Consider the following 143356-nt stretch of genomic DNA (forward strand, 5'->3'; position numbering starts at 1 on the left):
TCTGCAAAAAAAGACCTAGGGGTTACAGTGGACGAGAAGCTGGATATGAGTCGACAGTGTGCCCTTGTTACCAAGAAGGCTAAAGGCATTTTGGGCTGTATTAAGTAGGGGCATTGACAGCAGATTGAGGGATGTGATCATTCCCCTCTATTCGACATTGGTGAGGCCTCATCTGGAGTACTGTGTCCAGTTTTGGGCCCCACACTACAAGAAGGATGTGGAAAAATTGGAAAGCGTCCAGCAGAGGGCAACAAAAATTATTAGGGGACTGGAACACATGACTTATGAGAAGAGGCTGAGGGAACTGGGATTGTTTAGTCTGCAGAAGAGAAGAATTAGGGGAGATTTGGTAGCTGCTTTCAACTTCCTGAAAGGAGGTTCCAAAGAGGATGGATCTAGACTGTTCTCAGTGATAGCAGATGACAGAACAAGGAGTAATGGTCTCAAGTTGTAGTGGGGGAGGTTTAGGCTGGATATTAGGAAAAACTTTTTCACTAGGAGCGTGGTGAAGCACTGGAATGGGTTACCTAGGGAGGTGGTGGAATCTCCTTCCTTTGAGGTTTTTAAGGTCAGGCTTGACAAAGCTCTGGCTGGGATGATTTAGTTGAGGATTGGTCTTGCTTTGAGAAGGGGGTTGGACTAGATGATCTCCTGAGATCCCTTCCAACCCTGCTATTATATGATTCTATGAGAGGATCAGATATTGTAGAAAGCTGAAATTTGTTTTATGTTTATTTTTCATGAGAAACATAATTTACTGTTTTGATTGATGACAGTATCCTGGCACTGCGTTAGTCAATATTGACCTTATCACTGGCCTTAATTGCAGCCCTCCCAATGAGAAACCAGGACCAGCTCCCACTTTGGCATATAAAGCATTAGCCACCTGTCTGCCCCCAGGCAAAATCAGTGTTTGTTTAACTGAGAGCCAGCTGGGCCTGGTGGATAGAGAAATGGACTGGGACTCAAGGCCTGGATTCTGTTCCCAACTCTGCTAATGGCTTGATGGGCGACCTTAGGCAAGTCACATCACCTCTCTGTACCTCAGTTTTCCCGTCTGCAAAATGGATAATATCCATTGTAAAGCACTTTGAGAGCTACTTATGAAAACACTAGATAAGAGCTAGGTATTTTTATTAATAATAAAAAATTTATTAGTTGATCCTAATAAAAAAAATAGAACAAAATACCACAATGAGCTGTCCAGGGCATTAGAGGCTGGAATGAGAAGTGTCCGCTCTGCATCATAGACCCTGTACTGCTGTCATGTAATAGAGAGTCTCCTTTAGCTCAAACAAAAGTCAATCTTGGAGCAGGAGAATGTGAGTTCTCTCCCTGCTGTGGCCATCAAGTTCTGCATTGCTGTGGTGGCCAGCCTAACTGACACTGTGAAGTTCAATACACTTTGTTTTCACTGATCTTTACATTTAAACTTTTAAATTGTTCTGCCAAGTACATGTCACTGAGTTGATTTTTTCCTCTCTTCATTTAATTCATGCTTTCTTAGATACTTTAGACTTCTTCCAGTATGGCCAGCATTGTTAATATTTTTCATTAGCTTAGCCATCCACACTGCTGTGCCCTGCCTGCCCCAGATCACAATTTTAGTCCTCATAGCTAACCTCTCAGGCCAGGAACAAAGTCTATGATGTCTCAACTGGTTGCTATGGAGAGGGCTGTAATGGATTAGGAAAAGCAGCAAAATATTACAGAGGTTTTCAATCCTATTTAAACAATTATAAATCATTCCCTCCCCATAGCAGCCAATCAGCACTCAACTTCCCATATGTTCTCTCACAGATTTCAAACAAGTGCATTGTCTTGGGCACCACTGAGAACTCATCCCTGAGGACACTTCCCCAGGGGAGGGTTCCTTTACAGCAGTGACAAAGATCACCTGGCATTTGCCACTTAGCCAAGATTTGTTAGTGACTAAAAGTCATTAATGGCTGACGGGCACTTGAGAAATGAGTTAGTGATCTCAGGCCTCTCATTTCTGGTGACAGTGTCCACCTTCCCCATACAGCTGGCATTAAGTTGTAGAGAGACCAAGGACACTGAACTAATAACATTTACAGAATAATCGTAGGCCTCCCTCGCTCTGAAACAAACAAAGCTACAGTCTCCATGTGTGTTAGTAATGCCCCTTCTGCCTCAAGAGAATGTGGAAAACTGGGAAAGACTGCATGGTCACTGCCTCTTCTGTACCTATGTGGTGGATAGAGGATTTCCTTCTCCAGGGCTTTCAATCTGGTATCTGGCAACAGCATTTAAGGAATAATTCATAGTAAATTATGTAACCTGCACTAAGAACAACCTCTAACTGGGAGTCCAATGGCACCTTAAAGACTAACAGATTTATTTGAACATAAGCTTTCGTGGGTAAAAAACCCCACTTCTTCAGATGCAGCTGGTTACTTCCTCTCTACAGGGACCACATAATGATATGCCTAAGGTTTCTAGCATCATTTTGTTCAATCTTTATTTAAACACCCTGTGTTCCATCTCTCTGATTCAGGGGCAACCCTAATTTACACTCGTAGAAGACTGGGCATAGTGGAGCCTCCTGACCATACCTTGTCCCTTACATACACCCTCAGTTCTCATGTGCTGGGATGCTGGGAGGTAACAGCTGACACAGCTGCTTCCATTCAGGGATAATCCTCCACTGGCCAGCTCTGGCTGCCTTGTGCCACTTACATGGTGCAAAGTCACCTTTGAAGATGGGAGAATCTGGCCCTTTCTCTTTAAGGCAACTGATTTTGCTGGCTCCTGGTGTGGTCATTTATTAGAGGGTTCACTGTACTGTAGTGAAGTACCTCTTATAACAGAAGAGGTTCTGTTGATTGCATGGCCCGGGTGGCAGAGCTTTGAAGCACCCACAACTGTATGCCACCATCCCTTCCCCTCAAAACCTGGTCATTTATAAGCAACTAAAAATTGAAATAATGACGCCTGGCAATTCTCTAGGGCTTTCTATCTAAGAATCTCAATGCAATTTACATACATTCATTGATTCTTACAATCTTCCTCTGCAGTCACTATCATTATCTTCATTTTATTGGTGGGGACACTGAGGCACAGAGAGACAGTGACTTGTCCAAGGCACACCTGGGATTAAAACCAGATCTGTTTTCCAGTCCAGTATTATAACACCTAGTTCTATGATCACCTCTTACACATTGTGTGCTTCAAAATGGTGAGCACTAAGGCGTTTCTTGATACCCATGTTCCCCCATCCTGCCTGGTTGAATGGAGAAGAATGACTGAAAATCCATCAGAGCCCAGGAATCAATTCTAATTTAATAGTCCACAGGGATGCATGGCCCCAGCTCCATGCAATCTGGAAAGAAAAATAATATAGAAAGTCACTGTTAAAACATAGTGGCCAGTCCTATATCAGCTAAGATCACATGAGTGACATTGCTGAAACACCAGGTGCTGGCTGTAGGCTTACTCAGCTGAACATGCTGCCTGTAAATTCGGATTCATAGTTCAAACAGGACCATCAGAGTTTGACAGCCAGGGACTCTACTCTGCACAAACATAGCCACTTTGGGAAGCCTATGTCATTACACAAACCCCAGGAGGAAAACAGTAGTAATACTTTGCACTTACATAGTGGTTTCTTTTGAGGCTCTCAGAGTGCCGGAGCTACCATTAGCTTGTTTTTATAGATAGGGAAACTGAGGCACAGATGCATTCCCTTCTCTATAGATTAAGTTGATATGAGCCCAGGCTCAAGTCCTTCCTTCCACTGGGTGCCAGGCGGTTTTTGATGCCAGTTTAAGGCCTTTGTTCTAATCTTCAAAGCAATTAATGGTTCAAGCTGTAGCTACATTAAAGACCCACTTTTGATTCAATAACCAACACAACAGCTGTGATCCTCTGGGACATTGCAGCTCACAAAGCTCAGGATGAAGCAATCTTGGTAAAGAGGGCCTGGCTATGGAACAAACTTCCAGAGGTGAATGCAGAGTCTGATCATTTTTAGAAAATGCTGCAAAACCTTCCTCTTTGAAAAGGTCTCTCTACCACCCTAAGAGTGATGTGACAGCATCTACACACTCCCTTCTATCCAAAACCCTTGGATAGTAAAGAAAAACTAAAAACCTTACCCAAAGAAGTTTTCATTTCAAAAAGGCAGAAACTCAATGAAAACCCCTACAGACTTTGCTATTGCTATTGATTTTTACATGGAAGGTATTCAGATATTACAAAAAGAAAAGGAGTACTTGTGGCACCTTAGAGACTAACAAATTTATTAGAGCATAAGCTTTCGTGAGCTACAACTCACTTCATCGGATGCATTCCGAAATGCATCCGATGAAGTGAGCTGTAGCTCACGAAAGCTTATGCTCTAATAAATTTGTTAGTCTCTAAGGTGCCACAAGTACTCCTTTTCTTTTTGCGAATACAGACTAACACGGCTGCTACTCTGAAACCTATCAGATATTACAGTGATGGGTAGCAGCATAAAACGCTATGGCAGGCAGCTAAACAGAGAGGGGGAGTGACATGCCTAGTCATATCATGAGTTAATATCAAAGCAGGGAATACAACCCATGTCTTCTAATTTCCAGTCACTGCTAAACTTGTTAAATAACAGTGCCTTCCTCAAAATGCTTGTCCTCTTTACACTTTCATGCTAGAAGCTGGTTCTGTTACCACGACTTTCAGTGATATGGACTACAGGTGTTCATAGGAACAGGAGATATGTCCCAATCACATTAGATAACCACAGGCCAGTTTGAAATTTCCATGTGAAGCACATGGGGCTATGCTCCCATCGAGATCACGGTGGCTGGCTGGTTGAGTTTTCTGGATATGGTTTGGGGTTGAAAAAGCCAATCACAAAGACAAGTGTGGGGAGAAAATCTGAGCTTTTATTGCTGCAGGAAGCACAATGAGATGTAGGGTAACAGAGCAGCTTGTCAGGGACTGAATCGGGCTTTGACAGTGGAATTTTGCTTCATTGCCCTCACAGAATTGTCATGCTGGGGGGAGTCAAGGGAAAGGAGAAAGCAAGGGACATAAAGGTTTTATGTCCATAAGTTTCTGGGCTGACTCCTCAGTTCTGCCTGTCTGTCTGTTCTTGGGTTCTCAGGGCCCTGCAGTGGCAGCAGCCCTCTTCTTGGCTCTCTGAGAAATGAGAGAAACGTGGAGACAACATTATTATCCTTCACAATTGCTCCTATATACCATCTTGAAAAGTGGAGCTGGGCCTGCCCCACCGCAGAGGAGCAAAACAGCCCCACATCTGGGGTCTGTAAGGGGCCAGTGTCCTGCTCCAGGCTTTTTAGTAGGCTGAACCAGAACTCTGCATCCAAACAACATCCTGAATTGCTGGGGAAGTTAGATCTGGTCTGGATCCAAACTATACTTCTCTGCCCCAACGGCAAAGAGAGATTGATTTGCAAGCCCGGTGTGCCTGCCATGTACATACGCCCTGGGCTGAGCCATGTGAATGGACCCCAGATATAGCCTGGGACAGACTTGGCTACAATTACACTGCACACAGATATAGGAAATGGTACACATCCCTCCCTGCCCATAATGAAGAATTATACTTTCTGGAATCAACGGCAACGTTTCAGTGAGAGTGTTCCTTCCTGCCAGCCTTTGTAAAGATCCCTTTGATATTATTTACTGTTATTGGGCTTTTACGTTAGGGCCTAAGACATCTCAAACTTGGCTCTTAAAAATGTCTTCTTTGTCCATATGGCACCCAGCTTACTGGGGCCCTGAATCCAACTGGGCACTCTGGGCGCTATTATAATATAAATAATGAATAAGAATAATGAATTCATAGTCAATGAAAGACTAGTAAACAATAGCTCAAAATTTGGGATACAGTTCAAGGATGTGAACCACCTAATCACAACTTCATAGGCTGATTCCCCCCACAACATTTTGGCATCTACCCTGCTTCAATCTCTCTTCCACAAAGTCATATCACACGAATGGTCCCCCAAAACACAAAGGATGGTTCAACGTTGGTGATATTATCGAGATGTCTGACCCATTTCTGTGTATATGGTTAGTAACAAATAAGTAAAGTGCTTGGCTGTATTAAATATCAATGGGAAAAGTGACTAAGAGGATGGTGATTTCAATATATTTTAACGTCTAAGTTAAACAAGTATAGAAAATCTCACAAAACATTTTCTGTGGCTGGAAAATAACTTATCAGGGAAACTGGAGATGTCACTGGTTACAGTGAGCTAAAATGTAAAAATATGTTAGCATTTTTTCAATGCATTTCTCTAACATATATACACTTTACTGTAGATCTTGTATTGTTTATTATATCTGTTTTACTCTTAATAGTGGTTGTGACACTGAACCCCATATTCTTCACAGTGATATTATTATGATATGATTATGGCATAATTATGATGCATTTTATGCAAGATAAGTCATGTGAGATATCATTGGAAAGGTTATGATTTACTGAATATGATTATCCTATTTGTATGCATGTATCATTTTTGTATCTGAAGTTAGGAATATTGACTATATATCTTTATTACAAATGTGTTTACACCTGGGGAACAGCCACTAGGCAGAATGCACTAGATGGCTGGTTGGGAAGGGCCCTTAGAGAAAACAATAGGCCTTAGAAGAAGTTTTTCTCTCACCGGGGGTGGGGGTATCCTCCTGAGGATGCTGCAAGCAGCCTCTGACTCATGGCTGCTGTAACACTACAGGGTCATGTGACCAGGTCACCTGGTACTGGATTCCATATTGGAATACCAGTGTTTTTCCATTGACTGGCATGGGAACTAAGCTTTGAGACAAAGGGTTTCCGCCATATGCGAAAGCTATTTAAGGCAGGGGAGTGACATCATCATGGTTCTTCACTGACTCCCTGCCCAAAGAGACTCCTGGAAACACCTGATGAACAAAGACTGAACTAGGGGGACATGCTGGACCCAGGCTAGAGCGATTTTTAGCCTATGAAAGAAACACCTGGGGTTTCTAAGCTGTAAGCAAGTGCAGCTGGCCTGCTTGAATCATCATTTAGGGTGAGAATTTGCTACTTATATCCAATCTCTTTAGTATATTAAGCTTAGTTTGCATGTTTTGTTTATTTGCTAGGTAATCTGCTTTGATTGGTTTGCTATCCCTTATAATAGTGGTGGGCAACCTGCGGCCCATGGGCTGCATGCGGCCCATCAGGGTAATCTGCTGGAGGGCCATGAGACAGTTTGTTTACGTTGAGCGTCTGCAGGCATGGCCGCCTGCAGTTCCCAGTGGCTGCGGTTTGCCGTTCCCGGGCACTGGGTGTTGTGGGAAGCGGCAGCCAACATGTCCCTGTGGCCCATGCCACTTCCCGCAGCTCCTATTGGCCGGGAATGGCAAACCACGGCCACTGGGAGCTGCGGGCAGCCGTGCCTGTGGACGTTCAATGTAAATAAACTGTCGTGTGGCTTGCCAGCGGATTACCCTGATGGGCTGTGTGCAGCCCGCGGGCTGCAGGTTGCCCACCACTGCCTTATAATCACTTAAAATCTCTCTTTTGTAGTTAATAAGTTTATTTTTTCTTTGTCTAAAACCTGTGTATGGGAGTCATAACTTGGGGCAGAAAGCTGTTGCATATCCCTTCTCCACACTGAGGGAGGGGGTGAATTTCATGAGCTTACTCTGTACAGATCTCTGGGCAGCGCAAGACGGTATAACTTTGGGTTTACACTCTGGGGGGGGGGGGGATGTGCACTGGAGCAGCTTGACAGTTCCTTAGATGAAGCCTCCCTATGCAGAGCTGATCACAGTGTCTGTATGTTATGCAACTGGGTGTGTCCCTACCTGTACGTGTGCTGGAGCCTGGGAGAGGACTTGGCAGGCCAGTGGGTTGGGGGCTCAGTGGTACCCCAGTTTCAGGTGGCACCTGGGGGGAACACAACACCGTAGCCTCCTTTGTAAATCATTGAGAGCTACTGATGAAAAGTGCTAGATAAGAGTAGGTTATTATTATGTTTCGCTCAAATAGATTAGGGCTTTTACAATTATTCAAGCCAATGATTCCTGCTTCTTGATAGATGGGGAAAGTGAGGTTAAGGCCCAGGTTCTGCAAACACCTATGCATGTGCTTAGCTTTAAGCACCTGAGTAAGCACATTTGTCCTCAAGTATAATTCAGTAGTATGTAAGTAGTCCCCTTGCCCAGGCACTGCCTGTGGAATTCTGGCTAGTCATTCAGGGTACATGTACACTACACCGGGGAGGCGCGATTCCCAACTTGGGTAGATGTACATGTGCTAACTTTGATCGAGCTAGCACGGGGCATCGTAGGTAAACTGCCTGAGGACAATCCCTTCTGAGATCCTAGGCATGCACTCGGGCGGTCAGCCTGAGCTACAGCCTGTCCTTCTGTGGCCACACCACTATTTTTAGCTCACTGACTAGATCAAAGCTAGCACATGTACATCTAGCAGAGCTGAGAATCGCACCACTCAGCCAGTGTACAGTGTAGCTGTACCCTAAGGCTCTCATCATTTGAACACTTAGACATATGCTTCACTTTAAGTATGTGAATGAGCCTATTAGCTTCAATGGACTAGCACATGAGTAAGTGCATGCAGGATTGGGGCCTTAATGGCTTGCTTTGCATTACACAGAGCAATGCCTAAATTCTCTCTGCATTGGTAATTCTGCGCTGTCATGTGGAATGGAGTATGAGCTGCTTTGTGCTGACTGAGACTTCTATGGTGGTAACAAACTGCATCTCCTGGGGAACTGGGAGGTCTCTCCATTTGCCAAAGCTCTAGATAAGGCTTCAACTAGGTCCTCTGAGTACTTGTGTACAGAGAACATCCATCCCAAACCACTCATGTCATATTATCAACCATGCCATAGGTCTGAACCTCCCCCACTGGCATAGGAGAGGAGTTTGATGCAGAAGTTGTAGGAAGGATTCCCCCTGATTCTTGCAACTTGTGGTGGCATGAGAGTGAAGAAGGCTGCTGAGGTGTTTGAGCCAACCCTGCAGTCGTGGATCACGCTGGGAGGAGCTGAGCCTTATCTAGCCTAGGGAAATGGAACCAGGAGAGCCAGCGAGGTGACTTCCAGCTATGTGACTTCCAGCTGTGTGACACCCTGTGTGCCCTTGTGCTGACTTACCTCTTGGACTTGTTGACTCCACTTCGGAGTAGGGTGGAGGTAACTCTGGTGGGCCAGGATAGGGGGGTGGCCAATGTGGAAGTGTGCTGAGCGAACCTGCCGAGGGAGAACAGAAACCTTTCAGCATCTCAGGTGTGAACAGAGATCCCACCTTAGCTGAAGCCTCCGCCCAGCACCCCCTTTCAGTCTGGTGCTGACATGCTACTTGCTCTGGGCCATAACATTTGAGAGCCTGAGCTGAACAGTCCAAATGGAACTCTTTTTCTCTCTCACATTCTTCATTTTCTATTCCTTACTAATTTCCAGGCTTCAGGGGAGTTCTTTGGTGAAGATCTAGCTGATCCCAGGGAATAGCTCTGAAGGAAAAACTGAACTACCCCAAGGCAGTTTCACCAAATGACTTATGGAATAGAAGTTCCTCTACTGGTGCTGGGGCTCCAATTATGCACTTTATTACTGCTCTGAGGTCCCAGTCCTGAGAGGTGCTGAGAGTACTGTAAGTCTCTGAGTGCTCTCAACTCCCACAGACTCCAACGGGAATTGAGTGCTTAGCATCTTGCAGAACTGGGCCCTAATTATGAGTCATTGATTACAACAGATATGTAACAGATTTAGTCATGTTGCTTAATGGGCTACTGGAAGGCACTCAGATACTACAATGATGAATGCACTATGAGAACCTACACAAAAGAGAACATGGGCCAACTTTAACAAATGTTAAGGGCAGACTGATGATCACTGAGAGCAACGGAAGTGGCACAAGCACAGACTAGGGAGGAATTTAACCCTATGATAGTTCAGGATTTGTGTCAGGAAAGGGTGGATGGGGAAGCCCAGGCATGAATGAAGAAGATAACTGAGCTCTTCTCTCATCTCAGAAAGGCTGAGCCCTTCACACCAGCAGAGATACTGCTAATGGAGCACTGTGTGGGTTAACCCAGGAATGAAAGAACCTGGATATAGAAGGCCTGATCCAAAGCCTTTGAAGCAAATGGAAAGATTTTGACTGACTTCTATGAGCATTGGATGGGCCCTTGGTTCTCTCCTCTCTCAGACTCCAGTTGGAAGTCTGGAAGACATTTCATGTAACCAGGGTGAAAACATTTTAGTGCTTACGTGGAGTTCGAGGTGCTGATGGGTGGGCATAGGTATAGATGGAGGCTGTTGGATAGTCCTGGAGATTAGCAGCCTCTCTTAACGTATCTGTATATTTAACAAACAGAAAGAAAATCATGTTAGTAAAAATAAATCCTTTGCATGTGTCACGTACCTTTCATCTGTGAGTCTCACAAAGCTTTGCAAGTATAAATCTAGCTGTTGGAAGGATTTACAAGGCACTAATCCCCATGATACCCTAAGGCAGTGAATCTCCCCAGCCACTGGGAGCAGGAGTTGGACTGAGCCAGGATGCTGTACTGACACTCCTCTAGTTGCTCTAACTGATTCTTGCAGAATTTAAATTTTCACTTAAAAGGTAATTACATTTTCTAGACATCCTAGTTTTGAAGACAACCTTTTGAACAGAAGCCAGTTCAGTAGTGCCTCCCTGAGTTTGCATGCAGCCTGAAACCATACCGTTGCCCCTGGCATCTTACTAGGTTATTGACTCTGAAGATTAATGATAACAGTGATGGCAACATTGTTAATTATTACATCGCTGAGCATGTGTGCAGAAACATCCAGCTACTTTAGAACTGGTGGCAGAGTGTGGGGCCACCACTTTGGGACTTATTTTTCTATGAATTAAACTAAGGTACAGAGAGGGGAAGTCAGTGATAGGGAAGACACTAGAACCAAAGGAATCCAGATTCTAACCAGGCAAAAATTAAACACTTTTAATTAAACATACTGACAAACTTCACAGGTGAATTCTATCTGCACCAAAGCAATGTCAGGCAGGAGAATATGAGGTGGAAAACGCAGAGTGTAGATCAGTGCTGGGATGAGGAGCCTTGTATTAAGGACCGGAGCTAAAATTCTGGAAAATATCCCAGTCTACACTTAAAAAATCAGATTGACATAGCTGCGTTGATTAGGGGCGTGAAGAAATAACAGCCCTGACCACTGTACCTATGCCAACCTAACCCCTCTGTGTAGACACAGCTGTGTCACCAGACGAATGTTTCCATCAACGTAGCTACCATCATTCATGGAGGTTGTGTTCCTATACTGATGGAATAACTTCTTCCATTGACATAGGCTGCATCTACACTTACAGTGTTATGCCAGCATAGCTGCAGTGACATAGCTATGCTGGCATAGTCTCTGTAGTGTAGACATACCCTCAGTGTTCTCCAATAAGCAATCCTGATAGGATTACAGACCATCTCTCTGCTATTGCAGCATTGTGGCCTGCTGATACAGTTACCAGATTATGTCCAGTCTAGTTTCCACCACATCGGTTGTGAGTTGTAACAGGGTGGCTTGCCCCTTAAGGGCTGGAGGACCTGGAGCTAATCAACCCTGATTACTGAAGAGGTACACCTGGGTTGGATCAGGTAGTTCCCTAGAATGAGCAGCAGGTGGCTGTAGTGAAGGGGGAAGCTTGGGAAACTGCAGGAAGTAATAGAGGCTCCGTCAAGGAAGACCCTACCCGGTGAAACCTGAGACTCTAGCCAGGTAGTGGCCTACCATAAACAGGCAAGTTACCAGTAGGAAAGCCTGGGACTGGGAGTGAACAGGTTCTAGCAGAAAGACCTGGGGTTTACCCATGAAGGCTACAGGTAGGAAAAGCCTGGGAGGGTAAAACTGATGGACTGGGTTTTGGGATGTTGAGTTTCATTTTGGGGCACAATTTCTGTGAATAAACTGGGACCCTTGAGAAGGGGTGGTGTGAATGGCTAAGGAAAGCTTGTGTGGAGTCTGTTTAAGAAGCCCTTTGAGGGACATTTTGTTAGCATGGCACTGTAGAGCCACTCCTTGCCATGAGGGTGGTGCATGGAAGATGACTGACTGACTTATTCCTCAGGCTAATAGATTCTTCAGGGTCAGAAAGTTTTTCCTGGTAATGTAAATTTTACCTGACTTAATGTTATCATATCTCATAAGTACTAGCTATACTCAACTGTTTGCTCTAGTTCTGGCCCTTACTTTATCATGCTAACTAGTTCGTCCTCTGTGAGTGTTTACACCCCTCAGATATCTGGGGATAGAGATCTATATATTTGATGCTTAGCCAAATTCCTAATTGTCTCATCTGCAGGTATGATCATTATTATGTAATTACTGTCATGTAAATTACAGAATCCTAAATACCAAGGACCAGATCCCCAAAGGTATTTAGGCTCATCACTTCACTTGAAATCAGTGTTGTGGCCATGTTGGTCCCAGGATATTAGAGAGACAAGATGGGTGAGGTACAGTAGAACCTCAGAGTTACGAACACCTCAGGAGTGGAGGTTGTTTGTAACTCTGAACAAAACATCATGGTGCTTGTTTCAAAAGTTTACAACCGAACATTGACTTAATACAGCTTTTAAGCTTTACTATGCAGAAGAAAAATGCTGCTTTCCCCCTTTTTTTTTTTAGTAGTTTACATTTAAAACTGTACAGTATTTGCATGTTTTTGTTTTTGTTTTTGGTTTTTTTTGGGTCTCTGCTGCTGCCTATTGCATGCTGTACTTCTGGTTCCAAATGAAGTGTGTGGTTGACTGGTCAGTTTGTAACTCTGGTGTTCATAACTCTGAGGTTCTACTGTAATATCTTTTGTTGGACCACTTCTGTTGGTGAAGGAAACAAGCTTTCAAGCTTACACAAAGCTCTGGGCTCTGTGAAGAAGAGAAGGGGCTCGGTGTAAGCTCAAAAGCTTCTCTCTTTCACCAACAGAAATTTGGTCCAAAAGGTATTGTGTGTGTGTGTGTGTGTGTGTGTGTGTGAGAGAGAGACACACACGTCTCTCTATTGAAATCAGTGGAAGCTAGGAGCCTAAATGTGTGTGTGGATCTGGGCCCAATTTCATGCAGGAGCTTGGGAAATCCAGCCAACATGCCAGTCAACCCTTGGAGGGTTAATTATCTTGATGGATATTCTATACAACCTCTGTGAAGTTGCATCACCTGCCTGACCAGTCCTACCATCTGTACCCATGGAAAGATAATGGGTTTCCTGAAACTTGCATCATACCATAAATAAAACCAAAGATGGAGCATAAGATATAGATAAGGGCTGGGAAACTTCAAGATGTCTAAGGGAGTCGGGCACCTTTTGAGACTAGGAGATGGGGTAAAAGGGTGCTGGGTCAGTTCAGAACAGGAACATCAACCGTAACAAGAAGTCTGACCACAAGGTGTGAGAAGCAAAACGGAAGGAATCTTTAGAGCACCACACTGCGAAGGCCAGAAAAAATTGGTAGCAGCACCTCCCCCAGCACCTGCCTCAGTCCTTTGCAAGAGGCAAAAGAAACTGAGGGCTTGGCTTCACTTGCAAATGTAGAGCACTGGGAGTTAAACCAGCCTTTGGAGACCGCAGCAGGGAAAATGCTGCCATGTGTTTACACTGTCAGCTGCAAGCGCCACATTAGCAGCTCTTGCAACACCACAAAGAGCAGTGTGCAAGTGGCTGCAACATGCTTTTCAAATGGGGGGTGGAGTGTGACAGGGAGTGTGTTGTGTGTTTTGGGGGGTTGAGAGTGTGTCAGCATGCTGTCTTGTAAGTTCAGACAGCAGCAGACTCCCCTCCAACCTCCCCCCCACACACACACTCACAACAGCAGCATTCCACGCTAATGGTTTGCTTTGTCCTAGAGCAGATAAGCATGCTGGCTGTCAGAAATGGAGCTTTGAAAGGGGATAGCCACATGCCTGCAGCCGATTCCAAAACAATGAGAAGAGTGGCCACTTGACTTCAGGGGATTATGGGACATTTCCGGAGGCCAATCACAGCGCAGTAATGCAACACGTTGTCCACACTGACATCTGGGCATTACAGCCAGGGTGCAGCAAGCTTTATGCTTCTCGTGGAGGTGGATTACCAGAAGTGCTCCAACTGTAGAGTTCAGGCACTCTACGTGCCTTGCCAGTGTGGACATCTCAGGAGTTAGGGCACCTGGGGCTACTTTAATGCGCTCTAACTTGCAAGTGTAACCAAGCCCTTAGAAAGGAGATGAAGAGAGGGAAACTGAGTGTGCATGGCAGTTGGGTTCAGGCACTAGGTTGAATCAATATCCCTGAGCACAGTGAGTGAGTGCTGATGGCTTGCTAGTTCCACAGTTCATAGAATATCAGGGTTGGAAGGGACCTCGGGAGGTCATCTAGTCCAATCCCCTGCTCAAAGCCGGACCAATCCCCAATTGTCTCTTCCTGGCTATTTCACATGTGGGATGGGATCTGTGGTTGTGAATGAAGAAGGAAGAGGAGAGGGTTATTCACTTGGGATGATAATACCCTACTTTAATGGTGCTGGGAGAATAAAGTCATCAATATACATGAGACGCTCCAGCCCAGATCCTCAAAGGTCTTAAGGTACCTAACTCCCACCGATTTTCTAAAGACCCTTAATAGTGTTGAGAGTCAGACTCCATAGCTGTTATATTGGTAACATAACCATTATCACAACTCCTTGTGTTTTGTGTAGGGCATAAGAGACACAAGGCCTGTACCAGCCCACACTGATCAATCATTTTGCTTTTATATTGCATCCTTTTGTCTGTACTGCCCTTATAGGGCCCAGTTGTGGTGACCTTGTTCTGATTTAGAAGCACAGTGCTCCACAAGTAATTTTATTAGCTTCAGTAGGACTGCTCTTGCCGTAAAGTACTGTATAATTAAAGGAGAGGTATCAGAATCTGGTAGGTAAATTGTAAGCCCTTTGGAGCTGGGACCTTGCCTTCCTACGTGTGTGTAAAACAACCACCAGAATTTTGGCATTATGAACCATCAAGAGCCTTACCTGCTGAAGACAGGGTTTTGATCATATTCAGACAATCAGTGGCTCCATACAGGAAGATGAATTTGAAGGTGAGAACACCTTGACTGGAAGCTAAATGGATGAGATTACAGTGAGCCCATGAGTCAAGTCAGCTGATGTTCCTTCACCAGAGCTATTTCCTCTTTCTCCAGTTTGCTCTATTGTCCCTTTTTCCTCATTTCTTTGAACCCTGTTGTTTTTCCTGCTCCCATGCTCTTCCCTTCCACGGTTCCTTTCCCTGTCATTATGCTGACATGAATACAACATAGAAACTACACCTGTGAGGCAATCCTTGCACTGCCATCAAATGAACCTGATGAAAGGGAGTGGTCACTCTTTTATATAATGTCTGTCCTTTTAGTGCTACACACAATGATCCTTTGCAGTTCTCCTCCCAGGATCTCAAAGCAAGAGTTGGAGATAGAACACAGGAGTCCTGAGTCCAGTCACCTGCTGTAAGTAGTTACTTGAGCCCAGATCCTCAATGGTATTTAGGCACCTAACTCCCATAGAAACCAATAGGAGTTGGGCACCTAAATAACTGTGAGGAACTGATAATATGGGAAAACCCGTGACACCCAGTTAGCCAAATAAAGTCATCTGGGATAAATATCCTCTGAAAGTTTTGGTTGGTTTGTTTGTTTGTTTGTTGTATGCATGTGTGAGTAAGGTATTTTCTATCCTAACTGAAAATGGTGATTGGTTAATCCAAGGTGTATGGACATTCTGGGTTTTATTCCAGCCCTCGCTTCCTATTTCTAGGGGAGGGCCTCTGTTGCCCTCAGCTAAGTGCAAGGATGTTGGGTGCAGATCCCCTGGAAATCAGATGTAATCCTGGTTTTATATTTTGTGATGAATAATCCAGGCCCTGTTTAAAATGATCATCAAAATGATAGCGGGATATGGCCTTCTCCTGGTCAATAAACCTACATGTGGGCCTCTCTACAGCCACACAGGCAATATCTGCTAATATCCATCTGCTTCTCCTCATTCAGAATAAGTGTGACAGGAGACACAGTGATGTGTGGCAGCAGTAGAGTCCTGGGTATGGAAAGGTACGACACATACTAATAGTCCCTTTGATACATTGCTGTCTAGAGCTCAGCTCCTCCCCTATCACACAGTCCCCGAGGAACTGAAGTGGAAAGCGGATGGTCGTGGAGCCCTTGTCCTTGTGCTGGAATATCATCTAGGGAAACAGAGACAAAAACTGGTTCAGGAACAGTATTGCTTTGAGCTTTGTTGCTTATTTGGGGAGTGGGATCAGAAAGGGAAGGGAGAGACCTAGGGAGTGCCAATGCTGGAGATGATGAGCAAGATGCAGCTAAGACCAATGCAAATCTGTAACCCCACTGCTCTACTAACTATACTGGATCCCTCTGCAAGTTCTAGAGCTTCATGCTAATATTCATGGCAATCAGTGGGCTTTGCCTACCTTCTCAGGGATCACCTCTCTCCCTGTCAACAGTAGTTACTAAAATAGCTTTGCTCGCCAGCAAACATGGAATTGTTCATGAAATGAGCAAGAGTCATGGAAGTGTGAAATGGAAATTTCTCAGCTGCTGGCCCACTACAGCCGAATCCCATCCCTGAGAGATTACAGGATTGACAGAACAAGGAGTAATGGTCTCAAGTTGCAGTGAGGGAGGTTTAGGTTGGATATTAGGAAAAACTTTTTCACTAGGAGGGTGGTGAAGCACTGGAATGCGTTACCTAGGGAAGTGGTGGAGTCTCCTTCCTTTTGAGATTTTTAAGGTCAGGCTTGACAAAGCCCTGGCTGGGATGATTTTGTTGCGGATTGGTCTTGCTTTGGGCAGCGGGTTGGAGTAGATGACCTCCTGAGGTCCCTTCCAACCCTGATATTCTAAGATTCATTAATCTCACTATTGCCAGGAAGAAATGGAACATCCATCACTTTGCAACGGCATGTGTATAATGATACCTGCCCGCCAGAAATAATACATTCTAAGACATGTGGGCAGAAAGGAAAGCAACATTAGGGTGTAAAGGTATGTTGTGTTTTGCCTTGACAAAGAACAACCATACATTCAGTAGAAATTCCTTTTTTTAACATAAAAGGAAACCAACAAAACAAGAAGGGAAAAAAAGGAAAGTCTCCAGAAGAGAGGATGGTATGTATGTCTCCTTTGTAATAGGCTGCATCTGAAATTAATGCAAAATGGCAGCTGCCTCCGGAAGACTTAAAGGTACAGCACACAGAAAGCAAAATTATAGAAGTTGTTTCATGTACTGCATGCTGGGTAATAACATGAAAGTTGTTTTATTGGGCCTGATTTATGCTAGCTGGGTTTTACCAGTACAGTTACACCAGCAAAACCCTCCTAATATAGATGCAATTATAGAAGTACTTATACCAGGACAGTGTATGCTGTTTCCCTTAACTGGCAAAAGCTATACCGGTATAATGACTTTTGTATTGCTATAATTGTCTAAACTAGGGCTGTTATCTGTGTAGTTATGTTAGCAAAAACTATCATATCCCTCAATAACATGCTGGCAAAATTTTCTCATGTAAACTTGCCCTTTTTAAACTAAACTGGATTCTTCATTAAAGCAGTAATTTACATTGTTAATCTGCAGTTGCAGCAGCAATCTATCCACGTGAACACAGACAATCCAGGCTCCTCCCTTCAGCTGCATACAGTTTGCTAAAGCAGTGATGTAGCATTTGTGACACCCAATACTAATTTCCTGTTTGTGTGGCTGGCTTATGGCTTTTGTAGTTTGCCAGGTGTTCAGATGCAACATCGTTTGGCATGATCTAAATAATTAGATTTAGAGTCTGGATCCTTACTTTGTACTGTGTGAGATACAGAATCCCTTTCTTTGCCCCTTGGAGCTCTTCAGGGAAGTTTGGCATCTCGTCCAGAATTAGCAGTACATTACTGAAATGAGCTAGAACCCTGGAAACAAAACACCCAGATATTACCCCAAAAAGAAAGGCACACAACAGGGAAATCAGAGGCAAAATGCAGAAATGAGACGCTTAGGCCTTTCCCTTTGCATATCCCCACCTTTTATGAATGTTTGCTGAGAAAGGGCCTGATCCTGTGAGATGCTGAGTAACTCCCACAAGGTGTTGAGTGCCTCCCAAGTCCCACTGATGTTGAAGCTCACTCAGTACCTTATAGGATCAGGTCCAAAGAGAGGAAATGAGGATTGCTGCATGGTTCCCTGTGTTCTATTCTCCAGTGTACAAACAGCATGGAACCCTTGGTAAATGAAGCAATTAAGGATGTCAAGCAATTTAAAAAAAATTGTGATTGAATCATGTGATTAACAATAATAGAATACTATTTATTTAAATATTTGAGGGTGTTTTCCACATATATGAAATATGAATATATATTGATTTCAAATACAACACAGCATACAAAGTGTGTAGTGCTCACTTTGTTTTTGATTACAAATATTTGCACTGTAAAAAAGAGGTGAATTGGAAAATACTAATAGAAGTACTGTAGTGCAATCTCTTTATCGTCAAAGTTGAACTTGTAAACGTAGAATTATGTACAAAAAACCCTGCATTCAAAAATAAGACCAATCAGTCCTATTTCTTGTTCAGCCAATGCTCAAACAAGTTTATTTACATTTGCCGAAGATTATGCTGCCTGTTTCTTGTTTACAATATCATCTGAAATTGAGAGGCATTTGCATGGCACTGTTGTAGCCAGCGTCGCAAGATATTTACATGCCAGATGCTAAAGATTCATATGTCCCTTGATGCTTTAACCACCATTCTAGAAGACGCGCGTCCATGCTGATGGTGGTTTCTGCTTGATAACAATCCAAAGCAGTGTGGACTGACGCATGTTTGTTTTCATCATCTGAGTCAGATGCCACCAGCAGATGGCTGATTTTCTTTTTTTTGGTGGTTCAGGTTCTGTAGTTTCCACATCAGAGTGTTACTCTTTCAAGACTTCTGAAAGCATGCTCCACACCTCGTCCTACTCAAATTTTGGAAGGCACTTCAGATTCTTAAATCTTGGGTGAAGTGCTGTAGCTATCTTTAGAAATGTCATATTGGTATCTTTGCATTTTTGTCAAACTTGCAGTAAAAGTGTTCTTAAAATGAACAACATGTGTTGGTTATCATCCAAGACTGCTATATCATGAAATATATAGCAGAATGTGGGTAAAACAGAGCAGAAGACATACTATTCTCCCCCAGGGAGTTCAGTTCCAAATTTAATTAACTTATTATTATTTTATTTTAACAAGTGTCATCAGCATGGAATGATGGCTGAAGCATGAAGGGGCATATGAATCTTTAACACATCTGGCACGTAAATATTTTGTGACTCCAGCTACAACAGTGCCATGCAAATGCCTGTTCTCACTTTCAGGTGACATAGTAATTAAGAAGTGGACAGCATTATCTCTCGTAAATGTAAACAAAATTGTTTTTCTTAGCTATTGAATGGGTTACCTAGGGAGGTGGTGGAATCTCCTTTCTTAGAGGTTTTTAAGGTCACACTTGACAAAGCCCTGGTTGGGATAATTTAGTTGGGGATTGGCCCTGCTTTGAGCAGGGGGTTGGACTAGATATTCTATTGGCTGAACAAGCAGTAAGACTGAGTGGACTTGTAGGCTCTAAAGTTTTACACTGTTTTGTTTCTGAGTGCAGTTATATAACAAAAAAAACTACATTTGTAAGTTGCGCTTTCATGATTGCACTACAATACTTAGTATTTTTCAGTTCCCCTCATACATTTCTTGTCATTTTTACAGTGCAAATATTTGTAATCAATAATATAAAGTGAGCTCTGTACACTTTGCATTCTGTTCTAATTGAAATAGATTATATTTGAAAATGTAGAAAAACATCCAAAATATTTAAACTTCAATTGGTATTCTATTGTTTAACATGCGATTAATTATGATTTGATTTTTTGAGTTAATCGTGTGAGTTAACTGCGATTAAGCAACAGCCCTAGAAGCAATGGTATACTGCCAGTATAAGTGCTGACAATGCAGTGTATCCATGCTAGTTATGCTGGTTCAGATTAGAACTATGGCACTGATGATAAACACATGAGAACTATATATACAAGCAATAGCTAGAAGATCTGATCCCACAAATTCCCATTGGGGTCAACAGAAGTTCCACACAGAATTGGGCCCAACATTTCTAGGCTTGTTTATGATACAAGTACATACTATCTGTCTCTTCTGATTATTGTTCGCAAAACTCTCTGAGATCTCATGGGAGGAAGTTTTGCTAGATAATTGACTTTATCAGCATAATTACAATGAAAAAATCAAACAACTTTAATTTTAAAATATTAACAACTCAGCACCTGATCGTCACACACAATATTCATCTGAGCTGTCGTGCTCTGTTTCATAAAGGGAATTTCCAGAACATAGATGGTTGCCTAAAGCAGATATTTAAGGCATCTAAGTGGGGATTTTAGCTGCTAAATACAGATGTCGGAACTTGACAATTGGACCCCCTGCGGGTTTGTTGCTAAAGTTGTACCCACCCACCCCACTTACATTTTGCTGGTTTTACCTTTCCTCAGAGTTGTTGGTTGTCCTGGAGAATTGATACCTAGTCACTTCCATTCCCTGTCACTGAAAAGTGATCTGCCTCTTGACTACAGTGCCACACGCTCCCTAGGAGTGCTGGAGGTAGTGAAATGACTGAGTGACTAGCAGCTCTTTGTGATGGCAATAGATGAGGTAACACAACAAAGGCCTTTAATACAGCAGGAGCCTTGAAATATACAAGGGTTTTGTTCTCCATAGGCCACACTCTCTCTCCTGGTGAGATTGCCGCAGACATAAGCACATTGAGCCCCCAAAGTATGTGCAGGGACTCTCTCACATTACTGGGAGTCCCACCTCAGACCCATCAGCCCTTTAGTAACACACTGTGCATCCGATGAAGTGAGCTGTAGCTCACGAAAGCTTATGCTCTAATAAATTTGTTAGTCTCTAAGGTGCCACAAGTACTCCTTTTCTTTTCACTGTGCATCTGATTTTTCATTAATGGATTTTGTTTTTGTAATTAATTCTTTAAGATGTATAGCATTTCATGAAGAAAAGGAAATGATGATGGATAATTCTAATGCTACTCAGAGAAGGAGATACAAAATAGCCTCTAGAGCAGTGGTTTTCATCCTATTTTTTTTTTTTGTGGACCCCTAATTTTTTTTTTTCAAATGGTGGTACACCCTTCTGCAATCTTGGACATACTGTGGTGTCCTAAGTGTCCATGGACTATAGATTTTGAAAAACACTGTTCTAGTGTTTTTATAGAGCCTTTAATTTCTTCTGGGGGTGAGGCTCAGACATTTACAAGTAGAGGAGAGTATCCAGTGTATGATATATATCCAATAGGTAGTCTCAGTATCCGATTTCAGAGTAGCAGCCGTGTTAGTCTGTATTCGCAAAAAGAAAAGGAGTACTTGTGGCACCTTAGAGACTAACAAATTTATTAGAGCATAAGCTTTCGTGAGCTACAGCTCACTTCATCGGATGCACGAAAGCTTATGCTCTAATAAATTTGTTAGTCTCTAAGGTGCCACAAGTACTCCTTTTCTTTTTTCAGTATCCGATTTCATTGTCACTTCCTTAGGGTACAAACTATGGTGGCACTAGAAGTGCTGCAGCAGCGCTGCAGGGTAGATACTCCCGTGACAGGAGGGATTTGCCTGTCCCTATAGTTAATCCACCTGCCCCAGAGGTGGTAGCTAGGTTGACTAAGAATTCTTCTAAAAAGAAAAGGAGTACTTGTGGCACCTTAGAGACTAACAAATTTATTAGAGCATAAGCTTTCGTGAGCTACAGCTCACTTCGTCGGATGCATTCTTCTGTTGACCTAGCACTGTCTGCCCGGAAGTTCCCGCCGCGGGTTGCTAGGAGGCGAGAAAACGCCCGTCCTTTGGGATAGTTTGTCCCTCCGTCTGTGCCGTCCCGTCCACATCCCTGTGCACTGATTGACTTTCGCTTCTGCCCCACTCCCGGAAGTGATCCCGCCCCTGTGTTGTCATGGAGAAGGGACGCTGCCTGCGGCCCATGCTGGGAGAGATTCAGGTAGGAACGCGGCGGGGCTTGAGTGGGAGAGAAGTGCAGATGCCACCGGGCCTGCCCTCCGAGGGCCCCAGGACTCTGGTGATGGTGCCTGGAGCCCCGTCCCAAGTGACCCTCCACCCCCAGGAGCTACCGCAGCAACGGGGCCCCCAATGCACCCAGTGCCAGCCCCAAGTGGCCCCGCATGGGATGGTGCCCCCCCATCGGCGCTGAAGGCCCCATGGTCGCAATGTCAACCCGCCCTGGGCACCCAGTGGTAGGGTTGCTGACTTTCTAATGGCAGAAAACTGAACACCCTAACCTTGCTCCTTCCCCAAGGCCCTGCCCCCCACTCACTACATTCCCCTTACCTCCGTGGCTCATTCTCTACCACCCTCACTGATTTTCACTGGGCTGGGTCAGGGCTTGGGGTGTGTAGGGTGACCAGACCGAAAATGTGAAAAATCAGGATGTGGTGTGTGTGTGTGTGTGTGTGTGTGTGGGGGGGGGGGAATAGGAGTCTATATAAGAGAGACCCCAAAATCAAGACATCTGGTCACCCTAGAGGTGTGGGAGGGAGTGAGGACTCTAACAGGCGGTGCAGGCTCTGAGGTGGGGCCAGAAATGAGGGGTTCAGGGTGTGGGTGGGGGCTTTGGGCTGGGGCAGGGAGTTGCAGTGCAGGAGGGAGTGAGGGCTCCAGCTGGAGGTGTGGGCTCTGGGGTGGGGCTGGGGATGAGGGGATTGGGGAGCAGGAGGGGGCTCCAGGCTGGGGGCATGAGGGATTTGGAGTGTGGGAGGGGGCTGTGGGTTGAGCCAGGGAGTTGGGGTGTGGGATGGGTGCTGGCTCTGCGGTGGGGCGGAGGATGAGGGGTTTGGGGTGCAGGAGGAGGCTTTGGATTTGGAGGGGGCTCAGGTTGGGGCACAGGCTTAGCTCAGGCAGCTCCCAGTCAGCAGTGCAGTGGGGCTTAGGCAGGCTCCCTGCCTGTCCTGACACTGCATTGTATGTGCCCTGGAAGCGGCCAGCAGGTCCAGCGCTAGTAGGTGGGGGGAGGGGGAGAAGGAGGCACTGTGTACTGCTCTTGCCTGCAGAGACCGGTGCGCCCCCCCCCCAGCTCCTATTGGCTGGGGTGCTTGAGGAGGGGGCAGTGCACAGAGCCCCGTGTGGTCATCCCCCTCTCCACAACTCTGCCTAGAAGCTGGATCTGCTGGTTGCTTTCAGGGTGCAGGACAGGTAGGGACTAACCTGCCTTAGATCCACAGCACTGCTGACCGGACATTTAACAGTCCAGTTGTCAGTGCTAACCAGAGCCGCGAGGATCCCTTTTCGACCTGGTGTTCCAGTCGAAAACTGGACACCTGGTCACCCTACCCAGTGGCCTCGTGTGCTGAAGCCAGTGCACTCTGCCTACCCACCTCCAGGCCCGATGGTGCCTGGGTCTAGCGCCAAGCAGCCAGCAGGGGCCCGGTCCTGACCTGAGTGCCCTGTCCAAGGTGGTGCGATGACAGTGCATGGCTCTGGGGAGACCACAGGAATGATGTACTGCAAGGCCGGTCCCAACTTGTGTGCTCCGTATGGGGGCGTTGTGCTGCGATTACTGAGGCCTAGTGCCTTGCCAAGGCTGCTCCCAGCAAAGCCTATATTGGCTTCTTTGTTACTTTAATTGTCGATTCATTTCTTGAAGTAGCCTGTTGCTTATTTTGGGGCTTTCCCGGGGGTGGGGCTTCTGCTTTAGCAAGCCTATGTTGGCTTCTTTGTGTATGTAATTGCCCATTCATTTAAATTAAGTAGCCAGTTGCTTCTCAGCTTTGTCTACACTACCCATTACAGTTGTGTCCCTAAAATTCATGCAGTGTTTGGCAGCTCTTTTGCTGACAAAATACTTCCACCCCCAACAAGCTGCTTTCGCGTTTTTGGCAGGAGAGCGCTCCTGCTATTCACACTGGCACTTGCCGTGGCAAAACTTTTGTCTTTTGGGGGGGGGGGGGGGAATGGAGGTGTAGACATAGCCTTTGTCGTTGAAGTGTGTGGCTTGTTTTTGGCTTGGTGGTTGGCAGTGGGTGATGCCTTCAAAATGGAATTAGGCTTGCTGTAAAAAGGCAGTGCAACTTTTTTTTTTTTTTATCTTTTAGACCTGGGAGCCTGAGATCAGAAGGATTCTTTCATCAAACTAGCTACCACCTTTTTGGAGAGGTGGATTAATTGCAGTGAGGAAACCCCCCCCCCCCCCCCCCCCGATCTATGTAGGATTATAGAGGCCACTCACCTGCTCCCAGAATACTGGACTCTGGTACTTCTGGGAATGGCAGCATGATCTTCAAACTGGCATCCCACGTCCAGCCAAAGCCATATTCGGTTTTATCTCTGTATTGGATGGGGACAAACCTTAGAAAAGCAGTGTCTACACTACAGCTGCAGCACTGTAGTTGAGCTGCTGTAGGGTAGATATAGTGAGTCAGGTGGTGAGGCCACACTGCATGCTGAGAGCAGTAGAGCCAACTGGTTGGGCACCACAGCTGCAGATTTGGCACAAATACTGATAATTATCATTACCTGTGATTCTGCCTCTCTGAAGATGCCCTCTTAGTGTCTGTAGAGAACTTGGGATTATTTTCTTACATTTCAAAAATTACTTGCTGTCCAATATTCTGTGCCTCTTGAGGTGAGCCAAGTCTGGGCTGTTCTGTCGTGCCCAGAGCCCCAGTCACAGAGTGATAATCAGATGTCTCATTCCCACAACTGCTCAGTTCTAGATTTTTCACATGTCAGTAGTAAGATGCTTCTCCAGGCTGGAAACAATGCTCAGGCTGAGCACCACTGGTTTCTGAGGAGGCCCAATATGCCCTTTCATAGTGGAGCATCACACTTGGGGGCCACAGGGCACTTTCCATTTCTCAGTCAATTCCCAGTAGTTCCCTTCCATTCCTTTACCTGCATCTGTAATGAGTCCCAACAAAACAACATAGGGGAAGCAGCAGTTCTATCTCCTATTAATTGCTGTAACATAAATGCATTGCAAACATAACTTTTTATTCCAAAGCAAATAAGAGTCTGAGACAAAGAGGTCCATTTTCACTTTACCATTAGTTCCAGGGCTACAGGCACACAACAATGTACTAGAAGAACTTGTATCCCAGAGCTGAATTTGGCCACACATGAGCTGCTCCATTGATGTCAGAGGAGTTGCATCTTTCAGTAATAAATTTGGCTACTGGATCTTGCTTCAGGCAAAAATAATCCCCGATTAATTCAATTGATGCAAACCCTACCTTGCCCTTGTCTATGCTAGTACTTTTGTTGGCCAGGGGTGTGGGAAAAAAAACATACCCCTGACTGACATAAGTTTCACCAACAAAAGCACCAGTGTGGATAGTGCTATGTCAGCAGGAGATGCTCTCCTGTTGACATTGCTACCGCCACTTATTGCGGGTAGTTTAATTATGCTGGTAGGAGAGCGCTCTCCTATTGGCATAGAGTGGCTACATGGGAGACCTTGCAGCAATGCAGCTGCAGTGGTACAGCTGTGCCACTGAAGGTCTGTAGTGTAGAGATAGCCTTAGGAATCAGCACTGGAGCAGCTACACTGCTTGCTGGCCACTGGTTGCTTAATCATTGCTATTCCCAAGTGTAGATAACTTAAAAGACGGCACCATTACAGTCTTCACTGTTGCTACCGTCCATGGAAGCTTAAGGGTCCCAGTTTTTTTTCCAATGAAGACATTAGTCCTGGATTCTGTTAGTGTGTTTGCTACTAATTCATTGCATCGCTTTGGTAAAGTCGGTTAGGTCTTGTCCTTGTCCTGTCCACTGGAGGGAGCCACAGTTGAATTACTAGTGTAACAAGATGCTGAACGCCACTGGCATTTTAAGCACTATGTTATGGAGACCTGCTCTGAGCTGAGTAGATAACTCCATGCTTAAAATGCCTGTGGCTGCCTGGAATCTTACCTGTAGTATTACTCCCATAGTTGCTACCACTGCTGGAGCAGCACTACTCTTAGCAATTATGGAAAATTTTAGTGTAATGACAGCCTTGTAGTCTGAAAAATGGCTATGCACTTAAATTGTAAGCTCCTTAGGGTAAGGACCGCCTTTTGGTTCTGCTTGTACAGCACCTAGCACAGTGGGGTCCTGCTCCCAAGGCGTGTACAGGCTACCACAATACAAACAATTCATAACTAATAAAAAATAGTACAGATCTGATGATTGAAAGTTTCACTTATCAAAAATCCCCTAATTTGCAAAAGTATTTTGAAATTTGTCTACTTTATATTGAATTATGTGTGTGAGGAGGTAAACTCTCAGACAATTACTTATTTACTGTTTACTGATTAATATATAAATAATTAGCTCTTACAAAGTGAATGAAATTCACTATATATTATTCCAGTCTTTTATATTTCTATAGAAAGCCCAATAAAATATAGTTACAATAAAAATAAAGTGCTGCATTATAGAAATAGCTTTTCTTGGTTGCATCTTTAAATGAACTGTCAGAATCCTTCAAACTAAATTTAAAAAAATAAGACGATCGTTCATGATGTGCAGAGATTTTTTTAAAAAAAAAAGTTTTCTGTTGAGAGATGTTATTGAGTGTCCTTTCTGTGCAATAATCATAGCTTGTGAAAATGGCAGAATGTTTTCAAAGCAATCAGCAATCACTCCTACATAGAGTGAACCTTGGAAATGGATTTTTGGAGAATACTTATGTCCACTTATACGAAATAGACATTCAATCTCCAGATACGGAGCCTGACCCATAAAATGATGGTCTGGATTGTAGAACAGGGAGGTGCTAGATCAAGCAAGGCAGTTTTGTGAAATCAGCCATCACGAAAGGAGAAGATATGGTAAAGAAATTAAGCAAACAAAGTATTTCTTAGCTGGAAACTGATTCTAATATCTCAGGTGAACACCAGTATTTTAAAAAATATAACAAATTATCTTTGTCTTCCCTGGAAAAAATTGGTGTTTTTTACATTGAGATTATCAAGTTAGTGATACTCCATGTCAAAATCTAGTGGAGACAAGGCACTGTAGTTTTTACCTTTATTTAGCTAGTCAAGGTCAACCCCAGATATAGGGTATTGAGGTAACAACTATCTGTGCCTTAGCTCCTCAATATAAAATCCTTGTGAAGATATCTTGAGTTAGCTATCTTGATTTAAAAACACATAATTTTTGCAGTGGTGACATAGCCACAATAATATATGTGTAAGTTACATGGCTGTCTTGGGTGCAGACTGAGGGTCATCAAACAGTGATTTCTAACTTCCTTGTGTGACAAAGTCAGGCTGGATGGCTGCAAGAGGGCTGTCCTGTTGGGTTCTGGGAAGTGGGTAGGCACCAGCCTGCCCACAGCTAAAGGCCTCTCCCCCAGCCAAACGGGAGGACCCACTGAGCCCAGACTCAAAGCAGGACAACAGAAGAAAAAACAAGGACACGTGCAAAGGTCAAAAGTAGGGAATCTGAAGGCGACACTGAGCAGAGAACCCCAGACAGTGCCCACTGCTCTGTAAAAGCATCCAAGGAGCCAGAGAACACCGTCCAGAGGAACTCTGCCCAAATGCGTGAACAGATGAAAGAACGAAAACAGGCCCCACAGTTGCAGCCCCCCCCCCCCCCCCCGGGGCCAATTAACCAACCTCCTCTCCCTGGTGTGTTAGATGGCCACTTTAGCCATTGCTAGGAGAAGGTTGATGAGGAGGTTGCAAGAAGGTGGTGAAAGGGATGCATATTAGCCCTAGAATGATAAAGGTCCTTTTCCCTACAAGCTGAGAAGGAGATAGCTCAGGTCAGTTGGGGACCCCTGAATCCAATGAAGTATGCCTGAGACAGTTTAAAACCCCCTTCTCTGGGGAGAATGACAAGCTGCTGCCAGGCTTCTGGCAACAGAGAAATACTGTAGGCTTCTCCAGGGTGAGAGGCCACTCTCCATCCCATAGAGGAAACGGCCAAAGCTGAGTGTCTGTTAGGGGTCGGACTGACACCCCAGGGCAAACAGGACAACACCCCACCCCAGCAAGGGGGCAGGGAAAAGTATCCCCCTTTGTTTTTGTGTGTGTTTCCTCTTTGTTTGGTGGAGGCCTACTCTGAAAATATGAACAAGTAAGCACAGAGGGGAAGACAAACACTGTCCAAGTGGGGCTGATTTACCCCAGCTCTACCACTGCCAGAGGGGGAAGTGCTAAGTGTGGCGAGATGGAGGCAATGCCTTGCCACACTTGCTGAAAGTAGAGAAAAATTCAAGGAAAAGTCTCTGAAATAATATTAACATATATAAACTCTCTGGCTTTCACTAAGCCTCAGACTCTCAACTGTTCTGGCTGTTGCATTCTTCAAGGTTCTGAAAAGTTCCTAAGAAAAGGATGTTTAATTGACCCGGGGCTGATATGTTTCTCCTTTGTTTTCAGAGCTGTATATGGATCTCCTGGTAACGCCTCAGGTTGCAACCACACCTGTTGGCAATATCCGCTTCTTCCCTTTTTTCTGGCCTTCAGTGTCTTCAGGATGAATGTTGGTGTAATTGGGAGGATCCATCTCAGCCCACAAGGGGGGCTGGATCTCAGTCTACATATTACTTCCTGGTCAGGAAAGGCCATGTCTGTAACCCCTGCTGGGGAAGGGGTTGCCTTTAGGTATGGTGGAGTCAATGCTTTGCCTTTTCTTTTCTCCAGCCTGCTCTCTTTCATCATGCCAGTTGTCTGCTGGGCCTGTTGCTGTGGCACTCTTACACTAGACAGGGAGCCAGAGGAACACAAGATCCTTCTGTGTCACCAACAGTGCTGAATTGGGATATTTGCCATCTGGTCACCGGAGGAAGGGAAGAGTAAATTCCTCCATCTCTGGGAGCCCCCTGAGGGTAGGCAGGACAATAAATCTTTGTTTCTGGCAGACTGTGACCATTCACCTATTCTGCAGTTCTTCACCTTGCGGCCACTCTCAACTACTATTGTACCTTCAGGATCCAATATTCCGTGTGTCTCGTAAAGGGGCCTTCACCTTCAAAATTCTTTTCCTGTTTCACTAGCTTAGATCCAGAAAAGATTGTCGCACAGTGGGTCAATGTTGTGCTCTTTCTAATAAGCTGACTCTTACCTTCACAGTACTTCCAGCCTACTCACTTTGGGGAGCCAGAGTTTAAGCCTGACATGAGAGCTGAGTTCTAATGCTCGAGGACTTGGCTCTTTGCATTATAATTTTTTTCTTTTCCCACGTTCTCATTAACTGAGACGTGGGTTCCCAAAGCTGTGACAGCCAAGTTCCCATCACTGTTATGAACGGTCCCGCAAACAATCGTCCCTTGCTCTTTCCCTGTCTGTGCTTCGTTTCCAGGAGCTTTCTCATGGTAGCTTTTTCAACACGAGCTGTCTTTGCCAAGACCCCAGAGCTACTGCTGAGTGTATTCTCCAAAGGGATGAATGTGACCCTCATGACCTTTAGAAAGTCGGATACCAGGAAGTGGCACTTACTTACTGGTGACAGAAGTGACCGCTCTATTCCTCTGGCTATCGATTACCTCTTTGGGAAGCTGTTGACTGAGAAGAGATTAGCAGCTGGTGAGTTTGAGACTTGAACAGAGCACCAAAGAACTCAAAATAGTTTAACTGTTGCAGCACTGAACCACTTGTCTGAGTCTCACCCAGCAAATGTTCCTGTTTAATATGACTGAGTCCAGCAGACATTCCATTATTAACAGAATATGCACTCCTACTTGCAAATGCAAAGGGGATACACATTATTTTCAGAATTCCTTGTCGTGTACATAGGGCTTAGGTATGTGTAGTACACTAGATCAGAGAAAAGAGCAGGGAGATGGGTCCAAGCCACAAAATTTGAATCTAGATTTCAAACACTCCAAAATTTGGGCTAGGGTGCCTCACTGGGATTTTGGCTCAGTCCATTATAAGGGTAGGGGCCATTTGCACATTTCAGATCCATAGCTGGCGTTCAAATTTTTATCACCCCCAAAACACTTGTTGGTGTTCTGATCAAAGATTCTGATTTGAAACCACCTGTAATTTTGAAAAGACTGTAATTCAAAGCCCTCTCTGATGGACTGCAACCTCCTCTACATGGAGAGGCTTGTGTGGGCGAACGACCCTCAGTGCTGTGTTGTCCAGACCTTTCATATTCCTGGTAGGGTCATCCTTGGCAAGCAGATCCGAGGCAAGGCTCCTGACTAACTGTGGTCCAAACTTCACAGGACCCCAATGATGGATCAGGCATATAAGGGGACCTTCTAGAACTCTGTGGCTGTGTAGACAGATGAGGGCTGCAGCAGGAGGGAGGCCCCTGGTTGTCTTGGATCCCCTTGCCACTGGGTCAGGGTTTTCCTTCTGCCAAGTTGTGTGGTTACTGCCTGCACATCGGTTTCCCCATGTTAAAAGATTTCACATGCAGGCCTCTGCCAAAGGGCTCTCACCTGCCCAAAGCCCTGTGGTGGTGAAGACAGGAGCAGTGATCTCTGGGAGTCTTCAGTCACAAATCTGCACACAGGCAGCAGCCATGTAATGGTCATCTTGTGTTTGGATGAGACAGAAGTGCATTTTGGCAGCAGCGACTGTGACTGAGCAGGTCTTTTCAGGATCCTCTGCTCACCCCAAATGGGGAGGGGGCTAAAAAGGTGCCCCAAACATAGGCTGTCTCATACTCTTACAACTGGATGGCCGCATCCAGTGGAATTGCTCAACTCCACGGCCGAAACAAGAGATACAAGACAATGAAATTTGCCACCTGGAATGTCCGCACCCTTATGGACGCTCAGCACAATGAATGCCCAGAAGGAACTACTACCATAATTGCCAGAGAGCTGGCAAGACTCAACATTGACATTGCAGCCCTTAGTGAGACCCGCCAGGCTGATGAGGGTCAATTAAAAGAGGATGGAGGTGGCTACACCTTCTTTTAGAAAGGAAAGCCACCTGAAGAGAGAAGCATTCACGGGATTGACTTTACCATCAATAATAAGATTGCTAGCCAGCTTTTGGAACTTCCTTTGGGGATCAGTGAGTGTCTCATGACTCTTCAGCTCAAGCTCTGCAACAATCAATATGCTACGGTCATCAGTGCATACACCCCCCAACACTCGATAGGGAAGACGACAAGGAGCAGTTTTATAGCACTCTTGATGCAGTCCTCAGAGCCACACCTAAGGCAGACAAACTCATCCTCCTGGAAGATTTCAATGCCAGAATCGGACAGGACTACTAACTCTGGAGTGGCACAATAGGCAAAGAAGGGGTGGGAAATGTAAACACCAATGGCATTCTCCTCCTCAGCAAATGTATGGAGCATGACCTGCTCATCACAAATACCGTCTTTAGGCAGAGCAAGAAATTTAAGACCACCTGGAAACATCCTCAATCCAAACTCTGTCACCTCCTTGACAATGATACAGTCAGAGCCTGAGATTACACTGACAAGCCATGAGAGGTACAGATCATTGTTGGACAGACCATTGATTCTGAGTTTACTAATCGTGTATCTGTAGCTTGCTCACCACATCGCAAACACCCAAAGATTTAAGCGAAAGTGGTACAACATCAAAGCACTTCAAGACCAAGCCTGCTGTGAGACTTTCCAGCAACACCTGTCTGAGGAAACTCTCTAACTTGCCTGATAACCTCATTTGACATTTAAGAGCACTGGGATTAATTTAAAAATAACATTCACAGTGCATGTGCTGAAACAATAGGATATTCCACTCATCTGTACCCTGACTGGCTTGACGAAAACAATGAGGAAATTTAATTCAACAGAAAATAAATGCATTCTGTAACTGGAAAAATGATTCCTCTAATAAACAAAAACATGAGGCCTATCACCTGCTCAAAGCCAAAGCCCAAAGGAGCCTACGGTGACATCAAAAACAAGTGGTGGCTAGAGAGAGCCTCTGAGATCCAGGATTTTATAAACCAAGATGATATGAGAAGCTTCTTTCAAGAAACAAAAGCTATATATATGGGCCAAGCTCCAAAGGCCCACCCTCTTATGTTCCCAGGATGGCTCCACGTTCCTCAAGGACAATGTGGCCATTAAACAATGCTGGAAGGAGAACTTTGAGAGCCTACTAAACTGCAAATCCACAGTCTCTGAAGACACCATGGAATTCATTCCACGATGCTCAACAATGGAACTGTGACTGTATAGATCATTATTGCAACCAAGGCTCTATAGTGACACCAAATATTTTACAAAGGAGGTCGAGTAAGGTGTCTGACAAGGTTATGATTATGCTATCTCGATGCATGTATCATTTTGTGTTTAAAGTGATAAGTATTGGCTCTAATACTGTCTGTATTTCAAACTTGTGCTGTGCTTTTGGCTGACACTCCAGACAATTTGGCATCAGCACCCATTAAGGACCATCAGCTATATAATTGACCCATTGAGAGAAGGCAGATGCCTATGGACAGAACTCTAGGGTTTTTCCATGCCATGTGCTGGGTAGCTTATGTTTGGAACAAAGAAGCACAAGCCACATGGCAAAAAGACTATAAAAGGCAGCTGCATCATCTCCATTTTGTCTTCAATCCTGCTTCTTACCTCTGGAGGAACTTTGCTACAAACTGAAGCTCTGAACAAAGGACTGAATGACCCATCCAAGCTGTGAATGTACTCCAAAGACTTGATTTTGAACCTGCAGTTTATTCAATCACTGCTACAAGCCTAAACCGAGAACTTTGCCATTATTGTATGTAATTGATTCCATTTAACCAATTTTAGCTCTCATCTATATTTTTCTTTTTATGAATAAACCTTTAGATTTTAAAAGATTGGCAACAGCGTGATATGTGGATAAGATCTGACTTGTATATTGACTTTGGGTCTGGGGCTTGGTCCTTTTGGGATCTGGAGAACCTTTTTTCTTTTACTGGGATATTGGTTTTCATAACCATTCATCCCCATAAGGAGCAGTGCTGGTGGTGATACAAAGGAACTGGAGTATCTGAGGGAATTGTTTGTATAACTTCTGGCTAGCCAGTGGAGTAAAACTGAAGTCCTCTGTTTTTGGCTGGTGTGGTGTGCCTTAATAGTAAAGGAACTCCAGCTTTGGGTTGTCACTGCCCTGCTCTAAGAAATTTGTTCTGAATTGATACTCTCATTTGTGTCCTGCCAGAGGCTGCATTGATACAAGAACACTTTGCTGATCCTCCATCTTTTGAAGAAAGCCAGCGTGCCATCACACAAACAAAAAATCACAAGACACCAGGCCCAGATGCATCCCAGCTTAGGTTTTTAAAGCTGGTAGAACAATACTCTGCACAGACTTTGCCAACTCCTCGATTTAAAATCTGGACCTGTGAAGAAATTCCACCTGACTTTAAGAACACCAACATTGTTCCAATATTCAAGAAAAGGGACAAATCTTTGTGTGGGCACTACAGAGGTATCGCCCTCCACTCCATCACAGTGAAGATCCTTGCCCGGATCCTACTAAACTGCCTCCTCCCCCTTGCTGAGGAACTTATTTCCAAATCACAGTGTGGCTTCAGGCCATCCCAATGCACAACCGACATGATTTTTGTGGCATGACAGATTTAGGAGAAGTGCATAGAGCAACACCAGGAACTGTTCATGGCACTCATCAACCTAACCGAGGTATTTGACTCTGTCAATCATGATGCCCTATGGAAGGTGCTGTGTAGGTTTGGCTGTCCACAGAAATTCATTTCCATCATCAGACTAATCTATGATGGGATGACTGCCACCATTCTGTGCAGTGGCTCAGACCAAACCATTTATCATTCACACAGGTGTCAAGCAGGCCTGTGTCATTGCTCCTGCACTCTCCTCTATTTACCTTGCCGTGATACTGATTGTCATCCATGACCGCCTTCCTGATGGAATCATGACTGAATATTTTATGGATGCCCAATTCCTCAATATCTGACTTCTCCAAACAAAATCTAAGATCACGAGAATTGGCATCACTGACCTTCAGTATGCAGATGACTGTCATCCCTCCCCCCCCCACACACAAAGACCAAACTGCAAAGCACCCTAAATCTTTTTGCAGATGCTTATCACAGCCTGTGTGTGTGTGTGTCTCTCTCAACATCAGGAAAACCAAGATACTCTACCAGCCCTCATCTGCACAAACTACTCTTCATACTCCACAAATCACCATCAGCAGAGAACCCCTGGAAAGTGTGGACCATATTCCATAGCTTGTCAGCCACCTCTCTCAAACAGCTAACATGGACACAGGATCTGCTGTCCCAGCACATCCTTTGGATGACTACTCAAATGAGTCTTCAATTATAGGGATCTGCAAACTGGCACCAAGATCTTGATTTACAAGGCAGCTGTCATCCCCACCCTTCTCTGTGTGTGAGACCTGGGTAACCTACAGACCATACCTCAAGTGGCTGGAGTGGTTCCAGCAGCATCAGGAGGATTCTCTGGGGAGACCGATGCGCTAACATCAGCAGTGTAGAAGTGCAGATCATGAAACACCAACTGTGCTGGGCTAGCCACTGTGTACGTATGCCTGACACTCGCCTCCCACAGCAAGTACTCTTCTCTGTAAAGTCAGGGAAGAAGGGCTCACAGAGGGCACCGGAAGCCCTTCCAAGACATACCTTGAAAAGGGAGGCATCAACCCAACAAACTCGGAAGACTTGGCATGGAACAGAACACCAAGCCACAGCCCACTTTGAGAAGAACAGACGTGCTCATGAGACAGAGAAGCAACAAAGGAGGAAAGAAAGGGTGTAACGCTCTAGCCAACAACTATGTCTCCTCCAAGATCACACCCATCACTTCTGTGGGGAAAAACTGCAGGGCTCTTCAGCCACCTAAAACCCACCAATGAACCTCCTTGGCAGACATCCATCCTCGCATTGAGGGATAGCCAAAGAAGAAGAATTAAAAGTACAGTGCAGGAGGGAAAGCCCAGCAGGAAAAGGTAGTTTTTAGCTCTTGATAGGGAGAAAACGCATTAATTAGCTTTTTTTGCACTTGAGTGGATGGAGATGTCACCTACAAGTAAATGTTAAAATGCTATGACTACAAAAGGACAAATTCTGCCCTGATTTACTCCCTGTGGTGTAAATTAGGACAGAATTTGGCCTCACATTTCTAAACCAGAAGAAAATATCAGGTAAAAATGTCTTTTTACTCTGTTTTTGTATAGCACCTAGTACTATGGGATCCTGGTCCATGCATGGAATTCCTGGGTGTTGTGGTAATACAAATAATAGAAATAATAATCAGTCAATTTTGATTTAAATCGCAAGTCAGGAAGACTTGATTCAATCATGGATTTCTACATAAAAGTGCATTCTTGTTATAACCTTACTACATATTCTTCACAACTCAGATGTATTTTTCATTTTTATAAGGTACACACTGTACATTTTAAAGTGATTTATTTTGAAAACTTTTCAGATTAGTTTTACAACTATATCAGAAAAATATTGTTTGGTTATTTAATTTACCAAAGGTAATAGTTCATCTTCCAATGACTTCATAAATATCTCCAATTCAACAGGTTAATGGTTAGTATTTGGAGGATTTTCTTGCCATGCTGTATTAGGAGGAGAACATTACCAGACAGACATTTAAATTGTTGTTTTAGTTAAATAAAACAATGTTATGTATTCTGGATTTTTTTTATAGTAAACATATAATATTTTAACAAAACAAGCATATGAATTTTTGAATTTAGTTAAACATTCAAGTTCTTTTTAAATCAGGTTTGTTTTTGTTAAAATAACTAAAATAGTTAAATGAAATTAAACAAAAATTAAATAGACTGTCAGCCAGGTCAACATGAGAAACTTAGAATATTGGCTTCTGCAGCTAACTCGGTCGTCTTCACCTTAATTTTCCTGTTTTGTTCATAATCTGGAAAAGAAAAACACACTTTCCTGCTTTTTCAGGTCCCAAATGATTTCTCAGTTTGGAATGAATTAGTCTGAAGGAAGAAAATAATAATCTTTCTACACCGGCAGAAGAAGCTACTGCTGTTAAGTGAGATTATCACTTCAACATTCTCTGAATCCAAGTGCTTAAGTGACTTTCACCAGTTCACAGGTGTGACTTTCTTTAAAACACCATCAGCAAACATATATTTCTTGAATGATTCTCCCTTAATTCTGAAGTTTATTATAGTTGGCATTATGGAGGGATGATTGCTGGATGTCCATGTCATAGCCAACTCCTCTTCTTCAGCAGTTAAAGTTTGACCCTGGTACCCAGTATTGAGAATATTTGCAAGAAAATGAGCTTGAGATGGTGCTTGTCCCATTCGTATTTTTTTTAAATGTTTGTAATTTAACTCTTGCATATTTCTTTTTTTAAGATCTCACTTGGTTCCTTCCAAATTTCAACAGTCAGCAATAAAACAGCTGTTTTCCTGCGTTTTGTTCAAGGCTACAGAAATAGGCTTCGGGATACTCAGCATGTGTTTAACATTTCTCTTAAGCCCCATGTTGAGAACGTTTGGCTGTGACGGTGCCGTCTATTTTTTTTTTTTTTTTTCACAGTTTGGTTCACAAACTGTCATCAAGCTTAGGCCGTTCTTGATATAGTGCTCAAAACAGTCCACTACTGAGTTCCATTGCACGTCTTATGGGAGAGTTAGCTTGGTTCCTCCTTGGTTACCCTCTAGACCTTTTGCACGCTACTCAGTTTCTCTCTCTTTCATACACTTTATCCAGCAATTTGTCTGCTACATCTGCTCTGTTGGCTGTACTGTATCCTCATCTTAATAACTGAACCATGTTAATGAAGTGTGGGTTCTCAATCATACGGAAAGGAGAGTTTGTTGCATAAACAAACCAGGCGATTTTTTTTGTAATTTGCTGGTTCTTATCACAAACTTATCTATGGTGGTTTCTCGATGATGGAGATTTTTTTGCTTCAGGTGATATACTGTGGCTATGTGACATACATGATGTGACAGAAACACTATCATTGGCAGATAACTCTGAAATTATAGAAAATGATGATGATCTTGAAGGTGGATATCTTCAGAATCCTTTGTGTTGAGGATGGATTCTCCTAAACAAAATTAAGTCAATGCAGTTATTTATTATTACCATACTGCTCATTTAGTATTACTCATTGCATTCACTAACACTCAGTACTACTTTAAAGATGAAATTGTAAAAGGAAGATCTGCCTATTTCAGCTATTTATTTTTTTATCACAACTGCATCTAAAATGAAAGTACTATAGAGTAACAACTATAATTTTTGCTCAAATATGTGAATTCAAGATAGTCCAGAAGGAAGACAGGCAGTCCTTAAGAAAGAAGTATGAAATAAAAAAAGCTTACCAACCTGTAGATCCTGCCGGTTCAGACATGTTCCTTTCATCATCTTCAATACCGCTTCCTTCTGAGAGGCAACACTTCTCATGATGGTTTCATTAGGGCAACCAGGCCTTGCATTTCTTTGTTGTACTGTTTGCATTTTGCATGCATGCCTGTCTTACCCACAGGTAGAGGAACTTCATTGAAATATTCCCAAACTGGGTCTCTCTTACGGCCTGCTGGGAATGGTAATCTCAAATCAATGAACGCTACACTCAGAAAGACCAAGATTTCTGGAATATGCTGCTCAAACAGTTTCACTTTTTTGTTTCTACTGCCTATCCCTCCCTTCTCACATTTATCTCCAGAATTCTTTGTCCAGATCTATGAATCTTCTATTCATTGAACTTTTTGAAACGTTTCACTTCTAGAGATAGGTAAGGGATTGACTCTGTACACAAATTTGCAGAGGGACAATAGGGTTGAGGTCTGTTTGTTTCTCACCTCCTATATATTTAAAAACATTTTTGCTATTAACAAGCATGTTCTCTGGAGACACAAATCCACAGTTTAAGAACTTCAAAACTGAGCATCTCTGATGGTATCTTCTAGACTGAGCACTGAATCCCAGTGGGTAGATTGTATAGATTTAGGTTAATCTTTCAGAAGCCCCTGGAACCCCATAAAATTGGGTCCCTAATCCATGAACTACTGGAACTCATTTACAAAATTTTCTTAAATATTACATGAATATATTGTCTCATACTATAAAATTAGAATTTATAATCTCTATTCCATGATGAAAAGGAGTACTTGTGGCACCTTAGAGACTAACTAACAAATTTATTTGAGCATAAGCTTTCGTGAACTACAGGAATGCATCCGGTGAAGTGAGCTGTAGCTCACGTAAGCTTATGCTCAAATAAATTTGTTAGTCTCTAAGGTGCCACAAGTCCTTCTTTCCTTTTTGCAAATACAGACTAACACAGCTGCTACTCTGATTCCATGATATATCTTTGAGCTATAATGTATCTTTATCTTTAGACAGCTTTTTTCTCCTAAAAAAGCATTTTATTTAAATTTTTTTTTTAAATCCATTGATTTTTTTTATCCACCCTGATAAAAAATCATCTTCTCAGGTGTTCTCTAATTATCACAGTACACCAGTTTACTAACCTAAGAAGGAGAAATTACTGAGCACAGCTGATAGAGAAAACCATTTGTAAGGTCCCTGGATGCTCAGTTAAAAGGTTTTAAAACACCTACAGTTATTAAATCCCATAATACATATTGTCTGTATTTTCAGTGTTATGCCATTTTGAAGAGTCAGGAACATAAAGCAAAAACAAATCTAGTTGAAGTAGAAGCATCCAACTCAGCACAAGTATTTAAAGCATTTATGAAGTAGTTTGGTGAAATTGTCTGAACTGGTGGCTATACTGTATAGGCTTGAGAATCTTGTTTCTCAGAAAGCGGCAGAGTCCTGTGGCATTTTATAGACTAACAGACGTATTGGAGCATAAGCTTTCGTGGGTGAATACCCACTTTGTTGGATATCCAGAATAACATGGCTACTCCTCTGATACTTGTTTCTCAGAGTATATGTACAATGCAAAAAACAGTCGTCAAAATACCACTGCAGTGAGTCTGAGAGCCTAGGCCAACTGATTTGGGTTTGCAAGGCTTGCGCTAGGGGCTAAAAATAGCATAGTAGACATTTCCACTCAGTCTGGCGTCCTGAACTCTGAGACACACCCTTCTCACCATGTTTCAGAGCTCAGACTCCCACTCAAGCCCAAACAACTGCAATTTTTAACTCTGTTAGCTTGAGTCCAGACCAGTCCATCCAGGCTCTGAGACTTGCTGTCATGGTTTTGTTTTTATTTATTTTATTTTATTTTTCCAGCGTAGATGTACTCTCAGAGGTTGAGTGTGCTGGTGCTTTTATGTGGATCGTGCAGCGATTGTAGGATGGAAGTGGAGTGTTAATCACTTGATGTGTGAATCAAGGCTTCATATGCATCCCAGAACTGGTGTCTGAGTAAGTGACTCTGGACTTGTCCACACTTAAAGTGCTACAGTGGCACAGCTGTGTTGCTGCAGCTGCACCTCTGTAGCACTTCAGTGTAGACGCTATCTATGTGCTAATGAGAGGGATTCCCCCATTGGCATAGTAAGTAGTCCCCCGTCCCCCCCAAGAGGTGGTAGCTAGATTGATGGAAGAATTCTTCCATCAGTCTAGTGCTGGCCACACTGGTTGGCTTAATTACACTGTCTAGGGGGGTGGATTTTTCACACCCCTGAACATAGTAATTATGCCAACTTAATATTTTAGTGTAGAGCAGGCCTCTGAATATGCTCAGAGGTTATATTCTGGAATCGGAGAACTAGCCTTAGATTCTCATGCTATGTCTACACTACAAGCGCAACAGCAGCACAGCTGCAGCTACGCTACTGTAGCATTAGACACCTGCTGCAGGAGGGGTTTTTCTATTTCTGTAATAAATCCAACCCCCCCCCCCCCCCAAGAGGTGGTAGCTAGGTTGACCGAAGCATTCTTCCATTGACCTAGTGGTGTCTATACTGGGACTTTGGTTGGCTTAACTACACATTTTTCACACCTCTGAGTGATGTAGCTAGGTCAACATAAGTTTTAGATGTAGAATAGGCCCAACTGTGCTTGGCAGATGGGAATGTGAGTCTCATCATTCATTCACTGAAACACCACTATCAGCTTTTGTATATCCCAGCACTGGTATGTGGTTGTAGGTGTGAAGAGACTATGAATTCCTGTCACTGTTTTAATCATCTTGTGAAATCACTTCAGTGGTGGTCATTGTTTTTGCAGAAAAATAAGCCATAATTGCATATTTCATTAGGTTCTCCTTCTCATAAGCCCCGGAATGACTCTGCCACTTTGTCCCTTTCTATGTCCATGTATGAAATATACAGTGAGGGTGCTGAAGGATCTTCTCAAGCAACCCTGACTAGATGCCACCAATATAGAGCTGGTATACTATGCTCAAGATGGAGCTTACATCAGTGTATCCATCTTGTGACTGGTTCAGTTATAGAACCTCTTTGGGACTGCCACCTGATGCGCCTTGACTACCTCTGAGCCTGTTTTCTCTGCTAGCTTGGGACTTCAGTACCTTGCCTTGTTTGTACCAGGCATGCTTGCCTGTTGCAAACACAGATCCAAGTCTGAACCACATTCCACACAAGCTGCAGGCTTAACTGAAAACAGCTGAAGAAGTACTCCTGTCTCTAGCACTCAGATACCCAGCTTCTAATGGGGTCTAAATCCCAAATAAATCCATTTTACCCTGTATAAACCTTATACAGGGTAAACTCATAAATTGCTCGCCCTCTATAACACTGATAGAGAGATATGCACAGCTGTTTGCACCCCCCTCCCCCCGGTATTAATACATACTCTGGGTTAATTAACAAGTTAAAAAGTGATTTTATTAAATACAAAAAGTAGGATTTAAGTGGTTCCAAGTAATAATAGACAGAACAAAGTGAATTACCAAACAAAATAAAATAAACCACACAAGTCTAAGCCTAACACAGAAGGAAACTAAATGCAGGCAAATCTCACCCTCAGAGATGTTCTAATAAGCTTCTTTGACAGACTAGTCATCTTCTAGTCTGGGCCCAATCCTTTCCCCTGGTACAGTCCTTGTTCCAGCTCAGGTGGTAGCTAGGGGCTTTCTCATGAATACAGCCCCCTTTGTTCTGTTCCACTCACTTATATAGCTTTGGCACAAGGCAGGAATCTTTTGTCTCTTTGGGACCCCACCCCTTCTTCTAAATGGAAAAGCTCCAGGTTTAAGGTGGATTCCAGTACCAGGTGACATGGTCACATATCCTGTGAGCCTTCATTCTTCCCAGCCTGACTCACAGGAAGGCTTGCAAATAAACAGAGCCATCTACAGTCAATTGTCCTAATTGATAGGAGCCATCAAGATTCCAAACCACCATTAATGGCCCACACTTTGCATAATTACAATAGAAACTCAGTTATATTTCATATTTCTAGTTTCAGATACAAGAATGATACTATTTATACAATAGTATGACCACACTCAGTAGATTATAAGCTTTGTGATGATACCTTACAAGAGACCTTTTGCATGAAGCATATTCCAGTTACATTATATTCACACTCATTCGCATATGTTCATAAAATCATATGGAGTGCAACATCAGACATCCCTCCCCTATTCCTCTTTTTTTTTTTTCACTCCCTGTCTTTTTGAATCTAGGTTTGGACAGACCTTGAGAAGTTGCTCAGACTTTTGGCTCTCTCAGAGCATTGCATTTTATCCACACATAAGAGACAGGTTCTTATCTAAACTCGTGACCAATAGGAATAATAGAGATAATGAAAAGGATAATAAAACAGGGATTAAGAACTTGCATTTCTTTAACTCTTGACAATCACTCTTCAAGTTCTCCCAGCTTTAACCCTCAAGGCCTGCACACCACCATTATAGTCTCGCATCTCAACTGCCATTCCAACTAAAGTATTATCCATGCTTGGGAATAATCCCAACTCAGCCACTGGTAGCCAGTAATCCTGTGGCTGTACCATGTAGACAAGAGCAAACAAGAGTTGGCACTGATTGAACTAATTACAATTTATCTCACTGATATCCAGGGGTACACACTGACTAGTTCAGTTGGTGGAAACTCCTTTAGGTCTTGGTCTACGTTTAGGTGGCAGCACCGGTGCATCTTCATTGATGACTGAGCTGGGGCTATTTCTGAGTGTGAATGAGAGCTGATAAGGACTAGACAGGACTCCCTTTGAAGATCACCACCAGTCAAATGGCTGTTGGTCAGTGGAGGGCCCTCACTTCTCCTAGGACATCATTTAATTTAGGCAAGCAAATGGCTTTTGGAAGAGCTAACTTCAAAATGTGTCTTGCTTCAGAATTTGGCCATCTTTCCACCCCTTGGCTCAGCTAGACAAAGATAGCTAGGAGGGACCCTCCCAAACCTATCATCTGCAGCTTGGATAATGTTCAAGGACAAAGGTTTTTAAGGCCCGGTTTGACGAAGCCCTAGCTGGGATGATTTAATTGGGGTTGGTCCTGCTTTGAGCAGGGGGTTGGACTAGATGACCTCCTGAGGTCTCTTCCAACCCTAATCTTCTATGATTCTATGACATCCTGTTGACAAGAGGATGGGACAGAGGTTGCAAGTATTATAGAGATCAAGAAAGAAATGCAAGAAAGTAGATTGTCCAACAGTATCTATTACCTATCCTAGAGCATGGAGCTTAAATAAGAGCATGGGGGTGTTTGGGTATGGGTTTTGGTTTAAGTCCATCTCTAAATCGAATGATACTTCAAAGGCTTAAAGTATTATATTTTTACTGAAAACATATTCTACTATACTATACGGTGGTAAGGATGCAGTGGGGCAACTAACTAGAAAAGGTTAAGGGGTGACTTGATCACAGTCTGTAAATACCTACATGAGGAACACATATTTGATAATGGGTTCTTTAATCTAGCAGGCAAAAAGGTATAACATGATCCAATGGCTGGAAGCTGAAGCTAGACAAATTCAGACAGGAAATAAAGTATACATTTTTATCAGTGAGGGCAATTAACCATTGGAACAATTTACCAACAGTCATGGATTCTCGATCACTGATAACTTTAAAATCAAGATTGGAGGTTTTTTCTAAAATATTTGCTTTAGGAGTTATTTTGGGGAAGTTCTATGGCTTGTGTTATACAGCAGATCAGCCTAGATAATCACAATAGTCCCTTCTGGCCTTGGAATCTATGAATCAATGGACTCAAGGTTTTCTGGGATGCGGAATAAAGAGTTCAACTTCCTCTCCTAAATGTAAAGTCACCTCCCTCCCTGCCCAATAGTGGGAGAGAAATTTAATATCCCAGAAAGAAGAGATACTGTCCCAGTCATATCGGCCTGTCCTAGAGGGAGGACAGTCATGGGGGATACCTTGTGGCATTAGAACCATATGATACTGGGATTCCTGCCACATAATTTGGGTCAGATGTAAATCAGAGGACATGGGGGCCATGATTCTAGCCCATGTAGTTATCAGCACTCAAATACCAGCTGTGTCTGCCAGTCATGCTCTCTTGGTTGTCAGGGTCTGTCCCATATGATGATCTCCTCAGCAGCAGAAGCCACCACAGCATTCTGCCAGGACTGCACACGCAGAACTGGGGCTGTGAGTGACTATGGGCCGACTTCGAACCATTCCAGCATCATCACTCACTTTAACCTGCAGGTGGTGAGTGTGGACCTAGGGTTTCAGTGTTTGGGTTTTCACATCTGTCTCAATGCATTTTCTCATGTTTATTTCTTTGTCCCCTATAAATTATGTTCAAATGTAGCCAACTTAACATTGCTAAATGTTAACTGAGGAAGTATTAGGACTTGACCTAGGAATTGTACTTGATCCGACTAGTGGTTTATCTAATGCAGTATCCTATGCCTCACAGTGGCCAGTACCAGATGCTTCAGAGGAAGGTGCAAGAAACACATCTGAAAGCTTTGCTTTTTTCATTCTTTCTGACTCTCAAGCCTCCCTTTAGATTGTGAGCCAATCCTTTGTCTACCTAGCATCTGGTAGGAGAGTCTGCAGAGTCAAACAAGGACCCTGCTCTGCATGACTCTGGAGACTCTCAGACCCTGGCGCCTCTAACTAACTGCCTCAGTTCTTTGAGTTCTGACTGATTTTTCCTGTGTCTCTCACAGCATCTCCATAAATAGCCTAATCCAGTCTGATGCTAGCTGAAAATTGTGGCTCTTCCTGGAGCTGAGAACCTGTGGGATGGGAGTTTAAGAGAGAAGCCTCTGCTAAAGATGTCCTTGGTGGCTTTCTACTGGGTTGTCAATCAGCTGGCAGGTTCCCCATATCCAAATTGAATGATCAACTACAGGTGAATGTTGTCTTAGTGGCCATTTTTCTGCATTCAGAGCCAGTGTATGATCTCTGTCACACTTGTGTAAATCCCAAGTAACTCCATCCTAGTCAATGGATTTACACAGTTGTGACTGAGCTCAGAATCTGGCTCACAGTGTATAAGCTGCACCATGCAGGCCTTTCCTATTATATGGTCTGCATTCATGGAATGCCATGTATTCATTAAAAGGGCTACACAAGCAGGATGAGAGATGGTATACAAGCAGTTTAAGTAAAAATTCTTGACTGCTTGATGGCCTAGTGAGTAAAATATTGTACTGTCTTGTAAAAGGCCTGAATTGGGGAGGAATATATTGTCTGTTTCTTGAGCAGGCTGAAACTAGGGGTTTTGTGAAGATGATGCTTAAGAGAGGGTGGAGGTGCGACGGGCAACCTCACTCAGGCCAGGTGTATGCTGCTGGAGCATAGCCAGGAAGACTTGGGATAACACATGCAGGAAGCATCTGATTGAAATGGGGTAAAAGAGATTAAATAGTCCAAAGCGTAACACAGGTGTCCCATTCAGCCAAACTGGCTGTTTCCATAGGCTGGGGTTCTCAAAACAACCACAGGGAGTTAAGTACTAGAGCTGTGTGGGAAATGGTTTTCCCATCTCAGGAAAATTTTTGAGATTTGGAAAAATTTTCCCATCCCAAATTGGGGTGAAAAATTAAAATCTCAAACATTTTTGCAAACCGAAAATCCAAAAAGTGTTTTGGTTCGGGTCTGTCGAAATGTTTCCATTCAATTTTGACCTTTTGACATTAACATTATTTTTTTCTACTAGAATTAATTTCAATTGCAAAAAAACAAATCTATTTCAAACCAAGAAACCTGAATTTTTCATTTTGAATATGTCGAAACAGAATGTTTTGACAATTTGGAAACTTTTTTCCCCAATTTTTTCCCAAATAGGAAATGTTGTTGAAATGACATGTTCCCATTAATGGTTTCAATTTTGACAAATTGGTATTTTTTTTGACAGAAATATGTTGAGTCAAAAAATTCCCAACCAGCTGTTAGGCACCCAACTCCCATTAAAGTTCAGTAGGATTTGAGATTCAGATATCTAATTCCCTGAGGTTTCTTTGAAAATCCTAACCTTTACCTCTAGCCCTGGTGTCTGACACACACCCATGCTGGGGGTAGCAAAGTGAAGGATTCCCTGTGCTCTGATGCCTGGAGATATACGCTACTAGAAAGAGACAAAGGAACAAAATAATTTCTTAAGTTTTCACAAGTGAAATGAGTCTTGATGATCTCAGCTCCAGAGGTGAGATTGGATATTGTCATCTGTGTGCCTTTAGTTGGCACTAGATGAGACTTATAGTTCATTTCAGAAATGGCAGGGAATAGATTCCAATGTCAGTTTTATTTTACTTTCCCCAGAGTGATTCCAAGTTGACCCAGCTGCTGGAAGAAGCCCTGGGTGGGAACAGCAAGATCAGGGTTATTTTCTGCCTGTCTCCTACCTCAGATTCTCAGCACCTAGCTGCTGTGCTGAAGACCTGTATAGCTCTCTCGCAAGTTAAGAACTTCCCTGTTTTACATGACTACTTTGTAGAGGTACAGTTTAGATCCCAAATCCCTAGGTTCTGGCCTCAGCTGGATCTTTGCTGAGAGGAATCTAAACATTTAATAGGACTGGGCTGCTGAACACTGAATATTAAGGCTGCTTAAACTGCAACATCTATGTCAGTATGATGGTTGGGTTCATAGTGCATTGTTCGTTGGGTTAAAAACAGGGCTAGGTTTGTATCTTTTGGTAACTCATTAAGCTATGTTCAACTGCATGATTCAATTAAACTCAACCAGTGGATGTTGGAGTTTGGTGATGTGGTGCTTGCATCCTCATGTTGTGATGATGCCCTGGAAAATTTTGCACTGTGGGAGACAAGAGCACAGAAAAGATGAGAAGGTTGGCTACTTTCCCCCTGCTGTGCTTTTTCTCCTGCCACTTCTGCTCCATCCCAAAAACCTCAGTCCTGCTTGGTGGCTACTGCCATGTGATCATGGATATTTTGAATTTTCTGAATTTAGCAGGTAAACTCAAACCTGAACCCGACATCTTTTGATATTGCCCAGCATTAGGGGTTTTCACACCATCAGGGGCTGGGAACATTGGAGATGATGCTCTGTCTTGAGCACAGAGGCAAAGCTCTTTTCCATCCCCAGGGGCTAGTTATATAATTAGCATTTCAACCTCCAAAGATTTTTTTTCTCTTCCAGACACAGGGTAAGTATACTCCATCTATAGGGAGAGGGTGCTTTATAAACCAAGGATTAGGAGGTGGGTGAAAACCCTTAATTTCCCCTCAGAATAAATATTTTGACTCCCTCCTTTGGTGTAATGAGTCCCCTTGGCATATGTCTGGCATTCAGCAAGTGGCACATCAGAAGATGGCAGTCCCAGTTTTGTGTGTTTCAGTTTAGCCTCATTTCTCCAGATCAGAGACATCTCAGTACAGAATAACTTCTTTGTGTTCTGGAAAGGTGCAGGCAATGTTCCTCTTTACACTAAATTCATCCCAATTTCTACATTTTAGGAAACAGATTTCAGAGTAGCAGCCGTGTTAGTCTGTATTTGCAAAAAGAAAAGGAGTACTTGTGGCACCTTAGAGACTAACAAATTTATTAGAGCATAAGCTTTCGTGAGCTACAGCTCACTTCATCGGATGCATTCGATGCAACTGCACTTCATTCAATGCATCCGATGAAGTGAGCTGTAGCTCACGAAAGCTTATGCTCTAATAAATTTGTTAGTCTCTAAGCTGCCACACGTACTCCTTTTCTTCTTGAGACTGAAGCACACCAATCCATGCCAAACATCCTGGAGTTCCTAAAGATGTGAGAGTCATGCATCCCAGCCATCCCACGTTGATGTCGGTGAAACGTCCCTTTTGATCCACCAGTGCTTGCAGCACCATTGAAAAGTACCCCTTGTGGTTTAAGTACTGGTTGGCAAGGTGGTCTTGTGCCAAGATAGGGATATACATTCTGTCTATCGTCCCACCACAGTTAGGGAACCCTATTGCAGCAAAGACATCCAGTATGACTTGCACATTTCCCAGAGTCACTGCCTTCAGAACATCAGTGATTGCATTGGCTACGTGGATCATAGCAGTCCCCACGGTAGATTTGCCCACTCCAAATTGATTCCCAACTGACTGGTGGCAGTCAGGCATTGCAAGCTTCCACAGGGCTATTGCCACTCGCTTCTCAACTGTCAGGGCTTGTCAACTGTCTCATCTTGGTATTCCTGCACTTCAGGGTGGGGGAAAGCAACTCACAAAGTTCAAGGAAAGTGGCCTTCCACATGCGAAAGTTTCGCAGCTACTGTGAATCATCCCATACCTGCAACACTATGCAGTCCCACCAGTCTGTGCTTGTTTGCTGGGCCCAGAACTGGTGTTCCCCTGTATCAGCCCCACTGCTGCCATGATGTCCCAATTGCCACAGCCCATGCTTTCAGGAATGTCTGTGTCCATGTCCTCACAAATGTCCTCGTGCTGGCATCTCTTAGCCAGGTTCTGCACATACTGCAGGATACTGCGCAAGGTGTTTACAATGCTCACAACAGCAGTGGTGAGCTGAGCAGGCTCCATCCGTGCTATGACATCTGCATGGGTAACCCAGGAAAAAGGTGCGAAACGATTGTCTGCCATTACTTTCACAGAGGGAGGGAGGGGAGACTGATGATATGTACCCAAAACCACCCGCGACAATGTTTTTGCCCAATCAGGCATTGGGAGCTTAATCCAGAATTCCAATGGGCAGTGGAGACTGCAGGAACTGTGGGATAGCTACCCACAGTGCACCGCTCCGTGAGTCAATGCTAGCCGTGGTATTGAGGACGCACTCCACTGAATTAATGTGCTTAGTGGGGACATACACAATCGACTGTATAAAATCGATTTCTAAAGATCAACTTCTATAAAATCGACCTAATTTCATAGTGTAGACATACCCTTAGTTATTTAAAAGAATATGATCAGCTATGAAGAATATGGGAAAGATACAATAAATATACAAGTGAGATGTTTACTGAGACCCTTATACAGCAAAGAGGGGGACCTGCTGAGCTTTCCTTTAAAACCTCTGGTACATGCCATGGGAGCAATCAGGATACCAGACTGGATGTGTTATTCGTCACTTCCTCTTTGGCAGTTCCTAGGAGCAGGTGTAGTCATTTGCTCCACCTCATAAACAAAATGAAAACCACACCCTCTAGCAACCTGAGTTGATAGCAACCTAATCTATGCCATCCATAGAGAAAAGAACTATTGGCAGATAAAGATTTTTGTCACCAAGATCCCATCTCTGGTTCTTTCTTTGCTCCTCAGTCATTGCTTACTCAGTACCGGGCAAAGATCCTGGCCCTTCACCACCGACTGTATGAACACATGGATCTTAGGAGTGCCAAGGAGAGTGAGAGCATAAGCACCCTCCGAGAACAGGTCCAGTGCCTCACCAATGAAAACGTAAGTGTGAAATGCAAATTTGTCTTCAGTGCCTTTCCTGCATACTGAGTCAGGTGTTTTGAAAACTTGATCCTAATCGCAGGATGAAAATGGCAACTGGCAACTCCCTTTCCAATCTGTTAAAGCCACTGTATGCAGAAAGCTGTGTTTTCTCATCATGTAAGCTGTTTGTTCTTCCCTTCCCCCAACCTGCCTATCTTTGCAGTGCTGTGCACGGGGGAGATCTTGTCTCTGCTCAGCATAGGGAGTCACTGACGTTGTTTTGTGTACCCAGGTGCAGCTGCAGGATAGGAACGAAAGACTGTACACAAAGATTGGAGAACTGCAGGAGAAGATGGGGAAGCTGGCTGGTTCCAAAATGGACTTGTCATCCAGATTGGTCTTCAGCGAGGAGGAGAAACTTAAGGTAATGCATGCATCTTGGGAGCTGGAGATACTTGAGCTGTTGAAGGATTCCCAAGAATCCTTGGGAAATGTAAAGATATTCTCCCTGAAGGTCTATAAAAACATGTGCACTCCCCAACAGCCAGGGCTACTCTACTTATTCCTTATAGGTTTCAGTGGTAGCCGTGTTAGTCTATCAGCAAAAAAAATGGAGTCCTTGTGGCACCTTAGAGACTAACGCATTTATTTGGGCATAAGCTTTTGTGGGCTAGAACCATCTGATGAAGTGGGTTCTAGCCCACGAAAGCATATGCCCAAATAAATGTGTTAGTCTCTAAGGTGCCACAAGGACTCCTCGTTTTTATTCCTTATAGTTACTTCTGCTGGGGAAGGCTAGGGCTGGTGCACAATGTCAGCTTCCAGATAGCCACTATTCCACATCACTTCCTTCTGGAAAAGGCTGAGATGTCTCAGAATGTGTATCACTTAATCTCATAGTTTCTATTTGTCCTTTATACTCTTCCTCTTTGGGGTTATGAGGGAATCCGGTCTTCGACATCTGCACAGTTCTCAGCTGATGTGTCTCAGCATCAGCATATTTTAATATTAAGGTGCAAAACTCTTCTCAGCCTTACCTATGGAGCTGTGGTCAGTGCCTCCATAATAAGCTGGTGCTCAGATCACAATAGGCATGTCTGCTTGCAGATCTCTTTTGTGCTTATATTTTTGGTCTAGACCTGTTGGCATAATCAGTAACACTGAAGTGTTGGCCTCAATGGCAGTCCCTGAACTTTAACTGACGCCTTGTCTACACTATGAAATTAGGTCGAATTTTATAGAAGTTGGTTTTGGAGAAAGCGTTTTTATACAGTCGATTGTGTGTGTCCCCACACAAATGCTCTAAGTGCATGTAGTCGGCGGAGTGTGTCCACAGTACCGAGGCAACCGTCGACTTCCGGAGTGTTGCACTGTGAGTAGCTATCCCACAGTTCCTGCAGTCTCCGCCATCCAATTGAATTCTGGGTAGAAATCCCAATGCCTGATGGGGCTAAAACATTGTTGCGGGTTGTCAAGGTTCCTTCCCCACTCTGAACTCTAGGGTACAGATGTGGGGACCTGCATGAAAACCTCCTAAGCTTACTTTTACCAGCTTAGGTTAAAACTTCCCCAAGGTACAAACTATTTTACCCTTTGCCCTTGGACTTCCACTGCCACCACCAAATATCCGGGTTTATTTTTGAGAAAGCATTGTTTGGAAACATCTTTCCCCCCAAAATCCTCACCAAAACCTTGCACACCCCTGCCTGGGGAAGGCTTGATAAAAATCCTCACCAATTTGCATAGGTGACCACAGACCCAAACCCTTGGATCTTAAGAATAATGAAAAAAGCATTCAATTTCTTACAAGAAAAATTTTAATATAAGAAAAGGTAAAAAGAATCACCTCTGTAAAATCAGGATGGTAAATACCTTATAGGGTAATTAGATTCAAAACATAGAGAATCCCTCTAGGCAAACCTTAAGTTACAAGAACGACACAAAGACAAGAATATCCATTCTATTCAGCACAGTCTAATTTCTCAGCCATTTAAAGAAATCATAATCTAACGCATATCTAGCTAGATTACTTACTAAATTCTAATACTCCATTCCTGATCTCTCCCCGGCAAAAGCATTACCCAGACAGACAGACCCTTTGTTTCTCCCTCCCTCCAGCTTTGAAAATATCTTGTTTCCTCATTGGTCATTGTGGTCAGGTGCCAGCGAGGTTATCCTAGCTTCTTAACCCTTTACAGGTGAAAGGATTTTTCCTCTGGCCAGGAGGGATTTTAAAGGTGTTTACCCTTCCCTTTATATTTATGACATGCCCCCCAAATCACAGCTAGGGTGAAACACTGGCTGGGATTTCTTCCTGGAGCTCCAGGAAAAAACAGAGTTAATAAGATACATGCACCTCTAAATATACTACCAAGTATGTAAAGACTAACAATATTTTCCACATCTCAAGGACGATTTTAACCACTTGATTCGGGGAAACTTTCACGGGAGAGTGCATCAGCCACTTTGTTAGAAGCTCCTGAGATGTGTTGGATGTCAAAATCAAAATCTTGGAGAGCTAAACTCCACCGAATAAGTTTTTTGTTATTTCCCGTGGCGGTATGAAGCCACTGTAGCGCAGCATGGTCGGTTTGCAGGTGGAAACGCCGTCCCCAAACATATGGGCGTAGCTTTTCCAGAGGGTAGACAATGGCATAACATTCTTTTTCACTGACTGACCAGTTGCTTTCTCTCTCAAGACAGTTTTTTGCTGAGAAACACTACAGGATGGAATTCTTGATCCGGTCCTTCCTGCATTAAAACTGCTTCCACACCATGCTCGGACGCATCTATGGTTACTAGGAACGGTTTGTCAAAGTCTGGGGCCCTTAGTACAGGGTCAGACATGAGTGTCACTTTAAGTTGGTTAAAGGCCTTCTGACACTCTTCGGTCTACTGAAAGGCATTTGGCTGTTTCTTTTTGGTTAGGTCTGTCAGTGGGGCGGCGATTTGGCTGTATTGCGGTACAAATCATCTGTAATAACCGGCCACGCCTAAGAAGGATTGAACCTGTTTCTTTGACTTTGGGACAGGCCACTTTTGGATAGCATCCACTTTGGCCTGTAGGGGGTTGATAGTTCCTTGACCCACCTGGTGTCCAAGGTAAGTCACTCTGTTTAGGCCTATTTGACACTTCTTAGCCTTAACAGTCAGTCCTGCCTCCTTATGCGCTCAAAGACTTTTTGTAGATGTTCCAGGTGTTCTGCCCAGGAATCCGAAAATATGGCCACATCGTCAAGGTAGGCAACTGCATAGTTTCCTAATCCCGCTAGGAGACCATCTACAAGTCTTCGGAAGGTGGCGGGTGCATTCCGCAGCCTGAAAGGGAGTACATTAAATTCATACAGCCTGACATATGTGGTGAAGGCTGATCTTTCCTTGGCAGATTCATCTAGCGGTACCTGCCAGTACCCCTTGGTTAAGTCCAAGGTAGAGATGAACTGGGCCAATCTCAGTTTCTCTAATAGTTCATCTGTGCGTGGCATTGGATGGATGTCTGGGCCAGTTACAGCATTTAGCTTATGGTAGTCCATGCAAAAACATATCTCCGGCCATCGGGTGGCAAAATCCATGAAAGTCAGTATGTACTGCTTTCCTCTGGGTGTCTTTTTCGGATACCTAGAATATCCACAGCTAATCGCTGAAATGGAACTTCAATGATGGGGAGTGGCTGGACAGGGGCTTTGACCTGGTCTTGGGGTTTTCCCACTTTTTGGCATATCTCACAAGAGCGGACATAGGTAGAAACATCCTTGCCCATTCCCTCCCAGTGGAATGACCTCCCCAACCTCCCTGTTCACCCCAGCATGGCCACTAGGATGATTGTGGGCTAAGCTCAAGAGCTTGACCCGGTACTTAGTTGGAACTACCAACTGTCTCTGAGGATGCCAGTCTTCCGGGTGTCCACCAGAAAGAGTTTCCTTATATAAAAGTCCTCTTTCTACAACAAACCTGGATCGATTAGAAGAGCAGAGAGGCGGTGGGTTGCTCCGTGCCGCCGTCCAAGCTCTCTGGAGGCTTTCATCTACTTCCTGTTCAGCCTGGAACTGTTCCCTTGATGCTGGAGACATCAGTTCCTCATTGGATTGTGGACCTATTCTTGGTCCCTCTGGAAGCGATGTAGGGGATGAGGCTATTTCTGTTGACTGTGAACCGCTCTCCACTGGTGCACTAATTTGGGGTTCAGGCTCTGGCTGAGCCTCTTGTGTAGGGTTATCGGCTCCTGCCGGTTCAGGTTCGGTGGGGCCCTCTGGGGTTGGGGTTGCAAGTACTGGATTCAGTGCTGGCAATGGGTCTGGTGCTGGTTGTTCCGCCAGTTCTGGTTCTGGGACTGGCTCTGTCTGGGTCTCTGGGACTGGATCCACTACTGCTGTTGCAGACTGGGCCTGGGGTCCGGGTCCATCACCTCTGACTGGGTCCTGGTAGGAGTTTCCAGAACAGCGCTCGGCGTGACGGCTGGTTTAGTCTGGCTGCGGGTGACCATTCCCACCCTTTTGGCTGACTTCACATGATTGGCCAAGTCTTCCCCCAACAGCATGGGGATGGGATAATCATCATAGACTGCAAAAGTCCACGTTCCTGACGAGCCCTTGTACTGGACAGGCAACTTGGCTGTAGGCAAATTGAAAGAGTTGGACTTGAAGGGTTGAATCGTCACTTGGATCTCTGGGTTGATTAAATTGGGGTCCACTAAGGAAGCATGGATAGCCGACACCTGTGCTCCAGTGTCCCTCCACGCAGCAACCTTCTTCCCGCCCACACTCACAGTTTCCCTCTGCTCCAAGGGTATCTGGGAGGTATCTGGGCCTGAGAACCTCTGGTGTGATTCCGGTGCAATGAACTGTAATCTGTTGGGGTTCTTGGGGCAGTTTGCCTTCACATACCCCGGCTCGTTACATTTAAAACATCGTCCAGCTGACGGGTCACTGAGGCGAGGTGGGTTGCTGGAGAACGGTGTGGTGGGATGATAAGGTGGCTGGAGGGTTCCTTGGGGGGTAGATGCGGCCTTGGGCGGCCCCCAGTAGTAGGGTGTGGTCTGAGCTTGTCCCTTCTGGTATCCGCTCCAACTGTGACCAGTTTTTTTCTTCTCTGCCACCTCCACCCATTTGGCTCCAATCTCCCCCACCTCGATTACAGTTTTGGGCTTCCCATCTAGGACGTATCTTTCTATTTCCTCAGGAACACCCTCTAAGAATTGCTCCATTTGCATTAGGAAGTGCAAATCTTTTGGAGATTTAACACTTGCTCCTGATATCCAGGCATCCCAGTGTTTCACAATGTGGTAGGCATGTCGGGTAAATGACACATCTGGTTTCCACCTTAGGTCTCTGAACCGTCGATGGGAATGCTCGGGGGTTAGCCCCATTCTGACTCTCGCCTTGGTTTTAAACAGTTCATACTGGTTCATGTGTTCCTTAGGCATTTCAGCTGCCACCTCAGCTAAGGGTCCACTGAGCTGTGGCTTCAGCTCTACCATGTATTGGTCTGTAGAGATGATGTACCCAACGCAGGCCCTTTCGAAGTTTTCTAAGAAGGCCTCAGTATCATTGCCTGTCTTGTAGGTGGGGAACTTTCTGGAATGGGAAGTGGTACCTGGAGAAGGATTGCTAGGGTTTGTTGGTATATTCTGCTGAGCCTTTGCCCTCTCCATCTCCAGTGCATGCTTCCTCTCTTTTTCCTTCTCCTCCTCCCCATGCTTCCTCTCCTTTTCCTTCTCCTCCTGTTCTTTGGCCCTTGCCTCCAGTTCTTTGTCCTCGGCCTCCATTGCTCTCCTGTGGGCAGCCGCTTTGTGGTGTTCTGCCTCTTTCACTGCCTCCCTGTCTTTGTCCTTTGCCTCCATTTCTCTCCGCAGGAGTTCTATCTGTCTTTCGTGTTCCTTTTGTTTTTCCTCAGCCTCAAATCTGGCTAATTCCAGCTTTTGTTGAACCGTGGAGTCTGTCATCCTAACCTCTCTGTTTTTAACTAACTTTACACCTGAGGTTTAAAAATAAAACAAACAAAACTTGGCTTGTAAAATTTTGCTGTGCTGAATATGATACCTATGTTCTCTGATAGTGATTGTCAACCTACAGAGAAATCCAAAAAAAAAAAAAAAACCTAACACTTTTGGCTCCAGGAAAATAGGCAGAAAACCCCTCTAGTTGCTCTTAGGGGGGAAAAAACCTTCAGGTCTGTGAAGACTGGTGAATTTCCCTGCAGGAGGTTAACTATCCTGCTTTTAGATAGAGAAAACTCCAGCTCACAAAAGGCAATTCCCTTTTGTCTCTGCTTTGGGGCGAGAGCAGAGACAAGACGGACTCCAACTACTTCCAGTTGGAAACCTGCTTTCCAGCAGCCCAAAGGAAAAAAAAAATTTCCTTTTCAAATCTGTGCTTCTGGTTCAAAAAAAATCTCAAAATGATTTCAAGTTAATCCCACTGCTCTGCCACCATGTCAAGGTTCCTTCTCCACTCTGAACTCTAGGGTACAGATGTGGGGACCTGCATGAAAACCTCCTAAGCTTACTTTTACCAGCTTAGGTTAAAACTTCCCCAAGGTACAAACTATTTTACCCTTTGCCCTTGGACTTCCACTGCCACCACCAAATATCCGGGTTTATTTTTGAGAAAGCGTTGTTTGGAAACGTCTTTCCCCCCAAAATTCTCACCAAAACCTTGCACACCCCTGCCTGGGGAAGGCTTGATAAAAATCCTCACCAATTTGCATAGGTGACCACAGACCCAAACCCTTGGATCTTAAGAATAATGAAAAAAGCATTCAATTTCTTACAAGAAGAATTTTAATATAAGAAAAGGTAAAAAGAGGATGGTAAAATCTGTAAAATCAGGATGGTAAATACCTTATAGGGTAATTAGATTCAAAACATAGAGAATCCCTCTAGGCAAAACCTTAAGTTACAAGAAAGACACAAAGACAAGAATATTCATTCTATTCAGCACAATCTAATTTCTCAGCCATTTAAAGAAATCATAATCTAACGCATATCTAGCTAGATTACTTACTAAGTTCTAATACTCCATTCCTGATCTCTCCCCGGCAAAAGCATCACCCAGACAGACAGACCCTTTGTTTCTCCCTCCCTCCAGCTTTGAAAGTATCTTGTTTCCTCATTGGTCATTGTGGTCAGGTACCAGCGAGGTTATCGTAGCTTCTTAACCCTTTACAGGTGAAAGGATTTTTCCTCTGGCCAGGAGGGATTTTAAAGGTGTTTACCCTTCCCTTTATATTTATGACACGGGTGGTTCTGGGTACATATCGTCAGGCCCCCCTTCCCTCCATCCCTCCGTGAAAGCAAGGGCAGACAATTGTTTTGCACCTTTTTTCTTGAGTTACCTGTGCAGACGTCATACCACGGCAAGCACAGAGCCCGTTCAGCTAACCGTCACCATATGTCTCCTGGGTGCCGGCAGACGTGGTACTGCATTGCTACACAGCAGCAGTTTATTAACTTTTGGCAGCAGACAGTACAGTATGACTGGTAGCTGTCGTCGACGTAGACCTGGGTGCTCTTTTAAACGACCTCGATGAGGTCGGGGCGCCTGGGCAAACATGAGAATGACTCAGCCAGGTCATTTCCCTCTTAAGTTTAGTCTAATGGTGATTGAGTCCTACCGGCAGTGCACTGTCTTGTAATCAGCAGCCAGCAGAAGACAATGGCCAGTAGTCATACTGCACCGTCTTCTGCCGAGCACCCGGGAGATGACGATGGCTAGTGGTCGTACTGCACAGTCTGCTGTCAGCAAGATGTATAAAGATAGACGAAGTGGCTCAAAACAAGAAATAGACCAGATTTGTTTTGTATTCATTTTCTCCTCCCTCCCTCCGTGAAATCAACGGCCTGCTAAACCCAGTTTTGAGTTCCATCTTTGAGGTTTTGAGTTCTATCCTTGAGGGGGCCATTCTGTTTCTCGCAAAGCCACCCCCTTGTTGATTTTAATTCCCTATAAGCCAACCCTATAAACCATGTTGTCAGTCGCCCCTCGCTCCGCCAGACCAACGGCAAACAATCGTTTCGTGCCCTTTTCCATGGATTGCCTGAGCAGGAGCAGATGCCTTAGCGCAGCAAGCATGGAGCCCGTTCACCTCACCACAGCAGTTATGAGCATTGTCAACACCTCACGCATTATCGTGCAGTGTATGCAGAACCATCACCTGAAAAACCAGGTGAGGAGGCGACAGCAGCGCGGTGATGAGGACATGAACACACTTTTCTCTAAAACCGCATTCCCCTGCAATTTGGAGATCATGGTGTTAATGGGGCAGGCTCATGCCATGGAACACCAATTCTGGGCCCGGGAAACAAGCACAGACTGGTGGAACCGCATAGTGTTGCAGGTCTGGGATGATTTCCAGTGACTCCGAAACTTTTGCATGCGTAAGGGCACTTTCATGGAACTTTGACTTGCTTTCCCCTGCCCTGAAGCACCAGAATACCAAGATGAGAGCAGCCCTTACAGCTGAGAAGCGAGTGGCAATAGCCCTGTGGAAGCTTGCAATGTCAGACAGCTACCAGTCAGTCAGTTGTCTATTTGGAGTGGGCAAATCTACTGTGGGGATTGCTGTGATGCAAGTAGCCAATGCAATCATTGAGCTGCTGCTATCAAAGGTACTGACTCTGGGAAATGTGCAGGTCATACTAGATGGCTTTGCTGCAATGGGATTCCCTAACTGTGGTGGGGCTATAGACGGAAAGCATATCTCTATCTTGGGAACGGACCACCAGGGCAGCCAGTAAATAAACCGCAAGGAGTACTTTTCAATGGTGCTGCAAGCACTGGTGGATCACAAAGGACGTTTCACCAACATCAACGTGGGATGGCTGGGAAAGACTCATGACACTCGCGTTTTCAGGAACTCTGGTCTGTTTAAACCACTGCAGGAAGGAATTTACTTCCCAGACCAGAAAATAATTGTTGAAGATGTTGAAATGCCTATAGTTATCCTTGGGGACCCAGCCTACTCCTTAATGCCCTGGCTCATGAAGCCGTACACAGGCACCCTGGACAGTAGTCAGGAGCTGTTCAACTATAGGCTGAGCAAGTGCAGAATGGTGGTAGAGTGTGCATTTGGACGTTTAAATGGTCGCTGGCACAGTTTACTGACTCGCTCAGACCTCAGCAAAACCAATATTCCCATGGTTATTGCTGCTTGCTGTGTGCCCCACAATCTCTGTGAGAGTAAGGGGGAGACATTTATGGCGGGGTGGGAGGTTGAGGCAAATCGCTTGGCTGCTGAATACGCGCACCCAGACACCAGGGCGGTTAGAAGAGCACAGCAGGAAGCAATGTGCATCTGAGAAGCTTTGAAAATAGTTTCATGACTGGCCAGGATACAGTGTGACACTTCTGTTTGTTTCTCCTTGATGAAAAACCACCCCCTTGGTTGCCTCTAAATTCTCTGTAAGCCACCCACCCTCCCCCCTTCGATCACAGCTTGCTTGCAAAGGAAATAAAGTCACTATCATTTAAAAAACATGTATTCTTAATTAATTGAGTATAAAAATAGGGAGATAACTCACAAGGTAGCCCGGGTGGAGTGTGGTAGGAGGGAAGGAAAAGGCCACTTTAAAACTTGTTGAATGCCAACCTTCTGTTGCTTGGGCTGTCCACTGGGGTGGAGTGGTTGGGTGCCCGGAGCCTCCTACCCCGCGTTCTTGGGCGTGTGGGTGAGGAGGCTATGGAACTTGGGGAGGAGGGAGGGTGGTTAAATAGGGGCTGCAGCGGCAGTCTGTGATCCTGCTGCCGTTCATGAACCTCCACCAGACGCTGGAGCATGTCCGTTTGATCGCGCAGTAGCCTCAGGGTTTCCTCATGCCTCCTCTGATCTTCCTGTCGCCACCTCTCCTTATGTTCTTCGGCCACCGTCCTGTAGTCTGCTATTGTGTCCCTCCACACAGCAGTGCCAGACGACTGCATGAGCTCAGAGAACATTTCATTGCGCATCTGTTTTTTTCGCCGCCTTATCTGAGGTAGCCTTTGGGACGGAGGAGGGAGGCTTGAAACATTTGCAGCTGCTGGAGGAAAAAAAGGGAGTGAAGTATTTTAAAAGATACATTTTACAGAACAATGGCTATACTCTTTCACAGTGAACAATACTATTCACATTCCATAGTACATGTGATTTTGGTACAAGGTCGCATTTTGCATCTTATATTGAGTGCCTGCAGCTTTGGTGTTTAGAGATCACACATGCAGGGCCGGGTAACAGAATTCGGCTTGCCGGCGGCCATGGTAAGCCATAGTCTTTCGGCTTCTGCAACCTTCATAACAGCAGCCCCCTCCTTTCCCATACCAAGCAAAGCCCGTTGAGTTGGCCATTTAGTGCTGCAGTTTTCCTGTTAACATGCAGCAGCAGAAACCAAACTAACCCCCTCCCCCATCCAATTCTCTGGGATGTTCGCTTTTCCCCTCCCGCCACCGCCTGGCTGGTATCAGGGAAGATCCCTGCTAGCCAAACGCGAACAGCTCAGCACCAATGGCCCTCCCCAACCCACCCACCACGTGGCTAACTATGGGGTGGATTTCTTTTCAGCCACAGGAAACAGCCCAGTAGGAGCGGGCACCTCTGAATGTCCCGTTAATCAAATTCCCCTATTTCAACCAGGTTACCATGAACAATAACACTCTCCTGAGGATAACACAGAGAGATAAAGAATGGATGTTGCTTGAATGCCAGCAAACACCGGGACCATATGCTGCCAGGCTTTGTCATGCAATGATATCAGATTACTTGCTACTTGCATGGTGTGGTAAAGTGTCCTACCATGGAGGACGGAATAAGGCTGCGCTCCCCAGAAACCTTCTGCAAAGGCTTTTAGAGTACTTCCAGGAGAGCTTCATGGAGACGTCCCTGGCGGATTTCTGCTCCATCCCCAGACACGTTAACAGACTCTTCCAGTTGCTGTACTGGCCACGAATGCATCCCAAGTCCTCAGGGTCACTTAATTTTTTAAGATTAAAAAAGTTTGCTTTTATAACATGTATTATATTTAAAAAGGTACACTCACCAGAGGTCCCTTCTCTGGCTTTGTTGGGTTGGGAGGGTATTTCAGTCAGGGGGATAAAAAGATCCTAGCTGTCGGGGAGAACGGTGTGCTCTCCTCAAGCTTGTTCTCCTCCTCCTCATCTTCCCCATCTGCAAAATCCTCAGCCATGGCAGAGTGTACCCCTTCATCGGAGTCCACGGACAAGGGTGGGGTAGTGGTGGCAGCCTCCCCTCGAATTGCATGCAGCTCAGTGTAGAAGCGGCATGTCTGGGGCTCTGTCCTGGAGCGTCCATTTGATTTTTTGTTTTTCTGGTATGCTTGTCAGAGCTCCTTAAGTTTCACGCGGCACTGTATTGTGTCCCTGCTGTAGCCTCTGTCCCTCATGGCCACTGAGATTTTCTGAAATGTTTTGGCATTTCGTCTTTTGGAACGTAGTTCTGATAGCACGGATTCCTCTCCCCATACAGCAATCAGATCCAGTACCTCCTGTTCAGTCCATGCTGGAGCTCTTTTTCGATTCTGGGACTGCATGGTCACCTGTGCTGATAACCTCGCCTGGCCAAACAGAAAATGAGATTCAAAAGTTCCTGGGGCTTTTCCTGTACACCTGGCCAGTGCATCTAAGTTCAGAGTGCTGTCCAGAGCGGTCACAATGGTGTACTGTGAGATAGCTCCCAGAGGCCAATACCTTTGAATTGCATCCACACTAACGCTAATTCGAAACGGTGATGTCGATTTCAGCGCTAATCCCCTCGTTGGGGAGGAGTACAGAAATCAGTTTTAAGAGCGCTTTGTCGAAAAAATGGCTCCGTTGTGTGGACGGGTGCAGGGTTAATTTGGATTTAACGCTGCTAAATCCGACCATTCTTGGAAGCTAGTCTGCTTTCTCTTGGCCACATACTTAGTCCCGATTCAGTCACTGCTCAGGCAGAATAACCATTGTCTTCAGTGGGACATTTATCTGAGTGAGGACTGAATAAAGACTGTAGGATTTGGCCCATAGATTGCAAACATAAATACGAGGGCTTCTCTTTTTCATACAACTTGTCAGGCTGGCTAGTCTGGCATTACCTTGGCAAACTGGAACAGGCACATACCACCTTTGCAGTGAAGGGGGAGTCAGAGACTCTTGAACAGATTCTACAGGGTAAACAATCTCTGATTTCAAAAGAAATCTTACCTCTCATTGAAGAAATCTTTCGTCTCATTGTCCCTGAAACCCCACTTATGTCCTGTAGGCCCTAATTTCAGGAGACTGGAATTTCCTGTTGTGGATTTCTGTACCTGAGATTACAGTGCAGTCTTATTTGTGTGTCTCATAGATTTCTAAGGACCTCATTGATCTCCAGATTGAGACAAATAAAATGAGAGAGAAGTATGTGGCAGAGAACTTTGAACTGAAAAATATGGTATGTGACACTATAATACTGCATTACATTCTGTATGCATTAACCCACCTCTGCTGCTCTTCATACTCATCCTCTGTCAGATATACTGACTCTAGGGTTAGAATCTTTGGTGTGCACTTAATACCCAGTTTGTCCCTGACTCTTGCTAGAGCTGTCATTCTCCCTTCACTTGCATGAGCATTAAAATGCACTCCCAAACTTGTCACTTATGTGCTAAACCTGATGAGAACCTGTTTTGCCAAGTGAAAACCTAGAAATGTTACACTGCCCCACCCAGTTCCCGTTGTAGAATTGTGCCTCCTGCACACTGTAGATCCCGACCCTGGAGAACCGTATTCTGGAGTTGGAGCTCCACGATGAGAAGGTCACTGGGGAGCATGATGCCCTACAGGAACGCCTGCACACTGTGGAGACCAATCGCAAGGAGCTGGCTAATGAGTACATCATTCTGAAAAGCAATTATATGGCCCTGGGCAAAGAACATGAACAGGAGGTGAGTGAGACCTGTTAACCTGCTGAGTTTTCCTCACAATGCAGGCTTTGCTCTCAGTGATGCTGCCCTCCTCCTCCTCTGTGCACATGGCTGCCTGCTGCCTCTTCAATTTCTACTTTGCTGTGGCTGGAGGACATCCTCCTACTGGGCCTGGGAAAGAGCATGGATGTGAGCTCCTCACAGAGGAGTCTTATTTGTTAGTGCATGAACCAGGATGTGTAATGGACCATAAACAGAATAGTGAAACTGACTAGACATAAAATATTGTCAGAATAAACATACTGAATGAATGGAGAGGGATTTTTTGGGGTACTTTCTTTTAGTAATCTTAGTTTCTTTTACCCATGGGAGGTATGCAATTTTCATGTGGAAATATGATTTTCAAGTTGAAAGGTATCCCTTTTAAATTTAAATTAGTTTTAATGGTATAGTAATAACACTTAGTATATTCATCCAACGATTTAAGAGCACTTTACAAAGGGAGGTAAGTGTCAATAGGTCCATCTTACAGTTAGGGAAATAGCAGCACAGAGATTAAGTGATTTGCCCAAAGTCACACAGCAAGTCAGTGGCAGAGTCAGGATTAGAAACCTAGGGTGAAATCCTGGTTTCATTGAAGTCAATGGGGCCAAGATTTCACCAGTAGGCTCTTGACTTCTTCTGCTTTAACCACTGGACTCACTGCCAGAAGCAAGTGATTTTGAATTAGCTAGTTAGGACTAGTCACAATGTGTGGCTTTTGCTCATTATTTTTTCAGTACAGATTTTTCAAAAGCAGTCTCAGGTTCAAAACCCCCAGTGATGTCCTCAGGACACAATGAGCCTCTGACACTCTTCTAATTATGAGCTGTCTGTGAATTTGCCAGTATGTTGTCATGGCTGCTTGGCCCAAAAGCATCTCTGTGAGCTCATTCAGGAGCTCTTGTAAATAACAGGGAGAGTCTCAGAAGCATTATGAAAACAATTCTGTGTTTCTATTCACAAATTGCTCTGTATCTGTCCAAGGGAAATGAGATTGGCTGGATTGGCCTTTTTAGCCATATGGCCCTTTTGGAGAAGTCCGTCCTTTAAAGAGTCAGTCATTCATTTTGAGGCTGTTAACAAATTTATTGTAAATCCTCTTTCATATCAGTTAGGGCACTCAGCCCTACCCTTCTTTGCAGATGTGGGTGTGTGGATTTTGATGTTGGCGGTATGCAGATCAGCCATTACCAGGCCCCCAAATGGCCATGTAAACTGGCTACATACTGGGCCATCCACCCTGAAAGGCTCAGGATTGCTGTATAAGGGAGACAGGGAGAAACTTCTATTGTGATAACTGGGCAACAAATTTACCTTGTGAGCTCAACGAAGGAAGGAAGGAAGATAAATTCATAAGATGTCCCAATACGCAATAATAACAAATGATGATGGGGAAAGGTACAAAAGGGAGATAAAAAGACTGAACTAGTCCGAAACAAAAGGCCTCCTGACATAGCTCAAGGACTGTGCCTGGTAAACAAGAAAATGTGGATCCAGAAATCAATTAACCAAAATCAATGTGTCAGATATTAGGCCTAATTGGTGGACAAAAAATGGGGAGATGGGCTATTCCAGCCATCACACCCCTTGTGGGTCCTTGAAGAAAGAGGCTTTGGGAGGAAAGTACAGAGGAACAGACAGGGATTACTGGAGCGAGCTTCACCATAATAGCTGCCATCCCCACTGTTTCCTGGGACTCTAGACCTTCTTCGTTCTAGTCCTCGGAGATATCCAGACTGGCCAGAGAGAGGGACCCTGATGACATCGTCATCTCTTCCAGTTCCAGCTGAATCCCAAACACTGCCTGGGTTGAAACAGGATTGAATTATAACAACAACAGCAACAATGACAGCTCCAGCCCATCTAAACTAACATCTTCTCTTTGGCCCCAAGGGTGCAGTTATTTTCATCTCAGATACCATCTAAGAGTGTGTCAGACCAGGAGGGTGGGCATTCCTTTTAAAACCTCTCTCCAACGGAAAAGGGAATGGGGATGTTGTTACAATGAAAGTCTTATTTCATACTTTACATTTCAAACCCTTTACTTCTTTGTCCTTCTTTTTTGTCTTTAACAAAAGGTTAAAAGGATTTTTAATGGTGTTTGCCATGGTATTAAGCAGGCTGAGGTCTCTGTATACCAAACCCAGATCTTGTCCAACACTGTTTAATGTTGGGCAGTGACTGCATTAACACCTTTGGCCCATGTAGTCCATCTAAATCAATACAACACTTCTCCTGATTTATGGAAGGTGCTGTGGGGTTCTTCAGGGGCACTGGGGGGGGGCGTTGTGCGACTTCCTCAAAATAGCCCTTTGCAAATCCTGGTCCTGTCTCCCTGTAGCTATCCACATAAAGCAAGATCTCATGTAGCCCTTCTGTTCCTTTTACAGCTGTATCTGTCATTCGTTTGTCAGTCTCTTTTTTCTCCTCCTGTCACTGCCTCAACCCACCATATGCTATCTTTTGATCACCCATTATTGAAATGGATGATTAAGGTTACCAAAGCATCACATCCTCCAGGATTCAGTGCATTGGTAACAATTACTCAAACTTGTCCCCAATCAAAAACCCCATCAGCATTTTCTTATTTAATCCTCCCTTGAGACATGAATTCCCTCAATATTCACTCCAGATCCCCTGTAACTGAGCCTTTCTAGTTGAGATGATGTTTATCCTTCCAAAATGTGTACTGGCACTGCATTGAATCTGAATGGCTAGGTGGTGCTGTGGGTTAATCTACTTCCGGAGGTCTGTGTTCAGTTACAATAAAGATCAAAAATTAAATGACTTGGGTGGCATCAGCCTAATTCCTAGAGGACATCTGTCCATTTTTTGTAACACCATTCAATTTGGTTAGGAAAGGTCCAGGACTGGAATAGTAAGGGGCACTGCAGGTCAGAAGTGAGGGGCATTGGCAGAGCTGCGGGGGTCAGGGAGAGGATTAGCAGGAGGACCTGCAAGTCATGAATGAGGTGCACTGGCAGAGCTGTGTGAGGACTCCAGAACTGGAATAGTGTGGATGCTGCAGGGGAGAATTGAGGGACATTGGCAGAGCTGTGTAAGGAAAAACATCACACAGCAACACCTCTGCTCTCTCTAGCTGGTTCTAATCAATGATACCAGTCCTGCCTTTTCATGAGAATTAAATAGTTCACCACCATATTCAGAAAGGTGAGAGAAAAAAATCTGCTATCCAGAGGGATAAAAGTGAATGTTTACTGTATATAAAGAACTGCATGTGCATGCTGAATAATACACACAGAGAGAAGGAGAGGGGAAATCTCAAGAAATTAAATAGTTCCCTTCTTGTTTTACTTTGCAGGTTGCTAAGAACGAAGAGTTGAGCATAGAGCTACTAAACCTGGTCAACACCAGGAGCTCCCTTACTCAGTCATGGAGTAACTACGCCCCATCCCAAGCCCTGGCCAATGAAACGTCGGCTGAGCTGGAAAGGGTGCGGGCTGTGGTCCACCGCCTCTCTGCCCGGGAAGTGAAGGTATGGAACTTGTCTGGCCTCCTGGGTAGTCTGATCTCCTTCCTTCTGTCAAGAGACCAGAATCTGACAACTGCCCTGTTCTGTTTTTTTAAATCAGCCAGAAGATATAGTTGCCTCTGAACATGAACGTCGAAAACTGGAGAGACATGTGAGTGTGCACCACTGCATGTATATCTGAGCTGTGTCCTTGTGATTATTTATTGTGTGGGGCTCATCCTTCCTGTTTACCCTTCCCCCATGCAAAACATCTGTCAGATTGAATTTGGAGAATTGCCTACACCTAGTTTCTTGAGAGCTGTGTAGTTACCAAATGGCATGTACTCTCTCTGGGTTTTTGTTAGAGAACTGGATTTGCATTGTTTTAAAAAGTGACTCCTGCAAGGAGAGGCTGCGACTAGAAGAGCTGGGAGCTTCCCCCAGCCATTTTCACTGCGCAGATATAGACAAGAGTTTTAAAGGAAGTGGATCTGTGTTACCTGCATGTTCACCATAATCTCCCAGAAGGGTTGGCTCAGTGGTAGCACCTCTGCACTGCTGTGCAAGAGACTTGGGCTCAAACCTCTGTCCCATTCTCTTGCCCCCAGAGCTGGGAGAGCTGCACAATCAATCCATATAGTATCAGAATAATAGAATATCAGGGTTGGAAGGGACCTCAGGAGGTCATCTAGTCCAACCCCCTGCTCAAAGCAGGACCAATCCCCAACTAAATCATCCCAGCCAGGGCTTTGTCAAGCCTGACCTTAAAAACCTCTAAGGAAGGAGAGTCCACCACCTCCTTAGGTAACCCATTCCAGTTCTTCACCACCCTCCTAGTGAAAAAGTTTTTCCTAATATCCAACCTAAACCTCCCCCACTGCAACTTGAGACCAGTACTCCTTGTTCTGTCATCTGGTACCACTGAGAACAGTCTAGATCCATCCTCTTTGGAATCCCCTTTCAGGTAGTTGAAAGCAGCTATCAAATCCCCCCTCATTCTTCTCTTCGGCAGACAAAATAATCCCAGTTCTCTCAGCCTCTCTCAAGTCATGTGCTCCAGCCCCCTAATAATTTTTGTTGCCCTCCGCTGGACGCTTTCCAATTTTTCCACATTCCACATTCTTCTTGTAGTGTGGGGCCCAAAACTGGACACCAATGCCGAATAGAGGGGAATGATCACGTCCCTCGAGCTGCTGGCAATGCTCCTACTTATACAGCCCAAAATGCCGTTCGCCTTCTTGGCAACAAGGGCACACTGTTGACTCATATCCAGCTTCTCGTCCACTGTAACCTCTAGGTCCTCTTCTGCAGAACTGCTGCCTAGCCTCTTGGTCTCTAGTCTGTACCAAAAAGAAAAGGAGTACTTGTGGCACCTTAGAGACTAACAAATTTATTTGAGCATAAGCTTTCGTGAGCTACAGCTCACTTCATCGGATGCATTTCGTGCTGTAGCTCACGAAAGCTTATGCTCAAATAAATTTGTTAGTCTCTAAGGTGCCACAAGTACTCCTACTTTTCTTTTTGCGAATACAGACTAACACGGCTGCTACTCTGTAGTCTGTAGCAGTGCATGGGATTCTTCCATCCTAAGTACAGTACATTTTGTCCTTGTTGAATCTCATCAGATTTCTTTTGGCCCAATCCTCTAATTTGTCTAGGTCCCTCTGTATCCTATTCCTACCCTCCAGAGTATCTACCACTCCTCCCAGTTTAGTGTCATCTGCAAACTTGCTGAGGGTGCAATCCACACCATCCTCCAGATCATTAATAAAGATATTGAACAAAACCTGCCCCAGGACCGACCCTTGGGGCACTCTGCTTGATACCAGCTGCCAACTAGACATGGAGTCATTGATCTCTACCCATTGAGCCCAATGATCTAGCCAGCTTTCTATCCACCTTATAGTCCATTCATCCAGCTCATAATTCTTTAACTTGCAGGCAAGAATACTGTGGGAGACCATATCAAAAGCTTTGTAAAGTCAAGGAATCCCACTGGGGAAAAAAGAGCACAGAAATCACCGAAGTCAAGTGAGCTGTGCCTGCTTACACCAGAAGTGTATTCTGCTGATGTCTCAAGTTGCTCAACAGTGAACCCTTTGGCTAGTTAAGGGAGTATTAGCCTTCATTCCTTGGCTGAACGGATGGTGTGAATGAGAGGGATCTTGAGAGCTCTGCTAGTGACACAGACAACCCCCTGGAGGTGATGGTGATAAAGCAAACCCAGAATGCTGGGCTGGAGTAGCCTCTTGCCTCAGTTGCATCATCATTTGTGTGATATTGACTAGTGCTTCAGTACCAACCATTTAGTTTCTCACGGTAATCTGACCTTCCTATCCACATCTCATCTGAGTCCACACTTAGTGTGATGATACCTATGCAGCCAGGATAGATTTAACACAACCTTCCTATTGTATTAGCTGTATTTTAGTGTATTAGCTGCTCCCTATTCCGTCTGCCCTTTCCCCTGCATTTCACTTCACCCCCTTTAGCACGCATCTTTCCAGCGAGTGGCAATCCGTTAGGTAACTGGTAATTTTTTCTTTCTCAGTGAGCTTTCTCTGCAGTTCAGTCATTCTCTTTGCAGGATGCCTTTCATCTTCCCCATTCATTCTTGTCTTTTAGTTGCTTGGAAACCAGGATCACAGAAGAGCTGAGATTGAAAAAATGAAGCAAACGTATGACTCTCAACAACAGAAGCTGGAACAGAGAGTGTGAGTGTTTGAGGCCATCCCACCCCCTAGTAGAGTTGTTTGCCTAGCCCCTCGCACTGGAATATCTCAGCCTCACCAACATGAATGAATTGAATAGCATCCCTATTTTACAGTGAGAGACCAAAAGCACAAAGATAAAGGCAGCAAGTCTCAAGGGGCCCTGTGGATTTTAGGTGTCTGTCTCCTATTGAAGGGTCCCTAAATCCTTGATGCCCCTTTGAAAATTGGAGCCTAACTGATATGCCCAGGATCACACAGAGAATCTGTGGCAGAATATGAACTGAGCCCAGGTCTCCTGAGTCCCTGAGTCTTGAGCATATGATCGTTCTTCCTTCCATCAATAGGCAGAGACTGAGGAGCTCAGCCCATGCTAGGGGAAAAGCTGGGACTAGAGGGGGTTTGCTCTCCCTTTCACATTAGTAGGCTTGGGATGAAATTTCCCTTTGGTTTCAAATGAACTGAGTTTGATGGTCTCAGCCTAGCATATAGTGGGCCACAGTTTATAATATCTGCTTAGGAGATACCTGTACCAGGATATCAGGCTTTTTTGGGTTGCTCAGCCTTGAGGACATAAATTGGCAAAGTTGCATGGAGTTGTGGGGTAGGACAGGTGCATAGCTCCTGCCTGTGCTTTTTCTGGCTCTAATCAATACTATTGGTTCCTTGCCTTAAGCACTACAGTATGCCAAATGGCCTGGATGGTATTCTGGGACAATGGAGCAGCCATTGATGGAAGAGCACCTCAATGATTAAAGTGACATGTCCCCCATTCTGTGTATGCAGGGTGGCAATGGGGAAGGAGCTGCAGCAGGCCAAAAGAGTGATTCGCAATACTCAGCACAAACTGTTGGAGCATTCAGCGGTAAGATCCCTAGGACCCATCCTCTGACACTATGACTCACCGAGATTGTAAGCTCCTCCTTTGGTTGTATAGCACCATATACTAGTAACTTGGAGCCAATAGCAAGATGGGTAAGGTTCTGACCTAGAGCCTCCCCTCCATGAAGTCTTGTCAGCATCTCATTCTGCAGGAGATCTTGATCAATCTCAACTGCTGTTTCTGATAGCAGGGTCAGACTATATCAAGGAGAAATGCCTATGTTCAACACATTTGTGTAGCACTATGGAGCAGGGCCAGCTCATCCTCCATGGATGTGTCAAGTTTTGTGCTTCTGTCTCTAGGAAGCCAGAAACTGTCGTTCTTCTGGATAAATGAACCCCTTTAGTACCTGGAAGATTCAGTTCCTCAATACTAAGGGGCCACATAAATGAGTTGCTGAGTCTTAGTCCAATATTTAGTTATTGAACAGCTCCCTGCCTCAGTCTTCCTCACTATAAAATAGAGGGAATAAGAATTTCCTCCCTCACAAGGTTCTGAAACTTCATTCCATAATGCTTGTAAAGTGTTTTGAGATCACCAGAGGGAAGGTGCCAATCAATTGGTGCCCAGATTCTTTGGGGGATGGGCAGCATATTTGGGGAATGGGTGCAGTAAACATTTTCTGGGTTGTTCTTGGATGACAGCAGAATCTTCCCTCCCTCTCTGCCCTTTATGAACTGTCTCATGTGGTCCCTTATGCCCTGCTTTTTAATAGTGACTTTTTCCTGGGAAAATGGACTGTTTGAGAGTAAAGTTTCTAAGTTAACCTTCCTTTTCCTATTGAGTATTAGTTATTAGAGCTCAGCTGGCCAATAGGAGGCCCAGGGAAGAACCTGGTTCCCTGGGGTGACTGTATGCTTCCTATGCTGTAGGTTGTGCTCACCTCTCAGAGCCAGCTCAAGGAGGTGGAGGTTGAGAATTCCCAACTGCAGCTTCAGCTGAAGGAGCTGAATGAGGAATATCGCTGTCGTCTTACTCAGTACATCAAGGACCTGGTGGTGAGGATCCCTGCCATGTATGGACATCTGCATTTCCATTCTTTGGGTTTAGTTATTCCTTCCAGTTTTACAGGCAGACATTTGAGTTTGGGCACTGCCCACTGGTTTTAAAACCCTACTGTTTCCCTCTTCGAGCTGCAGGCTAGTGGAGTAATACCACTCTGTCAGGTGGCTGCTAGGGAGAGTTGAAGAATGGGATCTTTTCTCCCTCTTTATGAAAGTCTAACTGTACCCTTCATGTGTTCTGATTGCAGCCCACAAGTCTGGGGACAGGAGTACCCAAATCACTGCCTGACCCATATTTCCCATGTGCCAGCCCAGAACAATCACCGAGTCTCTGCCATGTCTCTCTCTCGGTCAAGTTATTTTAATTGCACATTCATTTTATTTATTATGGCTACTTTTCAATTGGCTTCTAAATCCAGTGCCCTGGAATTCTCTCTCAGCAGGCCAGACTGTGCCACTTTTGGCTTCACAGTGTGCTGACTCTATCATCTGTGATAAAAAGAATCCTCCCTTTGTTCCTCCAGGAGGAAACACTGATACCCTTCATGATCCATGGCCTCTTCACCTTTCCTGCTGTATCACAGAATCTTGTAACATGAGTGGCCTAAGGTTATTATGGGAATACACTTCTCTGGCATGCAACGAGTTTTGCAGGGGATCAATGAGGACTCAGAGCACAGCAGAAGTGTCAGACTTCATGGCATAGGACCTACACTGATCCTGAGTACATTCCGCAGGACAGTTCATTGAGGAAAACTGGCCATATCTTGGAAGAAATCTGCTAGTCTCTCCATCCTAGGTAGCAGTAGAGTCTTTGCCAACAGCTGCAAGAGATCGCAGTGTGGTGATGGATCAAGAGAACAACTGAAAGGAACCTTTGCTAAGAAGAACAGCTCAGTTTCTAATAGAGCTCTGTAATTTTCTGAACAAACAAGGAGTCAGAGATAGTGTGGCCTAATGGAGTGAGCAGAGGAATAGAAGCCAGCATTCTCACCTCTGCCATTGACTCACTGTGTGTCCAAGGCATTAATGTCTCTGTGCCTCATTTTCCCCACTTGCTGGAGGCTAGTTAGTTTGTACTGGACTTACTAATTGGAAGGTGCTGTAAATGTTAAGCATTCTGATGATGATGAGTTCTCCTGGGCAGGACAGGGAGTAGCCATCCTAATACATTGGTTGAGTGTCTTAGGAAACAGCCATTCTGTGTCCAGCAGTCTGCTTGAGCTGATTTCCTTCTCTGTGTTTAAAGGAATATATGGACAGCAAATCAAATGCTTCTAAGGGGCCTAACAAAGAACCAGCTGACCATGCTTACATGAAGCGCTTTGTGGATGGCATGCTGAAGGACATCCGGGCTGCCCATAAATCTCGGGAGGAGCAGCTGGCTGGAGCTGTGCGCAGTTACAAGAAGCGTATGCAGAACCTTGTCAAGAGGCATGAAAACCTGCTGATTGCTTATAGGTAAGTCAGAGGGCTTTTGAGTCTTTTCTGTAGCCATGAAAGATCATCATCCCTCTAAAGCACCCAAATAAGAAGGACTGCTTAGAACAACTTGTGCTCTATAGTCCTTCAGAGCAACACTACACCATCCTCCATTAATGGTGGAGAGGCAACCAGAGGCTAGTGGTTGGAGTGGAGAATTTGTGGTCTGGAAACTTGGGTTCTGTTTTTGACTTGCTAAACACTCTTGAAAATCAGGAGCAAAGCGTCTCAACTTATGTATCCAAAATTGGAACTCTTCTCAAAATTCAGGCATTCTTTGTGCCTTAGTTTCCCACTATGTAAAATGTGAATTAAGACACTTGCTAAACTTCGTAAAGCTCTATAGACAAGAGGTGCAGTATAAATGCACAGCACTTACTTTAATTTTTCTTAACCAGGGTTACCTCATGCTACATAATCCTTCCATGCAACACTTGATGCTGTGTCCTCCTCATTTCATAGTGCCCTTCCCTGAAACACAACCATGTACCATTGTCTTTCCCAGCAGATGGGACTGTAGGTAATGGTTGAGATGCACTGGCTATGTTGGAACTCTGAGTTCTTCTATCCTCTCTGTTAGCAGAAACATGCCAAAGAATAGTATGAATGCTTCTGGCAGGTCCTATTCATCTCATTGTGTGGCTTGGCCTCTCATTGGTATCAGATATGCAGAAACAAGTGGACAGTAATTTACTGAGCTGATGCTGCCTCCCTCATTGTTATTACTTGTTGTATGACTACCCTGCTGTCTTCTTTTAAGGATGCAGCGTGAGCAGATCCAGTCTCAGGGCGGCAGCAAGATAGACCCAGGCCCTCCTGAGTTCTATTTCACCATCACAGATTCTGAGCTACTGACAAGCACAACCCAGGAGCTAAACCAGCTGCGAGAGGACAAAGCAAAACTAGAGACACAACCGCATGAACTGCAGGAGAAGGTAACCACATGCTTCACTGCATTGCTGTTGTGCAGGGAGTGGACTTGTCAGGTGGAAAGAGAGGTTCAGTTTGATCTCTCATTTTCCCCTCTTGATCCTCTAGTGCAGTGATTCTCAATCTATTTATCATTGTGGGCCACATCCAATACTACCTGTATGGCCCTGAGGATGTCACATGGGCTGCAGCTGTGTGCTGATTGGGCTGCAGGTTGAGAACCACTGCTCTAGTATTTGTTGTAACCCAGGCTGCTATTCTGGGGGGCAGCACCAGGAATGGCCCATGCTCTCCATCCCTTTATGCTTCTCCTTGTGACAACTGTGAGGAGATGGGACACCTGATCACAGTTGTCATGTCTAGTATGGTCGCACCTGCTGGACTTCTACAGCGTGTAGGTTTGCACACTGCAGAGAGGTTGTAGGGATGACAGAGATCTGTGGGGGAGGGTTGTTTATTCTTCAGTTTGGGGATTGTGGAGGAAGCTAACAAGTGAATAGGATGGGGAGAAGGGGTCGACTTTGGTAGCAGGTACTGCTGCTCTCACAGTAGTTCTGTCGTGGTAGCAGTGAGACCTGCTAGTCCATAACTACCTTAAGGATACTATAGTTGCAGCCTCACTATTTTGGAGAAAAGCCAGGGAGGCAAGAGAGGGCAGAGCAAAGATTTCACTGTCCTTAGAGACTTTACTGTCTCAGCAGAATGAAATATACAAGGAACTGAATGGCAGACAGTACCTGGAAAGGGTTCCAGTTTTATTTATTTCCTCTCCTTAATTTTGCCCAAGAGCAGTTATGTTCCTAAGGTCTTAGTTCAAATGAGCTAGCTTTACTTCCCAGTTGAGAGGAAGAGCCACAAGCCTTAAGATCATCTTGCAGAGTACTTCCTTGTTAGTATCAGTGGTGGCCATTTACAACACTGAGATGTGTCCGATGCTGGCCCTGCAAAGGAACAGGGATTCCATTGGGTTAATGCTCATAAAGATGATGTTTTTCCTTTGCCTATAGAAAAGACTGCATAAAAGCTCTGCGCTAGGACCATCTCTTCACCAGTAAGTAGCTTCCATTTATGTAATTGGATGTAATCTCCGTGTCAAAGGTGGCTGCCTCCTTCATCCCTCTGCATAACACTAAGGATACAGAGTTGCTTCAGCTGTTTGGAGAAAGGAAATAAATAGGGACAGGAGAGGCCGTGCTGGCTGAAATAATTTAATATGTACAAAAACGTATGTAAGTGGAAAAGTCAGTTTTGTCAGGTACATCATGCTTAGTATGGAAATGAGGTAGCCATTGAGGCCCTAATTTTAATCATACCTGTAGTGCCATTGATTTAAATGGGACTACCTGTGTCCTTAAAGAATCAGGAAAGTCTTCTTTCTGCTTTCTCACAGTACATGAACACACTTGCAAGTTTTGGGTGGAGCAGGGGTTGGTGCAGGTGTGCCACAACTGTGTCTGGTACCTCCTAGATTTGGCTGCTTGTCACTTATTCAGTAGTTTTTGATGAGTTATCTTTCTTTCCTCATTACTCAGTTATTCTGAGACTCTAATTACAGAGCTCACAGAGAGAGAACAGATGTTAGTACAGGGGTCAGCAACCTTTTAGAAGTGGTGTGCTGAGTCTTTATTTATTCACTTAAATTTAAGGTTTCGCGTGCCAATAATACATTTTAACGTTTTTTAGAATGTCTCTCTCCATAAGTCTATATATTATATAACTAAACTATTGTCGTATGTAAACAAGGTTTTCACAATGTTTAAGAAGCTTCATTTAAAATTAAATTAAAATGCTGATCTTACGCTGCCAACCCGCTCAGCCCTTTGCCGGCCTGGAGTTCCATTTACCTAGGCCGGCAGTGGGCTGAGCGGGTCCTGCGGCCGGGACCCCAGCTGGCAAGGAGCACGCAGCCAGAACCCCAGACCGGCAGTGGGCTGAGCGGGGCCGGTGGCCAGGACCCCAGACTGGCAGTGGGCTGAGCAGCTTGGCCCACTGCCACTCAGCCTGCTGTCGGTTTGGGGTTCCGTCCGCCGGCTCCTGCCAGCCAGGGTCCCGGCTGCCGGCCCCACTCAGCCTGCTGCCCGTCTGGAGTCCCGGCCCTGTCCACATAGAGTAGGTACCTACCTTCTCCCTGGTTCTAGCCATTCTCTTCCTCTCTCTGCACTGAGATGAGGGTGAGAGTGTGCTGAGAACAGGGCTGGGGGTGAAGGAGCAGGCTGGGGGTTGGGGTGCAGGGTCTGGCCAGGAGCTAGAATGAGGGAGGGGGCTCAGGGTTGGGGCAGGAGGTTTGGGTGTGGAGTGCTTACCTGGGCAGCTCCCATTTGGTGCGAGGGGTGCAGGTGGGAATGTGTGTGGGGGGGTGTGCAGGAGCTCCCATTTGGTGCTCAGGGTGCGAGTGGGGATGTGGGGGGTGCAAGAGTCAGGGTATGGGATGGGGGGGTGCGTATGTTGGGGGGTGCCGGAGTCCGGGCTGCGGTTGTGGGGGGGGGGTGCAGGGGTCAGGGCATGGGGCGTGTGTGGAGGGGGTGTGGGAGTCAGGGCAGAGGGCTAGGGGTGTGGGCTGGGGTCGTGGGGGTGCTCCCAGCCCTCTGCCCTGAGCGGCTCATGGCAGGGGGCTGGAGGGGATATGCCCTGATTCCACCCCCTTCCCCAAGGTCCCCGGAACAGAGAGCGCGCTGCGGCTCCACTTTTACCTCTCGCCCGCTTTTTCCTCTCCCTCTCTGTAGCAAGGGCCATCAGCTCATCGGCCACGGAAAATAGTGGGCTGGGCCAGGCAGGATTTTTAGTGGCATGCTGCTGTCCACCTGGGTCCGGCAGACAGCAGCGTGCCATTAAAAACTGGCCCACGTGCCGTGATTGGCACGTGTGCCATAGGTTGCTGACCCCTGTGTTAGTACAAAACTGTGAAGGTTAGAAATATGCCTCCTGCAGGGGGCACTGCAGCAGCAGGAGACACACATGGTCTCATGTCCTTAGGGTCTAAAGAGGACACTGTTCACACTTCTCTCTAGGGGATCCATCTTTCTAGGCAGCAGTGCTAGGTAGAGCCCTGTGCGTATACAAAGTTTTTTATCCGCATCTGATCCACAAACATGGTCCGTAGATATAAAGTGGATAGCTGCAGATTTGCAGGGCTCTAGTGATAGGAAGTAGTAGTGACTCAGGAACTAAGAGGAGATTCTGCAATCAAGAGCAGGGAAGTATACAGGGTGAGAAGGGCCTGCCATTGCTGCTGTCCTCAGTACTACCTCACTATGGGCATGTGTTTAAAGATACTTGCTATGCTGAACTTGAAGAATCAGTAGAAATTCTGATGATTGGCAGATGAGGGGATAGTAACTTGGAGGGACTACAATTTTTCCACCATGAATAGCCTATTATTTTTTGGTAACTTCACCCTGCTAAACTTGTAAGCGCAGAGGACTGTCTTCCCAACACAGAGGGCTAGAAACGTATTTCTTTTTCAATGAAAGCTTAGATTACACAGTGGAGCTTGTACTAGACCCCTCCCAAAAGCTATTACATATAAGACCAACAAATTCAGGGCCTCTTTCTCTGTTGTCTAATTCCTCATGCAGTCATTGACACTAGGACAAAGTGGGCATAAAACACTAGTCATCTGATTTGTTACCGTTTCACATGCACTTGGCACTTCCTTTCAACAGGTCTACACAATGGCACCAGGGCAAGGCAGTGGAGTATCAGGCTCTGTCTCTAATGACTACAGCTTTTATGCTCCAGTTTGGTCAAAGTGTCCCATACACTATTGTCACTGCAGATTAGAGTATAACAGAAGCTAGGAGTTCTTAGATGAAGCTGCTTTGGAGTTATGAGTGGACAGAGAGAATAATTTTCAGAAAAAAATTCCCCCCTCTTCAACACCTCCTTCTTGTAAAAACCCTACCACAGCAGAACACTACACTGCACACCCAATTCTCTCCTTGGGAAGAGGATGAGAGAACAGACACGTAATAGACCTTAGTAAAATTTCTTAATGAGCTACTGGAAAGTGCTTAGATCCCCTGGTGATGAGGGTGGGATATGAACCTCTATCAACCAGAATACTTGTCCAATTAATCTGACACTTTCCTGAACACTTTTCTGTGAATGACTTCATGTGAGAAATGGTAGGTGGAAATCATCCTCCCCCCTCAAAATTGGGGTGTGTGAATGAGAAAGAGAATTCAGTTTATAATATAAACTGTTTTAAAGCCTTACCCATGGAGTCTCTAGTGTGACATATTTCAAACAGACATTCAGTTTTAAAGAGATCCAAATATGTAACTCTTCTGAATTAGTTAGACCCTAAGCTACATGGTTACCAAGTGTCTCTAGAAATGAGCGCTAGCTCTATGCCTGATTCTGCCATCATTTCCCATGCTGAGCAGTACTTAAATCCTTGAGTGCATCCATTCATTTCAATGGGACTACTTGAAGAGTAAGGGACAAAAGTAGCAGAATATGGACCTTAGTGATGCATCTTCCTTTTAAGTTTCTTTTAGAGGCTTGTGTTCTATCCATACTTGTAATGACATTTATTTTCTGTTTACATCCTTGCCATGATCTCCCTCCTTTTACTAGACTGACAATGCATATTGTTAGAGACAAGGTGGGTGAGGACATTTTTTTTTTTTATTGGACCAACTTCTGTTGAAAAGTTAATCCAATAAAAGATATTACCTCACCCCCCTTGTGTCTCATATCCTGAGAGCAATACAGCTACACTGAAAATGCATGTTGTTAACAGAGTTGATTCACTGAGAGCCATTGCTGTATTTCCATTACTATTTAGACGTATGTGTTCTGCTGTTATTTTTGATCTCTTAACTATTTTACTTATATAAAATTAAAATCCCCTTCTTCCAGAAAGTCATCTATTTTTTCCAGTTGTTAACACAGACACCAGAGGGAGCTCTTTCAATCCCAATTAAGCCTTTAACTTCTATATGGGCTCGAGTTTGAACACAATGCTTTCCTCATTTCATACCATTCTTTCTATATAATCAAAATCCCTTGGCCATCAGATGTGACCTATATTTTGCTTATTCAGTCCAGGACAGAATAGGAAGAACTTTCCCATGGCTTGGCTACCTATTTCTTCATAATTAGCTCATCTGTCCCCGTTTTTACGCTCCACTTTAGAATGAGTGGATTTGTGCAGAATCACAAAGAGAATGAAGTGCTAATGTTTGGCATTTGTTCTGCCTCTCACCTCTTTTCCCTTAAAGTTCAACCCTAGTGAGTCAGATTAATGATTATTTCTGCACTGAGTCCCTTCTCATGTCTGTTTTGATGATGTAAACTAAGGGCAAATCCAGCCACCCAAGCAGAGATCCAGGTTATAGGACCTGTGACTCTCATTGCCCAGGCAGGTGAAGGAACAGAGGTGTGCTCTGCACCCATGCAGGGAATCAGTCTGGAAGATGATCTGATATTTATGCTTTCTAGGGTGCTGAAAAGGCAGTAGCATGTCTTGCAGCCATGCCGACCCCCATGGTTTAGGGATGGTCTGGCTTTATATACATGATTGTAACTAACATCTGCTGCTCTATCCTAGCAAGCTGGATGAGGTGGGCTGGGCAGAAATCAGAAAGCAGCTCCAGGCGTTCACACATACCACGCAGGTAAAATGCTTTCTGTTCTGAGGCAGACTGAAAAGAGGGCTAAGCATAGACCAAGCACTTCTGCAATTGTAATGGTCACTGCCACCGCTACCATTACATGTTCATTCCCAGGACAGATGCTTTTCTTGATCTAACATGCTGCTACCTGCTGGAGCTCTTCCAGAACATTTCCCATCTGTGCACCAGCAGCAGTGCAGCTCCACTGGGAGATAACATCACTGGCAGCTCCAGTGCAGACAAGCTGCTTCTGGCCAGTGGCAGTTCTACCACCATGTTGTCTAGATTTGCCCTGAGCAGGATTGGTTGGCATGGCAGTTAAAAACACTAGCACTCCCTTTATTGCTACCACTGGTGAATACGAAGAAGGGAAACGTTCAGGAAGAAAGGCTGTCATAGACACCCCAAGCACAGTTTCTGAAACTCTGTTGCCTGCAGTACTCTAGCACTTTGATCACTTTCAGCGCTGGGTTGGGGGGACAACTGCTAAAAGCATTTGCAGCAGGGCTTCAATTTCCTAGTCTGGATTAGATATAGACACCAAAGCAAAACATGCTTTCCTATCATTTCTTCTGTCCATACAAGTTAGGAGAAATCACATAACACTCTGTGGTCACATGGTTGGTGGTGTTTTTTTTTTTTTTAAATTTCATTTAGACAAGGACTAAAGGAGGGAAGCAGTGTGGCCTAGCAGATAGAGCACTGTAATAAAACCTCAGGAGATATAATGCCAGCTTGGCCACTGGCCTGCTGGGTGACCTCAGGGAAGTCATAGCACAACTCTGTGCTTCAGTTTTCCCAGCTGTAAAATGGGGATAATACTACTTTTGTAAAATACTTTATATCTACTGAAGAAAAGCACTAAATAAGAGCCAGAGATTATTATTATAAAGGGAAGATCTCTTTAAAAACTCTTGCAAGGGAGGGGGATGGAGGTCATATACATTCCAATGCTGTACATCTGGAAGCCACACTACCATCCCCACACCGCCCTAGCGTTGTGCAGCGGTTGTCTGGGGATAACTGGGGGTGTTTTAGGACTGGATTTAACACTCTTTCCTGCTGGTCGTTTAACAGGAGGCTTTGGTATTAACTAGCACCTCCCCTCCCAGCCCATCTCACTGCACCTGACAATGTCTCCAAGCTGGCTGTACTAGCAGGATGTCATTGTTTTCAGGGCACTGAACACCTGTGGTTTGGCTTTTTGGGAGGCTCATGTGTCTGAATATTGTCCCGATTTTCAGTTAATTGGGCAGCTTATTTAGCTTAATGCCCAGAAATCTCAAGGCTGGAGGATGCGTGCATGAGAAATTCAGTAGCCTCTGATTTGATGACCACTTCAGAGGAGAGAGAGTCAGCACCAGTCCAGTGCTTCCCCCAAAGCACTCCCTTATCACTTCTTGTTCTCTCCCTGTTATTTCTGTCCCCAGGAGGATCTGGAGAGGGAGAGAAGCCAGCTGCTGACTCAGGCAATTGTAGCAGAAGAGCAGGTGCTGGAGCTACAGGAATACGTAGATAAGCATCTTGCAAGGTGAGATGGGGATCCCTTTATTTGTCCTGTGCCCCATGGAAAAGGCTTACTTCCAGGGCTGATGAATACTGTGATAACTGCTGCAGTGTAGACACCTGACCTAACTGCTGCCTTCCTACAGTGCAGCCTAGCTAATGTTTGAAAGTGAATCCAGCTGTGGGAGCAGCTGGCAGTATCAGTAGCTCAGCATGATCAAGGGAGTTTGCATCTGTTCTTCTGGGCTGCAGCCCACCCTGCAGATGATGAAAGCTGTGTAGGAGGCTAAGGAAGGGGTGAGTGGGGAAGACTGTCTAGAATTCAAAGCCTTTCCACTCTGTAACTCATTTAACATGTCAGCTGTCAACAACTGGTTCATCACAGCCACAGCAAGGGAGACAAAATGCTAGTGCTTCCACCACCAGGAGGCGCTATTACACAACTTGTACAATTGCAACTAATTGCTTTTAAAAACAGAGGACCAAAATCATGCCTGGTGTAACTCCCAGGCTCGTTGCTGATGGAATCCCTTGGCTGAGTTCCTAGGTATCAGTTCACATGAAGGGTCGGGACAAATGTAGCATTGCCCTTAGCTGTAGTTTTCCCCGTCTGGATAGTGTTTGGGAACTTGGCTTCAGTCTCCCATTGGCTTTATAATCTCAGTCCTCAGCAGAGTTCTTATGACCACAGCTGATGCAAGGTTGACATTGCTTTTCTTTGTAACCTGTGTTTCTTGCAGGTACAAGCAGGAGATCCTGAGGTTAAGGAAACTTGTAGGGAGCGAGGCACCCAGCGCATTCAGTGCTAGGGCTTCTGATGCTTACTTAATGCAGAGATCCAAAAGAACCATCAGCCCTGAACTGTAGCTTTTGCCATGGCCCTGACAAGCAGCAGTCATTAGTTCATCATAGGAAAGACAAGGACATAAAACTGAGTTGCTACCAGGGTGTAGTATTCAATGCTCTGGCACACCAAGAGATAATCCACTCCAGCAAGTGCTCTTCACATTGGGGCCCTCTTACTAGAGGACTAGGACTTGCTGAGAAGAAAATCAGCAGTATACATTTGACTCTACAGAGGTAAATAAATTTACTAAAAATCAAGATCAAAACTCAGTGCTTTGTTCCCCCTTTATCTTGTTTTGTCAAGTTTCACTCCCTCCAGTAGGCCATAAACATTTCCCTTTTATTGCAGAAGTGCTCAGTAGCTGCAGAGCACCATTGCAGATATCTCAGGGTGGTGCAGCACCAGAGTGGGTTGAACCATCACCCAAACTTAGTCTACTGCAGAGCTGGTGGACTCAGCTTACTATGCATCTGAATTAACAGGTTCCCTTCACCTTCTGCTAGACCGTTGCCTTTAGCATTGTAACAATTGCAAAGTGCTGTGCTTCACCAGTGCTAACTCCCACCACCTCGCCCCTGTCTGAGCTAGAGAGGAGTAGAGGTAGGGTTCAGGTTAGGATTTGAGCTCAGCTGCTCTTATGCACAGGGCACTGAAGAGACTTTACTGCTCTGCACTCATGGTGAGTTGTTCCATGGAGAAGGACCTGCTGGGTGGGGATTATGTGAGGAGGACCTACAGGGAATTGATTAGCAGGAAGAAAAGGGGAGAGCTGGAGAAGCTGCATTACTGAGCCTTCCCCCCCAGAGAACTCTGAACACAGTCCAGAATGGCTCTGTCTACAGTGAGGGGGCAAGCAGCACCCCAGCTCTGCCAGAACAATGAATCGAATCCCACAGCCCTTTTATTGTTTGAAAATGAATTGCAAATAAATTAAGAAGAGAAATGAATTATTTCAAACAAGAATCAAAGATTCAGCTCTTCAGTCTTGTGACAATTCTTTGGGGATTTCCAGCCCAATTCCCCAGCTCAAAGGCTGTCCAGGATTCTGGTTCTAGGGAAGCCAGAGCACGTGGGTTAAAGTCTGGCAAATCATCACCCCTCCCTTCTCATTGCAACGCCTCCCCACCACCACCACCACGCTTGCTGGGCTGTTCAGCTGAACAGCCACTATGGCAGCATTTGCCCTCCAGAGCAGTTCTGAGGGGCTAAAAAAAAGCACACACATTTGCAGAGGCTCCAATGCTATTGTCCAGGCTGTATACCCCAGCTGCAGCTGAGCTCTCAACTCATTCTGGACTTCTCTCAAGTTTGTTCTGCCCTGTTTGCCGTACAGTCTTGATATCATAGGCCCAGCTTCTGTTTATACCCTCTCCAACACTGGTGGTTGGCATCCAGGTGGGAAAGGGGAAGCGTCCAGCCACCACACGGGCCTCATCTGGCAGTTCTGCAAGCAGCTTTGTCTCTAGGAGAGGTAGCTAATGGGGAGGAGGAAGGAGAAGCTGTTACTAAACAGTCACAGATATCACAAGGAGGGGAAAAAGTTGTTGTGTGTGTGAGATGTGTTCTAGAGACTTTTTGCAGGTTTGCCATTAGTTAGCAGAGTTGTCATTTTGATTATTAATATTGATATTGAAGTAGCATCCAGTGGCCCCAGTCAGAATCTGGACCCTATTATGGTGAGCATAGTGGAAACACATTTATAGATGAAGCCCCAGCCCTGGAGAACTTACAATCCAGGACACATTCATTGAGCTTTGCTTTTATGTGCAAAAATTAATTTTCTCAACAGTAAACAGTAATAGCCCAGAAGGGGGCTGGCTCCCTGGAGATGAGAAGTAAATGCCAGCAAGATCTATTTTTTAGTGGCAATATCCACAGGGCAATAAATAATAGCTTCATAGAAACTTATCTCAACACTACCTGGGATGGAGTTCAGTAGGACCCTGTTGCAAGACTTCTAAGTTTTGCCAGTCTATCAGAATAAGCAGGGTTTATGATAACCCCTTTTTTAATCTCTGAACTGAGGCCAGATCTACAGGTGCACTGAACACTTGCTACACCCATTGAAACAAGCAGGAGGTGCAGGTGTTCAGCACCCCAACATGTTTAGGAATTTTGAATCACAAAATGCAAACTCTGATGTATCCATCCCTACAGCTACACAGTGCTGACTGCATTCACCTACCTCTGTAGTCACTGGGCGTGCCGGTGCTCAGCATCTCACAGAGCTGGCTGGTGAAATAGTAAGAAGTGTATACTCAGCCCACGTGGGCAATTTCTCAGCAGATCCAACATTTGGACTATCCCCGCTCAAGAAAAACTCCCACTGACTATGATGGGGCCATTAGGAGGTGTTCACAGCAGCCTTGTTAAGGCAGATGCACTAGGATTTGATTGGTTATGTGAAACATATATAGTTCTAGTGCCATTTTCTTAAGGGTTTTTGCCAACATTCAGGATGATCCCTTTAGTCTGAGTAGCCTCCCTTCTCATTGATTTGCCCAACAAAGTAGGAAATTGTCAGCCAGCCCTTCACCCTTAACCTCCTGTACCTGTCCCTAGAGCATGCTTGGACTTACCACACTGGGAGCGAGGAACACAGAGATGTTGTTGCAGTCAGATACGTTTACCTTCAAGAGGATAAAGTCAGTCAAGGGGAGAGAAATAACAGACTGAGGGGACTGTTCAATGTGTGCTGGGGAAAGAGGATCTTAGTGGAGTCTTAGATCTGTGCACAAGGATCTAACTTCACTTGCTGACATGCAGGAAGTTATTCTAAACCCCAAAAAGGTCAATAATACTGAGCAAGTGAGATTTTTGGGAGGGTGGAGTTGTGCTGTTATCAGGAGGTGCTGCAAAAACCCTGTTACTGGACTAGATGCAGGTGTGTCTCTGATAACGGATTAAATAAAATCTTAGGATCCCAAAATGTAGAGATAGGACTGACTTATTAGTTCATAGAGTCCAGTGGTTCTTAACCTATTTACCATTGTGGGCCGCAATGTGGCTGTGTGTGTTATGTGAGCTGCATTCACACAATATATATACTACCTGTATAGCCCTGAGGATGTCACATGGGCTGCAACTGGGTGCTGATTGAGCTGCAAGCAGCCTGTAGATTGAGAATCACTGATCTAGTCCATCCCTGCCAGTGTTTTCTCCAGCCTAGATTTAGATGCGTGGAGAGGTTCAGCTTTTGGTAATAGATCTTTAGGAGGCTTGATGCAATTCTAGAGCCCCAGCTATACACGGTCAATACGAGAGCAGCATCTTCAAACTTGCCCTCCAGCTGCACTGAGAAAGGACATTTGTGCAAGCTAGGGGGCTCTTTCATTATCCCTCTTGTAGAGTTTTCCAACGCTCCAGACCTCAGTGTTTTCAACATCATTTTCAGCTGTGTGTGTTAAAGGCCAGGAGAAGGAAAACAGATGGATGATCCCAGCTAAACACACCTGAGGAACCTACAGAGCTGACTTAACAGTAATTCAGTATTATTGGACAGAGAGGGCCAATGTGGCTTTCTTCTCCCTTTTGCCACAGTGCTGCTGTTGTAGAAACTGAGGAAAATTTCTAGCACACAAAGTATATCTGATCCATAAGGAACAGTTCCAGTGGAGGAAAGGGGGGGGGGAAAAACCCAGTGCCTCTAATAAGTAGGTTTGGAGGAGAATGCTGAACCTTTTGCCCAGCGTGGCTAAAGCCCTGATGTCTGTGTTTAGTAGAGGTGGTAGGTCCTTTGATCTTAGGAACAATGTAGTCAGTCAGGCTGAGAAATCCAGAGTCCTGACTCCATCACAAGAAGTTACCTTCCATAGATCTTGCCGTTGGTAGAAAACCTTCCCATAACACCCAGCCCTCCAGGCATGATAGTTGGAGAGTCTCAACAGCCAGGGGTTGAGTTCATAGCCAACAGCTGGTCTGAAGCCTCGTTTATATGCTTCTAATACCTGGAGAGAGAAATTGAAACCAAAATAAACCTCCATGTTTGTTCCTGAAATAATCTCTGGAGCAGCAGCTGTAGAGCAGACAGCTTCCAGCTACTCCACTCCCAAGAGCAGTCACTGTGGGGAATGGGATAAGAGTACAGTCCATAAGGAGCATGTTTACTTGCACTCCATCCTCTAAGCAGCTCTTTTAGGGAATGGAGTAGGAAGGTAAGGAGTAGGTGATTAATGACCAGATGCCAGTATAGAAGGTAGTTGGCAAAGCTCAACATGTAACATGGTACGTCCTTCGAGATAAATCAGTGAAGCAGTGGAATAGAGAGACTGAGGGCGTGATCCTATGAAAGGCTGAGTTTTCAACTCCACTCAGTTCAGTGCGCTCAGGACCTCCCAAGAGGCAGTCAGCACCTTGCAGGCTCAGACTTAGAATGAGGAAAGGAGGAGGGGACAAGACAGGGTTTGAGCATGGTTGTAAGTACCAGTCTTATCAGAACTTTTTTCTGATAAGCTAAAGCGATTCCCTTCCACTGGCTGTGGGGATACTATAATTGCTCCAATCCCTTCCTTTCCTAGCAGGAGTCGTTCTAAGAAGATGTGAGGAGTAACAGCGGTGTGGGGGCTCTCAACTGCTCCAGTCCCAGATTCGTTAAGGAGTCCAAGTCTAGGAAAGGCACATAGGCATGCTCCTTAGGGAGCAACTCACAGGTACTCCAGTCCCAGGAAGTCTTTGCAGAGAATGGGTAAGCGCAATTGCCCTTGAAAGAGCTTCCAGTCTAAGGAGTTACACTGGTGTAAGCCTACTGCAATCCCAACTAAGTTTCTCTAGATATACACTGACGTAACAGGGAGCAGGATGTGGATGCCCTTGCAGTGGGAGATCTACCTTTAACACTATTAACTCTTCAAAATGCAAACCAGCAGCTGTGAATATCAGACACAAGGACTTTTTCCTCTCTTACAATTCTGCCATCTCCTGACCCTAAATCCACCATCTTCCCAGAGCGTCCTTTCAGCAGCGACATCACATTCTCAACTTGCTTGGCACTTGATGGTACATATGGCACCTGGGTTAGAGAAATGAGAAATATAAGCCCCAGTCAAACACAAGTTACTTTTCTGGTGTTCCAGTCATGTCAGAGTATGCAGAATTCAGTAAAGCATCCTACAAAGCATGGTGTTTTGGGATATGTAGTTCCACACATGTGCAGGCTGCACATTCATTACAAACAAGGCCCAATCCTGCAAATGGATTTGGACAGGAAAATACTTGTTATGGCCCAGAGCTCAACTAACTTCATTAGATTTCCACATGGGCACAATGGTTTGCCTATATGGATTTGACTGCAAGATCAGGGCAATAAAATGAAGTCAAGGGTAGCCGCTTTGGTCACCTACACATTAGGTCTATCTGAATAGGAGGAAACCACCTGAAGAAAGCAAACTGGGGACTGAGACCTAGAGGAGCTAGCCTCAGCCACTATGCTAAGCACAACTGGAAATTAAGAGCCAGATCCACAGCTGGTAGATTGATTTAAATGAAGCTTACCAAAGCAGAAGGTTGGATCCTAAGTAGTTCTCACCAAAACACAGCTGGAGTACTAAAAATGAAGCCTATCACAGAGGTCTTTTCACTTTACAGCTTTACAAATATTAATCATGTCAGCTATATTTCAGGTGCAGCATTTGTAAAGTGGTTTGGGAGCCTTTGAAATTAAACATCTTAAAACAAGAGACATTGGTAAGGTTGCTAAGAACAAAAACTGTAACAAAATAATTCTCATGTGGTTTTATTTCCCATAGCAAATGCCTCAAATATCCTTCAGCCAGCAGTGACCCTCTAACCAGTGGGTACATGACAGAACAGAAACACTATGGTAAAGAAATGTTTCATGCACCTTCCAGGATGCCTTTATAAACCACCACTAGGGGAACAAAATCATGTTATATAAAAAGCTTGGTAATATTCATCCCCCACACCCCAAATATATACTTAATGCCTCTTCTCTTAAACCAGAACAAATCCCTATGAAAAAGCCCTGGCGAATGATCTACCTGTAACTTTAAAGGCACTCTGCGGAAGCCAGGCATGAGAACTCCTGCCCACATAACATAGGCAGCAAAACCTGTGCCAGCAGCAAGCTGCACAAGGCCCCAGCCACCAACAGTCTTCCCTTGCAGCGCCACTGCCAACTCTTCCAGGTCATCAGGATCCATAGCTGTGAAAACACCAGGATCGGAAGGAGATTTATTCATTAACCAGCATACTTGGCACGTATTCAGCATGCTGTATTTGTATTTAGCTCCCTGCACACACAGGGCGGTATAACCCCCACTATTACACCTCCCTCAGGAACCTGTACTCATGTACGCCCTTCCCCCGGCCCGTTTCCCGCACCTGGCGGGTTGGGGGAGGCTTGAGTCCGCAGCTTCTTTAAACCAGGCGTCCTTTCACCACTGCACAAAGGCCATCACAAACTACCCGCATGCGCCCCATAATGCCCCGCGTATGCTCCAGTACCGAGGCGCACCGTCTTGGCGCGCACGCCGCTCTGGTGATGAGGGGGGCGGTGCTCCGCTCGTGGACTCTGGTCATTGTGGAAAGGTGGTCCGTGAGGGAAACACGTCCTCAGCAACCTTCGTTCCGCTGCTGGGTACTTAGCAGCTGTTAACCCCCTTCCAAAACACTACACCCAGCTCCCCCGCTTGAGACCCACCTAAGGGGATGCCACAGACTTGGAGGCTAAGACCATAACCATCGGCAGTACCGGTTGGATGGGAGGTACTGGGGAAGGTTATGACGTGGAGTGGGTGGACGGGGGAAGCTTGTGACGCGGGGTTCCGGGGCTAGACGGGGCGGGTACCAGGGTTGGATGGTGGGATCCTGGGAAAGTTTATGACGGGGGGATACCTGGGTTGGATGGGGGGTACTGGGGAATGTTATGTCGGCGGTACTGTGGTTGGATGGGGGCACTGGGGAAGGTAATGACTGGGTTTACGGGGGTTGGATGCGAAGAGTATTGGGGAAATTTATGAGGGGGGGTCACCGGGGTTGGATGAGGGAAGCTGGAGAGGGTTATGAGGGATGTACCCGGCTTGGATGGGGTGGAACTAGGGAAGGTTATGACGTGGGGTGCCGGGGTATGATGGGGGGGCACTGGGGAAAGTTATCACGGGAGGTACTGCGGTTGGATAAGGAGAGTACCGGGGAAGGTTATGACGGGGTACCAGGGTTGGATGCGGGGCACTGAAGAAGGTTATGATGGGGAGTACCGGGGTTGGATGGGGATACTGGGGAACGTTATGATGGGGGGTACTGGGGTTGGATGGGGAGAGTATTGGGGAATGTTATGATGAGCGCTACCGGGGTTAGATGTGGGGGGCGGGTAGTGGGGAAGTTTATGAGAGGGCATACTGGGGTTGGGTTGGGGGGGGTACCAAGGTTAGATGTGGAGAGTATTGGGGAAGTTTATGAGGTGAGTACTGTGGTTGGAGCTGGGGAACTGGGGTAGGTTAGGAGGGGTTGGATGTGGGGTATTGGGGAAGGTTATGACTGGGGGTACTGGGCTTGGGTGGTGGGTACCGGGGAAGATTATGACAAGGGGTGCCGGGGTTGGATGGGGCATACTGGGGAAGGTTATGAGGGGCGTCCTGTGGTCAGATGGCGGGTACTGGGGTAGGTTATGAGGGGGGTACCAGGGAAGGTTATGATGGTGGGGAACAGGGTTCAATGGGGAGAATACTGGGAAGATTATGACAGCGGGGTACCAGGGTAGGGCAGTGTGTACTGTGGAAGGTTATGATGGGGGGGTCTCATGGTTGGATGGAGGGTACTGGGGTAGGTCATGAGGGGTGTACCGGACTTGGATGCGGGGCTACAGGGGAAGGTTATGACAGGGGGTTCTGGGGGTGGATGGGGAGATACTGGAGAAGGTTTTGATGGTCAGTACCTGGGTTGGATAGGGTTGTACTGGGGAAGGTTATGACAGGTGGTACCGGGATTGGATGGGGGGGTACTTGGGAAGATTATGACTGTGGGTACTGGGGTTGAATGGGGGTGTACTTGGGAACGTTATGAGGGTGGGTACCAGGGTTGTATGGGTGGTACTGGGGAAAGTTATGACTGGGTGTACTGGGGTTGGATGGGGGGTACTGGGGAAGCTTACCGGGGTTGGATTGGGGACACTGGGGAAAGTTATGACAGGAGGTTCCAGGGTTGGATGGTGGGGTACTGGGGAAGGTTATGACTGGGGGATATTGGTAATGCTCCCCAAATAATTCCTGGAGACTGACATCCAACAGACCCCAAGAATTGGTCCCCAGGCACCTTCTTTGTGCTGCAGATGGAAAGCTGCATCACTGTCTGAACCATATGCCAAGGCCCTGCCTGGGGCATAAAGAGAGTGTGCTCAGTCACATTTGTTAAATATGAGGCAAAGACTTCTCAGGCCTTATCTTTACTAGAAAAAATAGGTGTTTTTTTTAACCCATGTTAGCTGACCCAAATAGACAAGACAGTTGTACTTTTAAAATGTGTTAGCTGGTTGAGGTAAACCGTAGAGTTCTTTCAGCCTACTTTAGTTTGTGTTGATGCACATTTCTCCATTCTCAACCAGTTGCTGCTTGCACTCTCAGCATTTTGAACAGGCTCCTGAACTTCGTGCAGGGCTAGAGGAAGTGTCTGCTGATGGCGGTGATGATTGTAGGATAGAAAATTTATGAGGAAGAACCCCACAGTAGGCAGATGTGGTATAAGCAGCCCCCATGCAGGCCTAACCTTACTCTCTAATACTTTGTGTAAGCAGAGTCTGAATAACTCTCCCCTGACAGCTAGTTCAGGAGCAGGAGAGACTTCAGGAGCAAACTGTATTTACATGAACACATCTACTCTGCATAGGTATCTAGTAGACAGGAGTTGTGTAGCTCCAAGTGATCAGCTTTGGCTGGTGTTGGGTTACAAATCACTTGAATGCAGGGGTAGTGAAATGTTATCAATGTTATCTTTATTGTATGACTAACGGGGAGCAGAACTGTGCTGAGCTTCTCCCAATTGAGGGGTCACCCTCAGCCGAAAGGAACTCAATAAGCCAGGGGCTCGAATCCAGACCCCTGTGAAAGTAAGAGGGGTGGGGACAGGTGTCCCAGTCAGGAGTTGGGGACTCTCCCTAAGGGTCCTTGGTCTGGTTTAACCTTTTCCTCCCCACTGTTAAAAGATAGAGCTAAATAGGCTTCATTAAGAGTCTTTTTGTTATGTTAAAGTGCTCAAATGAGAGCTGAAATCACTTGTGGTGGGGCAGTGTTTCTGCCTAACCTGCAAAGAGCTGAAAATCATTAAGAGACTGATGTGCAGAGGTCACAGCAGAGAGGCAGGTGGCAGCAAAAGGTGACTGACAGTCGGCTGGTGAATGAGTGGCTGGCGAGGCGGCCAGTGGCTGGTGGGGCAGCCAGCAGAAAAGAACAGCAGCTGGCGGGGTGGCCAGCCAGTGCAAGTGCTCAGAGGGCGGAGCAAGCAAGGTGCCTTCTTCCCTGGGTGAGAGGTGAGCTCACACAGATGCACCTCTGAACCCTGGTCCTCACTGAGGGCAAGGACAGCCACTGTGAGTGGGGTATGGTGAGGGAGCAGGAAAGGGGCACAGAAAAGGAACTTTTGGTTGTAGAACTCAAGAACATGAGGCAGAAGGCACTGCCCCACACACTCTAGGGTGGGTGTCCTGCTCACAATTTTATGTTTATGAATCCTGCTTGTGGCATTTCCCCTAATTAATGTCAGGTGACTTCCCTCCTTTCATTAAAAGTTTCTTTTCTACACTCAGATTCAGTTCTTGCGAGTGGAGAAGTATTGCCTCTCAGAGGCACCCAGGGATGGTGTGTGATTTTCCCAGGTTATTGGGTAGGGGCTCGAGCCGATTCTGTGTTGTACTGTTGAAAAGGAACCCCTAGATATTGAACCCGGCCCTGGTTACTGCTGGCGGAAAGGATTATATTTGGCTTAAATGCTGAAGCATGGGGTTTTTAATCCCTTCCAAAACTCTGTTTTCGCTGTCATTACTATTTTGATCTGTAGAAATGTCGAATCCTCTTGGCCTCATTGACATTCTGTGGCAATAAGTTGCATATTCTTATGTGTTGAGTGAAAAAGTATTTCCCTTTATCAGTTTTGAATTTATTACCTTTCAATTTAATTGAACATCTCTTTGTTCTTGTATTGTGAAACATGGAGAATGGATGTTCTCGATCTACCTTCTCTGTGTCATTCATTATTTTATATACGTTCACCATTTCCTGTCTTGTTCATCCTCTTTCTATGATAAGCATTTCCAGTCTTTTCAAACACTCTTCAAATCGGGGTTTTCCAGGCCCCTTATAATTCTCAGTGGCCTTCTCTGAACCGCCCTCTAATTCTACAATATCTATTTTGAGATGGGCTGACCCATCAAAGCCTTGGCTGGGATGATTTAGTTGGGGTTGGTCCTGCCTTGAGCAGGGGGTTGAACTAGATGACTTCCTGAGGTCTCTTCCAACCCTAATCTTCTATGACCAGTACCGGTCATAAAATATCTGCTGAAAACACATTAGTTGTGTTTTTTCTAGGGCTGTTGATTAATTGCAGTTAACTCACGTGATTAACTAACAAAAAGTAATCATGATTCAACACACTGTTAAACAACAGAATACCAATTGAAATGTATTAAGTATTTTGGGATGTTTTTCTACATTTCCAAATATATTGATTTCAGTTACAACACAGAATAAAAAGTGTACAGTGCTCACTTTATATTATTTTTGATTACAAATATTTGCACTGTAAAAATTATAAAAGAAATTTTATTTTCAATTCACTTCATACAACTATTGTAGTGCAGTCTTTTTATCATGAAAGTGCAAGTTCCAAATGTGGGGTTTTTTGTTACATAACTGCATTCAAAAACAAAACAATGTTAAACTTTATAGCCTACAAGTCCAATCAGTCCTACTTCTTGTTCAGCCAATCACTAAGACAAACAAATTTGTTTACATTTGTAGAAGATAATGCTGCCTGCTTCTTGATTACAATGTCACCTGAAAGTGAGAACAGGCGTGTCCATGGCCCTGTTGTAGTCTATTGTTAGTATATAGGTCTGTTTGTTAGCCTGGGTTAGAATTTTGGATTTGACTTTTTGATACTCTTCTACTAAAATGTGTAAGCAAGGGACAAAGACACTGTGATGTTGCTTCTGCCTAGTCAGCTGGATTTGTTAGTAGAATGGGAACAGATAAGAGCAGTTAAATGTTACTCAAGAGCACACTTTAAGATTGCCTCAAACCCTATCTCAAGGAAGGCAAGCTCAAGCAACCATTCAGGAGGGTCAAAGGGGCATGAGGCGGGGAAGATATAAAACACTTGGCCCTGGTTTACACTAGGAGTTGAGGTTGAATTTAGCAGTGTTAAATTGATTTAACCCTGCACCCGTCCACACGACGAAGCCCTTTTTTTTTTTTTACTTAAAGGGCTCTTAAAATCAATTTCCTTACTCCACCCCCGACAAGGGGATTAGCGCTGAAATCGGCTTTGCTGGGTTGAATTTGGGGTACTGTGGACACAATTAGATGGTATTGGCCTCCGGGAGCTATCCCAGAGTGCTCCATTGTGGCCACTCTGGACAGCACTCTTAACTCAGATGCACTGGTCAGGTAGACAGGAAAAGGCCCGCGAACTTTTGAATTTCAATTTCCTGTTTGGACAGCATGGCAAGCTGCAGGTGACCATGCTGAGCTCATCAGCAGAGTTGACCAAGCAGAGCTCATCAGCAGAGGTGACCATGATGGAGTCCCAGAATCGCAAAAGAGCTCTAGCATGGACTGAACGGAAGGTATGGGATCTGATCACTGTATGGGGAAAGGAATCTGTGCTATCATAACTACGTTCCAGTTTTCGAAATGCCAAAACATTTGTCAAAATCTCCCAGGGCATGAAGGACAGAGGCCATAACAGGAACCCGAGGCAATGCCATGTGAAACTTAAAGAACTGAGGCAAGCCTACCAGAAAACCAGAGAGGCGAACGGCTGCTCTGGGTCAGAGCCCAAAACATGCCGCTTCTATGATGAGCTGCATGCCATTTTAGGGGGTTCAGCCACCACTACCCCAACCGTGTTGTTTGACTCCTTCAAAGGAGATGGAGGCTACACAGAAGCAGGTTTTGGGGACAAGGAAGATGATGATGATGAGATTGTAGGTAGCTCACAGCAAGCAAGCGGAGAAACCAGTTTTCCCGACAGGAACTGTTTCTCACCCTGGACCTGGAGCCAGTACCCCCCGAACCTACCCAAGCCTGCCTCCCGGACTCACCAGGCAGAGAAGGGACCTCTGGTGAGTGTATCTTTTAAAATACTGTACATGGTTTGAAAGCAAGCATATTTAATGATTAATTTGCCCTGGCATTCGTGGCTCTCCTGGATGTACTCCCAAATCCTTTGCAAATGTTTCTGGGGAGGGCAGCCTTATTCCATCCACCATGGTAGGACACTTTACCACTCCAGGCCAGTAGCACGTATTCGGGAATCATTGTAGAACAAAGCATTGCAGTGTATGTTAGCTGGCGTTCAAACAACATCCGCTCTTTATCTCTCTGTGTTATCCTCAGGAGAGTGATATCATTCATGGTCACCTGGTTGAAATAGGGTGCTTTTCTTAAGGGGACATTCAGAGGTGCCCGTTCCTGCTGGGCTGTTTGCCTGTGGCTGAACAAATATGTTCCCTGCTGTTAGCCACGGGGAGGGGGGAGGGGCTAGCCACGTGCTGAGGGGAGGCAAAATGCGACCTTGTAACGAAAGCACATGTGCTATGTATGTAACGTTAACAGCAAGGTTTACCGTGAAAGAGTGTACCCATTGTTCTATAAAAATGTCTTTTTAAATACCACATTTAAACATTTCATCAAACATTTCATCGTGAGTCCCTTTTTTTTTCTCCACCAGCTGCATGTGTTTCAAGGATCACAGGATCTTCTCCTTCCCAGAGGCTAATGACGATCAGAAGGTGAAAAAAACGTACTCACGATGAAATGTTCTCTGAGCTCATGTTGTCCTCCCACACTGACAGAGCACAGACGAATGCATGGAGGCAGACAATGTCAGAGTGCAGGAAAGCACAAAATGACCGGGAGGAGAGGTGGCGGGCTGAAGAGAGGGCCGAAGCTGAAAGGTTGTGGCAGTGTGATGAGAGGAGGCAGGACTCAATGCTGAGGCTGCTGGAGGATCAAACTAATATGCTCCAGCATATAGTTGAGCTGCAGGAAAGGCAGCAGGAGCACAGACCATCGCTACAGCCCCTGTGTAACCAGCCACCCTCCTCCCCAAGTTCCATAGCCTCCTCACCCAGACACCCAAGAACGCGGTCGGGGGGCCTCCGGCGACCCAGCCACGCCACCCCAGAGGATTAGCCAAGCAACAGAAGGCTGGCATTCAATAAGTTTTAAAGTTGCTGTGTGGCCTTGTCCTTCCCTCCTCCACTACCCCTCCTGGTGTTTCTCTCCTCCACCACCTCTCCCGGGCAACCTTGGTAGTTATCCCCCTATTTGTGTGATGAATTAATAAAGAATGCATGAATGTGAAGCAACAATGACTTTATTGACTCTGCAAGTGGTGATAGAAGGGAGGAGGGGAGCGGTGGTCAAATTGCCTGCACTTCAGACTTCTGGTCTTCTGCTCTCTGTCTGTGTGACAAGAACCAGGGGAGGGAGTGAAGGGAAAGCCCTCTAACACCTGTGTCACAAGTTATTTACATGCCAGATGCGCTAAAGAGTCATGTGTCCCTTGATACTTCAACCACTATTCCAGAGGACATGTGTCCATGCTGATGACGGGTTCTGCTCGATAACAATCCAAACCAGTGCAGACCGACTCATGTTCACTTTCATCATCCGAGTCAGATGCCACCAGCAGAAGATTGATTATCTTTTTTGGTGGTTTGGGTTCTATAGTTTCCACATCAGAGTGTTGCTCTTTTTCGATTCTGAAAGCATGCTCCACGCCTCGTCCCTCTCAGATTTTGGAAGGCACTTCAGATTCTTAAATCTTGGGTCAAGTGCTGTCGCTATCTTTAGAAATTTCACATTGGTATCTTCTTTGCATTTTGTCAAATTTGCAGTGAAAGTGTTCTTAAAATGAACAACATATGCTAGGTGATCATCTGAGACTGCTATAACATGAACTATATGGCAGAATGTAGTAAAACAGAGCAGCAGATGTAAAATTATCCCCCAAGGAGTTCAGTCACAAATTTAATTAAGGCATTTTTTTTTAACGAGCATCAATAGCATGGGAGCATGTCCTCTGGAATGGTGGCCAAAGCACAAAGCACGTAAATATCTTGTGACGCTGGCTACAACAGTGCCATGCAAACAGCTGTTCTCACTTTCAGGTGATGTAAACAAGAAGCAGGCAGCAAGATCTTCTGCAAATGTAAACAAACTTGTTTGTCTAAGTGATTGAATGAACAAACAGTAGGACTGAATGGACTTGTAGGCTCTAAAGTTTTACATTGTTTTATTTTTGAATGCAGGGTTTTTTTGTACATAATTCTACATTTGTAAGCTCAACTTTCATGATAGAGAGATTGCACTACAGAACTTGTATTAGGTGAATTGAAAAATACTATTTATTTTGTTTTTTTACAGTGCAAATATTTGTAATAAAAATAAATATAAAGTGAGCACTGTGTACTTTTTATTCTGTGTTGTAACTGAAATCACTATATTTGAAATATAGAAAACATCCAAAAATATTTAAATAAATGGTATTCTATTATTGTTTAACAGTGCGATTAATCGTGATTAATGTTTTTAATCACTTGACAGCCCTAGTTTTTTTCCCTAACACTAGTGAGGAAATATAATTCTGGCCAGCAATTCAAAGAACAAAATCTTGATCTTTAGAAAGACTTGAGACCAGCAGCCAAACTGTCTCAGGCTTAGGGCTGTGTATGTTTCAGCAATGTCCTGCATGGTTAATCAAACTCCCCTTCCGTTGTTCTTTTCAGTCCTCTTCTCCGCTCCCCATTGGATAGTGTCTTTCCTGCACTATCAACAGCTTAGTCACCCCAGCCTCTCTAGAATCAGCAATTTATCTCATGTTTTCATGCCGGTTGCTTCTCATCCAAACACAGATTGAGAATCGGGACAGGTTTTGGAAGATTCTCTACAGCTCCAAAACAAATGTTCATAATCTTGAATCCAGCATTTCAATACAATATACTGGAAAGTATAGGTGTATGAGAATCTTTGTATGCTCCCTCTCCAACTTGATTAAGGTTCTTCTTTTATCATATTGCATCTCTTTGTGCCCATTTAGTAGGTTAACTGATGAATGAGGAAAGCCTGGGTGTAGGAGGGATGGATGGACAGTGGTACTGACCAAGTTGCAGTGCATGTCTGGGTTTTCTCCCTCAAGAGCGAGTATGGACACATACAGTATTGATGTCGAGAGGGTCATCTGGGAGAGGATCAAAAACCCTCATTAGTTTCTGACTCTATTGTATGCATCGGTGGGTGGGTAAGACTTGGACCCTATTTCAGGTGGGCCTGAAGTTCAGTTTGAGATTTCCCCTGTGGTTGCCCAGTTGAAAGACATTTGCTAATAGCATCTGGATTAACAGCAGATAGATGGTCTTTCAGTCTTCATTCACCAGTGATGAAAAGCAAAGTCCTGACATGGACCCTAAGCCTACTTTGAACAGGCTCCAAGTGCTGTGCAGCTACTGGGAGGAGAAGTATCCACAATGGATTCAGCTGGACATGGATTCGAGCCCTGGCACCTGCCTTGCCGATGGAGCTTTTGCTCCATTTTAGTAGGTCAGAGCTCCGAGCTTCCTAGCTTTCCCATCTGCACTAACTTTACTGATCTCTGAGCCTTGGCTACACTGGAATGTAAACAGTCAGCTTCAGATTACAGTATACACCACAAAATTTGAGGGGGGAGATTAGACATGAGACAGTGAGAGACCAGGGGCTTGGGAGGCAAAGCTTCTATAAACAAGAGTGCTAGACAATCTGCCTGTGCTGGTAAAAGCACCACGCTGTCCTTACGGACTGATACCCGCAGTGGGGAGAGATCCATCATTCTGATGCTTACTAGCCAAAGTGGCTCAGCATGAAGCTTATTGTCCACCTTATTACATAAATAGCTTTATAGCCACATACTGTACAAACAAATACTGGGACTGGGATAGGGGAGGCGACACACTGGATGAGTGCTCTGGGGAGGACTTCTCTGGGGGTGTTAAATTGAGATGAGCTTTCCTTAATACACCATCTTTTGAGACCAAGTAGGTTAGGTAAACATGTCTCTCTGGCCACAGCGTGGCTCTAGCTCCTGTCTGAAGAACTGGCCACAAGGAGGCATTCCCAAGGTTCCCAGCTTCCTGGTCAGGGAGAATGGTAGAAGAGCCCCATGTTAATCCAGAGCTAATGTGGTGTGTGAGACCCATGAAAGGGGAATGGCTGGTAACAGTGTCCTATAACTATAGCATGCCATGTCAATGGTGAAGAATCAGAGCAAGTCACTTTCTTCTAACACTGAACAAGGAACTCTTTTTTAAAAATAAGGATAACAGAGTTAACACTAAAGCTACTCTACACGGATCTCTGCCTAGAATCTTCCCAAGCCCCACTCCTTCTAGGCTGCCTGCTACAGATTAAAATAAACCGTTCATATCAATATAGTTATAACTATATAGATTTGTACAAATGAAAGGAGATGTCATTCTAGTCTCTCTGTACTGTATTGTTAAATATAAAGGAATATTTTCTGAGGCCTGCTGTTTCAGCTCAGATGCCCTCTGACAGAACATTATACACTATGTTAGGACAGGAAGTTAAGAAGAATATTGTATTGATTGGAAACTGCAGAAGGAGTTTAAGTAGGTAGGATGTAACTACCCAGTGTGGAATTTAACTAGAATACTGGGTTAACATGGCTCTCTGGTGAAGTGTGCTATTGGATCTTAAATGACTGCAAGTCATCAGGAGCTCTTTTTAAAAAACTTATCTGAACAATTGGACTTCTAGCAGCAGCCCTGCAGCACTGTACTAACTTGGAGGGAAGAGCACCATTAACCAATGTTGCCAATTTGTGACTTTTATTGCAAGTCTCACAATAGTTGGTGTGGTTTTTTTCCTTAAAGCCCCTGCTGTTGGAGTCATGTGATTAAATGGGAACAAGTCCCTGCCCCAAAGAGCGAACAATCTAAATAGACAAGACAGACAAGAGGCAGGAGAAAGGAAGCTGCTATCCTCATTTTACAGATGGGGAAACTGAGGTACTGAAGTGACTTGTGCAAAATGAAATAGGAAGTCTGTGGCAGAGCCAGGAAACAAACTCCATCCCCTGATTTCTTAGCCCAAAGCCTTAACCACCGGGCTGCCCACATCACCGAGCTACTGCAAAGTTTGAAATGACTGTCAGTCTTCCTGGAAGTATAATAGAGGGGGTCTGCAGGCCAGGATTAAGGTGCGTGGCCATTGCTGCATGGGGAAAGTATGTGCAACACCTCCCTGCATTCCCTGGGGCTCTCCCAGCCCCTCCCCCCAGGACACTGAACTGATCCAATTTTAAACAAATGTTTAACATATTTAAAAAACTGTATTCGAGGTTCGGCCCCAAATGTAAGCAGGTGCAGCTCCCATGTCAGTGGGGGCTGGCTTGCCCTCTCTCTAACTTTGAGTGATTCAGGTTTCTTGTAACCTTGTCATTGCTGAGAAGTATGCATGTATTATAGCTGACAGGCCAAAGATTTTGTTGGAAAATTCTTCCAAAGAAACAGGAAACTGGGATGTAAAATGGACACTGATCCACACTGCAATAATTAAAAGTAATGTGAGTTTTTTAAGGGTTGTAAAATTGCTATAGATACTTGATTGCTTCTTCTTGATGCCTGTGATTTTTAGTCGATAATCTTTGTGACTTTGTATCCTGGGTTCTGTCACATTCATACAAGTTGCCTTAATATTAACTGTAAAATTGTACACTACTGGGGACTGTTGAAGGGAACTGCCTACTACTGATGTACTACCTTGCCTTCTGCTGGATGGAATCAGAATTGCTAAAATGTGTGTTACAGCCTTCATACTGCTCATGGTGAATGGTGATTCTCCATTAGCTCAAGCGGCAAGTACTTGTCCTGCTGCTGCTATGAAGTGATCTCTGTGAAGCCGACTAGAGATCGGTTAAAGATGCAATGGGAGTACATGGGTTTGTTTTCTTTCCTTGGCTTCTGTAATGAAGGATATTTATTTAAAATAATGAATTGGAAGGGGAGTTGGCCCCAAGGCTTTAGGGGTGGCTAGAGGTGCTCTCTCAGCCAGGACCTGATTGTGAAAGTGAAGAAAATCAATATAGTGAAGGGGCCAATTGGGAACAGATTGCAGCGGTCTCGCTCTTCCACAGTATCTGTTACAACTCTGTGATGTAAACCAGCTGCTGAGATTAGCCATAGTGTAACCTTGCTCTGAAGCTCCCAGAGGAGTTCTCTGACAATGTAGACTGTTCCCTTGCAATCTCATTTCCCACCTCCCATCCCCGACTCTTTAGCACGAAGTGACCCAGAGAGCGCCACTGAGAAAATGTAGTGATCAGTGTTGTCAGCTCTGTTAATTTTATTGTGTGTTTTGTGGTATATTGTGTTTCTCCAAAAGCTACATCTCCTGGAGTCCTGTGAATATGTGAAAATCTCAGTTTTCATTTAAAAAATGAAGTTTCTTGCCCTCTTGGTTGTGGAAAAAAGTTTGAAAGGGTTCAAAAATCAGAAGGCAAATAAAAAGAAGCTGATTTCTAGTATTATTTAAAAGCTCGTGATTTCTGGGGTTGGGTGATACTATATGTGGCCTTGTCTTATGCACTGTCACTGCTTGGGAGCTTTGGTGTATTACAGATGGACTAAGGAGGTGGTTTGAGTTAGGCTTAGGCTGGACTTCCAGGGAGCATGCCACTGGGGAGTAGTGCTGTGTTGAGTTCAGGGAGTTGGGCCTCCCAGGGCACAGGCCCACATTAAGACTGGGTGTGTGGGTTTTTTAGTGCCATAATCTTGTGAGCTGTTCCTGCAAAATGTTAGCACCACGTGAACAAGCAGGTTCAGATCAAGGGACCCGAATCAGAATCCAAGCCTGGTACATGGAGGGGACCAGATGAGTTTCTTGGTTTGGCCCATCTGCACTATTTTTGAATTGCAAAGAAGTTTTGTTTTCTATGTGGGTACCATGCAGTTTACACCGCACTTGTCACCATGGGGTCTGGGCTTCTGTTGAAGGGGCTCCATTGCCTTCCTACTTACTCCAGCCCCTGACAGTGTCAGTCTAGCTAACAGACGGCCGTGTTCAGCTGGGCAATGGCCCCTAGGAGGGGCCCCCTCTCTACTCCTCCTCTTTGCACAATAGGGATGGACAAGCTGGTATGGATAATGTAAGAGCTGAACTGAGCTTTCCCCCAAAATTGAGTCACCATCTGAAATCCAAGTATTAAATCTTGGGAGAAAACCCCATGCTGAGTCAGGTCCTGTCCAACTTCATAGGCTTGGAGGGCTGCATGGTGTGGAAGTTAGCACAAGATTTCGGGGTTCTCCCCATCACTAGTCTCTGCATAATCTTACTTGATGCAACACTACAGCAGCTTGCGGCTTTGTTGCCTACAGGGACATTAAGGACCTAATCCAAAGCCCACTGGAGTCAATGGAAATACTCTCATTGACTCCAGTGGGCTTAAAATCAGGCCCTAGAACTATCTGAACTACATTGCCCCCTCTGCTCTCCTGGGTCCCCTCAATCTCCATGGGCCCCAGGATCCCACCTGCCTTATTCTGTCTCTCCTGCTGTGATTTGTTAAGTGAATGGAAGAGGCCGTGACAACCAGAAGCTCTTTGCTCTCGTGGATGCTGTTACCCAGGCGATAACAGGGGGCCTGATCCCCAGCAGGAGTAAATCAGTGCTGTTCCATTGAAGTTGGTGACGCTTGTCTGATTTAGGCCAGCTGAGGGTTAGGCCCTGAGGAGGATTAAGAATTCCGGCTGCTGGGCTGTTGGAAATTCTTAGCTTACTGGCAAATGTCTTTAAAACTGCTGGGCTAATGTGTGGTGGATGTGGTGGTGGTTATGGAAATTAGAGCTTCCATGTATTAACATTCCTCAACTTCTTCATAGTTACTTATTTTTATTTTAAAGTCATCCTTTTTTTAAAGAAAGAAAATAACCTTCTGTCTGCAGGAAACCATACCCCATAAGGAGGTGGCTGGGCTTTAAGGGGCTTAAATACTTCCTCCCCATTGTGGTCGCATACATCTCTGGGACGCTTTATCCTGGATGGCTAGCTTTCCTCTCTCATTAGAAACCGATTGGGAACTGTGATGGGTGACTTCAAATTTCACTTTCTGCTTCTGCTGAGTTGGTGTTCAGGCTTGTCATGGTTTGCTTGAGCCTCAGCTGATGGAAGCAGGGCACCGCTCTGAGGAAGTTTGTTGGGTGAGTGTGTATGGGCACCACTTTGGGGAAGCATGCGGCGTTGGCAGGCCACTGCTCTGAGGAAGTTCACAGTGCCGGAGTTCCAGATGACTCTCTGGTTGTGGGTGTGGGTGGAAATGGAGTGGCTTGGAAATGGAGCTGTGCCAGGAGCTGTGCCAGTGTGAGCCAGGAGACCGTGTGCTGGAGGAGTGTGCATCCTCCTTGAGCGTGTTAGCAGACAGCATGGTTTCATTTAGTCCTCTCCCTAAACTAGACCAGATTTTAGAGCCATGAGAGAAAGCACAAGAAATCCCAGATAGCTTGGAGAGTTGTGCTGCCTCTCTAATGACATGCCCCTGGTGTTCTCTGCTCCCTGGGCCATCTGGCCATTACACGCTGTCGAAGCTGGGATGGATTAAGGCAGGATTCTGGAATCTGGGCCCTGAAGTCAGAGAGCATCCAGCTGGAGCAGTGAGTGAGAAGTGCCTGCCAGTGCAGTTCACAACTGACTGATCCCATCTCGCTTTTTGCTGAGGTGGGCTGAGCGGATTGACTTGGGAGAAAGATCAAGTACTCAGGAATGGGAAGGAGAATAATCCATCTTGAGGGACGGAGGTGGGAGCTGGGCTACTGAAGGACTAGTCTGTCTGGTATGTGGGGAGGGTAATTTGATGGATCCACACTTAGTCCTAATCCATCTGTATGTGCCCACTGCCCCCTCCTTCCTGCCAGTTGTCAGCAATTGATGGATACAGACTACAGCTGGCAGATAAGGCTTAAAGGCTCCATTTTTGGGGGTGCTGAGCACTTTCCACTCCCATTGACTTCAATAGGAGTAGAGGATCTTCAGCACCAAACAAGATTGGGCCCTATATGATGGACAAATCTCAAGCAAATCTAGCCACACCTGTAATTGAGGGAACTAGGCTACCATGCCCAGGAATTGCGCTTTCTCCCTTCCAGTTAGGGCAGCTGAGCCAAATGCAGACAGGTGGTCCTATCTCCTTTGTAGAGAGGTTGCTCACCTTTTTAAGGAGCATCCCGTATCCAGCCAGGCTGGGACAAGGTCAGGAAAAGGAAATGTGGACTGTTCTGTCAAACTGTTGGGAAAGCTGGTGTCAGAGTTCCTTTCCCACTCTGAACACTAGGGTACAAATGTGGGGACCCGCATGAAAGACCTCCTAAGCTTATTCTTACCAGCTTAGGTTAAAACCTTCCCCAAGGTAGAAACTTTGCCTTGTCCTTGAACAGTATGCTGCCACCACCAAGCATTCTAAGGGTATGTCTACACTATGAAATTAGGTCGAATTTATAGAAGTCGGTTTTGTAGAAAGCGTTTTTATACAGTCGAGTGTGTGTGTCCCCACACAAATGCTCTAAGTGCATGTAGTCGGCCGACTGTGTCCACAGTATCGAGACAACAGTCGACTTCCGGAGCTTTGCACTGTGGGTGGCTATCCCACAGTTCCCGCAGTCTCCACCGCCCATTTGAATTCTGGGTAGAAATCCCAGTGCCTGATGGGGCTAAAACATTGTCGTGGGTAGTTCTGGGTACATATCGTCAGGCCCCCGTTTCCTCCCTTCCTCCCTCCATAAAAGCAAGGGCAGACAATCGTTTTGCACCTTTTTTCTTGAGTTACCTATGCAGATGCCATACCACGGCAAGCATGGAGCCCGCTCAGCTAACCGTCACCGTATGTCTCCTGGGTGCTGACAGACGCGGTACGGCATTGCTACACAGCAGCAGTTTATTGCCTTTTGGCAGCAGACAGTGCAGTATGACTGGTAGCAGTCATCGACGTAGTCCTGGGTACTCTTTTAACTGGGCATCTGGGCAAAAATGGGAATGACTCAGCCAGGTCATTTCCCTTGTTTCGTCTCATGGCGATTGAGTCCTACTGGCAGTGCACTGTCTTTTAATTTGCAGCCAGCAGAAGACGATGGCCAGTAGTCGTACTGCATCGTCTTCTGCCGAGCACCCAGGAGGCCACGATGGCTAGCAGTCGTACTGCACAGTCTGCTGCCAGCATGATGTATAAAGATAGATGAAGTGGCTCAAAACAAGAAATAGACCAGATTTGTTTTGTATTCATTTTCTCTTCCCTCCCTCTGTGAAATCGACAGCCTGCTAAACCCAGTTTTGAGTTCTTTCCTTGAGGCAGCCATTCAGTTTCTCAAAAAGCAACCCCCTTCATTGATTTAAATTCCCTGTAAGCCAACCCTGTAAGCCATGTCGTCAGTCGCCCCTCCCTCCGTCAGGGCAACAGCAGACAATAGTTCTGCACTTTTTTTCTGTGCAGACGCCATACCACGGCAAGCATGGAGCCCACTCAGATCACTTTGGCAATTAGGAGCACATTAAAGACCACACGCATTATCCAGCAGTATATGCAGCACCAGAACCTTGCAAAGCAAAACCGGGCAAGTAGGCGACATCAGCGCGGTGACGAGAGTGATGAGTACATGGACACAGACTTCTCTCAAAGCACGGGCCCTGCCAATGTGGGCATCCTGGTGCTAATGGGGCAGATTCATGCGGTGGAACGCAGATTCTGGGCTCGGGAAACAAGCACAGACTGGTGGGACCACATAGTGTTGCAGGGTCTGGGATGATTCCCAGTGGCTGCGAAACTTTCGCATGCATAAGAGCACTTTCATGGAACTTTGTGGCTTGCTTTCCCCTGCCCTGAGGCGCAAGAATACCAAGATGAGAGCAGCCTTCACAGTTGAGAAGTGAGTGGCAATAGCCCTGTGAAAGCTTGTAACACCAGACAGCTACCGGTCAGTTGGGAATCAATTTGGAGTGGGCAAATCTACTGGGGGGGCTGCTGTGATGCAAATAGCCAACACAATCAAAGATCTGCTGATATCAAGGGTAGTGACCCTGGGAAATGTGCAGGTCATAGTGGACGGCTTTGCTGCAATGGGATTCCCTAACTGTGGTGGGGCCATAGACAGAACCCATATCCCTATCTTGGCACCGGAGCACCAAGCCAGCGAGTACATAAACCGCAAGGGGTACTTTTCAATAGTGCTGCAAGCACTGGTGGATCACAAGGGACGTTTCACCAACATCAACGTGGGATGGCCGGGAAAGGTACATGATGCTCGTATCTTCAGGAACTCTGGTCTGTTTCAAAAGCTGCAGGAAGGGACTTTCTTCCCAGACTAGAAAATAACCGTTGGAGATGTTGAAATGCCTATAGTTATCCTTGGGGACCCAGCCTACCCCTTAATGCCATGGCTCATGAAGCCATACATAGGCAGCCTGGAGAGTAGTCAGGAGCTGTTCAACTACAGGCTGAGCAAGTGCAGAATGGTGGTAGAATGTGCATTTGGACATTTAAAAGAGCGCTGGCACAGTTTACTGACTCGGTTAGACCTCAGCGAAACCAATATTCCCACTGTTATTACTGCTTGCTGTGCTCTCCACAATATCTTTGAAAGTAAGGTGGAGACGTTTATGGCAGGGTGGGAGGTTGAGGCAAATCGCCTGGCTGCTGGTTACGCACAGCCAGACACGAGGGTGGTTAGAAGAGCACAGGATGGTGCGGTGCACATCCGAGAAGCTTTGAAAATCAGTTTTGTGACTGGCCAGGCTACGGTGTGAAAGTTCTGTTTGTTTCTCCTTGATGAAATCCCCCACCCCTTGGTTCACTCTACTTCCCTGTAAACTAACCACTGTCCCCACCTCTCTTCGATCACCTCTTGCAGAGGCAATAAAAGAAAAGGAGTACTTGTGGCACCTTAGAGACTAACAAATTTATTAGAGCATAAGCTTTCGTGAGCTACAGCTCACTTCATCGGATGCATTTGGTGGAAAAAACAGAGGAGAGATTTATATACACACACACAGAGAACATGAAACAATGGGTTTATCATACACACTGTAAGGAGAGTGATCACTTAAGATAAGCCAACACCAACAGCAGGGGGGGGAAGGAGGAAAACCTTCCATGGTGACAAGCAGGTAGGCTAATTCCAGCAGTTAACAAGAATATCAGAGGAACAGTGGGGGGTGGGGTGGGAGGGAGAAATACCATGGGGAAATAGTTTTACTTTGTGTAATGACTCATCCATTCCCAGTCTCTATTCAAGCCTAAATTAATTGTATCCAGTTTGCAAATTAATTCCAATTCAGCAGTCTCTCGTTGGAGTCTGTTTTTGAAGCTTTTTTGTTGAAGTATAGCCACTCTTAGGTCTGTGATCGAGTGACCAGAGAGATTGAAGTGTTCTCCAACTGGTTTTTGAATGTTATAATTCTTGACGTCTGATTTGTGTCCATTCATTCTTTTACGTAGAGACTGTCCAGTTTGGCCAATGTACATGGCAGAGGGGCATTGCTGGCACATGATGGCATATATCACATTGGTAGATGCGCAGGTGAACGAGCCTCTGATAGTGTGGCTGATGTGATTAGGCCCTATGATGGTATCCCCTGAATAGATATGTGGACAGAGTTGGCAACGGGCTTTGTTGCAAGGATAGGTTCCTGGGTTAGTGGTTCTGTTGCGTGGTGTGTGGTTGCTGGTGAGTATTTGCTTCAGATTGGGGGGCTGTCTGTAAGCAAGGACTGGTCTGTCTCCCAAGATCTGAGAGAGCGATGGCTCATCCTTCAGGATAGGTTGTAGATCCTTGATGATGCGTTGGAGGGGTTTTAGTTGGGGGCTGAAGGTGATGGCTAGTGGCGTTCTGTTGTTTTCTTTGTTGGGCCTGTCCTGTAGTAGGTGACTTCTGGGTACTCTTCTGGCTCTGTCAATCTGTTTCTTCACTTCAGCAGGTGGGTACTGTAGTTGTAGGAATGCATGATAGAGATCTTGTAGGTGTTTGTCTCTGTCTGAGGGGTTGGAGCAAATGCGGTTATATCGTAGCGCTTGGCTGTAGACAATGGATCGAGTGGTATGATCTGGATGAAAGCTAGAGGCATGTAGGTAGGAATAGCGGTCAGTAGGTTTCCGATATAGGGTGGTGTTTATGTGACCATCGCTTATTAGCACCGTAGTGTCCAGGAAGTGGATCTCTTGTGTGGACTGGTCCAGGCTGAGGTTGATGGTGGGATGGAAATTGTTGAAATCATGGTGGAATTCCTCAAGAGCTTCTTTTCCATGGGTCCAGATGATGAAGATGTCATCAATGTAGCGCAAGTAGAGTAGGGGCATTAGGGAACGAGAGCTGAGGAAGCGTTGTTCTAAGTCAGCCATAAAAATGTTGGCATACTGTGGGGCCATGCGGGTACCCATCGCAGTGCCGCTGATTTGAAGGTATACATTGTCACCAAATGTGAAATAGTTATGGGTCAGGACAAAGTCACAAAGTTCTGCCACCAGGTTAGCCGTGACAGTATCGGGGATACTGTTCCTGACGGCTTGTAGTCCATCTTTGTGTGGAATGTTGGTGTAGAGGGCTTCTACATCCATAGTGGCTAGGATGGTGTTTTTAGGAAGATCACCAATGGACTGTAGTTTCCTCAGGAAATCGGTGGTGTCTCGAAGATAGCTGGGAGTGCTGGTAACGAAGGGCCTGAGGAGGGAGTCTACATAGCCAGACAATCCTGCTGTCAGGGTGCCAATGCCTGAGATGATGGGGCGTCCAGGATTTCCAGGTTTATGGATCTTGGGTAGCAGATAGAATACCCCAGGTCCTGGCTCCAGGGGTGTGTCTGTGCGGATTTGTTCTTGTGCTTTTTCAGGGAGTTTCTTGAGCAAATGCTGTAGTTTCTTTTGGTAACTCTCAGTGGGATCAGAGGGTAATGGCTTGTAGAAAGTGGTGTTGGAGAGCTGCCTAGTAGCCTCTTGTTCATACTCTGACCTATTCATGATGACGACAGCACCTCCTTTGTCAGCCTTTTTGATTATGATGTCAGAGTTGTTTCTGAGGCTGTGGATGGCACTGTGTTCTGCATGGCTGAGGTTATGGGGTAAGCGATGCTGCTTTTCCACAATTTCAGCTCGTGCACGTCGGCGGAAGCAGTCTATGTAGAAATCCAGGCTGCTGTTTCGACCTTCAGGAGGAGTCCACCCAGAATCCTTCTTTTTGTAGTGTTGGCAGGAAGGTCTCTGTGGGTTAATATGTTGGTCAGAGGTGTGTTGGAAATATTCCTTGAGTCTGAGACGTCGAAAATAGGATTCTAGGTCACCACAGAACTGTATCATGTTCGTGGGGGTGGAGGGGCAAAAGGAGAGGCCCCGAGATAGGACAGATTCTTCCGCTGGGTTAAGAGTATAGTTGGATAGATTAACAATATTGCTGGGTGGGTTACGGGAACAATTGTTGTGGCCCCTTGTGGCATATAGTAGTTTAGATAGCTCATAATCAAAAAGGCTGACAAAGGAGGTGCTGTCGTCATCATGAATAGGTCAGAGTATGAACAAGAGGCTACTAGGCAGCTCTCCAACACCACTTTCTACAAGCCATTACCCTCTGATCCCACTGAGAGTTACCAAAAGAAACTACAGCATTTGCTCAAGAAACTCCCTGAAAAAGCACAAGAACAAATCCGCACAGACACACCCCTGGAGCCAGGACCTGGGGTATTCTATCTGCTACCCAAGATCCATAAACCTGGAAATCCTGGACGCCCCATCATCTCAGGCATTGGCACCCTGACAGCAGGATTGTCTGGCTATGTAGACTCCCTCCTCAGGCCCTTCGTTACCAGCACTCCCAGCTATCTTCGAGACACCACCGATTTCCTGAGGAAACTACAGTCCATTGGTGATCTTCCTAAAAACACCATCCTAGCCACTATGGATGTAGAAGCCCTCTACACCAACATTCCACACAAAGATGGACTACAAGCCGTCAGGAACAGTATCCCCGATACTGTCACGGCTAACCTGGTGGCAGAACTTTGTGACTTTGTCCTGACCCATAACTATTTCACATTTGGTGACAATGTATACCTTCAAATCAGCGGCACTGCGATGGGTACCCGCATGGCCCCACAGTATGCCAACATTTTTATGGCTGACTTAGAACAACGCTTCCTCAGCTCTCGTTCCCTAATGCCCCTACTCTACTTGCGCTACATTGATGACATCTTCATCATCTGGACCCATGGAAAAGAAGCTCTTGAGGAATTCCACCATGATTTCAACAATTTCCATCCCACCATCAACCTCAGCCTGGACCAGTCCACACAAGAGATCCACTTCCTGGACACTACGGTGCTAATAAGCGATGGTCACATAAACACCACCCTATATCGGAAACCTACTGACCGCTATTCCTACCTACATGCCTCTAGCTTTCATCCAGATCATACCACTCGATCCATTGTCTACAGCCAAGCGCTACGATATAACCGCATTTGCTCCAACCCCTCAGACAGAGACAAACACCTACAAGATCTCTATCATGCATTCCTACAACTACAGTACCCACCTGCTGAAGTGAAGAAACAGATTGACAGAGCCAGAAGAGTACCCAGAAGTCACCTACTACAGGACAGGCCCAACAAAGAAAACAACAGAACGCCACTAGCCATCACCTTCAGCCCCCAACTAAAACCCCTCCAACGCATCATCAAGGATCTACAACCTATCCTGAAGGATGAGCCATCGCTCTCTCAGATCTTGGGAGACAGACCAGTCCTTGCTTACAGACAGCCCCCCAATCTGAAGCAAATACTCACCAGCAACCACACACCACGCAACAGAACCACTAACCCAGGAACCTATCCTTGCAACAAAGCCCGTTGCCAACTCTGTCCACATATCTATTCAGGGGATACCATCATAGGGCCTAATCACATCAGCCACACTATCAGAGGCTCGTTCACCTGCGCATCTACCAATGTGATATATGCCATCATGTGCCAGCAATGCCCCTCTGCCATGTACATTGGCCAAACTGGACAGTCTCTACGTAAAAGAATGAATGGACACAAATCAGACGTCAAGAATTATAACATTCAAAAACCAGTTGGAGAACACTTCAATCTCTCTGGTCACTCGATCACAGACCTAAGAGTGGCTATACTTCAACAAAAAAGCTTCAAAAACAGACTCCAACGAGAGACTGCTGAATTGGAATTAATTTGCAAACTGGATACAATTAATTTAGGCTTGAATAGAGACTGGGAATGGATGAGTCATTACACAAAGTAAAACTATTTCCCCATGGTATTTCTCCCTCCCACCCCACCCCCCACTGTTCCTCTGATATTCTTGTTAACTGCTGGAATTAGCCTACCTGCTTGTCACCATGGAAGGTTTTCCTCCTTCCCCCCCCTGCTGTTGGTGTTGGCTTATCTTAAGTGATCACTCTCCTTACAGTGTGTATGATAAACCCATTGTTTCATGTTCTCTGTGTGTGTGTATATAAATCTCTCCTCTGTTTTTTCCACCAAATGCATCCGATGAAGTGAGCTGTAGCTCACGAAAGCTTATGCTCTAATAAATTTGTTAGTCTCTAAGGTGCCACAAGTACTCCTTTTCTTTTTGCGAATACAGACTAACACGGCTGCTACTCTGAAACCAGAGGCAATAAAGTCATTGTTGCTTCACATTCATGCATTCTTTATTAATTCATCACACAAATAGGGGGATAATTACCAAGGTAGCCCAGGAGGGGTGGTCGAGGAGGGAAGGACAGGGCCACACAGCACTTTAAAAGTTTAAAGCTTATTGAATGCCAGCCTTCTGTTACTTGGGCAATCCTCTGGGGTGGAGTGGCTGGGTCGCCGGAGGACCACCCACCGTGTTCTTGGGCGTCTGGGTGAGGAGGCTATGGAACTTGGGGAGGAGGGTGGTTGGTTACACAGGGGCTGTAGCGGCGGTCTGTGCTCCTGCTGCCTTTCCTGCAGATCAACCATACGCTGGAGCATATTAGTTTGATCCTCCAGCAGCCTCAGCATTGCATCCTGCCTCCTCTCATCACGCTGCTGCCACCTTTCAGTTTCAGCCCTCTCTTCAGCCTGCCACTTACTCTCTTCAGCCCGCCACCTCTCCTCCCGGTCATTTTGTGCTTTCCTGTACTCTGACATTGTCTGCCTCCATGCATTCGTCTGTGCTCTGTCAGTGTGGGAGGACAGCATGAGCTCAGAAAACATTTCATTGCGAGTGCGTTTTTTTTGCTTTCTAATCTTCGCTAGCCTCTGAAAAGAAGATCCTGTGATCCTTGAAACACATGCAGCTGGTGGAGAAAAAAAAGGGACAGTGGTATTTAAAAAGACACATTTTTATAGAACAATGGGTATGCTCTCTTTCACGGTAAACCTTGCTGTTAACATTACATACATAGCACATGTGCTTTCGTTACAAGGTCGCATTTTGCCTCCCCCCCGCCCCCCGCGTGGCTAACAGCGGGGATCATTTCTGTTCAGCCATAGGCACAAACAGCCCAGCAGGAACGGGCACCTCTGAATGTCCCCTTAAGAAAAGCACCCTATTTCAACCAGGTGACCATGAATGATATTACTCTCCTGAGGATAATACAGAGAGATAAAGAACAGATGTTGTTTGAACGCCAGCAAACATACACTGCAATGCTTTGTTCTACAATGATTCCCGAGTATGTGCTACTGGCCTGGAGTGGTAAAGTGTCCAACCATGGTGGATGGAATAAGGCTGCCCTCCCCAGAAACATTTGCAAAGGATTTGGGAGTAAATCCAGGAGAGCCACATATGCCAGGGCAAATTAATCATTAAACATGCTGGCTTTTAAACCTTTTATAGTATTTTAAAAGGTACACTCACGAGAGGTCTCTTCTCTGCCTGGTCGGTCCGGGAGGCAGCCTTGGTGGGTTTGGCGGGTACTGGCTCCAGATCCAAGGTGAGAAACAGTTCCTGGCTGTCGGGAAAACCAGTTTCTCCGCTTGTTTGCTTTGAGCTATCTACAGCCTCCTCCTCATCGTCTTTCTCGTCCCCAAAACCTGCTTCTTTGTTGCCTCCATCTCCATTGAAGGAGTCAAACAACACGGTTGGGTAGTGGTGGCTGAACCCCCTAAAATGGCATGCAGCTCATCATAGAAGCGGCATGTTTTGGGCTCTGACCCGGAGCGGCCGTTCGCCTCTCTGGTTTTCTGGTAGGGTTGCCTCAACTCCTTAAGTTTCACGCGGCATTGCTTTGGGCCCCTGTTATGGCCTCTGTCCTTCATGCCCTGGGAGATTTTCACAAATGTTTTGGCATTTCGAAAACTGGAATGGAGTTCTGATAGCACGGATTCCTCTCCCCATACAGCGATCAGATCCCGTACCTCCGGTCCATGCTGGAGCTCTTTTGTGATTCTGGGACTCCATCATGGTCACCTCTGCTGATGAGCTCAGCATGGTCACCTGCAGCTTGCCACACTGGCCAAACAGGAAATTGAAATTCAAAAGTTCGTGGGCCTTTTCCTGTCTACCTGGTCAGTGCATCTGAGTTGAGAGTGCTGTCCAGAGTGGTCACAATGGAGCACTCTGGGATAGCTCCCGGAGGCCAATACCATCTAATTGCGTCCACAGTGCTCCAAATTCAACCCAGCAAACCCGATTTCAGCGTTAATCGCCTTGTCGAGGGTGGAGTAAGGAAATGGATTTTAAGAGCCCTTTAAGTCGAAAAAAAAGGGCTTCGTCATGTGGATGGGTGTAGGGTTACATCGATTTAACGCTGCTAAATTCGACCTCAATTGCCTAGTGTAGACCAGGGCTAAACAAAGAACAGGGAAAGAATCATAGAATTATAAAATATCAGGGTTGGAAGGGACCTCAAGAGGTCATCTAGCCCAACCCCCTGCTCAAAGCAGGACCAATCCCCAACTAAATCATCCCGGCCAGGGCTTTGTCAAGCCTGACCGTAAAAAATTCTAAGGAAGGAGATTCCACCACCTCCCTACGTAACGCATTCCAGTGTTTCACCACCCTCCTAGTGAAAAAGTTTTTCCTAATATCCAACCTAAACCTCCCCCAGAGCAACTTGAGACCATTACTCCTTGTTCTGTCATCTGCTACCACTGAGAACAATCTAAATCCATCCTCTTTGGAACCCTCTTTCAGGTAGTTGAAAGCAGCTATCAAATCCCTCCTCATTCTTCTCTTCCACAGACTAAACGATCCCAGTTCCCTCAGTCTCTCCTCATAAGTCAGGCTCCAGAGACCACTTGGAGACGTCTTCCCCCAAAATATCCTCCCCTCCCGCCAAGCCCTACACACACACCCTTTCCTGGGGAGGCTTGAGAATAATATCCTAACCAATTTGTTACAAAATCATCAAAGACCCAAACCCCTGGATTTGGCCTAATGGAAAAATCAGTCAGGTTCTTAAAAGAAGGATTTTATTAAAAAAAAAAGAAAGGTAAAAATCATCTCTGTAAAATCAGGATGGAAAATACTTTACAGGATATACAGATTCAAAACACAGAGGATCCCCCTCTGGACAAAACCTTAAAGTTACAGAAAACAGGAATAAACCTTCATCTTAACACAGGGAAAATTCACATAAAACAAAAGATAAACTAATCCACCTTGCCTGGCTTACCTATACTGGTTGCAGTATTGGAGAGCTGGAGAAGATGGATTTCTGTCTGGCCTCTCTCAGTCCCAAGAGAGATCAACCACGTAAACAAAGGTTTCAGAGTAGCAGCCGTGTTAGTCTGTATTCGCAAAAAGAAAAGGAGTACTTGTGGCACCTTAGAGACTAACAAATTTATTAGAGCATAAGCTTTCGTGAGCTACAGCTCACATCCGATGAAGTGAGCTGTAGCTCACGAAAGCTTATGCTCTAATAAATTTGTTAGTCTCTAAGGTGCCACAAGTACTCCTTTTCTTTTCACGTAAACAAAGAACACAAACACAACCCTTCCCCCCCCCCCGCCCAAGATTTGAAAGTATCTTGTCTCCTTATTGGTCCTTTGGGTCAGGTGCCAGCGAGGTTAGCTGAGCTTCTTAACCCTTTACAGGTAACAGGATGTTGCCTCTGGCCAGGAGGGATTTTATAGCACTGTATACAGAAAGGTGGTTACCCTTCCCTTTATATTTATGACAGCTGGTCTCTAGTGAATTGTGCACAGATGTCTGGGGGAGAGGCTTCCAAAGGATCTGTAAATAACCCAGTGGGGAAATTACAAGGTATTGCTTGAAATCAGCCCTTTGTGTCCCCTTGAGTCCCAGTCCTACAACTAAGAAAAGGAGTACTTGTGGCACCTTAGAGACTAACAAATTTATTTGAGCATAAGCTTTCGTGAGCTACAGCTCACTTTATCGGATGCATTCGATGAAGTGAGCTGTAGCTCACGAAAGCTTATGCTCAAATAAATTTGTTAGTCTCTAAGGTGCCACAAATACTCCTTTTCTTTTTTGCGAATACAGACTAACACGGCTGCTACTCTGAAACCAGTCCTACAACTAATGTGTGTGGATGGAGGGCGTTTTAAGATACATCTTGCAATGTATTTGGCAAGTCATGTCTAGATTCCTTAACAAAGACTGTATATTAATGTCAAAGGTCAAAAGAGTTAAAGATGTTATAAACTCTTCACTGTCTAATATACAAAGAGGTCTGGTTTTTTCCCTCCCTCTACAGAGACCTTGGTATACTCAATTTCTTGGCAAATACCCAGAAGCACTCATTCTAAAGCTGAAAGTTTATTGATAAAACATAGGAAAGAAGAGGAAATAAAACCAAGGATTTATACTGAAACTGAGTGATTACGCAAAACAAACAATCAAAACTGTTAAAGTCGCACTCCTTTTTGGAGACAAAAATATTAATCTCTTATTTCTTTGAGTAAAAGGAAAAGGTTAATTTTTACTTTCAAGCCTGATGTGTAAAAGGTCTCCTCAGGGCCGGTGCAAGGTTGTTTCGTGCCCTAGGCGAAACTTCCACCTTGCGCCCACCCCCCACCCAGCTGGGAGCCCTGTGGCAGCACCCCGCCCCCCCTCCATCCTGAGGCACCCCCCCCTGCAGCAGCTCCCTTTGCCCCCCCCTCGTTCCCTCCCCTCAGCACCCCCCCACTGCAGCTCCCCTCCCCGCTGTATGGCAGCTCCCAGCCCTAGCTCACCTCTGCTCCGCCTCTTCCCCGAGCATGCTGCCACTTCTCCCACCTCCCAGTCTTGCGGTGCCAATCAGCTGTTTGGCATGCAAGCCTGGGAGGGACAGAAGCAGTGCAGGGCGGTGCTCAAGGGAGGAGGTGGAGCAGAGGTTAGCTGGGGCGGGGAGCGGTTCCCCTGTGCGCCACCCCCCACCCCATTACTTGCTGCAGGTGGCCCTCCCCGCGCCCCCCTGCCCCAGCTCACCTCTGCTCCACTGCCTCCCCAGAGCGCACTTTTGGCTGCCCCCAACCACTTGGCGCCCGAGGTGGCCGCCTAGTTCATCTAGTGGTTGCACTGGCCCTGGGTCTCCGGTGTCTAACAGACAGACAAGGTGCAGGAGAGAGACAGCTTTTTGTGATGTCTTTGGAACACTGGGCAGCCAGTCAATCGCAAATGGATACTTTGGCTAGCACCTTTTGCTTGGACCCTGGGTCAGGGACATCATCTGGTTGGGCCTTTTCTCCTTAGATGGGGCAGGGTTGTGGTCAGCTCATCTCGCTGATGCAGTGCAGTTGATTTTAGGACTTGATGAAAAGCCAAGAGAGTGAGGTATGGGTGAAGGGGGAACAACACAAAAGGGAGGGAACAAAACAGGAGCTTACATGCTTCTGAGATGCTGGAAATTGGGTCTCTCCACTGATGGGCGGAGGACTGGAAGTCATGATGATATGATGGTTTTCAGGACTCTCAAGTTCCTTAAACAAGAGCAAGTCCTGCTTTCCTTCCTCTTGGGAAGAAAGTCTTTCCATCTGGTCTGCTCCTTCTCTTTTGGCCAGGGAAGATGAAATGAGATGGACAAGACAAGCTGCGGTGCAAGGTGGGATGAGCGAGGAGAGGTTTTTTTTCAAAGTCTCTTTTTAAGAAACCCGAAAGGGGGTGGCATAGTTTATCCTCCTCGTTATTTTCTCCATCAGTTAGGCCTAATATCCCTCACACCAATTTTGGTCCATTAAGTTCTGGTTCCACATCTTTTGTTTTTACTAGCATGATTTCAACACAGTCCTAAATCATATCAACAGGGCCTTTTTCGTTTACAATAATCCATCTTCTTCCTCTGGTTCTCTTGCACTTGTTTATAATATTCAGTTACTGAAACAACTCAACCTGTTTTTCATGGTTAATTTCCAGGTTGGCAAATATCGTAGGTTAGTGTAACATCTTATGAACTTTCCCTTACTACTTACATTTGAGACTACACTGGGGTACATTTTATAGGCCCAATAGTCAGAACAGGACTTTGGGACCAGGCTTTTCTGTGACTGTTCCAGAGAACCCATTCAGCCAAATGGGAATTTAGTGAGTGCTGGGTAGTTGGGCCTGTGTCTGTAGAAACTCAAATACAGCCCAATGCCCCAGAGAGGAATTGACGGGGCACAAGATCTGGTCTTCTCACAGTATTTCCACCAGCCTGGGCCTGAGAGACCAATACTAGAACCTGTGATGAGTGTTCCTGGGGTTGCAACCTGGAACTGGGGTACCAGTGAGCCCTCTGTTTTACCAAGCTGGGCTCCCTCTCACACTGTGATAATGTGACAAGCTGCAAACCTCTCAAGGTCTTGCACTCACACAAACATTCTCAGGCAGGGACACATCCAGCTGCTTTTGCCAGCCACTCATGACCAACAATAGAGAGGCTCCAGCCAGTTCCCCCCACCTTCTCAGCCTAAGACCCCAGAACTGTACCAGTATAAGTTATCATCGAGTTCGTCCCTTCCTCAATATGGAGAGGACAATGCACCAGTTTTTTGTTAACTGAGCTAAGATTTTTTTCATGCACTTCACTCAAACCCCACTGTTTTTAGGAAAATATAAAACAGATTTATTAACTACAGAAAGATAGATTTTTAGTGATGATGAGTAATAAGTGTACAGATCAAAGTAGATTACCCATGAAATAAATCAAAATTGTAATCTGAGTTCTATTAACTAGACAGGAATTAAATCAAGCAATGTCTCGCCCTGATAGTACAACCAGTTTACAAATCTTCCATACACCGGTTGAAGTCCTGCTTTCCTGCCTGGAAGTCTCCCACATTCAAAGTCTTAGTCCTGGAGATGTGATTCCAAGTGTTGAGTCCAAGTGATGATGTTGCTTCCCCTTTTTATAGCTTCTTTCATATGGAGGGAACTTCATTGTTCCAAGCAAAGTCCTCAGCACAGTTTGTGGAAAAGTACAGGCACAAGATGTAATCCAATATCACATGATCTAGTGACATGCCCTTGCATGTTTCGATGAGTTTTAGCAGCCATTATCCATATGCTGACTGAATTGTCCTTAGGAAGGCACACGGAGTGGGGATAAGCTTCTTAGAAGGTCTATTGTGTTTCTTAGGCCTGGTCTACACAGCGAGTTTATGTCGGATTTACCAGCGTTAAATCCAAATTAACCCTACACCTGTCCACACAACGAAGCCATTTCTTTGACATAAAGGGCTCTTAAAACTACTCTTCCCCAATGAGGGGATTAGCGCTAAAATCGACATTGCCGTTTCGAATTAGGGTTAGTGTGGACGCAATTCAAAGTTATTGGCCTCCGGGAGCTATCCCACAGTGCACCATTGTGACCTCTCTGGACAGCACTCTGAACTTGGATGCACTGGCCAGGTGTACAGGAAAAGCCCCGGGAACTTTTGAATCTCATTTCCTGTTTGGCCAGGCAAGCTTATCAGCACAGGTGACCATGCAGTCTCAGAATCGAAAAAGAGCTCCAGCATGGACTGTACAGGAGGCACTGGATCTGATTGAATCATAGAATCATAGAATATCAGGGTTGGAAGGGACCCCAGAAGGTCATCTAGTCCAACCCCCTGCTCAAAGCAGGACCAAGTCCCAGTTAAATCATCCCAGCCAGGGCTTTGTCAAGCCTGACCTTAAAAACCTCTAAGGAAGGAGATTCTACCACCTCCCTAGGTAACGCATTCCAGTGTTTCACCACCCTCTTAGTGAAAAAGTTTTTCCTAATATCCAATCTAAACCTCCCCCATTGCAACTTGAGACCATTACTCCTCGTTCTGTCATCTGCTACCATTGAGAACAGTCTAGAGCCATCCTCTTTGAAACCCCCTTTCAGGTAGTTGAAAGCAGCTATCAAATCCCCCCTCATTCTTCTCTTCTGCAGACTGAACAATCCCAGCTCCCTCAGCCTCTCCTCATAAGTCATGTGCTCTAGACCCCTAATCATTTTTGTTGCCCTTCGTTGTACTCTTTCCAATTTATCCACATCCTTCCTGTAGTGTGGGGCCCAAAACTGGACACAGTACTCCAGATGAGGCCTTACCAGTGTCGAATAGAGGGGAACGATCACGTCCCTCGATCTGCTCGCTATGCCCCTACTTATACAACCCAAAATGCCATTGGCCTTCTTGGCAACAAGGGCACACTGCTGACTCATATCCAGCTTCTCGTCCACTGTCACCCCTAGGTCCTTTTCCGCAGAACTGCTGCCGAGCCATTCGGTCCCTAGTCTGTAGTGGTGCATTGGATTCTTCCATCCTAAGTGCAGGACCCTGCATTTATCCTTATTGAACCTCATTAGATTTCTTTTGGCCCAATCCTCCAATTTGTCTAGGTCCTTCTGTATCCTATCCCTCCCCTCCAGCGTATCTACCACTCCTCCCAGTTTAGTATCATCCGCAAATTTGCTGAGAGTGCAATCCACACCATCCTCCAGATCATTTATGAAGATATTGAACAAAACGGGCCCCAGGACCGACCCCTGGGGCACTCCACTTGACACCGGCTGCCAACTAGACATGGAGCCATTGATCACTACCCGTTGAGCCCGACAATCTAGCCAGCTTTCTACCCACCTTATAGTGCATTCATCCAGCCCATACTTCCTTAACTTGCTGACAAGAATGCTGTGGGAGACCGTGTCAAAAGCTTGCTGTCAAAAGATTGCTGTATGGGGAGAGGAATCCGTGCTATCAGAACTACATTCCAAAAGACGAAATGCCAAAACATTTCAAAAAATCTCGGAGGCCATAAGGGACAGAGGCTACAGCAGGGACACAACACAGTGCTGCATGAAACTTAAGGAGCTCAGACAAGCGTACCAGAAAACCAAAGAATCAAACGGACGCTCCGGGACAGAGCCCCAGACATGTCGCTTATACGCTGAGCTGCATGCAATTCTAGGGGGGGCCACCACCACTACCTCACCCCTGTCCGTGCACTCCGATGATGGGATACTCTCCGCCATGGCTGAGGATTTTGCAGATGGGGAAGATGAGGAGGTGGAGGATGAGCTTGAGGAGAGCATACAGCAGGCCATTCTCCCCGACAACCAGGATCTTTTTATCACACTGACTGAAATGCCCTCCCAACCCAACGAAGCCAGAGAAGGGACCTCTGGTGAGTGTACCTTTTTAAATATAATACATGTTATAAAAGCAAAATTTTTTTAATGATTAAGTAGCTCTGAGGACTTGGGATGCATTCGTGGCCAGTACAGCTACTGGAAAAGTCTGTTAACATGTCTGGGGATGGAGTGGAAATCCTCCAGGGACGTCTCCATGAAGCTCTCCTGGAGGTACTCTAAAAGCCTTTCTTCTGGGGAGAGCAGCCTTATTCCATCCTCCATAGTAGGACACTTTACCACGCCATGCTAGTAGCAAGTAATTTGGTATCATTGCGTGACAAAGCCTGGCAGCGTATGGTCCCAGTGTTTGCTGGCATTCAAGCAACATCTGTTCTTTATCTCTCTGTGTTATCCTCAGGAGAGTGATATCGTTCATGGTAACCTGGTTGAAATAGGGGAATTTGATTAAGGGGACATTCAGAGGTGCCCGCTCCTACTGGGCTGTTTTCCTATGGCTGAAAAGAAATCCACCCCACACTTAGCCACTTGGTGGGGGTGGGCATTGGTGCTGAGCTGTTCGCATTTAGCTAGGAGGGATCTTCTCTGATACCAGCCAGGTGGTGGAGGGAGGGGAAAAGTGATCATCCCAGAGAATTGGATGGGGGGGAGGGGGTTAGTTTGGTTTCTGCAGCTGCACGTTAACAGGAAAACTGCAGCACTAAATGGCCAACTCAAGGGGCTTTGCTTGGTATGGGAATGGAGGGGGCTGCTGTTATGAACGTTGCAAAAGCCAAAAGACTATGGCTTACCATGGCTGCCTGCAAGCCAAATTCTGTTGCCCGGCCCTGCATGTGTGATCTCTAACACCAAAGCCGCAGACACTCAATAAAGATGCAAAATGCAACCTTGTACCAAAATCACATGTGCTATGTAATGTGAATAGTGTTGTTCACCGTGAAAGAGTATAGCCATTGTTCTGTAAAATGTATCTTTTAAAATACTTCACTCCCTTTTTTTCCTCCAGCAGCTGCAAATGTTTCAAGCCTCCCTACTCCGTCCCAAAGGCTATATCAGATAAGACGGCGAAAAAAACAGATGCGTGATTAAATGTTCTCTGAGCTCATGCAGTCGTCTGGCACTGACAGAGCTGTGTGGAGGAACACAATAGCAGAGTACAGGATGGTGGCTGATGAACGTGAGGAGAGGTGGCAGCAGGAAGATCAGAGGAGGCATGAGGAAACACTGGGGCTACTGCGGGACTAAACGGACATGCTCCGGCATCTAGTGGAGGTTCATGAATGGCAGCAGGATCACAGACTGCCGCTGCAGCCCCTGCTTAACCGCCTTCCGTCCCCCCCAAGTTCCATACCTTCCTCCTCCAGATGCCCAAGAACACGGAGGGGGAGGCTCTGGGCACCCAACCATTCCACCGCACTGTACAGCCCAAGCAACAGAAGGCTGGCATTCAACAAGTTTTAAAGTGGCCTTTTCCTTCCCTCCTACCCTCCTCCCACAGCACACCTGGGCTACCTTGTGAGTTATCTCCCTATTTTTATAATCAATTCATAAAGAATACATGTTTTTTAAATGATAGTGACTTTATTTCTTTTGCAAGCAAGCTGTGATCGCAGGCGGGAGGGCAGGTGGCTAACAGGGAATTAGAGTCAACCAAGGGGGCGGGTTTTCATCAAGGAGAAACAAACAAAAGTGTCACACAGTACCCTGGCCAGTCATGAAATTGGTTTTCAAAGCTTCTCTGATGCGCACCGCTTCCTGCTGTGCTTTTCTAACCGCCCTGGTGTCTGGATACGTGTATTCAGCGGCCAGGCGATTTGCATCAACCTCCCCCCTACCATATACGTCTCCCCCTTACTCTCACAGAGATTGTGGAGCACATAACAAGCAGCAATAACAATGGGAATATTGGTTTTGCTGAGGTCTGAGTGAGTTAGTAAACTGTGCCAGCGACCATTTAAACGTCCAAATGCACACTCTACCACCATTCTGCACTTGCTCAGCCTATAGTTGAACAGCTCCTGACTACTGTCCAGGGTGCCTATATACGGCTTCATGAGCTATGACATTAAGGGGTAGACTTGGTCCCCAAGGATAACTATAGGCATTTCAACATCCCCAACGGTTATTTTCTAGTCTGGAAAGTAAGTCCCCTGCTGCAGCTGTTGAAACAGACCAGAGTTCCTGAAGATGCGAGCATCACGTACCTTTCCCGGCCATCCCACGTTGATGTTGGTGAAACGTCCCTTGTGATCCACCAGTGCTTGCAGCACCATTGAAAAGTACCCCTTGCGGTTTATGTACTGGCTGCCCTGGTGGTCTGGTCCCAAGATAGAGATATGCATTCCGTCTATAGCCCCACCACAGTTAGAGAGTCCCATTGCAGCAAAGCCATCTAGTATGACCTGCACATTTTCCAGAGTCACTATCTTTGATAGCAGCAGCTCAATGATTGCATTGGCTACTTGCATCACAGCAACCCCCACAGTAGATTTGCCCATTCCAAATTGATTACCGATTGACCAGTAGCTGCCTGGCATTGCAAGCTTCTACAGGGCTATTGCCACTCGCTTGTGAACTGTGAAGGCTGCTCTCATCTTGGTATTCTGGTGCTTCAGGGCAGGGGAAAGCAAGTCACAAAGTTCCATGAAAATGCCCTTACGCATGCGAAAGTTTTGCAGCCACTGGGAATCGTCCCAGACCTGCAACACTATGCGGTCTCACCAGTCTGTGCTTGTTTCCCAGGCCCAGAATTGGCGTTTCACGGCATGATCCTTTCCCATTAACACCATGATCTCCAAATTGCAAGGGAATGCGGTTTTAGAGAAAAGTGTGTTCATGTCCTCATCACCGTGCTACTGTCGCCTCCTCGCCTGTTTTTTCAGGTGCTGGTTCTGCATACACTGCACGATAATGCGTGAGGTGTTTACAGTGGTCATAACTGCTGTGGTGAGCCAAACGGGCTTCATGCTTGCCATGCTATGGCATCTGCTCCTGCTCGGGCAATCCAGGGAAAAGGGCGCAAAACGATTGTTTGCCTTTGCTCTGGCGGAGGGAGGGGCGACTGACAACATGGCTTACAGGGTTGGTTTACAGGGAATTAAAATCAACAAAGGGGATGGCTTTTCGAGAAACAGAATAGCCCCCTCAAGGATAGAACTCAAGACTGCGTTAGCAGGCCGTTGATTTCATGGAGGGAGGGAGGAGAAAATGAATACAAAACAAATCTGGTCTATTTCTTGTTTTGATCCACTTCATCTATCTTTATACATCTTGCTGGCAGCAGACTGTGCAGTACGACCGCTAGCCATCATCTCCTGGGTGCTCGGCAGAAGACGGTGCGGTATGACTGCTGGCCATTGTCTTCTGCTGGCTGCTGATTAAAAGACATGAATCACCATGAGACAAAACTTAAAAGGGAAATGACGTGGCTGAGTCACTCCCAGGTTTGCCCAAGCGCCCCTGACCTCATCGAGGTTGGTTAAAAGAGCACCCTGGACTACGTCAACGACGGCTACCAGTCATACTGCACTGACTGCTTCCAAAAGTCAATAAATTGCTGCTGTGTAGCAATGCAGTACCGCGTCTGCCAGCACCCAGGAGATATATGGTGACGGTTAGCTGAGCGGGCTCCATGATTGCAATGGTATGGCGTCTGCACAGGTAACTCAAGAAAAAAGGCACAAAATTATTGTCTGCCCTTGCTTTCACGGAGGGAGGGAAGGGGGCCTGACGATATGTACCCAGAACTACCTGCGACAATGTTTTAGCCCCATCAAACACTTGGATTTCTACCCAGAATTCCAGTGGCGGCAGAGACTGCGGGGACTGTGGGATAGCTACCCACAGTGCAATGCTCCGGAAGTTGACTGTTGCCTCGGTACTGTGGACACACTCCTCTGACTACATGCACTTAGAGCATTTGTGTGGGGACACACACAATCAATTGTATAAAAATGCTTTCTACAAAACTGACTTCTATAAATTCAACCTAATTTCGTAGTGTAGACAAGGCCTTAATGGGCCATTATCTTGAATGGTTCATCCATAATGTGTTGGCTAAACAGGCTGTAAACTACCTTGTGTGTATTACCCAGGAGCAAACACATATGAAATACTGGCACATAGTCATTATTCATAACTTTAGATACAAAAATGGAGAGGAATTATTTAAGGTCAGTACCAATGTGGACCCAACAACAAATGGATATAAACTGGCAATCGGGAAGTTTAGACTTGAAATTAGATGAAGGTTTCTAACCATCAGAGGAGTGAAGTTCTGGAATAGCCTTTCAAGTGAAGCAGTAGGGGCAAAAGACCTATCTGGCTTCAAGATTAAACTCGATAAGTTTATGAAGGAGATGGTATGATGGGATAACATGATTTTGTCAATTAATTGATCTTTTAACTATTCATGGTAAATAGGCCCAATGGCCTGTGATGGGATGTTAGATGGGGTGGGATCTGAGTTACTACAGAGAATTCTTTCCTGGGTATCTGGCTGGTGAATCTTGCCCACATGCTCAGGGTTCAGCTGATTGCCATATTTGGTGTTGGGAAGGAATTTTCCTCCAGGGCAGATTGGAAGAGGCCCTGGGGGTTTTTCGCCTTCCTGTGTAGCATGGGGCACGAGTCACTTGCTGGAGGATTCTCTGCACCTTGAAGTCTTTAAACCATGATTTGAGGACTTCAATAGCTCAGACATAGGTGAGAGGTTTATTGCAGGAGTGGGTGGGTGAGATTCTGTGGCCTGCATTGTGCAGGAGGTCAGACTAGATGATCATAATGGTCCTTTCTGACCTTAATATCTATGAGTCTATGCATATACATAGAATAATCATATACAACAAATCATAACTTTTCCATTGATACCGTACATGACATACTTTTTATAAAACATATCATAATCATATTGCCATGGTAAATATGGGGATGCCAGGGTGTTGCTTTGGGGTACACAGTGTCACAAACAGATCTTGGGTGACTGAGCTATGAAAGAATTACTCAACTGATGAGAATAGCTACACAGCAGGCCACAGGGATCTGTCTGTCCAGGGGTACCTAGATAGGAAGAGCTTGGGTGACCATTGGATAAAATGATGTTACAATTCACCTGTTTGTTTCTTACTCCTTCAAAAACCAAATCAGCCTTTAGGGTTGAATCTTACACAGGCCCCTGTAGCTTCACTCTGTTCTTTTGACTCACTGGTCCGAGATGTGCTGGAGGCAGCACGCCTCACTTAAGTCAAGCTGATAATGTCAGCAGGAGTGTTGCAACTTCACCAATGATGGAATTTTGAGAGATTGGTCCAGGTCACAAAATTTGGATGTGAAGTTCCAAGTATCCAAGGCTCAGGAGGGTTCAGAGATGGGTTTTGGGCTGGGCTATTTTACAATTAGGTGCCAGCTTCAAAGGTCAGAGCTGGATCCTTATTTGTGCTCTGACTTTCCCTCTCTCCCTTCACATTTTTGGGTTTGGGATCAGACTCATCCCTGGGGCAGATCCCTTAGAATGAGCAAGGTCTCCCTGGGTTCTCCAGCAAACACCATGGTGTATTTGGAAATCTTAATACACCTTTAAAAAAAACGTTGCTGATGACAGATTATGGCCCCAGTCTGGCTGCAGGGCTGCCTGTAAGTGCACAGGCCATGTGGGCTGTAGGAAAGACCTACTCAAAAGAGAACCTCAGCTGCAGCTTGTCCTTCTGCACATAGTGGGCAGCCAGTTGGTGTGAGAGATGGGAACACATGATGAGGGCCTCGACCACTAGTAAACATCAGCACTCTAGAGCAGAACTCCTGCTGCTTCTTGGCAGGGCACCACACTGCATAGATGGCAAAAGAGAACTCACAGATCTACCAGCCCCTGCCAGGCATGTCTAAAATTAGGAGCTCAGCTACTAGACGTGATGGGCCTGACAAGGCTGAATCCCCACTCTGTCACTCCGAGTGCAGAAGTGGGGGCCTGCAAGGATTTAAAAAAATAATACTGGCCACTCCAGGCTTGTATTAAACTCCCAAGCTTACAGCTTTTCTCTGACCTTGGCTTGGTAAATGCTGCCACCACCTAAATGCAAAAGGAAAAAAAACCCTTTGGACCCAGGAAGGAGCACTTGGGAATTCCTCCCTCTGGGGTACCCTCAAGCCCTTTCACCCCCCACCCGCACCCCCACCCTCACCCTCCGCCTCTGGGAAAGAGCTGAGAAAGAAAACAAAGGAAATTAGCTGTGGCTACCAGCTAATCAAACAGCATGTGCACAAACCTCTTAGGACACCAAAAATCCAATCCTGTTCTTAAAAAAGGTAATTTTTATTAAAAACAAAAAGAAAAAAAATACATCTGGAACTTAGGCTTTTGCTAGATTTTAAAAGAGCAAATTCCAAAAATTAAGCACCAAACTAGCTTTTTTGGGGGTTCAGCTTGAAGGTTACAAGCAAACAAAAGCATCTAGGGTTAGCACAGAGGAGATCCACAAGCCAAAATAAACCGGATTGTGTCTAACTAAACATTCCCTATCCAAATATTTTTTCTAGGTATGGAAGATGAATTTTCATACCTGGTTCAAGCCTTACACAGCATTCCTGCTCTGTTCCTACAGCCCAAAGAACAACAGACAAAAGGAAAGGGGTTTTTTTTGTCCCCCATTTTAAAAAGTTCTACCTTCCTATTGGCTCTTTTGATCAGGAGCCCACTCCTTTTCTTTTATCTGCGGACTTGTTAACCCTTTACAGGTAAAGCAAGCAGAGAACAGACCAAGAGGGATTTTACAGCTAACTGGCTGGCTGGCTATCCATCAAAGGGAGCTCTCTCGCCCCCCTTCATGTATCACAGATGGCAAAAGAGAACTCGCAGATTTACCAGTCCCTGCCAGGCAGGTCTAAAATTAGGAACTCAGCTACTAGAGGTGATGGGCCTGGTATAGAAACCTGGACCCCAATCCTGCAATGAGCTGGACCCCTCTGCCCACATGCTGCCTCACTGACTTCAGCAGGGCTTTGCGTGGGCACTGTGGTCTTCCCACCCCGAGCTTATTGTGGGATCAGCACCCTAGACAGAATAGGGGCAGAGACCATTCCTTTCTATTTGTCCTGAAAAGCACCCAGCATACTCTTGAGCACTGGGAAAATAGTGAATAACAATTGTGAGTACTAAATATACTGTGTTCCTAGGCAAAAGACAGTGCTATCCTGGGGATATTCACCTATTTCAAGGCCCTGACAAATTAAAACCACCCAAACCTCTTTTATTTTTCTAATGACAACATTGAGCATCTAGAGCATAACATGCTCAAAATCTGCAACTCATCCAGAGTGGCAGGGTGTCTCCTCCAGGGAGGCAGTGTGGCCTGGTACAGAGCGCAGTTGCTTGGGCCTCAGGAGATCTGGGTTCCATTCCTGGCTCTGCTGCTGGCCTGCTGAGTGACCTTTAGCAAGTCCTTTCACTTCCCTAGCCTTTATTTGCCCCTTCTATAAAATGGGGACAATGATACTACGTTTGTAAAGTGCTTGGAGATCTAAAATGCTAGATTAGCATTAGGTGATGATGATATTACTGCTGCTAGCTAATGGGTTTAGCCCTCTAGCTCCAGGTCTGTGCTGATGGTCCTGGATTCAAACCCCATTAAAGGGTCATGGTGATGGTTGTTATTTCCATCCAAGGATCTCAAAGCACTTCACAATTTCTGTAGGAGACAGAGAAATATTATTTTTAGGGAAATGGAGTCACAAAGAGGTGAAATGATTTGCCCATGGTCATGCAGTGAGTCGGTAACAGAACCAGAATCCTTGTACAATTAATACTCTCTGCTAACCCCACTTCCCATAAAATCCTTTGCAATTTTTTTTTAAATCTGTGTTTAACTATGGTTGTTATCCAGTCCAAGGAAGGCATGAAACCAAAGGCTATGGCTGCTCTCTGGCCATTACTACAGCAGGGAGAGGCCAGCTGGGAGGATGACCTCTGCTTTGAATTTCCTGACTTTGGTTGACTTGCCATGTTACACAAGCCCCCTATGTTATTTCAGCGTAGGGATTACCCCATCCCCCATTTTAAAAGGCTTTTTCTAAGCACAGCAGCATCTGTGCTGGAGGCCAGAGCACTGTAAATCCAGTTTTTTGACAGGCCCATTTTGACATCAGGGGCTTATGTCTGCTGAGGGCTGTCAGGTACAATTCGGACTCAGTCCTGAGATTTGGATTTGGTTTTGTTCTTGCTTTGACTCTTATGTGTGTGAAAGATTGTGATAGTTCGAAGTGTGTGTGTCTGTCTTCCTCCCCACTGGATTTGAAAATCACACCACCTGTTGTGCTTGTCCATGCAGTGTTACATCCAGAACGGGGTTTAGAATTCACTCTTAATGAAAACAGGCTTGAGAATGAGGCTAAGACTGTGGGAAAGTTTCAGCATGTGGGAAGACAGTGGGGAGCTGGGGACGGGGGTGGGAAGAGGGAGGGGGGATGGGTTTTGTGTGTGTGATGGGGGAGGAGGGCCAGCGGATGGAATCCAGTTTACCAGCCGCTGTTCTCTTCATTTAGGAGGCAAATTGCCCACCCACAAAATTGTTTTAAAAAAAAAAGAGAGAACAACGTGTCAATTAGGGAAGCAGGAGCACAGGCGCAATTGCTGCTCTTTGCCGACAGTTGCTGACACATCAGCTCTCTATTTGATTGCTCATCCCCATTGGACTAACACTTACTTAGCTTCCCCATGGCTCTCCTGCAGAAGCTCCTCGTGGTGGAGGCTGCTAGGAGCTGTGAAACCTATCCCCAAGCCAGCACACAACCTAGGTGCCAGGAGAGTAGCTGTGATCTCTTACCCAGATAGTACATTTCACACCATTCTCTGCAGTTACTCAAGCTGGGACAAGTGGAGCTGTGAGCAATTTCCCATCCACAGCTTTTATCCTGAACTGTACAGTGACTCCTGCTGGGTTCCCCCCACATCCAGTGTTTTTGTAGCTTTCCTTACAGTTGCTGGTTGTCTGCCTGTAACCCTTTAATTGCCCTAATTGCTTGAGGTTTTTCCTCTGCTTCGGAGGGCTGCTGCCCTTGACTTTGTTCCCTCTGTCCATCCAGTCTGCCAAGCCATTAGCCAGCATTTTATCTCTGGTATTCTCCTCTCTGTAGGAGTCCAACAGGGGTATAAGAAAATGCAAGGGGCCCTTTCTATGGCCTACAAAGGCCTTCCAGCATATGCAAGTGACTATCAAAGCCTGCTTTGGCAGTCAAGTCAGGAGGATTTTGTGGGTCAGTGGACCTGCCTGACAGCTGTTCGGGAAGTAGGAGCAATGGGATTTCCCCAGGCACTTGCAGCACTAGAAGAAACAGTCCAAGATCTGAAGGGCTCCAGAAAGGGACAGCTAAAATGAACCTCTGAGACAGCTGGGTGGGGGTGATGGGAAATCTCTTCACTTAGGGGAAAAATGTGGCAGATATTGACTCACATATTGTGCTCATTGCACATGCTAGCTAATCCCTGGCAGATCTCTGCATGCAAGGGGAGGAGAATATCCAAGTTGAACTCCATTGAGTGGCTCTAAGAGGAGAATTTGCCCTGTCTCTGCATGACTGGGTACATTTTCTGAACAGCACAGAGGGTTCAACCTGTGTGTCTGTCATTGATATTAGTGGGAGTCATGTGACTAAGACCCAGCCTGGTGCTTTGAAGCTGTGTGCATCTCTTCTCCCTCTTCCCAATAATTTATTTGGTTATCAAATGAATGGTGTTGCTCATCCCCAAGGTGCCAGGGCTACTTGGTCTCACTTTGTGACATTGGCACCCTAATGTGTTGTGTACACTAAGCAAGAAGAGCACTGCACCAGACCATTGCTTGAATGCCTGGACCTGGCAGTGCCGGGTGACAACTTGTGTCTCTGTGCCACAGCTGTCCCAGGTATTTTACAAATTGTGGTTGTTTGCTGTGTCTGGGACCTTTATCTGAGGTCTGCTGAATCAGTGCAGACTGCAGTTTTCCTAGGATACTACAAGCATTTCATCTGCACTGGCACATCCCACAATGCAGTGCCTCCTGTTTGGAAATTACCCCAAATCCTATGCTCCCAACACAATGGAATAGGTGCTGCAAGAGACCCACAACACAGTACTACAACCATACCTGTAAGATATGAGTTGTTGCAATGCCATTTTGCTTAGTGTAAATGGGGTCCTAATGTTGTCACACCCAACTGCGAGGCTGTGATGCTCTTAGTAATTGAACAGGCACGTAAGTGTTGCCATAGTCATATTAAAGACCTTGTATCTGACCTGTCATTAGGTTTATGTCTACTTAGAGCCCATGACAGACCCAAGCCTGAGAGTTTGTTCTTAACCAGAGAGTGAGGAAGCTGTATTTCCACCTCCTCCTGAAACAAAGATGGGAAGCAGTGGTTTGTCTCCCAAGTTAGCTTCTCCCATGAGGATCCATTTTCATGTTAGGAAACCAGGCTAAAGAAGCTGCTGAAGCTGAGTGTATATTTCTTTTCTGATCCTTTGCTTACTCATGGGAACAAAATATTCTGATCTTTCTTGGAGTGAGAGAGAGACACACCCAAAACAATCAGTAACCTAAACCTAGACAATTGCACAACTGGGTTTCAAGACACCAACCACCAAAACCCTAATTCAATCAGGGGAGACAGAAGAAAAGTAACTTTTTAACAAAGTAAATAAAGAAACAGAGGTAACCTCTCCCTGGCTCTCTTTATGTGGCTGGGTTCTGTGTTTTTTTTATAAATGTTGTTGCTATGCCAGGAAGGAAGAATATGTAGCAACTGGCTGTGTACACAGAGCAGAAAGGTGCAGCAGGCAGAGGTGTTCTATGTGAGCTCTGCCTGAGACATTAGGAATGAAATTGCCAGGGGTTTGTTCTTATTGGCTTCCCAGCAATGTGTGATTTATTAAATTAAGGCCTTTTGCAGCAAGAGAGCTATCAATGGACAGGGGATGGGTGTGGTTAGGGTTGCCAGGTGTCTGTTTTCGACTGGAAAGTCCAGTCGAAAAGGGCACATGACAGTGTTCAGTCAGAACCACTGACTGGACACCCAAAGTCTGGTTACTACCTGCAGCGGTGCCAGAACAGTTGGGGCCAAGCAGGCAGGCTGGCAGGCAGGGGAGGGCAGCAAGAGGATCGCGGCACAGAGCCGGCAGCGGGGGGCAGCAAGCAGCTGTGCCTGCCCCCTTTGCTCCCCCAGTGCGCACCCGTTCCTCCTCCCACTGTGTTTGCCTGTGCTGGAGTCTCCCTCACTGCCTCCTCCAGCAGCAGCAGTGGATGGGCAGCAAGAGTGCGCCCAGGAGCAGTCCGGTTCTGCCGCTCCCACACCGCCGCCCTCTGCACCCGCAGTCTGAGCCCGTCATGCTGCCAGCAGTTCCCGCCTTGCACGGGTGAGTAGCCTGGGCAGGGTGCGCACACCGTACACATGCCTGTGCATCTGCTGTGCCCCCTGCCCGGCGCTCAGGGCAGCCCGCGGAGAAGGGAGTCCCCGCTCAGCCCCAGCAGGAGGATGCCTGCTCCCCCAGATGGAGGGTCTCTGCTGGCCCCCTGATGGGAGAAATGGGCTGCAAGCAGCATTTCACCTCGCTGCCGACCCCCCCCCCACATCAGTCCAGAGCCACCGTGTCGCCAGCCAACCCCTGCGGCTGCAAAAATCCCACGTGCCCCGCTCCCCCAATGGAGCCACCTTGGCTCTGAGACTCACCTCCCTTTCCCAGGCATGCACCCTCCCCACCCTCCGCAGGACCTAGAGCCGACTCCCCTCCCACTCATTTTCCAGGAGAAACACGGAGACCTCAATGCCCTCCCCTCTTCCCCCCCCACCGCAGTCCCAACACCCTGGAATTACTATGTGCTGCATCCTCGCCTCTGGGGTGTGTGTGTGTGGGGGGGTGTCATTGTGTCAGTATTGGAGTTTATTTCAAGGTCTTTAACCTTTTAGGAACCTTTGCGGGAGGGAGGGTGCTGGAGGTTTAGCTCAGTAGAGTCAGTATCTCTCCTTCTCCCCATATTTTTCCTCCCTTTCTCTCCTCCCTCAGTAATGCTCTTAAAGAGGGTCCTAAATACCCGCTGCCTTGTTGGGGTTATTACAGGACTTGCCTAATTGAGCTGTGGACCTTTTCTCTGTACAGCACAGAGATCTCTGTAGAGAGGAATGTTTCATTTGATCTAAATGTGATTTTTGGTGAAGGTGGGCCTCGGGTGCTGTCTCTTTGGATAGGGGAGAGGGAAAGAAGGAACTTTTCAGCCAAAATGAAAATGCAGCCAGCAAAAGTCCATGTTTTGCTTTCATTGTACAGAGGAGAGAGGGACAATCATAGCAGGTTTCTGTTGCTGAAATGCATTTTCTGTGTTTATATTTCATGATGCACAGCACCTTGTGTAGTAACTATGAGTATCCCAACAGTTCTCTACTGAAGGATTGCTGTGACAGCAGTCTTTTCCTTCTTCTTTTCTATAGCATCTCTGGTTCAGTGCAGTGTTAGGGATATAGGTAATGGTACTTATTATAGCAGTTGAAGCAACTCCTTGACACTTCCCAAAGTACCCTGACTAATATGAATATAAGTATTACAGCAAATCTTCACACCCCCACTTTCCTCAGAACGTGTGATAATGGTTAAGATTGAAGGAGGGGGTAGGAAACATGCCATTTTCTGCAATAATTCCTGTTTTGGGGTTTATGTGTTTTTGGTTTGATTGGAGGGGAGAGGAGGGGGTGGAGCAAGGGGTGGGGGTAGGGGCAAAGCAGGGGTTTCTGGTTTTTAGAACTTGGAAAATTGGCAACCCTGGGGTGGGGGCGAATGATCATTCAGACTGGAGAACAACTCCATATTTCCCATCCCCTTTCCCTGAGAGGTACTGAATATGGGCCCATGTGCCTAAATTGCTCTTTAGTGGCTGGTTGACATGGTGGATAACCTTAACATTAACAGCTAATGCAGATTATTTTTTAGCTCAGTTGCTACAGACTGGTGTTTTTACAGCCGAAGGTCTTGAGTTCTATTCCCATTCATGATCCTGATGTATGTGCAGAGTTCATGGAATTGATTATTAAATTGATAAAGTGTTTAAATATTAATTATATAAATGCTAGACATTTGGGATGATGTGGGTTGAGGGATGGAGCAGACATTGGTACATTTCAATTTACTGATGGGGAAAAATTGTGTATCTATATTTTTGTTTTCCAAAAACTACAGCTACATTCCCCTCCCAAACTGGATTTCCCCTCTCATTCGTTTGACCAAATCGACTCCTGTAACATGCATAAAAATAAATACCCTGTACCAGAAATACTAAGCATAGTGAAACAAATCCCACCTTCAGTTATTTCCAAGCAACTATTATTATTTATGTGTGTGACAGTAGCACCTAGTACCAGTTAAGGTCAGGGCCTGTTGTGCTATGCATTGTAAAACATTTCCAGCTTGTCCACATGCATAAATGGCACAGATTTCACTGTTGTTTTCTAAACTGATATAGTGAAATCAGTGCCACCCTCTTGTGTGGACACTGTTAATTGGTTTGAGCATGGCTAATATAATTTTTGCTTACTTCAGTTTATTACTAAGGCTATAGAGAGAGATGGTGCTTGGCTGGAAGGACTAATCTAAATAGACAAGACACACAAAGGGTGCAAGGGAACACAAGTGAATTTACTTGACCAAGGTCACACAGTGGGCTAGATGCAGAGCTGGAAATAGTGCCCAGATCTCTGGACTCCCACTTCAGAGCCTTATCTACTACATCATGTTGCCTTGGAACCTCAGACTTGTTTCGCATCAGTGCGGTTGCATGTGCATAAGGGTCCAAACCCTGCAAATCTAGCTGAAATCAATAGAAACTGCAGACACTCAAGATCTGGCCTTATAGCAGAGCAGAACCAAGACTATTTATTATTACCCAGTGTGTTTAGCAGTGAATAAAGAGAACTAAAGAGTATAGTTGGTGTTAATGTTGCTGAGTGATTTAGGTAGTACCAAAACACTCAGGCCATCAAAGAGGAAGGAGACTCAAAATGGATGGGCCAAGTGGTCCTATGAGTTTTCATTTGAATAAGATGTTGTAATGGCCCAGATAGACAATTTTGTTTGGTCTCACATATGGCCTAAATGGAAATCCAACCTCTCCACTGAGCTCTGTAGCTCCAATCAGGGCCTAGCTGTGCTAGGCACTGTACACATTCACCCTGACCTGTGAGCCTCTGAGTTTCTCCTCTGCTCCTATTGCCCCATGTTGGTTCTGTGCTGAGAGTGGAAGTGGGGGTGATGCTAATCTGAACAATCTGAGAGCACGCCATATCCAAATCAGCTGGCCATAGTGACTTCTCCAATTTTATGGTACTTGCTGGAAGGTGGAGCCAATTAGGCCAATAGCAACCTGAAAATCAAGGGCAAATGGAAGCAAGAGAAAGTGGGGGAAGAAAAGAGATAAAGAAACCAAAGGAGAGAGAGAATGAAAATAGGACAAGTAAAAGAGTGAGAGAAATGTGCTGCAAAAAGGGAACAGAGGGAGAGAAACAGGAAGAAGGGAGAATGAACCAATGGAGTGAATGTCACTTAGCACTTTCACAGTGCTCTACCCTTTGTAAGCACTGTACAGACAGTGGACCAAATTCATCTTTGGTGTGACTCCATTGACGTCAGAGGAGTTAGGGCTGTTATCTAGTTAATTAGTTAAGCAATCCACAATCAGGTTTTGATTCAAGTTCGGGCTAGATTAGGCTTCTAGCTAGCCAGAGAGAGAAATGACCAATGCTGGCTGGAGCCATGAACACAATTTCACCTCATCTGAAATGCAGGAAGAGGAATGGACAGGAGAAGATGAGGATGAAAATAGAGAGCCCAATCCATCTCCCTTGGGAGTCAGTTGAAGATGCCCAGCCATGTCAATGGGCTCAGAGATAGGAGTAGTTTTGCTGTAATGGGGTGAGGGATTTTTAAGAAGGCAGGTCAGTTTTTGGAAGCAGCAGGCGGGCAGTGGAGGAAGCTGTGTGCTACTAAAAGCTTCTTTAACTTGCACTCCTTGAATTAATTTAACTTGCGCTCCTGCGGGGAGGCTGCTCCCACCCTCCCCACAGCTCCCCCAATCAGCCTTTCTCAGAGACTGTAAAGTAGCAGTGAATTTAAGGAATTTGTCACTATGCACTGGGAAAGCTGTGCCTTTGCCAGCTGTCAGCAATCCTGCCGCTGGGAAAGCTGGGAGGGTCCAAACAGATGCAAAGAGAGAGAAACTTAGGGTGAAAAACAGCAAGCAAGGCTGGACAGTAGCTGCATGTGCCCCAGGGCCTGCTCCAGCTTTTACTGAAGTCAATGGGAGTTTTGCCATTTACTTCAGTGCAACCAGCATTTGCACCTAAGTGAGTGATATTAGAGACCAGATGCTAGCATCATCTTAATCTCAAGTAAAAGAACTGACTTGGGGAACCTTCATCCCATGCAAATGTTGAACTCTCGAACCAGCCACACCCATATCTCCTTGCAGGTAGCTCTGAAGTGGCCGTATATGCACAAGTGCCCATTCGATTATATCATCCTGCAGCTGATTGAATTGGGGTTTTCAGGCATCCGGTTTTCGACCAGAACGCTTGGTCAAAAAGGGACCCTGGTGGCTTCAGTCAGCACTGCTGATCAGGGCCGATTCCAGGCACCAGCATTCCAAGCAGGTGCTTGGGATTGCAGTTCCTCTGGCCGCAGTGGCAATTGGGCGGCAGCTTCTCTTTTCTGTCCGCTGCGGCAGCAAATCGGCAGAAGCTTCTTCCTTTTGCCGCGGCGGCAGTTTTTTCCACTGCTTGGGGCACCAAAAACTGTAGAGCCGGCCCTGCTGCTGACTGGGGAGTTAAAATTCCAGTCAGCAGCGCAGCGGGGCTAAGGCAGGCTCCCTGTGTGCCCTGGCTCCGTGCAGTTATAGATTCATAGATTCATAGATACTAAAGTCAGAAGGGACCATTCTGATCATCTAGTCCGACCTCCTGCACAGCGCAGGCCACAGAATCTCACCCACCCACTCCTACAAAAAACCTCACCTATGTCTGAGCTATTGAAGTCCTTAAATCATGGTTTAAAGACTTCAAGGAGCAGAGAAGCCTCCCTCAAGTCACCCCTGCCCCATGCTACAGAGGAAGGCGAAAAACCTCCAGGGCCTCTCCAATCTGCCCTAGAGGAAAATTCCTTCCCGACCCCAAATATGGCGATCAGCTAAACCCTGAGCATATGGGCAAGATTCACCAGCCAGATACTACAGAAAATTCTATCCTGGGTAACTCAGATCCCATCCATCTAATATCCCATCTCAGGGGATTGGTCCTATTTACCCTGAATATTTAAAGATCAATTACTTACCAAAATCCCATTATCCCATCATACCATCTCCTCCATAAACTTATCAAGTAGGATCTTAAAACCAGATAGATCTTTTGCCCCCACTGCTTCCCTTGGAAGGCTATTCCAAAACTTCACTCCTCTGATGGTTAAAAACCTTCGTCTGATTTCAAGTCTAAACTTCCCGATGGCCAGTTTATATCCATTTGTTCTTGGGTCCACACTGGTACTGACCTTAAATAATTCCTTTCCATTTTTGTATCTAAAGTTATGAATAATGACTATGTGCCAGTATTTCATATGTGTTTGCTCTTGGGTAATACACACAAGGTAGTTTACAGCCTGTTTAGCCAACACATTGTGGATGAAGCAGTTCCCAGAAGCAGCCGGCATGTCCCCGTAACCACTAGGCACAGGGGCAGCTAGGGATGCTCTGTGCGCTGCCCCTGCCCCGAGTGCTAGCTCTGCAGTCCCATTGGCCAGGAACCACAGGCAATGGGAGCTGCGGGGTTGGTGCCTGTGGCTGGAGGGTAGCACACACAGTTGCCTGGCTACGTCTCCACCTAAGGGCGGCAGGGACATGTCGGCTGCTTCCAGGAGCCACCTGAGGTAAGCACCTCCCGCTCCCCCTCCCGTACCCCAACCCCAGCCCATAGCCCCCTCCTGCAGCACAAACTCCTCATACCTGTGCCCATACCAGATCCCATACACCCAGCCAGAGCCCTCACCCCATCTCACACTCCAACCCCCTGCCCCAGCCTGGAGCCTCTTCCCACATTCCGAATCCCTCAGCCCCACCCCCCAATCCAGAGCCCCCTCCTGCACCCCAAGCCCCTCATCCTCGCCTCACCGCAGAGCCCCCACCCCCCAGTTGGAGCCCTAACCCCCCTACCCCATCCCAATGAAAATGACTGAGGGTGGGGAGAACAAGTAATGGAGGGAGGGGGGATGGAGTGAGCGGGGCCGTGGAGAAGGGGTGGGGCAAGGGCAGGGGTGGGGCAGGGGGTGGGACAGGGGGTAAGGGTGTTTGGTTTTCTGCAATCAGGAAGTTGGCAACCCTAAATTGAATACACATTGTATCCCACACAAAAAAACACTACACTCACTTTCCAGAGAGGCACCAATTTGTTTAGATTGTCCTGAAAACTTTGAGGAGTAAAGCCTCAGCTGACTGAGTGACAGCACAGATGCATCTGTGCTGGCATTCATGGAACCCAGAAGGCAGCTTGTACTTTGAAACTGAGTGTCCCCTTTCTGTTCCACCCCACTGCGATGCCTCTTTAGTAATTCCCCCACAGTCTGCCCCATGGGCGGCAGGTGGAGCCCCCTTTGAGGAGGCTAGCCCCATCTCTGCCCCTTCTGCCTGCGCCTCCCCACAGCTGGAGCCCCAAGACCCTTCCCCCCTTCCACAGCTGGAGCCACAAGCCCCCTCCCCCCGCCTAGAGAAGCCTGGAGCGCCCCATCGGTCACAGGCTAGCCAAAGCCCTGAGCCTCCTCCCCACACCCAGAGGAGCCCCGGGCCGGCTGCACCCCCCCCCCCCTTGGCTGGAGGAGCCCTGGGCGAGCCACAGCCCCGAGCCTCCCCACTCTGCCCCGAGGAGCCCCGGGCTGGCGAAGCCTCAAGCGCGCCCCCCCGCACACAAACATGGAGGAGCCCTGGGCCAGCTGCATTGTGCCTCCCCTTCCCGGACCCAACCCATTCAGGGGAAAAGCATGTTAGAAGAGGAGGCCACCCCGGAACCTGTATGGGGCAAAATAAAGCAAAATCTTCACAGCATCTTCTTGGCAGTTGTGATAGTGCCAGGGGAGGCAGAGCTTCCCCTGGCCTATTATACGTTGCCTTCTGTGATGAGATAACTTGCTCTGTGGATATGGGGAAAGTGGTGGATGTGATATATCTTGATACAGTCTCCCACAGTATTCTTGCTAGCAAGTTAAGAAAGTATGGATTGAATGAATAGACTATAAGGTGAATAGAAAGCTGGCTAGATTGTTGGGCTCAACAGGTAGTGATCAATGGCTTGATGTCTAGTTGGCAGCCAGTATCAAGCAGAGTGCCCCAGGGGTTGGTCCTGGGGCCACTTTTGTTCAACATCTTTATTAAAGATCTGGATGATGGGATGGATTGCACCCTCAGCAAGTTCGCAGATGACACTAAGCTGGGGGGAGAGGTAGATACAATAGAGGGTAGGGATAGGGTCCAGAGTGACCTAGACAAATTGGAGGATTGGGCCAAAAGAAATCTGATGAGGTTCAACAAGGACAAGTGCAGAGTTCTGCACTTAGGAAGGAAGAATCCAATGCACCACTACAGGCTGGGGACCTACTGGCTAAGCAGCACTTCTGCAGAAAAGGACCTGGGGATTTCAGTGGACAAGAAGCTGGATATGAGTCAGCAGTGTGCCCTTGTTGCCAAGAAGGCCAATGGCATATTGGGCTGTATTAGTAGGAACATTGCCAGCAGATCGAGGGAAGTGATCATTTCGCTCTATTCAGCACTGGTGAGGCCACACCTGGAGTATTGTGTCCAGTTTTAGTCCCACCACTACAGATGGGATGTGGACAAATTGGAGAGAGTCCAGCAGAGAGCAATGAAAATGATTAGGGGGCTGGGGCACATGACTTATGAGGAGAGGCTGAGGGAACTGGGGTTATTTAGTCTGCAGAAGAGAAGATTGAGGGGGGATTTGATAGCAGCTTTCAATCACCTGAAGGGGGGTTCCCAAAGAGGATGGAGCTAGGTGGTTCTCAGTGTTGGCAGATGACAGAACAAGAAGCAATGGTCTCAAGTTGCAGTCGGGGAGGTCTAGGTTGGATATTCGGAAACACTATTTCACTAGGAGGGTGGTGAAGCACTGTACTGGGTTATCTAGGGAAGTGGTGGAATCTCCATCCTCAGAGGTTTTTAAGGCCTGGCTTGACAAAGCCTTGGCTTGGATGATTTAGTTGGTGTTGTTCCTGCTTTGAGCAGGGGATTGGACTAGATTACTTCCTGAGGTCTCTTCCAACCCTAATATTCTATGATTCTATACCCACCTCCCATGGTCTGTCCCCAACACCAGAAATCCTTTCCTAGCCATGCCCCACTATGTTCTTCCCTCAAATGCCTCCCACAGCTCCTGCTCCGCAGGTCTGGCAGTGGTCCAGTTGTGGATTGCTATCTAAGTTTGAAATCTCTGTCCCCCAAGCCTCCCCTACAATATACCTTCCCAGCTATGCCCCCCCCCCATACACATATGCTATTCTCCCCCTTCCCCATCCCAATAATGCCCTCACTCTGGCCATGCCTCTCTTCAACTGGCACTCAATAGCTGGATCACTGGGTGGGGCTGCAGCGGGAGGAATGGAGCGCTTCACAGCTCTCCCAGCCCCTCTGTGCCTGTGCTGGGTTTAGAATTCCCACTCCATCTATGGGAGCAGACTCCTTTAATGACAGCCTTTCGGGTCCCCAGGACCTGGGTGATGGTGCAGTTGGAGTGGCCCAGCTACAAATGCTGACCTATGCTGAAAGGCCTTTGTCAGCAGATAGAGGTATTATTGGTGTAGCTGTTTCCCCCTCCATCAGCTGCCTTTCAGCAAGCTATCACTCAGCTGCTCTGTATTACAGGAATATCTCTCTGTCAAAGAGTATATAGGAAAATGCTTGCCTCCCCCCGCCCCCCAGAGCACCTCAGAGCTTGCCTCCCATCGTTCTGTAGTGTGACTCTAGTCCCATCCACCCTCGTTAGTCTCATTCCATTATGGGCTTCTACTATACCTCTAGTCTCAGGCACAAGGACAAATTCCCCTGCGCCCTACAAACACCTACTATCCCACTCCCTATTGTACCCCTCTCGCCCCCATGCAGATCCCAATCCCACTCCTCTGTCCGTACTCACCTGCTACTGTCCCACTCCCTATCCTACTTCCCACTCCCATTATAGACCTCAACCCGCTGTTCTCCTGCCCCCATCGGCAGTTGCTCATTTCCTTTTGCCACTTCCACTCTGTCTGTGATTGCACAGGCCAGGTTCACTGCACAGCAGAGGCTGAATTCAGTTGTAGAGGATCTCAGGGCTGACTGTATCTCTCAGAGCTGGTTGTGCCCTGGCTGTGTGAGGCAACCCTCAGGAAATCCCCCAGCTGTTGTTTTATTTATGATCAGTCCCAGGAGGAGCATGAATACCAGCAGTGGTGTCACAATACACCTCCCCTCACCCCCAACCCTTGTACCTCCACAATAGGAAGAAAAAGGAAATCATCTGCTCTACCAAAGGCTTTTTTTCAGCAGCAAGGCCTGGCTTCTTTCACAGCCAGGGAAGGGAGACAGCATGGAAGGGCTCAGCTCTTGTAGCCTTTGTGAGTCTCTTCTTTGGAGCCAAGTGATTCACAAATTCAGCCTTTTATCTCCTCGACAAGGGGAAGAAGGAAGGAAAAGTGGGGGGAGAGGAAAGAAAAGGTCTACAATAGGGAGAAAATGGCGGGAAATGTCTCCTCAGAGGCCCTATTGTGCGGCTTTGCCCGTTTTACAAGGGTAAATACACTAATCATGTGTGAGAAGCAGCCCCTGGGGCCTCGGCAGAAAATTCGCCAACAAGTGGCACATTCTTCGCTGGAGGTTTTTTTTGTAGGGCTTTGGGAAAAGCGTTGCAAGAGGGTTTCGCTGGTCTGCTGAGAGCACTTTAGGCCACTGGCTATTGAGCTTGCTCCGCTTTTCATTTAGCATGAGGGAGTTCCTCGGCACACATGGCATTCTGGGACATTGGGATGCATAGCAGAGAATGGTTTCGGCCTCAAGCTCCCTGCTCTCAGCGGGTGAGCACATCATGACTTGGAGTGGAAAGGGATGTGGGTTCAAAACCAATGTCTTGCTGCACTGAGGCACTTCAGCCATTTTGGAGCCTGTGTTCACATTCAGTGACCTGTCACAGCTCCTCAGAACAGCACATCAGGGTAGCAGTCAGTTCTTCTTTGAATGCTTGCTCATATCCATTCCATATTAGGTGTGTGTGCTCGCCACATGCACCGGTGCCAGAAGTTTTTCCCTCAGCAGTATCCATAGGGGATCGGCTCTGGCACCCTCTGGAGTGGCGCCTGCATGATGTGGTATAAGGGGCGCCACCAGCTCCCCCCACCCTCAGTTCCTTCTTGCCTCTAGTGATGGTGCTGGAACGTCTGCTGCTTCGGCTAGCATTGATTCCTTCTCTGTTCTTGTGAACTTTGAAATCCTGTAAAATAGTTATACATAGGTAGTAGTTTTCTTAGTCACCCTTAGCAGTAGTTCTCAAACTCTTCGTTAGTCCCAAATGGGATCCAGCAGGGGTTGGGGCATGCCCCGGTCCCTAGGCTTTAAACCCTGCAAATGGCCTATGCCTATCAGCGATCCTCCTACCAGTTGCCTAAGGTGCTTAGGTGAGTGGCACATAAGTGACAAGTGCCATATCTGTAAGTCCTTTAAACCTAGGACAAAGAAGGAGCGTGATATCCGTTGAAAGCGCTCCTAATGGAGTCGGCACTCACACTGGCACTGGAGCAGCGGTCCAATTCTGCACCAAGCACTGTGGTCTCCGTGCACAGTGCTCCCCCGACGCCATCCACGAGCCGACACCAGTCTCCCTCCACGGCTACGGTCAAGAAGCTGAAAAAGTCTGTGAGGGGAAGATCTACCTCCTGGAAGGGAAAAGAGAGGGCAGGGGGAGAGCCAAGACCCATCTCGGGCAGCTCAACATCCCACTCTGGAAGTTGGGCCCCAGCTCAAGTCGAGCGGTGCAGCCCATCCCACGCCTTGCCCGCAACTCCAGATAGCGGTCGACGCCCAAAGCCTCACCGGCTCCTGTGGTACCCCGGTCTCAGGGAAAATCTGCATTGGGACCTATGCATGTGTCCCCGTCTCAGCAGTACTGTTCCTCATCGAGAGGGATGTCCCACCAGGGTTTACCCACTCGCAGCTGTCACTGTCTCAGGATGGGAGAGGCAGGCTCAGTGGAGCCCTCTTCAGGCCCCACACTGGGAGCACCCATCAAGGCATACCTCACCGGTAGATTGGTGAAGACCCTCTGAGGCACGTACCACCTGGCAAGAATTCCATGAACGGCCCTGACCATCTTCAAGGGCCTGGTACTGATCCCAGGACCGATCAGGCACCAGAGACCACCAATCACTGTGCCATCATCGCCTGTCTCAAACAGAAGGTCGCCCTACTCAGGATGATCCTCCCAGCAACCAGCTCGTAGTAGCTCCCAGTTCGACATCCCAGTACCGGTCAAGTAGCATGAGGCATGGATTGCTGGGTATTTGATGCAGATCTGCCAAATGCCGTCGGTCCCCAAGAGCCTGACCAAGACAGTCTCACTCAGGGTATGTCTACACTACGAAATTAGGTCGAATTTATAGAAGTCAATTTTTAGAAAGCAATTTTATACAGTCGTTTCTGTGTCCCCCCACTAAGTGCATTAAGTCAGCAGAGTGCGTCCACAGTACTGAGCGTTTCGGAGCGTTGCACTGTAGATAGCTTTCCCACAGTCTCCGCCGCCCATTGGAATTCTGGGTAAACCTCTCAATGCCTGATGGGGCAAAAACATTATCGAGGGTGGTTTTGGGTACATGTCCTCAGTCGCCCCTCCCTCCATGAAAGCAACAGCAAACAATCGTTTCGCGCCTTTTTTCCGTGCAGGCACCATACTGCTTTCAGCAGACGGTGCAGTAGGCCTGCTAACCATCGTCATCGAACCACTGCTTCTGCTGCCACTCTGTTCTCCTGCTCTTGTCTCGATAGCGAATTTCTCCATGTTGTCTCTCATGGGCTCCCGCTTCTGCTGCAACTCTGCTCTCATGAATCCACTTCACAGGTCGTCAGCCACCACTTCCACTGCCACTCTGTTCTCTTGTTCTCCTGGTGGTCTCGCAGGGTTGCTTCTGCTGCAACTCTGCTCGGCTGCTCTTGTCTCGCCATAACACGGCAAGCATACAGCCCACTCAGCTGTTGTGTCCCGGCAGCAGACGGTATAGTAGGTCTGCAAACCATCATCACTGAATGACCGCTTCCACTGCCACTCTGCTCTCCTGCACACGCCATATCATGCTCAGATCACTGCGGCAGTTATGAGCGTTGTAAACACCTCATGCATTATCATACGGTATATGCAGCATCAGAACCTGCCAAAGCGAAACCGGGCGAGTAGGCGACGTCAGCACAGTGACGAGAGTGATGAGGACATGGACACTGGATTAAGTTTAGAAGTGTGTGCAACAAGAGTGATGTCATGGTGGGAATCTGCTATAGACCACCGGACCAGGGGGATGAGGTGGATGAGGCTTTCTTCCGGCAACTCACGGAAGCTACTAGATCGCATGCCCTGATTCTCATGGGTGACTTTAATTTTCCTGATATCTGCTGGGAGAGCAATACAGCGGTGCATAGACAATCCAGGAAGTTTTTGGAAAGCGTAGGGGACAATTTCCTGGTGCAAGTGCTAGGGGAGCCAACTAGGGGGAGCGCTTTTCTTGACCTGCTGCTCACAAACCGGGTAGAATTAGTGGGGGAAGCAAAAGTGGATGGGAATCTGGGAGGCAGTGACCATGAGTTGGTTGAGTTCAGGATCCTGACGCAGGGAAGAAAGGTAAGCAGCAGGATACGGACCCTGGACTTCAGGAAAGCAGACTTTGACTCCCTCAGGGAACAGATGGCCAGGATCCCCTGGGGGACTAACATGAAAGGGAAGGGAGTCCAGGAGAGCTGGCTGTATTTCAAGGAATCCCTGTTGAGGTTACAGGGACAAACCATCCCGATGAGTCGAAAGAATAGTAAATATGGCAGGCGACCAGCTTGGCTTAATGGTGAAATCCTAGCGGATCTTAAACATAAAAAAGAAGCTTACAAGAAGTGGAAGGTTGGACATATGACCAGGGAAGAGTATAAAAATATTGCTCGGGCATGTAGGAAAGATATCAGGAGGGCCAAATCGCACCTGGAGCTGCAGCTAGCAAGAGATGTCAAGAGTAACAAGAAGGGTTTCTTCAGGTATGTTGGCAACAAGAAGAAAGCCAAGGAAAGTGTGGGCCCCTTACTGAATGAGGGAGGCAAGCTAGTGACAGAGGATGTGGAAAAAGCTAATGTACTCAATGCTTTTTTTGCCTCTGTTTTCACTAACAAGGTCAGCTCCCAGACTGCTGTGCTGGGCAACACAAAATGGGGAAGAGATGGCCAGCCCTCTGTAGAGATAGAGGTGGTTAGGGACTATTTAGAAAAGCTGGACGTGCACAAGTCCATGGGGCCGGACGAATTGCATCCGAGAGTGCTGAGGGAATTGGCGGCTGTGATTGCAGAGCCCTTGGCCATTATCTTTGAAAACTCGTGGCGAACGGGGGAAGTCCCGGATGACTGGAAAAAGGCTAATGTAGTGCCCATCTTTAAAAAAGGGAAGAAGGAGGATCCTGGGAACTACAGGCCGGTCAGCCTCACCTCAGTCCCTGGAAAAATCATGGAGCAGGTCCTCAAAGAATCAATCCTGAAGCACTTAGAGGAGAGGAAAGTGATCAGGAACAGTCAGCATGGATTCACCAAGGGAAGGTCATGCCTGACTAATCTAATCGCCTTTTATGATGAGATTACTGGTTCTGTGGATGAAGGGAAAGCAGTGGATGTATTGTTTCTTGACTTTAGCAAAGCTTTTGACACGGTCTCCCACAGCATTCTTGTCAGCAAGTTAAGGAAGTATGGGCTGGATGAATGCACTATAAGGTGGGTAGAAAGCTGGCTAGATTGTCGGGCTCAACGGGTAGTGATCAATGGCTCCATGTCTAGTTGGCAGCCGGTGTCAAGTGGAGTGCCCCAGGGGTCGGTCCTGGGGCCCGTTTTGTTCAATATCTTCATAAATGATCTGGAGGATGGTGTGGATTGCACTCTCAGCAAATTTGCGGATGATACTAAACTGGGAGGAGTGGTAGATACGCTGGAGGGGAGGGATAGGATACAGAAGGACCTAGACAAATTGGAGGATTGGGCCAAAAGAAATCTAATGAGGTTCAATAAGGATAAATGCAGGGTCCTGCACTTAGGATGGAAGAATCCAATGCACCGCTACAGACTAGGGACCGAATGGCTCGGCAGCAGTTCTGCGGAAAAGGACCTAGGGGTGACAGTGGACGAGAAGCTGGATATGAGTCAGCAGTGTGCCCTTGTTGCCAAGAAGGCCAATGGCATTTTGGGTTGTATAAGTAGGGGCATA

At 46.0% G+C, this 143356-nt stretch overlaps 3 protein-coding genes across 13 annotated transcripts; 1 reads left to right on the plus strand and 2 right to left on the minus strand.

The window, feature by feature from the left end:
- Window positions 1–4900: 4900 nt before the first annotated feature.
- LOC119862231 (WW domain-binding protein 2-like) lies at window positions 4901–20726 on the minus strand. The gene is made up of 7 exons (XM_038418558.2): window positions 20563–20726; window positions 17842–17950; window positions 16095–16215; window positions 15009–15098; window positions 10239–10325; window positions 9123–9218; window positions 4901–5142 (listed from the first exon to the last, which is right to left on the minus strand). The coding sequence occupies exons 1-7, from the start codon at window positions 20613–20615 to the stop codon at window positions 5072–5074; spliced, it is 627 nt and encodes a 208-aa protein (XP_038274486.1). The 5' UTR covers window positions 20616–20726; the 3' UTR covers window positions 4901–5071.
- A 1141-nt stretch (window positions 20727–21867) lies between these two features.
- CCDC78 (coiled-coil domain containing 78) lies at window positions 21868–81027 on the plus strand. 3 transcript variants are annotated; one of them, XM_038418546.2, is made up of 16 exons: window positions 21868–22088; window positions 48630–48767; window positions 49042–49173; window positions 61056–61142; window positions 61456–61635; window positions 64979–65152; window positions 65250–65300; window positions 67754–67842; window positions 68626–68704; window positions 69595–69720; window positions 70976–71187; window positions 71969–72143; window positions 73146–73189; window positions 77693–77759; window positions 79187–79287; window positions 80003–81024. In XM_038418546.2, the coding sequence occupies exons 1-16, from the start codon at window positions 22044–22046 to the stop codon at window positions 80127–80129; spliced, it is 1827 nt and encodes a 608-aa protein (XP_038274474.1). In that variant the 5' UTR covers window positions 21868–22043; the 3' UTR covers window positions 80130–81024. The 3 variants fall into 3 exon arrangements, 2 of the variants coding, with proteins under 2 accessions (XP_038274474.1, XP_038274481.1); XR_005295218.2 differs by lacking the exon at window positions 77693–77759 and having other exon boundaries at window positions 80003–80136; XM_038418553.2 differs by lacking the exon at window positions 77693–77759 and having other exon boundaries at window positions 79187–81027.
- Window positions 66991–86679, minus strand: ANTKMT (adenine nucleotide translocase lysine methyltransferase). 9 transcript variants are annotated; one of them, XR_006274897.1, is made up of 6 exons: window positions 86106–86442; window positions 85013–85117; window positions 83916–84056; window positions 82689–82739; window positions 68745–68919; window positions 66991–67781 (listed from the first exon to the last, which is right to left on the minus strand). XR_006274897.1 is itself a non-coding variant. In XM_043494388.1 (6 exons), exons 2-6 carry the CDS (start codon window positions 86265–86267, stop codon window positions 81396–81398), a joined length of 648 nt encoding a protein of 215 aa, XP_043350323.1. In that variant the 5' UTR covers window positions 86268–86269; window positions 86572–86679; the 3' UTR covers window positions 81156–81395. The 9 variants fall into 9 exon arrangements, 8 of the variants coding, with proteins under 8 accessions (XP_043350324.1, XP_038274482.1, XP_043350323.1 ...); XM_043494388.1 differs by lacking the exons at window positions 66991–67781; window positions 68745–68919 and adding exons at window positions 81156–81584; window positions 86572–86679 and having other exon boundaries at window positions 86106–86269; XM_038418555.2 differs by lacking the exons at window positions 66991–67781; window positions 68745–68919 and adding exons at window positions 81156–81584; window positions 86449–86591 and having other exon boundaries at window positions 86106–86269.
- Between the last annotated feature and the right edge of the window lie 56677 nt (window positions 86680–143356).

This window comes from Dermochelys coriacea, chromosome 10 (assembly GCF_009764565.3).
Source record: "Dermochelys coriacea isolate rDerCor1 chromosome 10, rDerCor1.pri.v4, whole genome shotgun sequence".
NCBI lineage: Eukaryota > Metazoa > Chordata > Testudines > Dermochelyidae > Dermochelys > Dermochelys coriacea.

What these genes read in the sequence shown, in the direction of transcription:
- LOC119862231 (XM_038418558.2), bottom strand. Translation starts at nt 20,615, where the DNA reads ATGGAAGTGACTAGGTATCAATTCTCCAGGACAACCAACAACTCTGAG. An exon ending in ATCAGCACCTCGAACTCCAC is followed by an intron (nt 9,219 to 10,238) that starts GTAAGCACTAAA and finishes CTCCCTCGGCAG; the next exon opens with GTTCGCTCAGCACACTTCCA. An exon ending in GGAGTCAACAAGTCCAAGAG is followed by an intron (nt 5,143 to 9,122) that starts GTAAGTCAGCAC and finishes CTCATTTCTCAG; the next exon opens with AGAGCCAAGAAGAGGGCTGC.
- CCDC78 (XM_038418546.2), top strand. Translation starts at nt 22,044, where the DNA reads ATGGAGAAGGGACGCTGCCTGCGGCCCATGCTGGGAGAGATTCAG. An exon ending in CCATGCTGGGAGAGATTCAG is followed by an intron (nt 22,089 to 48,629) that starts GTAGGAACGCGG and finishes TTTGCTCCTCAG; the next exon opens with TCATTGCTTACTCAGTACCG. An exon ending in ACTTTGAACTGAAAAATATG is followed by an intron (nt 61,143 to 61,455) that starts GTATGTGACACT and finishes TGCACACTGTAG; the next exon opens with ATCCCGACCCTGGAGAACCG.
- ANTKMT (XM_038418556.2), bottom strand. Translation starts at nt 86,336, where the DNA reads ATGCTGAATACGTGCCAAGTATGCTGGTTAATGAATAAATCTCCTTCC. An exon ending in GAGTGCCTTTAAAGTTACAG is followed by an intron (nt 85,118 to 86,105) that starts GTAGATCATTCG and finishes TCTCTAACCCAG; the next exon opens with GTGCCATATGTACCATCAAG. An exon ending in AACGGCAAGATCTATGGAAG is followed by an intron (nt 82,740 to 83,915) that starts GTAACTTCTTGT and finishes ATCCTCTTGAAG; the next exon opens with GTAAACGTATCTGACTGCAA.